The 144,179-nt window shown below is 35.8% G+C and overlaps 1 pseudogene; it reads right to left on the bottom strand.

Moving 5' to 3' along the window:
• Positions 1–65,207: 65,207 nt before the first annotated feature.
• On the bottom strand, positions 65,208–66,436 carry LOC120086624 (putative long-chain-alcohol O-fatty-acyltransferase 5 pseudogene; annotated as a pseudogene).
• Between the last annotated feature and the right edge of the window lie 77,743 nt (positions 66,437–144,179).

The raw sequence follows: 144,179 nt of genomic DNA, 5'->3' as shown, positions 1-144,179 counted from the left end.
GTTTATTCATAAAGATGGTGTTGAAATTTGTATAGCTAAACTGGAAAATAACTTGTATGTGCTAAGACTATTAGCCTTAAGTTCCCTCCATAACACGGAGTTGTTTAAATCTACTGTAAATCAATCTAAACGTCAACGAATTTCTCTAAAAGCCCGAGGTGGCTATGAGTATTTTATCAGTTTTACTGATGATTACTCTAGGTATGGGTATGTTTATCTGATGCAATGGAAGTCTGAGTCATTTGAAAAGTTCAAGGCTGAAGTTGAAAATTCATTGGATAGACGGATTAAAACACTTCGATCAGATCGAGGTGGAGAGTTTTTGGATTCTAGGTTCCAGGACTATTTAATAGAACATGGAATCGTTTTCCAACTCTCAGCACTGAGTACACCTCAGCAGAATGGTGTAGCAGAGAGGAGAAATAGAACCTTGTTGGACATGGTTCGTTTGATGATGAGTTACGCTTTCTTACCGGATTCGTTTTGGGGTTTCGCAGTGGAGAATGCGATACATACTCAACTGCGTTCCTTCCAAGAGTGTTGGAAGAACACCTATGGAGTTGTGGAACCGACGTAAAGCTAGTTTATGTCACTTTCACATCTGGAGTTGCCTAGCACATGTACTTGGGGAAAATCCCAAGAAGTTGGAACCATGGACGAGGTTATGCCTCTTTGTAGGCTACCCCAAAGGTACACGAAGGGGTTATTTTTATAATCCGTCGAAAAATAGGGTGTTTGTTTCCACGAATGCTACTTTCCTAGAAGAGGATCATATAAGGGAGCATAGTCCATGTAGTAAAGTCGTGTTACGTGAGCTTTCCAATGAAACTACTGAAACTTCAGCAATAGTTGTTGAAAGGCCCGCTTCATTAGCAAGAGTTATTGAGATAGTTCATCTAGTAGGTCGGTTCCACCTCAAGAGTTGAGGGAACCTCAACATAGTGGGAGGATTGCGAACCTGCCCATCAAAATCGTATGGTTTTGACCAAAATGTTGATGAACCTTGTGTCTATAAGAAGATCATCAATGGTACAGTAGTTTTCTTAGTGTTGTATGTAGATGATATCCTACTTATTGGGAATGATGTAGGCCTACTGACTGCAGTTAAGAACTGGCTACCGACCCAATTCCAAATGAAAGATTTGGAAGAGACTCAGTTTGTTCTGGGTATATAGATCTTTCGAGATTGTAAGAACAAAGTGCTAGCACTGTCTCAGGCATCATACATTGACAAGATGTTGCTCAAGTACTCGATGCAGGACTCCAAAAGGGACCTACTACTGTTCAGGCATGGAGTCACTTTGTCTAAGGACATGTGTCCTAAGACGCCTCAAGAAATTGAAAAGATTAGACGGGTCCCATATGCATTTGCCGTTGGCAGTTTAATGTACGCGATGCTCTGTACTAGGCCAGACATTTGCTATGTTGTGGGAATAGTCAGTAGGTATCAGTCTAACCCAGGCCAGGGTCACTGGACTGCAGTGAAAAACATCCTCAAGTATCTTTGGAGACCGAGGGACCACATGGATTCTGACTTTTAAACTGATAGGGACTCTCACAAGTTCACTTCAGGGTCAGTTTTTACTTTTAACGGAGGAGTTGTAGTATGGCGAAGCACTAAGTAGGGGTGCATCACCGACTCCACTATGGAGGCGGAGTACGTAGCGGCTTGCAAAGCTACTAAGGAGGTCGTTTGGCTTAGGAAGCTCTTGATAGAACTGGAAGTTGTTCTAGATATGTTAGGCCCATCACCCTCTATTGTGACAATAGTGGTGCTGTGGCGAACTCCAAGGAGCCCAGGAGTCACAAGCGCAGCAAAGACATAGAATGGAAGTATTACATGATCCGCGAGATAGTGCATCGAGGGAATGTGATCGTCACAAAGATCGCTTCAGAGCATAACGTTGCTGATCTATTTACGAAGGCTCTCATGGCTATAGTGTTTGAAGGTCACCTTCAGAGCATGGGTCCATGGGAGCGCCCATGACGGGACTAGGGCAAGTGGGAGATTTTATTCTACTGAGCCTTGGTGCCCTAGTTTATTGTTTTGTACTAGTTTTATGTACACCCCACTTCGCTTTAGGACAAATGGGAGATTGTTGGGGATGATGCCCTAAAGTATTGTGTCCTGTAGTTTTTAAACAGTTTGTACAAACACTTGTGATGTATAATATGATATTTACTTCACTTGTTGACTTTGCTCATTGAATATTTTATTTGCTTTACCACAAACCAATAAACTAAAATCCATGGTTGCCTTTATGTAACTTAAGCATGTATGTGGTGACATACAAGTAGATAATGTCTTAACTGATAACCAAAATGGTCTGTAGTATATGGATATAGGAGGGAAACCTTATCTTGATAACACTACGGATGTGGCCCGCTTTGTGGAATAGTTACAAATGTTGTGACTTGTCATAGATGGTATGATCCTGATCATTCATGCAGGGAATATGCGAACGGTCCTATATAAAGAGTTTGTATAAGACCTGACCACGAAGTGTTAACGTCTCGTTATATAACACCGTTCATGACAGAGACTTCACTTCACTAGGATGACCATAGGTAACATGACTTCAATCCTGAGTAAGTTTGCAACTCTTACCATTGAGGGTTGTCTTTTGATTTGCATGGGTGAGAGTAGCCAGGCTGCCGACTCAAACCTACCACTTTGGGGATTTGTATGATCTGGGAGTTGGAAACTCAGTTACACAAGATGGAATTCACTCCTTCCCCGAAGCAGTGGTAAGTAGATAGATAGCTCCCTTAAAGGCTGATCCTAGGGCTTCAACGATGTGGTGCCACACACCTTCTCATAGCGCGAGAGGTGTTCACACATAGTAGGACTATGTTGTATTGTTCATTAGAGGGATCAATGGTACTTAAGGAGTAAGATGTAACTACAAGGGGAAAATGGTAAATTGGCCCAACAATATTTATGAGCATCTGTGAAGGGTTATCGTACTGATGATTGGTTATATCCGATGGACGTAGAAATATATCTATGGTAAGAAGAGTTCAACAGTCTTTAGTTGAATGCCTGACAGTTAATGGATGGTAGATCTCGTGGCTAAAGAGTTTGGTCAGCTATTCACGTACCATTGGAGCTTTGAGCCATAGGTTCATAAGGTCCCCTTGGTAGTTTAGATACAAGTTAAGAATCAGTTTTTAGGTCAGTGTTCAAAATGACAAGAAGAAGTTCTTTTATATATGATAAGAATTCGATTATATATGATATAATTGAACTTGTTAATTATATATGATATGATTGACTAAATGTATGAGATACATTAATTTGGAGAAAATTGGATATAAATATGATTTATATTAAGTAAAGGAGAAAACACTATGGTTGATATATGATATCAAACTATAGGTTATGAATATAATATGATTATATTTATTATTTTATTAATTGGACAGTTATGAGATAATTGCCCAACATTTTCTCCGTAATCATGTGTTGGTGGGAAGTTTAATTCAGTTTTTGTAACTAAAGAATAAAATGAAAATGGTTTTCATTTTGCAAGATATACGCATAATTGCTCACGGTGTGATTGGCATGTTGGGGTTGATGCCCTAAAGTCTCATGTCCTATAGTTTGTAAACTGTTTGTACGAATGCTTGTGCTGTATAATATATGATATTTACTTTACATATTGTTTTTTCTTAGTTGTATGTTTTATTTGCTTTACCAAAAACAAATAAACATAAAATTCCTGGTTATCTGTATGTAACTTAAGCATGTATGTGGTGACTTACAAGTGGATCATATCTTGAATGATAACCAAAATGGTCTATAGTATATGGATATAGGAAGGAAACCTTATCCTGGCAATGCCACGGATATGGCCCGCTTTGTGGAATGGTCACAAGTGTTGTGACTTGTCACAGATGGTCTAATCCTGATCATTCGTGTAGGGGACATGCGAGCGGGGGTGTCCTATACAAAGAGTTTGTGTAAGACCTAACCACGAAGTGTTGACGGCTCGTTATATAACATCGTTCATGATAGAGACTTCACTTCACTAGGATGACTATAAGTAACATGACCTCAATTCTGAGTGAGTTGGAAACTCTTGCCATTGAGAGCGGTCCTTTGATTTGTATGGGTGCAAGTGGCCAGGTCGCCGATTCAAACCTACCATTTTGGGGATTCGTCTGATTTTGGAGCTGGGAACTCAGCTGCATAAGATGTAATTTACTCTTTCCCCGAGGTAAGGGCAAGCAGATAGATAGCTCTCTTAAGGACTGATTCCAGGGCTTGAACGATGTGACGCCTGATGACATGCAGAAATGCATGTCATCTTAGGCCTTTTAATTAGAATTGTGAGGGCTGTTAAGCAGATTATGCGGCAATTATGTTAGGAATTCATGAGAAAATGAGTTTGCGTTGTTCAGCATTGAGAATCTCGGCTAACCCATTTTTATGCGTTATTATGCGCTCAATTTTCTATTTTTGCAGCTAACGTAGGAAGTGGATGCAAATGCAGGAGCCGGGCTATCGCATAGACGACCGCATGCCGAGAAACTCTCCATCGCAAAGGCGAACGCATACAATCAACGCATGGGTGTTGCGGTGACCAACCGCATGCGTTCATCGCATATGAGTTGCGATCGTCAAGCGATTACGGTCATCGTGTAGAAGTTGCGATAATCAAGCAAATGTGGTCATTTCAAGATTGCGGCTACACGATAATACGCATAATAGTGGGATGACCGCAAGGTTGGTAGAATGGACGCATCAACGCATATCTCAAAAAAATCAAAAGATGATGTTGACATTTCACCTACCACGCCATTAGCAGTAGAGATTCAGAAAAGGACTAACGCGACGCGAATGATAGAATCAGAGCAGTAAATTAATGCTAACGACAATCAAGCTCTATAAATAAAAGTCAATGAGCAAAAGTTAAAATCATCCAAGTTTTAGCCTTCGAACGGATCCTTGTGATCCATAAAAACACGTTAAATGAAAGCTTGAGATTTTTTCATCTTCTTCATCCATTCCGAGTGACGATCGGAGCCTTCGACCGGAGTTAGATCTCGAGGGAGTCAGCTCCACTGCCCTTCCATGGCACCATCGTAGCCTTGACACACATCTACTAGAAGCAAGACATTGCTTCCAACTGGTCATTCCATTTTCTCTTCTTTTCCTATATTGTATTGTATTACATTTTGGGATTAAGGAATTAATACATTATGTGTTCAATGCATTTCTATGTTTCCTTCGATTCCATCTCCATCTTCTTTACTTAGCATCCTTAACTTTCATTGCATCGCTTAGTGAGATTGCTTGAGTATTGCATACTTAGTCATGTGGATTAGAGATATGAAGTATGTAGCAAACCACCGGGAGATGTGCGTTGCGTGAGCGTGTGAGAAAACCTTGTTTGCTTAGTGTGAAGCTGTAGCAATGCTTGCCTGTAGGCAGACGCAACACTTGTCTATGAGTAAAGTAAGTAACAACTAACTGCTCGGAAGGGTAAGTGGTTGGTCGCATTAAGCAATGTAAGCTATTGTTCACTAGAGATAGGAAGAATCTTGCGTCAGCCAAGTAATGTGGTTACCTTGTCTTATGTATGCGTCCATCACACCTTTAGAGCTACTTGGGAGAGAGTCTAAAGAAAGAACCTAAGACTCGGGAGAGCTAGATTAGAATCGATGCTCAAGAGAGCTATATTAGCTTTGCATAAGCAAGAATGGAGACTTAGGAATAAGCTCCGTTTGCTATTACACAATATATGCATCCTACGTAGAGGACAATGGTTGCATACAGGAAGTAGGATATGGTGGCTGTCATCTCGACCCTTTTGCATACACATCGCATACGTCCTAGATTTAGGCTTTTAATGGGTATAGCATGATTGCATGGCTTGCATTGGCTGAGGTTGCCCTTGCGATCACTCTTAAGGGATGCAATGAAGACATCTCCACATTTTATCTATTTTCCATCCATTTACTATGCGTCAATAGTTGTCATGTCTCTACCTCTCATTCATATTCTCATTGTGTTGTTTGTTAGTTAGAAGCAGAAGTAGTGTTAGCATAAAACCCTTTCATCATTCTTTTATTCAACCGCCCATACACATTACCACATACGTCTAGCTGCAAGTCCTCGAGTTCGACATCGGATCACTCGAGAAACTTGCGTTCGTGTTATACTTGGCGTGAGCGCAAGAAAACTTGTGACAGGAACGCATGGTCATCGCATACATTCGTTAATGCATAGTTTATTCTAACGCATGACCACCGACGCATGGTAATCAATGCATACCTTAAGACATGCATTGCATAGTGCGTTCATCTAATTTTAGTCGTTAAGTAATTGATAACTAATTTTTCATCACCAAGTTTTTGGCGCCGTTGCCGGGGACTTGGTAGCTAATTATTTGTTGAGTTTTGTTTCTCTGTAGGCAACCTTTTTATCTTGGGAGTATTGTAGCTTGTACGACCAAGTTGCAACCAATATTGAAGTGTAGGTGATGCGCCGAAAGCCAGTATTGACCATAAGGTAGAAGGGCAATTAGTCGCATGAGCTGAAGGTAATTCTAAGCACATGGTGGCCAACATGCGGCCAACAATTGCTAGAAGTAGTTGAGAGCAATCTTCTGCATGGAAGATTCCTTACGGTGACAACACTCCAATTTTTCCAGGGACGTCTTCTATTCTATCTTTGTCTTGCTTTCATAGTTTAGTTTATTTTTATTGTTATTTTGGATATGTGATTGCTTCCTTGGTTGTGGTGCGTTTGCTCCTTGTAGGTGCGATAAAAAGTCTCCTCGGTGCGCAATACAATGAAATAATTCCTTTCATCCTTCAACGCATGGCTTCGATCGCATGGATTCCAACGCATGATCACATGCGTTATTCCACCTAAGGTTCTTTTCTTGTTATCCTTTATGCATTATCCTTTTGAAATTCTATTTTTTCGATTTCGTTCCTTTGCGAAGCATTTATGATGGTACGTATAATTCACCACATTCGCTAACTAAGCATGGTATGGCTCACCTTACTTTTAATAGCGTCTTCAAATTTTGAAAGTCGTAAGTTTTATTTTGTGCAAACCTTTGCTCAAACATTTATTACCGCATTCCTGTTGAGTTTGTTTTTAGCTTTGTAGTGAGAACGCTGCCAACCTCTAAGTTTGGGGGTGGTAGCAGACTTGAAGAATTGCGTTCATTACATTGCGATCATTCCTTCAAAAAAAAAAGAGAGAGAGAGAGAGAATTTTTTAGAATAACAACTCCACTGTCAACGCAATGGGGAAACCTATGTTGATAAGAGTTAAGTTGTGAAACGCACTTACCCGTAGTTGGTTGTTCGCATGATACACGTGGGGGCAAGCCAAAACGAAGGTAAGTCGTCAAGATCAATGCATAAGTGCAACTTCTCTGTCGGTGCAAGCCAAATCAAGCAAGACAAGAGTTGAGTTGAATATGGAACACTGAGGTGCAAGCCAAATCAAGCAAGACAAGTAATGTCGTCCCTATTTACTGCTGTTCATGCGAAGTCGTTCGTGGTAGACGAGCGGGGTGTTGTTGAACGATTGCCTGAAGTTCTAGCAAGAGCGCACGAAGTCCGTTCATGTGCGAGCGAGTTTTGTTCTGAAGAAAGTCGTCAACTGGTAAGTCCATGTTCTTTTGTTTATTTATCTGGAAGTATGCCAGTAATTTAGTTGTGTTAATGCATATATGTTTGTGTGAATGTATATGTGGAAATTCTGTCACAATGAATTGGAAAGATCTACTTTCGCTCAGAGGTACTCTTGTATAAGAGTTCCTTCACCATGAATGTCAAATCATCACATGGCTGTTAAAGCAAGCTAAGCTTTAGGTGGCTGCCAAAAGACCCTCTCAAAGCATGTTATTGAAGACATTGCATCATATGTCGGGAAGACCTTCCTTAATTATGTACAAACAAAATATGAGGCTGACTACAGCAGCCTAATCACGTTTGTTGAGCTCTTTCATCCAATTTTAAAAGTAAAGGGTATACTAATAATAATAAAAAAAAGTCATTTAAGATTGTGGGATTGGCTTTGTCTTTATACGAACACGAGGCTCAATTAAGTAGAACCTTGCTCGTTACCTGAACCCCTGAAAAGGGGCAATATCAAAGAGAAGACCTCTAGTGAGGCTTAAAACTCTTTTACCTCCGATTTCAATAGAGAGATACTCAATTCTTGGAATTTCCATATTCCTATGAGTGAAAGATAGCCTGTCTGGATTTCCAATGCCTCGGGAAACAGGTCGATCTCGATGACAACACCCTTTTCTTCTCTTTCTTGCCTTTTTTTAATACATGATGCTATCTTATGAAAAGTTTAATCTCACTAAAGGAAAGAGAATTTCTCGGACAATGAGATCTCTCACTTTCCCAGAAAAATCAGCTATCTGGTAAACAAAACGCCTTACCTTTTGTTCTTTGCTTTCTTCTTTTACGCAGATACCCCATAGGTGAAGAGTGAAGCAAATTTACCAAGTTAACAAGGGTGAAACTAGAATACTTTTATATTAGATATGAGAAACCTAATCCCATCCCTTTAGGTCCTATCGAACTAGTCACCACTTGCAGCCCCTGACAAAAACCTTTGCTTGAAATCTTCTATATATTTCTTTGACCTCCACGTTTTGAGTGCTTTTACCTTTTACTGGGTCATTAATGCATCAATGGAGTCAATTGTTTCTTCCATTTTCTTAGAAGTATGTTGGTCTTGATGTACATACAAAATACTTTAATTCTCACCTCCGTGTTGTTGGCTAGATGCCCTAAATCTCGTAGGGTCCTATAGTTTGTAATTGTATGGTACAAACATCTTATTTATTTAATAAAATATGTGATTTTCTTTTACCTTTAGTTGCATTAATCTACAAACCAATAAACTAACACCCAAGGTTATCTTGTAGCTTAAACATGTATGTAGAGACATACAAGTGGATCATGTTTAAGTGATAACCTAAATAATTTGTAGTAGATGGATAAGGCTAGATACCTTATCCTGGTGATACTATGAGTATGACCCATGATAGGTCTTGAATCTTACGTTGTTAATAAGCTCTAGACTTGGTTAGAAGAAAAGTTATACTACTGAACTACTCCTATCACTATAAAGACGTAGCAATAGTGGTAAGTATGGGGTCGAATGACGGAGAGGCACAGAGTTAATTCTCTCTTTAGTTAAATTTGAGTGTGGAAAAGTAGTAAAAACGGGGTTTTGGATTTTGACTAATTTGAAAACATGCACAAAATTGAAATACAAAAGATAAATATATACAGGGATCGATTCATCTAGTCCTTAAATCAAGATAAGCATTCAATGTAATTTCAATAATTTTTTCTCCCAATTTACTATGCGTTCGAATTATATGCATGCATAGCTACCGAATTGATACGATTAAACTAGCCTCTACAAAGGCCGACAACTAACTAAATTAAAATCAATCAAGCGTCCTAATTAATAATTAAGGTTGGAAAGACCATACTTAACTAATCTACATGCTCCTAAATTATTTTGGGTCCTCAATGACCATAAAGAACTAGAAACACATACATTAAAATTTAGGATTCAACTATGTCGATTAATCGCCAGGACAACCATATTTTAACCAAATTATTCCTTGAACCTAGCAATTATACATTCTAAGAATAGCCGTCAAATACCTCATTACTGTTTACACTTAAAACCTTAGTAAGACTAAGAGTCATTAGCATACACGATAATGCGTGAAAGTCAACATCAACAATAATCATGATTGGGAATTTAAACAGATTCAATGTAAACCTCGTAGTCCATTTTTCCTACATAAGTGAGTAATAGGCATGTTAAGTAAAGATTAAACATATGTTAAAGTAAAATTTTGAAAGGAAGTAAAGAAGGTAGGAAGATGGAGGAAGAAAATTCTAAGTGTTGGAAATACCTAGTCTTGGGTGAGTTTTAGATAGTTTAACAAGTGGAAAGTTGGATAAGTATGGAAGCCAAGAGTAGGCATGCGTTGGTATTGAGAAGTATAGACGCATGAGGTTGTGTGTGTATCAACGAAGGCTTGTAGAGGTTATGTGAGGCTAAGTGTTGAGTGTTGAAGCCAAGACAAACTAGGTGTTGAAGCTAAGGATGAATGCATGAGTAGAAAGATCTTGCATGATGAATTGACAAGGCTTGCAGAAGCCAAGGGGCTTGTGAGTTTAGTGAGCTTGCGGGCAAAGTAGACTAGGTGTTGCCGCAAGGCCAGTCGCTGAGCATAGCACATGCGCACAAGGGATACGCTGAGGCTTACGTGATCGTGCAGCAAGGAAGAGCCATTGCGTAACGAGTAAGGCCAAGGCGAGCAAGGAAGCGCTTGATTGCGTGTGAGCAAGGCACTAGGCATTGGGGCATTGTGCAAGGATGATTGCATAGGGCATGCGAGGCTACACGATAGTGCTAGACGATAAGCATAAGCACTAGACGATGAGCGAGAGTGAGAGCGAGAGCGCTAGATGATGAGTGAGAGCGAGAGCACTAGACGATGAGATATGCGATGGGCGCAAGGCTAGATGATTGAGGCTAGGCATAGATAATAGGCGCTAGACGATAGGCATTGAGTGCTAGATGATGGGGTATGCGATGTGCACAGGGCTAGACGATGAGCACAAGGTGTTGAGCGTTGAGATTAGGCATGCATGCTGATTAGTATGCGGTGATAAGCGCAAGGCACTAGACACTCAATGCACGTTACAGGTATGCAATGGAGCGAGTAAGGCCTAATGTTTGATGTTATGTTAAGACAGCTACAGCTATGCGTGGGCTAGGACATGCATTGGCTTAGTATGTGACCAAGGATGGCGCAATAGCCTCAAGGTGAGCTATGCGTTGACCAAGGATGGGCTATACATTGTGTGAAGGAGGCATATGACCATGTGGTTGCAAGCATTGGCTTGAGAGTTGATCATTGCATTGATGACCAAAAGGAAAGGACTAGCCTAGTGATTAGTCAGCTAAGGCAACTATCATGTGCAGGTTCATTATTATCCCTTTAAGGAGGAGGTGGCAGCTCAATGTTAAAGGATGATCATGCAGCTGCTAGTATAAAAGGGAAGCTTGACTTCAAAGAGAGAGTTTGAGCAATTCACTCGTGCAAATGGAGTGATTTCAAAACCATTCAAACCATGTGTGTGTCTAGTTGCTATGGTATGGTTTCCAAAAGGAAATTTTAAAGGAATCAAGCTGGAGAGTGAAGAATCTGGTTGAAGGTTGAGCTCTCTGATAAGCTTGGGCCAGTCTTAATAATTTGAAGATTTTAGCTAAACCACGAAAAGTTCTAAGTTGAAATTTTAAGGTAAGTTTGTAGACATTTTAGAGCAAGTTTGTAGAAGGCAATTTCTTGAGAAAAGGGCTGAAAAATTAGATATTAAATTTGTAATTTAAATATGGAATCTTGAACAAGCAGGCAGCTTCTTGGGTTAAACAAGCAAGTAACTTGAAGAGCCAAACAATGATGCTGAACACATGTGTGAGTGCTAAGTTGTGTGCAAAGGAATGTGTTAGCCTTGGCGCAAGGACGCACTGAGATGCATTGGACCATGCATCACATGCTAAGGCTATAAGTGCAAAAGAATGATGAGCGTGTTGGTCCGTGTGGTAGAGTGAATGTTGGACTGTGCAGGCCGACGCGCAAGGTGTTAGGTGTAAGGTTGGACTGGAGCATGTGGGCACGACTAAGTGAATGCATGGAGCATGCGTTGATGTGCCACAAGATGGGCACATAGGTAGTATGACGTAAAGGATTAGCCATGTGAAGGGTCATGCGATAGGCTGTAGGTGTGGGCTGGAAGCTTGAGCGCATAGAAGGCTTGAACGCCTAAGGCAAGGCATGGACGCAAGTAGTGGATGCATGGTGAAGAAGTTGTTGCGTAGTCGATTTAAGGCCTAAGAATTTAGATAAGTGTTGAACGCAGAGTGAGCTTAGCATTAAAAGGAAAGATTGCTCACTAAGACAAAGTAAGCTAGTTATGGAATAAGTCTCAAAAAGGGAGGGGGGGGGGGGGGGGGGGCAATGCTAATGAATAGAATGCATTGTGATGTCCACATGTTTGACATCAAAAGGAGAAGTGTATTAAGAGGATTTGCAAAGACAGTGAGTGACTTTAAATGCTTTAAGTAAATTGCTAATGCTTTATATTCGTTTTAGCAATACATGTTTACTGAAAGCTATTTATGACAACAATTCTCAAGTAGTTTCCAAAGTAACGCATCTCTCATTAATATTATGTTTATGCTATGCATATCAATGATCATGTGTATGCATTAGTATAGAATGCTTTAGGGCAACTAAGTCATAAAGAGATAAGTATGTGCCTTAGAACATACGAATAACACAGTACTGAGGGACTAAATGAGAAAGTACTGAAGGACCTAGTCTTAGATGTGCAAGTTCAATATGAATAGCTCAGTATTGAAGGACTAGATGAGAAGGTACTGAAGCCTAGTCTTGGATTTGAATAGCTCGATACTGAAGGACATAGAGAAGGTATCCGAGCAGCTCGATACTGAAGGACACAGAGAAGATATATGAGGGTAGTACCTAAGGTATGATGGTATTTAATTATAACCACATGCACTTAAGTAGAGTTGTTATTGGTAGTGTTGAGATTATTCCACACCAACTAAGGATTGTCGTTGAGGGATTGAGTACAGGGTTATCTCTCAACTAAGGATACAAGTTATGTTTTTAGGAAGTTGAACAAAATGGTTCCTTCTCAGTTAAGTAGTAATGCAGTTAAGTAAGGTAAAGAGTGAGCAAGAAGGCCACTCTAAGCTAAGGCATAGTTCAACAAAGCATAAATTGTGCTTTGTTATATTAATGATTACGTGAATAATGGTTGCCTAAGTTTATGTTTTCAGTAAAGCTTTCAGTTTTATTATCAGATTTATGTATGAGTTATGTTTTAAAAGTTAGTCACTCACTAGGCTCCTAGCTCATGTTTTCAAACGTTTTTCCCCCTCCAGGTAGTAGTCAGTTCCCAGAAGACATCTCTACTGCTGCTCTGTCACTCAAAGACTCAGTAGCTTGAAGGAAGCTTAATTGAGGACTTTGTATTTGTTAGTACACATGTGTCTGTCATATAGGGATTAGTGTTGTATGGTGGGCTCACTATGTTGTAATATACATAAGTTTATGTATGAACAATGCTTAAAACCTTGTAATGTAATGTGTTAAGTTTCGAGTAATCTGTTCAGTATGTGGATGAAATGTACGTACTCAGGAATCGAAACAAATTAAACAGGTTAGTTAGGCAGTAAGTGCCAGCAAAAGGGTTAGTAATTACTACAGTTGCATCTCTATCCAGGTTAAGAGGGTCATCTGGAGCAGGAAATTAAAGAGAAAAACAAAAGTCATGAAGCAATAAAGAAGGTAATTCAGAAACTCAAGTCACAAGGAACTTTGCGGTAATCAATTTCTGTTAACCAATCATTCACCAAAATTTAGGACTAATGCATTTAATACAGAAAAGTGAGGAAATTAAAGAGAGCACAGAAATTAACGCAAGTGAATTAACTAAAAGTAATTTCATAAAGCATTAAAAGCAAATTCAAGGAAGCAATAAATAACAAAAGTCATGAAGTAATAAAGAAGGTAATTCAAAAAGCATTTAAACATAGAATTGAGATATGGACCAGAAGACAATTTCCCATGATGAACACAATCCACACCTCCGTAGGCGATCAAGCTTGCCTGCACAATGTCGTCAAGGACATTGTTCACCTCCTTGCCTCATCCCGATGTGCGGAAAGAGATATAATCTAATGCCTTCGAGAGTCACACCAGGCATGGAGAATGCGTTGCACATTTCTCAAACCTTGCATTCTTCCGTAACAGTAGGTCTTGAAATTCTAGCGCTTAATCTGATTCTGATGTGCTCCTGTGCGAAAAATACACCTGATCTCAGGGTAACTTAGAATTTCTGGATCAATTCCAGTACTCATAAACCGGCAGCCTGCTCTTCACGATAAACAGACAGTACAAAGAGATCTGTCCTACACATACTACAAAAGTATTCAGCACTAACTGTTACCAATCCTCGGCAACGGCACCATAAACTTGACACATGGTTTTTGTATCTCTTACAGCATGTGGACAAATATGAATGTGAATGAATGCACAACAAGCTCATGTTGCCATAAACTTGATGACATGAAAATGGAGATGGAATGTGAATGCTGTGTTATCGCTTATGCAAACTACTTCTAAATATGCATTGTTAATGATATGCTTGTAGTCTGCGATAGAGTAATGCATGTCACAAGTTTTCTTGCGCTGAAACCAAGTATAATTCCAACGCAAGTTTCTCAGAATAATCCGAGGTCGAACACAGGGATTGTTTTCGTTAATGTGTTACTTTTGTGATACATGCGACCGATTTTTACAATTAATAAAGAATTGGTTTGTACATGAATTTAAATTGCGATGAAAATAAAATGCGTTGATAAAATAAAAGTGTGTTAAAAAGTAAATCCTAAACTATTATGATACAAGATACAAGATACATGATACATGATACATGATACTGAGGTCGAGACTGACTGTGAAGTTATACAAAGGATCATGGTATGCGATGGCAAGTCTTTATGGATGAATCAGAAATAGAAAGGATAAATAGTAAAAACATCGGAAGTTTGTTAATTGTGTTAAAGATGCAACTAGGGTTCCGTTTTTCCTTGGCGTACACCTCTCGGTGATCGGTTGCGTTCCCATATCTCTATGGTGAAACAGGGATGAACGTGATGAATGCAAGGTTGCTTCCATCTCTGGAAGTACTTCTCGCTTTAGTTAATGCATTCTTCCAACCCTCTCTCAATAAGCGGAATAACATCTTCACTTCTGCTCTCACAGGTGAAGATGCCATCGAGCATGCTTTAGCTAAATATAGGAGACGACGCCCGCGTTGCAACAATCGAAAAATCAAGCCACGAGCATCATATGAGCATTGGAACAGTGGCATTGGGCAAACTTCGTAGCATCGCAATGCTAGGGTAGTGTTGCAACAACTGGCCTACATATCAACATTCTGTCTTCAAGCGTTTGGCAAATGTTAGATTTAGGCTAACTAAAAGCGCTGCGACGGTCCTTTGATTTGAATGCGTGAAAGTGACCAGATGTGGACTCAACAAGCCTACCATTTTGCGGATTCGTCTGATTGAGGAGCTGGGAACACAGCTACACAAGAAGAAATTCACTCATTCCCCAAGGTAAGAGAAAATAGATAAATTGCTCCATTAAGGGTTGATTCCAAGCTTTAAAAATTTGGCGCCCCATGCTCTCCTAGCCTGAGAGAAGTCTAGTCATAGTTGGACTATGATTTATTGTTCACTAGACGGATAAGTGGTACTTAAGGAGTTAGTTGTAACTACAGGGGCAAAACGATAATTTTGGCCATGTTATACTTACGAGTAATTTGTGAAGGGTCATCGCACTGTTGATTGGTTATATCCAATGAACTACTCTTCTTAATGAGCTACAGGCTTATCAGACAATGATGAGAACTAAAGGTTAGGAACTGGAAGTACACATTACTACCATTGAGAAGAGAGGAATTTCCTCCAATAAGCCTAATGTTGCTTCCTCTTTAAAGAGTAAGAGTATTCCTGTTAAGAAAAGCAAAGGGAAAGAGATGAAGAAAACCATCGAGAGAAAAGGCAAGGCTAACACTGTAGAAAAAGGAAAGTGTTTCCACTGCAATGAGGAAGGGCACTGGAAGAGGAACTGGCTCAGTACCTTGTTGAGAAGAGAGCAGACAAAACAGGAAAACTAATTCCTAAAGATTGGTTGCTCAACATGACCAGTGGGAGATATTGTTGTTTGAAGATAATTTTATCTGCTTTTGTTATGTTGTAAAAGGAACAAATTTTTTATATTTTTGTTGTAAATGAAATGTTCATTTTCGAAAATTATGTTTGTTCTATTGCATAGCAACTTCTATTGAGAACCAACCTAGTTAAAACCCATTTACAAATATTCAGATATTTAAAACGGCTAGAAATCAATTAAGGCAAATGGTTATTTATCCTAAATTATAAGTTTAGAACACTTGAAAAGTTCAGATTGTACAAAACTTGTTAGGTAAAATAAAACCGAAATACTTCGATTAGATCAAAGTATAGAAAGTTTAAGATTTCTAGGTCTATTTGATAGAACATGAAATCTAATGAAAAACTTTCTAAATTGCCTTATTTGTTTTTGTCAACACTATTCCAAATATTGGAATATTGTACTAGATCACCTTGTATTATTTGTTTCGATTATAAGCTTGCATTAAATTAACACTGTAAACAAGAGTTGTTTAAACAAGTCGAATGCATCTTACTTAAAGAGTTGAGAGTACCTCGATGTAGTAGGAGTGTATGACTTCCTAGCCATTGTTGAGAAATAAGTGTTGTGAGAACAAAGATGCATTCCCCATATAGATTAATAAGAAGTCTACTGTACACTAACATGTTTACAACAATTCTCTTGGCTAAAGTATTTGAGAATCTTCTAGTAAGTCTGGGAATACCAGGTGAATAACCTTGGGCAAGTGGGAGAAAAACTGTGTATGGGATACCGAATGATAAACCATGAGTATGGGATGCCCTAGTTTAGTTCTCTATAAAACTCAGAAACTTAGTATTATATATTTAAATATATAAGTACCACTAGAGTTTTAGTCCAAGTGGGAGTTGTTGGGTTTTATGCCCTAAAACTCATGGTTTGTAAATAATAAAACTTATTTATGAAAATGCAATAAGTTGTTATTGAAAATATATTGTTTATTTTGTTTTAGAAATAAATCCAATAAACTAAAAAGATCCATAACTATTACATGAGTACTTGAACTTTATGTGGATACATAAAAGTGGATTAGGTTCGAGTAAATAGTCAAAATGATCTATAGTATATGAATGAGGTTGGGTGCCTTATTCTGGTAACACTATTGGATGCGACCCACTCTGTAGTTGTTACAAAGGAGTTGTAAAGTGCTACAAATGATTTGATTCTAATTCGTACATGTTAGGACATGAAGAGTGGGGGCGTCTTGTGCAATGGGTTTGTACAAGATCAGACCACGAAATCAGTCACTCTTACTTTATAACATTGTTTACTGTTTAAGACTGACCATTTCAAATTGATGACCTAGGTAACTTTACCTTAATCCTGAGCTAACTATGAACTCATGTTTATTCGGGATTATCCTTAGATTTGCATAGGTGAGGATTGGCTCAACAGCGCCGACTCAATAAACATCCATTTCAGGGGTAAGACCGAGTAGATAGCTGGGGACATATGGTGCAAGTTGGAATTCACTCCTAACCATATTTAGGGATAATAGAGAGGTTGTTCCCTTAAGTGCTGATTTCAAGTCTTGAAAAAGGGGCTCCACGCTTTCATTGGCCTGAGAGGGACTCAATTTGTTGATTGGATCATAAATGAATTGTTCATTGGAGGATTAGTGGAACTTAAGGAACAAGAGGTAATCTCGGGGGTAAAATAGATATTTGACCCAACCGTTATTACGAACAACCTTTTGAAGGATTAACTTACTAATCATGGTTATATCGAGTGGTCATAATATATCTACAGTGAGAAGAGTACAACTATGAGCTTTACTGGAGTGACCCATTAGTTAACAAATGGAGGTTAATTTGATGTAAGGAGTTTAGCCAATTAATCTCGGATCATTGGAGCCCATGATCTATTAGTCCACGAGATCCTCCTACTAGGTCATAAATGGATTAGCCTTAGAGTTGCATGATAAGTTGATTTGAAACGCTTAAATTAGAATTAAGGAAATTAGTAATTATATGAGATATAATTACACGTTTAATTTTAGAATTAAACGAAATTGAAGAATTGATTAATATTTAGTATGATTTAAATATTAAATTAATGAGTAGAAATTTATGGTAGTGGAATTGGTGATTAATTAATTTAATATTTAATATTAAATTAATTAGAATTAATTAAATTACTTAATTATTTTTTTTATTATTTTTATTAAAAAATAATTCTGAACTAATTTTTATAAAATTAATCAAATTTCAATTTTGAAAACAAAATTAATTTTGGAATTGATTTTGAAAATAAAATTTGAATTAAAAAGAAAATTGGAAAATTGAAAAATCCAGAAAGTCTGCTTATTCACAATCCACTTCATAATTCTCAACCAAATCCAAGCATGAGCTGCAATACATGCAAAATTCCTTCTTGCATGATGATCATGCAATATATACTGAAAGATTTATGTGGAAAATTTCATGCAAGAGTTGCATTTTGATTGAGAAAAAGCTGAAGAAATTCGGTTCTTCAAGACTGTGAAAAACTAGAAAGTTACTAATCATGGTTATATCGAGTGGACATAATATATCTAAGTGAGAGGAGTTCAACTATGGGCTTTAGTGGAGTGACCCATTAGTTAATGAATGAGGGTTAGATCGGTCTAATGAGTTTAGCCGATTAATCTCGGATCGTTGTAGCCCATGATCTGTAGGTCCATGAGGTCCCCCTACTAGCTTGGAAATGGATTAGCTCTAGAGTAGTATGATAAGTTAATTTGAAACATTCAAACGAGAATCAAACGAAATTGTAAAAAATATATTTAAATATAATTTAAATATATGAAGATGAATTTGTGTAAAAATTAATTTAATATTGGATATTAAATTAATTAGAATTATTTAAATTGTTTAAATAATTATTTATTAATTTTATTAGAAAATTAATTTATTAAATTAATTTGTAAAATTAATAAATTTTAATGTTAGAAATAAAATATGATTTTAAAATCAAAATAGATTTTCGAAATTGAAAAATTACACAAAATTGAAAATGGGCTTTTCATGTTCCTCTTCAACTAGCTTACAAGGAACCTACCACCTCTTGCTTTGGTTTACTCCAAAAATGAGCTGCATCCCATGCAATACATCTCTTTGCATTATACTCTGCAATATATTGAAGAGATTGGAGTGAAGAAAGGAATGAGGAACTAATTGAATTTTTGCTGAAAAATTAGAATGAAGAAGATGTTCTTCAATGGGTTGGTTCAGTGAGCTTTCTTCATATTCCCTTTGATTCGAATTTATTTTGAGTCCACAACTCAATCTAGAGCACCAAGAAGATAGTAGAGAAGATCTTGTGGTAGTCTCCACAAGGATTTGGAGGATTTAGCAGCTGGAAATGAAGATTTCAATGGTTCGGCCAAGGTATGTTCATGAAACCCATTAAACTCTGTTTTAGCATGTTTCTTTTATGCCAAAATTAATTAATTAGAATTCTTATGGATCATTTTCTCTTCCGCTATATGCTGGTGTCGATCCAACATTCCCATCAAGTAGCGAGTCCTCCCATCGAGTATTTAATAAAGAGTCTTGAAATTTTCCGTCGAGTAAGGACCTATCTCCATCGAGTTTTTCAAGCTTGGAACGAGTTGCTCGAAATGCTCAGCTTTAGACTTCTCTTTTAGTTACCTAAATAGATGGCTTAATCTCGACCCTTGATCTCCACTAGTGGGTGAGGTGGCTTAAGGAGAATTCATGTAAAGGGCTAGGACAGTAGTATAAAAAAGAAGATAACTTCAAGGGCTCATTTTGGACATTTTACTTGAGCAAACCAGGCGAACTTGGTACTATTGGAAAGCTCTTTGAGTCTAGTTTCCTAAATTTAGCTTTTGGAAGGGGGCTTCACCAGAAAGAAGGCCGAAGGGGGAAGAGGATTCAAAGGTCCATTTTCAGGTGTTTTCGGGCACTCGACGAAGAAGCCGGGATTTTAAGGTATTCTCATAGACACCATTTCAAGTAAATTTATAGAAGGAACCATGGCAAGAAAAGGTCTCTGGTTCAAATTATATATTTTGGGAATCTAACCCTAGAATCTTTACTCAAGCAGGGAGTTGCAGTTAGGGCTATTGGGAAAGATTCGAGGGCCCATGTTAACTACAAGGAGTTTCACGCTGTAACTTTGAGATAACATTCATAATGAAATTCCAAACATGTTTGGAGAAGGAACTTTCTTAAAATGGATTCTAATTTTCAAGTTATTTACGTAAGAAATTGAATTTGGAAAATATTGGATGATTGGGCAACCCCTTGCCAAGTATTGAGCTTAGTTAAAAGAGTAGTCTCAAAAGGGTGGCCAAGTAGCAAGTAAACTCTTATTCTTTTATGTGTAGGAGCTACATCCATTGGAGAGGCCTATGAAGCTTAAGAAGAACCAAGCCCGAGGATTTGTGAGTGACTAAATGTTTTCAAATATGTTCACAAAAGGGACATGTGTTTTAAATGAATTTCATGCTAACGTTCATGGGTTTTCCAAGCAACTAAAGTTAATACTTGTGTTTTAAATGAGTTTTGTTAATCCTAGCGTATGTTAAGAATGTATGAAAAGTAATGCAACTACATGTTGTTAATTGTGAAGCATGCATGTTGACTAATAATGATGCTCGAATCTTCCATGGATGTTATGTTTATAATATACTGGGTGCTGAAGGTATAGAAGGTATCCAAGGAAGTATCTAAGATGTTAACGATACTTAGTATTCTCTACGTGCACATAGGTAGTTCTTTATGAGAGGCTGAAGTATAGGTCTCCTGGCTATAGTCTTTATGAGGGGATCAAAGTATGGGTCTCACGGCCTTGAATGGACGTTGGGAGCTTGAGCCATGAATTCTTGTTCTCAACTAAGGTTTGGTAGCATGATTGATTATAACACTATGATTAATGTATGATATTGTGCAAGTTGCTTGAGGTTATTTTCCATCATGTTATTTATTTTACATTTAAGCATATGAAAGGTTTGAGAAGAAATGTATTTTTATGTGTCACTCACTAGCAACCAACTCGCAGTTTTTAAATGTTTTCCTTTTTCCAAGGTAGCAGGTCAGTTCCCTCACGGTTGAATCCACTGCAGCTTAACACCCAAAATTTGGTGATCTTAGGAAGAAACTTAGGTTAAACTTGTATTGATGTACACACATTTGGATAGGAGTCGGGGACTTGTGAAACTTAATTTTCTTTTGGGACACATGTTATTTTGGTCATCTTATTTCGTTGGACATATTTCTATTTTTGGAACTTGTGATTAACGCTTGCACTGTTTAATTTCATGGATGTGTTTGGTGTCAAGTCGTTGTATATTCAAGTTTAAGTAGGTTTACTTAAGTTAGGCAGTAAGTACTGGCACCTTAGGTTGGTAACTGTTGTCATCATATCCTCTTTCGGTTTGAGAGGATAAATCGAGAGGGGTGTGACACTCCCTACTAAATTGCATAGCTTTAGGAGAACCACCAGAGCTAACATTCTCAACACAAATTTCAGATGAACTAACTTCATGCAGTTTGGATAAAAATGCAATAGTTTCAGAAACAACTTTGTTAACAAAATCTTCTACAACATTCCTATCAGACGCAAGGAAACTTCCTTTTTCCAACTCAGAAGAAGCCAGGAACAACAATATTTCCTTTGATAATTGCACCAGAAATAGGTAAAGAAGGATCAACAATACCAGAAATAAATGCAAGGTTATCAACACACAAAGAGCTTCCTTTAGAAATCTTAACCTCCTTCGGAACAGTATCATATAGAATAATAGTATCTCCAGGGTTTATAGGTAACACAATAAACTCCTGCAAATGACTTGAAGAATCACTAGAGGAGGAATTATCTTTTCTCAAAGAATTTTGACTCTGAAACCAACAAGATTAGTCAAAGTGAGTGAAGAAATACCCACCTTTTCTTTTCTTTTCACTCCATCTAACCAACTCTCTTCGAAACATTTTTTCTTTATCGATGCTGGAGGAGCACCAAATTCTTCTTTGCAATGGAGAAACCACAAACATGGACTCCATATTTATTCGTTGTAAAAGGAGGAACATCCTTTGAACATGTAACTTTCACATTGGCCTTTTCTTTGTATCTTCACCATTTTGCTATTAGAAGTGTGTATTCCTTGTTTAGTATAACCATTTGAGGAGAAAGCATAGAAATTACAGAGTGAAAACTTCTTTGGAGAATTTGAGAAAGAGGAACCACCATGAGATCGAACGAGAACATGTTACACTCCAACTGAAAATGATTCAAATTCAAAAGTAAATTTGAAATTAAACGCCCATTAATCTTTCTCACACCTTCACCAGCTGTAATTAATATAATTTGATCACCAAATTATTGCTTGGGCTTCCAAGCAAAAAGGACCAAGTAAAATATCAAACCAGCTGAACCGAATGCTATCAAAACACATAGACCCAAGGCTACCCTCAGACCCAAGGCTACCCTCAGGATCTCAAAATGATCAGCATCTAACGCCTTGGTAAAAATATCTACTAATTGATTTTTAGTGTTGACATGCTCTAACATGATCTGCTTACTTTCCCCAAGGTCACAAATAACGTGGTATACGATGTTAATATGTTTAGTACGACTATATTGAACTGGAATTTTGGCTATTTGGTCGCACTTATGTTGTCATAGTAAAGAGTCATGACATCTTGTGGGACATTATACTCTAGTAATATTTCCTTCATTCAAATCAATTGAGTATAGCTACTACTGGTTGCAATGTATTCAACTTTAGCCGTCGACAGGGAAACACAATTTTGTTATTTAATGAACCAAGAAATCAAGTTGTTGCCTAAGTAGAAATAACCTCAAGAAGTACTCTTTCTATCCTATGAGTTGTCTGCCCAATCAACATCCCAGTAGCAAATGAATGAGCTACTTATGCCAAACGTATACAGTAAATCATATTCGCTTATGCTATTTATGTATTTGATTATCCTTGTTGCACTATGAAAATGACTGTTTTAAGAGTAAGATTGATATTTGGCACACACACATACCACAAAAGCAATATCTATCCTGCTGACTGTTAAATAGAGCAAGCTTTTGATGATGCTTCTGTATAGGCTTTCATTGACTTGACCTCCACTGAGTCTTTTGACATTTTCACATGAGTTGAAGCTGGAGTTCTTTTGACATTAGCACATTCCAAGCCGAACTTCTTCACTAAACTCTTAGCATATTTTCTTAGAGAGATAATGATTCCCCCATTCAGTTGCTTTTTTTGAAATCTCGGAAAATAGGACAATTCTCCTACCATGTTCATCTCGAATTCTTCCTGCATTTGTCTCACAAAGAGCTCAACCATCTCTTGTGACATCCCTTCAAAAACAATATCATCAACATAAATTTAAACAATCATAAAATTCTCATGAGATTTTTTCACAAATAGAGTTTTATCAACTCCTCCACGACTATACCTGTTGACAAGGAACTTAGTGGCCCTGTGTGCCTATTTGGGCCATAGAGAGCATTATTGAGTTTATATATATGGTCAGGATGTGTAGGATCTATAAATCCTTTGGGCTAAGCAACGTACACTTCCTTCTTTAGATATCCGTTCAGGAACACACTTTTTACAATCATTTAATAAAGTTTGAATTTCAAGAGGCAAGAAATACCAAGTAAGATTTTGATCTATTAATAGATTTGTAGACCCATGACTTGCAGTATGGTGAGTCTTTTCTGTATACACGTCATACTTAGAAATCTCGCATGAAGAGGTATCAGAAGAAATGTTACTAACAAGTGCCTTGACATTTTCCTCTGGGTCATTGCTTCTTCAGATTCAACATCAGACAAAATTAAAATATAACCTTTACTTTGTTTTTTCAGAAAGTTGGGACATTTAGCCTGAATGTGTCCATAACTGCCACACTCTCTATATTTGATATACTTTTCATTTTTGATGCATGAAAGTATCTGACTTATCAATTTCCTTGTTGCTAGTTTAAGGTATGAATTGTTTGGGGGGAGGCAAACCACTAACTTGTAGTTGTTATAAGTGGCAAACCTCTTACCGAACGTTTTAAACTATTTTGAAAGTAACGATATAGATTCAACAAGGGAATTATTTGACTCTCTATTAGTATCAATAAGGTCTTCTTTAATTAAGGATTGAAGAGCAATACCTGTATTCCTCTTCTCGATCTTTCGATCTAGGGACATGTCAAACGTACGCAAGGAGCCAAATAGTTCATCTACTCTCAACTTTGTTATGTCTTGAGCTTCCTCAATGGAAGTACCTTTCATATAAATATCTTAGGTAGTGACCTAAGCACCTTCCGAATGAGTTTTTCTTCAACAATTTTCCCCCAATAGTAAATGACTCATTTACAATATCTAACGGTAGAACATTGAACTTAGCAATGGATTCTTCATCATGCATTCTAAGGCTCTCAAACTTCAATGTCAACAACTGCAATCTTGATATATTGACTTTAGAAGTTCCTTCATGAGTAACTAATAAGATGTCCCATGCATCCTTAGTAGAGACACAAGTATTAATTATTCTGAATATGTTGTGGTCTATACCATTAAATATTGCGTTCAAGGCATGAAAATTTCCCAACGAAGCTTCATCTTCTTCAGCAGACCACTGGGAGTATGGCTTCAAGATTTCTTTTCCTTTGTTAGACTTGATGGTGGGATGAGACCACCCAGTTACAATAGCCTTCTAATCTCACTAGAAAAATATAAAGATAAAATCAATTTTTATCTTTAACTAAGCAAGATCCTAATCCTATTAGGGAAGCATGCAATATTTTCTAATATCATTAGAAAATTATAAAGATAATTTAAAATTTTAAACCATTTAAAACTAAACTAAAATTATCTTTATCTATGCATGCAATCTTACTTAATTATTCAATTAATTATCTAATATAACAATTATATTTTAATTAAAGAAGAATCTATACATGAATCTTTGCAACAATTTAAATATAACACTCATATTTAAAATTAAAAAGAATCTCTACATGCATAAAGTTAGGAATTATCCTAAAATTTAAACATAACATTTATATTTAAATAAAAAAGAATTCTACATGCATTTAATTAATAATTATCCTAACAATTTAAATATAACATTTACATTTAATAAAAGAGAATCTCTACAACATGCATCTCATTAGGAATTATCCTAATAATTTAAATATAACACTTATATTTAAAATAAAATGCATGATATGCTAGTCCTATGGTGGGATTTTAATCTAAATGACATACTTTATGCAACATTAAAGAAATTTAATTTAAATCATACATGTCATGCATAATTTAACTAAATTAAATAGCAAATTTGACCGGCTTTTGACATCCCTAGAGAATCAAGACAATATAAAATAAAATCTAAAAGAAAAAAAACTAGTTTTTAAAAACCCTTAAAGAAAGTAGAAAAAAAACTAGAATTTATCAGAGCGTCGAAGTGCTGTTAGGCGACGCTGCGACGCTAATCTTCTCTTTGTCTGCCTCCTACTCAAGTGCCACATCGCTGTTCTTCATCTTCGTCTCGGTCGTATTGGAGCGTCATGGCACTTGAGGACAGCATTCGATACTGTTCATAAAACAACAATGTTTCACTTCTGATTTTTAATTTTGCCTCTGTTTTTTTGGGTTCTTCTCACATCAACTCTTTTCTACGGATGACACCAATTTATAAACTCAATTTACAACACAAAAAACCCATAAATGCTGGTTTTTACATTGATCTCATTAATTAAATTGACACCAATTTATAGTCCAGCTTTTGAGTGTTCGATTTCTAAACAAGAAGGAAGTAGATTCCTAATAAAAAAGGATAAGAAAGATCCCTAAACTCCATTATATGAATAGAGCATAACATCACTGAAAAGGTAAGTTCATCTTCTCCCTTAAACTACGACCTTTGTGCTTAGTATCTAACATAAGTATTAGAGTGTATAGGTGCCACACATGTGTGTTATTTTTTATTGTTTTGTAGATAATCCTTTCCTCAAACAATTGATGACACATGAAATTATATAAAAAAAAAAAGAAAAAAAGAAGAAGAAGACCACGACGACTTTGGAGAGGTGGGAGAGTGTATTATATATTTAATTTATTTAATATTTTTAAATTATGAAATGATTCATCTCTTATTAACTTCTTGTCTTTCTAAAAAAAAAAAAAAAAAAAAAATGCTTCTTGCCTACCCAATTTCTAGTGTACTATAAGAATTTTGGGCTTTAATGTCAGTTGAAAAAAGTGAAATCGAATGTATAATGTCCGTTTAAAAAAAAAAGAGAGATCTTTAGTGTCAGTTTTAAACCGACATTGAAGATGTGCTACAATGTTAGTTTAAAACCGACATTAAAGGCCTTTCATTTTTTTGTACTTTATTAAAAATCCATTTCAAATTAAATGAAATCTTCTCTCTCCTTTCACTTCTATCTTACCAAACCCTCTCCTCTCTCCTTAGCTTGGCCGTGTACATCAGTTTCGTGGGTTGTCGTCATCGGTGTTGCTTGGATCTTCATCGTCATGGGCTTCTTCCAGTGGTGGGTCATCGTCGTGGGTGTTCTCTGGTTGTTTTTCAGTTGATTTTCATCGACACATAGGTGTTCTCGAGGTGTTCCCATGGGTTGTCATCACCGATGTTGCTTGGATCTCCGTCGTCGTGGGCTTCTTCTGGTGGTGGGTCATCGTCGTGGGTGTTCTCCGGTTGTTTTTCGATTGGTTTTCGTCGGCACATGGGTGTTTTCGGGGTGTTCTTTGCCGACGCGTGGGTTCTTCGTTGTTTTTCGCATGTTCTTTCGGGGTGTTCTTTGCCGACGCGTGGCCCTTAAGTGGCATTGTTCTCTGGTTGGTTTTACGGTGGTTGTTCGTCGTGGTTGTTCTTCCAGTGGGTCAGCTTGCAATTCGTCAGATCTTCCGTCTCAACTCTGTTCGGAAAGGTTCGATGCTCATTGGCGTTCCAATCTTCGAGCTCTGGTTCGGATGTCTTCAAGTTTGTGGGTTGTTTAAGTTGTTTACTTGGAAAGGTAAAATTTTATTTTCACATGAATTTTCAATTTAGTAATCTAAAGTTATTTCTTCATTTTTTTTTATTTTAATGATTAAGCTTATTGAAATTTTGAAATGTTAGAATTGAATTAGTTGAAGAATATATACTTGGTTGGTAATCTTGAAATTTGTTGATTATTGATTGGTGTGGTTCAAGTGTTATTTCATTAATTTTATTTTTGTTCCAATGATTAAGCTTCTTGAAATTTGTTAGTTGGAATGAAATTAGTTGAAAAATATGTACTTGGTTGATAGTCTTGCTTGGTGTGGTTCAAGTTATATATCAAAATCCTTTTCTTTCAATTATATATAAACTAATTTGGTCTTAATTGGATGATTAAGTTTGATTGGTGTGGTTCAAGTGTTATTTCATTAATTTTATGTTTTGTTCCAATGATTAAGCTTCTTGAAATTTGTTAATGTTTGAATGAAATTAGTTAAAAAAAACATGTACTTGGTTGATAGTCTTGCTTGGTGTGGTTCAAGTGTATATCAGAACCAATTTGTTAATGTTTTAGGTCTTATTGTTGATTATGGTTAAATTTACAAGCTTACGGTTACATAATTTTTCCTTGTTATTGTTTGTCTTTTTTGTAGATTAAGTTGCATATTTTACTCATGGATAAGTCATGGATGAAAATGAATAGAATGTCAGCTGAGTATGGTTTAGGGGTTGAGATGTTTATTAAAAATGGTCTACAACATTCAAATATATCGAATGTCATGAGTTGTCCATGTTTGAAGTGTGTGAATACAAACACACTTGTTATTGTTTGTCTTTTTTGTAGATTAAGTTGCATATTTTATAATTATGGATATTCACGGATGAAAATGAATAGAATGTCAGCTGAGTATGGTTTAGGGGTTAAGATGTTTATTAAAAATGGTCTACAACATTCAAATATACCGAATGTCATGAGTTGTCCATGTTTGAAGTGTGTGAATGCAAAGACTCTAAATGTGAACACAATAAGAGATCACTTTTTTTTTTTTTTAATTGTATAGATCAAAGTTATCAGACATGGATTTTTCACGGTGAATCATTACCGATTAAGAGAAACAATGAAAATGTGTCTACTAGTGAAAGAGACAAGTTGATGAGGATGATGTTGATGTTGATGACACAATTGGAATGTTTGAGGCTGCATACAACTATTTTAATGAAAAATCCAATAATTTTGAAGAATTATTAGATGATGCAAGAAACCATTGTACCCAAATTATAAAACTTTTTCCAAAATATCTACATTGGTAAAGTTATATAATTTGAAAGCTAAATTTGGATGGAGCGATAAGAGTTTCACTGAGTTGTTGGAATTAATTCATGACATATTACCTAGTCCTAATGAAATTCCAACTTCTACTTATGAAGCAAAAAAGATGTTGGGTACTCTTGGAATGAAGTACGAGAAGATTCATGCATGTAGCAAATGATTGTTGCTTGTTTAGAAAAGAACTCTCTAATGCAAATGTATGCCCCATTTGTGGTACGTCAAGATGGAAGCTTCATAAAAATTTAAAGGAAAGGGCTAAGAATATCCCAGCAAAAGTCATGTGGTATTTCTCCCCAATTCCAAGATTTGAAAGAATGTTTCAAGTAAAGAAACAACAAGTTTATTGATGTGGCATGCTAAAAAAAAAAGAAAAATAGATGGTTTATTAAAACATCCCAAAGATGCCCTATCGTGGAAAAAAAATAGACAATTTGTGGCCAGAGTTTGGGTCAGAACCTAGAAATCTTCGTCTTACTCTTTCGACAGATGGGGTAAATCCACATAGAGATCGTAGTAGTAGATATAGTTGTTGGCCAGTGATGTTAGTGACGTACCATCTACCTCCATGGTTGTGCATGAAGCGAAATTTTTTTTATGTTGACTGCACTAATATCTAGTTCCTAAATAACCGAGGAAATGATATAGATGTTTATCTAGCTCCGTTAGTAGATGATTGAAAAAACTTTGGAAAGATGGGGTAGAATGTTACGATGCATATGAAGAACAACAGTGTTCATGCTTAGAAGCTATTTTATTATGGACCATTAATGATTTTCTACGTATGGTAACTTGTGTGGTTGTATGGTTAAAGGATATCATGCATGTCCAATTTGTGGAGAGAATACTTCATCCACTTATTTACCAAAAGGGAAGAAGATGGCATATCTCGGGCATCGAAAGTTTCCACCCCGCCATCATCCATGTAGGAAATAAAAGAAAGCTTTTAATGGCGCAGAAGAATTAGAATTTGCTCCAGAACCACTTGAGTGGGGAAGAAATTCTTGCAGAAACAAGTAAGTATCAATATTCATTTGGTAAGAAAACTATCAAGAAAAAGAACAGTGGAGATAGCCCTTCAACTTATTGGAAGAAAAAATCTATTCTTTTTGAGTTAGAATACTAAAAGTATCTTGACGTACGACATTGTTTAGATGTGATGCACATCGAAAGGAATGTATATGCAAATCTTATTGGCACATTGCTTGATATTCCTAGTAAAACGAAGGATTGAATAAAAACTCGATTAGATTTGCTGGAACTGAACATTAGATCAGAGTTAGCCCCTCAAGTAGGAGAGAAAAAAGTCTTTTTACCTCCCGCATTTTAACATTAACACGAGCTGAGAAATTGAGCTTTTGTAAGATACTATCAAAAATTAAAGTACCTGAAGGCTATTCATCGAACATTCAAAGTTTAATGTCGCTCACAGATTTGAAACTTTACGGACTTAAGTCGCATGACCATCACGTTCTTATGCAACAATTATTACCTGGTAGCCATTCGTATATTTTACCGAAACATGTAAGACTTGCAATTATTCGCCTATGCTTCTTCTTTAATGCTATATGTTGTAAGGCGATCGATTCATCTCAGTTAAAGGGTATGCAAGAGGATATCGTTGTCACTCTATGAATTTTAGAGAAGTATTTTCCACCATCATTCTTCACAATAATGGTACACCTTGTAGTGCATCTCATAAGAGAAGTTGAGTTTGTGGACCTGTTTATTTGAGGTGGATGTATCCTTTTGAATGATACATGAAAGTGTTGAAAACTTATGTACGAAATAGAAATTGACCAGAAGGATGTGTTGGAGAAAATTATATTGTCGAAGAGACTATAGAGTTTTGTTCTGAATTTGTATCTGGTGTTAATTCTATTGAGCTAAACTTATCAACAAAGAAAGCGAACTCAAACATTGATAGAGCATTATCAGCTGCTTCTTCTTATTAGACCGAGTAAGGATGAGTTGGATCAAGCTCATCTTTATGTCATTCAAAATATAAATGATGTGCTTCCTTACGTCGAGTATGTAGATCTCCATCTTATTCTCGTTTTAGGTTACTTGATTATTCAATAATCTACTAACTTTGTCATTTATAATAGGCAACATATGGATATTTTGTCTAAGCTCAATTCTGGTAAAAATAAAAGTAAAAGTAAAAGTAAAGTGGTGGCTTCAAGAAGAGCATAATCGTACATTCAGTCGATGGTTGTCTACACGGGTAATCTTTAGAGGCCTACTATTTGATGTATAATTAAATGTTAACTACTAAACTATTATAAAATATATCGTAGGTTGCACTAGCTCTCGAAGTTCCTAAAAATTCCATATCGCCTTCTTTAAGATGGATAGCTAATGGACTTTGTTCAACTGTGGCAAAATATTCTGGTTATGTGGTCAATGGTTACTACTATCACACAAAGAATCGCAATGATATTAGGAGAGTTCAAAATAGTGGAGTTAGTATAACGACTACCACAATGCAAGTCTCTAGTGCTAAGGACAAAAGCCCCATCATGTCAGATATGACTTTTTATGGTGTAATACAAGAAATATGGGAGCTTGACTATCATGGATTATTATTTATTTTATTCAAATGTAATTGGGTTGAGAATAGAAATGGAGTCAAAACAGACGAGTTTGGGTTTACTATTGTGGATCTCAATCGTATTTGACATAAATCAGACCCATTTATTTTAGCCTCTCAAGTAAAACAAGTCTTCTGCGTAAAAGACCATGTAAATTCGGGTTGGTCAATTGTTTTAACATCTCCACAACGAATAATTGAAGATGATTTTTATGAAGATGAAATAGGAGATATGTTACAAGAGTGTGGTTATGGAGGTATGCAAAGAATGCCAAATGTTGATACATCTATTGAGATTGATGATACAACATCCACATACATTAGAAATGATTTTAAGGGTAGATGGGTTGATAAATAATGTATTAAACATGGTATGTCATTTACTATGGTTATATGTATTTAAATATTAAGATTATATGTTTTTTGTGTGAGTAATGTTGTTTTTTTTTTTCTTTTTTTTTTTTTTTTTGCAGATTGACATGAAAAATTCAGCAAGTAGCAGCGAGGATGATATAAATATAATCTCACAAAACAATAGCAGAATAAGTATTCCACGTGGCTCAACTACTATGTCTGAGTTGGCACAAATAAGAACATCTGGGTAACGATTGGCCATTGATTATAATGAACATGGACAACCGGTTAGATTTGGTGCAAAGAAGATGCAAAGTTATATAGACGTTTGTGTTCGACAACAAATATATATAACGTATAATTCTTGGAAAAATGTTCCAAACCATCTAAAAGATAAACTTTTTGATTGTGTAGCGGTATGTTTTCTACAACTTTAATTCATGTGCATAGTAGTTTATTAGTTTTTTGTTTACTACTTTTTTCATTGTGCAGATGTCGTTCGATGTGGACTCTAAGTCCAAATATGGTATACTCATGTCCACATCTAGGAAGTTTCAGACTTTCTAGACCACATTGACTAAAAAATTCATACTTCCATTTAAGGATGAACCTTCGGTCTTGCAATTTCCTCCCCAACAATATTCTCATATAACGATTGAGTGAAGAATGGGATATAAGTCATTCTAAATAAATGTCAATATTAACATTGTTTTGATAGATAACTTCAACTAGATTTGTTGTATAGGAAACCAGACATCTTCCCAAAGAAAGAAGGTCGAAATATGTATATAATCAACACATTTCTCGGAAAGGTTATGCGAATCTTGCTCAAGAATTAGTAAGTTTTTCGACTTAAATTAAATCTTTTATTCTAATATGTTTATGCTAATTAAATATGTTTGTTCATGTAGAACCTATCGAGTGATCCTTCTTATCGGGCGACTTTATGGAACGAAGCACGAAAAGGAAAAAAATAATGAATACTTTGATAAAGCCACTCGAGAATTGTGTGAAAATGTCTGAAACTTGTGATGATATAGATATTGTGCAAAATTTATAAAGGTGAAGATGTTTTGACCAAAGCATTGGTAAAGTGTCTGAAACTTGTGATGATATAGATATTATGTGAAAATTATAATATGTTTTACAGGATAAATTGGCCGAAGTCTATAAAGGTGAAGGTGTTTTGACCAAAGCATTGGGTACAGATGAACATTGGGGACGTAATAGAGGAATGGGTGATTTTTTTTCCCATTCCCAATATTTCAAATTAGTAAAACCAAAGTCTTCAATGAGCCAAGAAATTGAAGGAGGCTCTAATGAAAAAAAAATTCGACGTGGTAAAGTGTAAAGAGAAAAAACTCATAGCAGACAATCCAAATCATCTGTTGGAAATGTCACACTAAGTGAATCTGAAGAAGAAGATACTGAGAAGATGCCTAAAGAAGATTTGGAGATAATTTATTTGTTGTGACTTTTAAATTTTAATCATATTATGCTTAACCATGCATGATATTAGTTCTTTTAAATTTGTTAATGGGGCACCATGCCACTTGGCTATAGGAACTGTAGATAATAGTATTGTAATAGCCACAATATTTGATGATGATGTGTCATGCTTAACTATTAAAGTTCTGATTGACATTGTTATGGGAGAAGATTTGCCTATACCAATTCATGTGAAGGAAAAAATAGAGTCCTTAAATCAAGCCATGGGCAACTTTGTAACATAGCCTCGTGAACTTGTAGTTATGGTTGACGAGAAAAAAGTATGCCTCTTTTTCAGTATATGAGTTTAGTTATTTATTATTTTTTATACTTTGAATTTTTGTAACTTTGGTTATGGTAGGACCATTCAGCAATTAAGTGCTTCAGCCAGTCCTCCAAATATACTTACGCTAATGGTACCATCAAACTCTGGAATGGACATGTAATGCATAACATGAACGATGTAGACATGATCCGTATCAATTTGAACGAGCATATATTTGGAAGAGACAAATTTGTTTATTTAGGTTGCGATGATCTGATCTAATATTGCAATATGGTTGAAATAGGTTACATGTGTATTTTGACATACATTCTGTAAGTATTACTCCTCTAGATTCATTCATGTATATTTTGTTTCATGTTTAAATAATAAATTTTACTTTGTTTAGGCATCTCTGAGATTAATGTGATCGTGATATTACGAAAAAGTTTTTTTATAATTGATCAAGCAAGAATATCGCCACACGTGAAGTCTCAAAATATTCGATCTAGAAATTTAGCCAACCAACTAGAATTGGCTAATTTGGACCAATTATTCCTTATTCTATATAACATAGGGTAAGTAAATACAAGTTCTTTAGTTCTTTTTAATTTGCATTATACGTGTACTAATATTTCAAAATTGTTGCTTATTCTAGTTATCATTGGATATTGATTGTAATCAATCTACAAGAAAATTGTGTTTATGTTTTGGACTCTATTCAAAGTAAGGTTCAAGAAGATTTTCATGGACTTATAAATATGTAAGTGTAATTGAACTTTCTTAGCTCTTAATTGAAGTATTTATCTTTAACTAATGTTTTAAAACTATTTAGTGGATTGAAAACATGGAAAGCCAAGTACGATCTCCAACACTATCGGTCTTCTCCAAAATGGAAACCTGTAAAGGTAAATTTGCATTCTTTTTTTGAACAATTTATGTTCATTCGAACATACGAATAATTGTTTTCAACTTTTTTTATATGCAGTTCCCCCATCAATTAGATTATGTAGGATGGGGGTACTATGTACAAAAGTATATACACGAAATAGTGCATAATCCTACTACTCCCATTACTATCCTCGTACGTAAATTATTTATTTTTTATATACTAGTTTTAATTTAATAAATGGATGTAAACTTATGTTGAGTTTATCTTTTTTTTTCTCTTTGTAGTTCAATACAAAAAATGCACATACCCAAGGAGAGATTGACATAATTCGAACCCAATGGGCAAGTTTTGTTGGCCGATTTCTATAAGGATGTACTTTTTGTTTTTTGTCTCAATAGAATGTAAATGCTAGCTTAGAATGAATGCAAATTTATCTAACTATGATCTGTTTATAGGAAGATTTATGTATAATTTTTTTGTTTATGGGGTATTTGGTGTAAGTATTCATGGAAGAAATAATTGATATTTGTGAATGAGAGAGATGATTATTATAGAGGTAGTTGATAATTATAATTATTGTTCTATGAAAGTGTATTCTCAATATACAAATGTTGGTGATTAGTGTGTTTATTTCATATTTGATGAGTATATAAAATGGATTGGAAATATTAATTCTTGTTGTGGATAAATTATTATAGAAGTATGCTTCATTGCATGTAACTTTGTATTTAGTTTTGCGGTAGAGTGTATTGTTCTGTCTACTGTTATATTTCAGGTTTGAGTTCAGTAAATTCATAGGTGGAAGACAAATATTGATGGCTTGCCATGCAAAATTTTTTATAATTTTTAATAAACAACAATGACGGACATTTCCTAACCCAACACGAGACATATAATATCGTTATTAACTTTTTGACCGATATTAAAAATGGATTCGACAACGGAATTTAAAAAAACGGACAATAAATGAAAAAAATGGACATAGATTATGGGTTTCAATGTCGGTTTAAAGGGCTTAAATGGATTTCAGGTTTCAGTTGACAAATGACATTAAAGGGCTTTAATGTCGATTGCAACCGACATTAAAGGGCTTTAATGTCGGTTTAAAATCAACATTAAAACCCAAAATTCTTGTAGTGGCGGGTCATTATATTTTCCTCAAGAAATTTTGTATGGAGACCACTCTTTCATTCATAGGTAGCAGTATCAAAATTGGATACCTTTTTCCTTTCTTGCTTGACCAACTTTACTGGCTTCAAGTAAAACTAATTGACACTTTCTTTCACTAGCGACTTACCAAGTACAATGCACCTCCAATTTATAGCTATTGTACTTCTTGCTTACCATATTTAAATTGGCTCTCTGTCAAATCTAAATGTGAACAAGTACTTATTCAATTAAATATCAAAAAGAAAGAATAAAAAAAAGGAAAAACAAAGAAACAAAAAAGGAGGAAGAAGGAGAAGGAGAAGGAGAAGAAGGGGAGGAAAAAAGAAAGAAAGAAAAAAAGAGCAGAAGTGTTTTTGATACAACTATTTTGTGCCACCCATCCAAGTGGCTAATCACCGGTTGTCATGAAACAAACTTCTCTTTTTTAAAAATGATATATTTCTTTTAGAATATGTTTCTTTTATCTTTGTGATTGAAGGGGATACATGGAAGACGAGAGTATTACTCTTAAGTAAATATATTTAGTCTATGTTTGATACTATCTAGTTTTCGAAAATTAAGTTTATGAACCACTTATAAATTTTATTGTTTTGTTATTTATTCTTCAACTCATGTTTTCAAAAACCAAGTTAAGTTTTGAAAACTAAGTTGTAATATTCAATATTATTTTTATTTAAGAATTTGACTAGATATTGAAGTGTTGAGAAGCACATATATGAATATCAATATAGTAGCTTAGCTGAGAATAAGAGAGAAGAAATGATAACCAATTAGGGGTCCCTTGGTTTATGGTTTTAAGTATTAGATTGAATTGGGTTATTAGCCTTCAAGTATTAGATTTCATTGGTGTTTTTTTCTTACTCCATTTTATTTTTATTTAGATTATAAAATAATTTATTATGTGTAGGGGACTGATTTTTTGGTTACTATTTTACAAATAAACAGTGGGTATGTGATTTTTCAACATTTTCAAAACAGTTCCTCTCTTCAATTTTGTTCCTTTTGTTTTTTCTTTTTTGATGATCCTCCTTTATACCCCCAACTTAAAAACTGTGGAAAATATTCTCTAGTATAAGACGACAATATTTAGTAACTGGATCAGAATGGTTGAGTGCAATGATTGTTTTTGGAGAAGAGAAAAAGGGTTTGTTTGGAATGACTTAAATTCCTTAAAACAAAAATATACATACTTAGCAACCCTCTTTCGAAAATATTTTTATACACAAGTTTATTTAGTTTGTTATATATAAAAGTATTTTTATTAACGTCAAATTATTCTCACGGAATTTGTCGACGATCACCTGAGATGGTAGTTGGAGGTTAGTCGGTGGTGGTCACCGCAAATAGTGTCTGCCTGTTGGACGGTGGCATTCATCGGAGGTAGTGGCTAGAAGACGGCTAACGGCAATCGTTAGAGGTTGTAGTTGGAATTTTACAAATTAGGGAGAGATTAAATACTAAACATTAAAGATTCATTTTTTCTAAAACTTGGTTTCAAGTGTTCATTCTCAACTTATTTTATAAACTCATTTTATCAAATTTCATTTTGAATGGCTACTTAACACTTGATTTTTTTTTTCAAAATGATTCAATTTTCTAAATTAATCACTTAAAAATTTATTTCAAATACACCCAAAGATTGAAGGAAAATTGGAGAGTATTGTGAAAGGAAAGGAGAGAAATGACACATGAAAAAAGGGAAAAAATTTTCCAAGGAGATAAAATAAAATAAAATAAATTGTCACATCATTTAAAATTGGGCAATTCACCAATGCCACGTCATTTTTCGATAGGTGACTAACGATCAACTTTAACATCGAGGACTATTTAGAACTGTTTTTCAAACATCCACAACTAAAGTGTCTATTTTGAAACCATGGGACCAAAGAAATACTAAATTTAAAATTGAGGGATCAAAAGTGTATTTTGTTCAATTTTATATTATATTTTTAAGAAAAAGAATTTTATATTAGATAGACATCATGATAATCATGTTCAAAATTATAAATATATATACACACAAACTAAACCTAATTTTTAAAATATCTTGCATGTAATTTTTATTATAACTTTTATCATTAATAATAATCAATCTTTTTTTATATTTTAAGAATTATACCAACTTCTACCAATATATATATATATATATATATTATTAAAATTAAATTTTGAAAAGGAAAATCACGTAGAATGCAAATGTAAAGGATCTAGTATATATATATATATATATAAAGCTTATTGAGTGGGTCTTTATTTTTTAACAGAGAATTAGGTGCACTATTTGTATGGAGACCACTCTCTTTCATTTATTGGTTACCTTCTTCCTCTCCTTGCTTAACCAATTTCACTGGTTTCATTATTTTTTAACAGAAAAAAAATTAATTGACACTTTCTTTCACTAGTGAACTAGTGAACTTATTACGTTCGATACACGTTCTATGTTTGATTAATTTGTATCATATAGAGCTTCATACATTTTTAGTCCAAAAAAGTTTTTCAAGGATTTGTTGTGCTTTTTAATATATTATAGATTTATAGCTATACAATCTTTCTTGCATACCCAATTTCTATTGGCTCCCGGTCGGAAAGAAAAAAATAAAAAAAATAGGAAAGAAAAACAACATATTACAAGAAGGAAAAGAAAGAAAGAAAGGGTGAGTGTATTTTAGTACAACTACTTTTAAGTAAAAAAAAATATTTGGATGTATTTTGAAATTGTGTTGTCCGCCCTAGTGGTTAATCACAAGTTATCACAAAACAAACCATTTTTTTTAAAAAAGGATATTTTTTTCCTTTATGATTGAAGTGGATGAATGAAGATGGGTATCTAAGTATATTAATAATTTAAGCAAAGTTTTATAGCCATCTGGGTTTTTTTTTTTTTTTTTTAATTAAGTTGATAAACATTACTTTACTCATAAACTGTTTTGTTATTTATTTTTTTCACATGTTTTAAAAAGCAAGTCATGTTTTGAAAACTAAAAATAGATTTCAATTCTTTTTTTGTTTTAATTTTTAGAATTTGACCACATATTGACGTGTTAAGAAAGACATATACAAATATGAATATAGAATGCATATATGATAGGATATGATAGTACACCAATTTTTAAAAAAATTAAGATACGGAGTACATTGAGGATACATTTTTTTTAGAAGCATTGGTTGGGCCTGAACTGTGGGTCTTGCAAAATCGAAAAACAGAGAGCTCAACTGAGTGAGAGAATAATTGATTATCAATTTGGGATTTAGGGTTTCTGTTGTGTTTTTTTTAAAAAAAAAAATCTATCTTACTTATTTCTTTTAGCTTTTGTTTTGGAAGTAACAATACACAACTAAATTTAATTACCGCTTTGAAAAACAAAATAACTAAATGACTTTCGTTTTGTAAAGTAATTAAAGAGAAAAATTGGATATTTTTAAATAAAGTGAGGGACAAAATAACCATATTGGTTTAAACTAAATAAAAAAATTAGAATAAATATTAAAAACTTAAGGTAATTATTTTAAATGGTAAAATGTTAGGACATTGATTCTTGAAATCTCTACTCTCGTAACGTGTTGATACAATCTTTCGGAAAAGGAACTAAACGATATACAACTTCATTATTAGACGATAGGAATCAAACAAGATTAATTGGTCGCTTACAAATGATCACCCGATCGCTTACCAAACAATAAATGATCGTTTACAATCTATTACACGATCGCTCAGTATTACTAAACGATCGCTTACTAAATCCTCTGCGATCGTCCACAAACTCCTACACGATCGCTTAGTTATTACTATTACATGATCGCCTACAAGAACCTATACTATCGCCTACTTTTTACTATACGACCGTCTACCCAGTGCTACATGATCACTGAGCTTTACTACACGATCATCTAGTGGAAGTAGACGATGAGCGGTACACTGTGATGGCTTCTCCACGACAGCGTCTTCCGAACTCCCACTCTCGAGAGTTCTCCTTCCTCACTTCTGATATTCAAACTTCGCTATCTCTCATTCAGTTTCCTTCTCCTTTTAAACCTCCACTTCTCCCAACGGAATTGGAAGACATTCTTAACCAACTCAACCGCCTTTCCTCTATTCTTTCTTTCTTGATATTGCCACATAATCCCCATAATTGGGATCCTATCATTACCTCCGCCCTCCACTTTTACCTTTTCCTCAAGGTAAAGCTCTAGTCACCCACCCCCATTTCTTTAGCTGTGTCACGTGAAACACTGGGTTTACGGACATTGTTGTCTAAAGGATTAACTTGTAAGCTACTGATCTGACTTTGTCCACTACCTGATGTGCTCCATAATACTTGGGGTATATTTCACCTCCTACCTTTGCGGAACAGAAATTTGGCAATAGGGCCGCAACTTCAGCCATTCCCAATCATCAATATCATGTTGCTCCTTGTCAGCAAATATTTTCATTTTCTCTTGAGCCAGCCTCAAAGTCTCCTTCAGCTCGCACAATGCAGCATCTCTGTCTCGCATTTGTTGCTCAAAATCGCTTCGGTTGTACACTCCTTCCTATAGTAAATCGACATTGGAGTTTGTCGACCCTTCACAATCTAAAAAGGGGCCAAGCTAGTAGGGACTTGATGTGTAGTGTTCTTCCCATATTTCGCCCAATGTCACCAGTTCAACCATCCGTTCGGTAGCTCACCACAACAGCACCTCCAATTCATTTCCACGCTGCGAATCACGTCCTCTATCTGATCCTCCGACTGAGGTTGAGAAACTGAACTGTGGTGGAGTTTGGTGCCCGGCAATCGGAATAACTCTTGTCGAAAGTGATTCACAATCTCTTTGTCTTGGTCCGTGACAATGGACTTTGGCACCCTGTTCAGTTTAATCATTTCTCTACAAAATGTATCAACTTCCATAGCAACATTTAAAGGGTGCTTCAACAGTAAGAAATGAACATACTCCACCGATCGAAATGCTTCAACAGTCATTTCTTGCTTAGTAGTCAAGAATCTCCCACAGATCAATCCCTTTCTTGAAGATCGAAATCGAGCTAACATCCTTTTCTTCAAGTCTTTCCAATATTCGAACGGCTCTCTGTTTCTCTCTGAACGGTACCAGTCTAATGCGATGTCGTCAAAATTAACAACCGCCACCGTAATCTTCTCAGATTCAGTCAACTTGTGAGCTTGAAAATAACGGTCTGCTCTATCTAACCACGCGTCTGGATCGCTTTCGTCAAACACCGACATTTCGACTTTCTTGAATTCATTCCGGCCACACATCGCTTCTTCACCGACAGCTTTCACCGTACTATTTGCTTCGCACACATTATGGGTATGTGATCTTGCTACCTCTTCCGTCTCCTTTGTCTTTCCCTTGGCCATTCCTGTCATATAAGAAACGAACATTTCTTGATGTTTTCTTGCCTACAATTCTATTCTCTCAATGCTCTTCGCTATTGATGCCAACTTCTCCTCTATGGTTGATACCCTCTGTATTTCGACTCTCTATTCAAAGATTTCTTATTCCATTAACTCCAGTTTTTCTTGAAGATGTTTTTGAACCATACTTGCCCAGGTGATTGCTCTAATACAAATTTGTTAGGACACTGATTCTTGAAATCTTTACTCTCGTAATGTGTTGATACAATCTTTCAGAAAAGGAACTAAACGACGAACAACTTCTTTATTAGACAATAGGAAACAAACAAGATTAATCGGTCGCTTACAAATGATCACCTGATCGCTTATCAAGCACTAAACGATCATTTATAATCTATTATACGATCGCTTAGTATTACTAAATGATCGCTTACTAAATCCTCTATGATCGCCCACAAACTCCTACACGATCGCTTAGCTTTTACTATTACATGATCGCCTACCAGAACCTATAATATCACCTACCTTTTATTATATATCGTCTACCCAGTGCTATATGATCGCTGAGCTTTACTACACGATCGCCTAGTGGAAGTAGATGATGAGCGGCATACTGCGATAGTTTCTCCACGACAACGTCTTCCGAACTCCCTTTTTCGAGAGCTCTCCTTCCTCACTTCTGATATTCAGATTTCGCTATCTCTCATTCTATTTCCTTCTCCTTTTAAACCTCCATTTCTCCCAATGGAATTGGTAGACATTCTTAACCAACTCAACCACCTTTGCTCTATTTTTTCTTTCTTGATATTGACACATCATCCCCATAATTGGGATCCTATCATAAAATTGCTAGAAATATTTTTATATACAACAAAATGTCGTTGTCTATTAGTGATAGACAGTGATAGACATCTATGAGTGTCAGTGATAGATGTCTATCAATATCTATCACTCATAGACAACGATATTTTTCTATATTTATAGATAGATTGACTCATTTTTCTATAATTGAAAACGACCTTATAACTTATCCTAAGGTCTAGCTAACCAAATCATATTTAAAAATAAATTCTATGGCGTTTTCAATCTTTCTAGACTTAGTGAGAAATTTCAAGAATATGAAATATAAAATTAAAAGGTGTATAATAAAATCTACATACAAGCAAAAGAAAGACAAAAACCCATAAAATCCTCTCTTAAACCTGTTTCTATTCATGATTTTTGCCGTCATGGATTCTCTCAAATCTTTTTTTCCTTTCCTGTTTTTAAAATTTATGTTTATTTCTTCCTGATTTTTCTATTATGTGTTTTTACTTATTTTTATAAAAGATAAACACTTCACATTATGAATCACAATACTTCAAACTATGCATAAAATCGGTATCAAATATATAAAATCATCCACATACATAGACAATACGTGATTTGAGTATATAAATTTTGTTTTTGGATATACGTACATCTCCTTCCAGATACATATGTGGAGGGGACCATTATAAAAAATATCACATTTAATAACCTTTTATAGAGAGCCATTTGATAAAATAGCTATGAAAAGTGGAAGAAAAGCAGGAAATAAAAAATGACAAAAAAAGGCGAGTTCAAAATCATATGGAAAACGTGTTGGAAATTCTTTTTCCCTGTCGATCGACTTCGACTTTTTGCCCTCGTTCGAAATCCTATTCGACTTCGATTTCTCCTTGCGCAGATTCTCTCCTTGATCGAATTCGAGTTCTCCTCGCTCAAACTCTCCTTGATCGACTTCGATCGAGTTCTCCTCACTCTGATATCAATTTCTCCTCGCTTAAACGTCGAGTTCTTCTCGCTCATACCATCGAGTTCTTCTCGCTCCTCGATCGAGTTCTCCTCGCTTAGACTCTCCTCAATCGACATTGAGTTCTCCTCGCTCAGACTGTCATCGATCGACTTCCATCGAGTTCTCCTCGCTCAAACTCTCCTCGATCGACTTCCATTGACTTCTCCTTGCTCAAACTCTCCTTGATTGACTTCTCGACTTTTTGCACTCGACTTCAACTTCTCCTCACAGACTCTCTTCAACATCGAAATCTCCATCTTATTCGACTTCACCTCTCCAATTTCTCCTTCTTTGGAGCTCTCCAAACAAAAGAATGTGAGCTCTCATTTCTTATCAGCATTACCAAAGGTAAACTTCAATTACTTCTTCCTTTATGGGGGATTTTGTGTTCTTTCTTTTTCTTTTGAATGTTGTGAGATAACTCTTGAGGATTCTATATATGTGAGATAGCTCTTGAGGATTTCCTTCCATTAACACCTTTTTAAGTGAGAGTTTTGGTTTTCGTTTTGTTCTTGATCCTATATATGAATTTAACTCTTTCATGAACTGAACATTAAAATTAATGGTATGTTGGAATCTTGATTAATTTGTTGATTACGTATATTTGTGTTGATTTGAGCTTTATGTCACTTAAGACGATGTTAAGTCTGTTTGTAACTCAGATTTGTAAAAGCAAAATAAAGTCATTTCTTGCTTGTTAGTGACTTCCAAGACTTACTTATATGTTGTATTGTGTGGGTTTGATTAATATCATTTATGAATCTCATTATTTATAATTATGTTCATATACAGATTTTCTTTTTTGAATTTTCCCATCTCATATACTATTAGCACATTGTATTTTTTTTAGTGAAGGCGAAATGCTTTTGTAGTCTCGAGTTTAAAAAATATTCCACATTTGTAACTCTATCTTATGAACTTTGATTTAATTGTAATATCAGGATTTGTGTTCTCTCTTTTATATTCACTATTATTGGTGTATACAAAATCATACATTGATATAGATTTTATAAATTTATATAGATGAATGAAATGATGTCTTAATTAGAGGAAAAGAAAACCAACAATCTCAGCTCAACTACGTATTTTTGAACACTTGGTGAATTTTGAACACTTTGTATTTTGAGGGCTAACTTATGTTGTTGGTATGGTCACTAAATACATTATCTAGCTTGTATCATTTAAACACGATTTTATTCTAGAAAATTATCGAATATTTTATTTTGTAATGTTAATAGATTTTGAATGGAAGTTATTAGTATTTATTATGTTATGAAGTATATTATGTGCATATTTTAATTAAAATTGAGTACTTGAGCTAAAATTTATCAAAATCTAATTAATTAAAAAATTATTTTTTTAAAAAAAGTTACCTCTTCTATAGCCATGAGTTAAAGCTATAGAAAGATTTATATAGCAAAAATGAAATGCTATTAAAAGGTTATTATAATAATTATAATAATTGGAAAGGATTAAATAACATTACTATAGCATAAAATTACAGCTTTAAATCCTATATTATAGCATTGAAAAAAGGTTATTATATGTTAAAGATAGCACATTTATTTTAGCTATATGTACAAACATATTATAGCTTTAATAAAAAATGCTATCAAATGTTTTTATAGCATCGTATATAAGTTGTATCTACATACTTTATAACAGCATCCATTATAGCTTTAGAAAAAATGCTATAAAAAGTCCCAAACTTTTAATAACATGGGTTGTCAGGACTTTTAAAAAAGGCTATAAAAAATCTATTATAACCTTTTTCATTAGTTATCGTTTATGTTATTTCTTGTAGTGGACACAATGGAGTAATTTTTTAAAAAAAGAAAAATAAAACCTAGCAGCCCGTGAATTAGGACTAGATAGCTGAATTTCGCTCTTGAGATTTGACTAATTACAATTTATTTTTGTCATATAGTGGGGGTCACACAGTACATTGTTTGTCATATTGACCCCATTCACTCGGTTTTATCTCCTCCATGTTTTCCTTTGACACTCCCTAAGTTGAACGAATAAATGTGATTTCATGGCTAAATCTTCTAGTCGGTTGCACCTGAATATCAGGATTTTTTTTTTTTTGGTAACATCTAATTATCTCTTGTATTTTTTACGGTCCATTTGGATTGACTTAAAGAAAAAAAAGTATGGTTCAAAAAACTCATTTTTATTTAACCACTTTTATGAAAATTGATTAAAATACATTCGAAAGATTATTTTGAATATTTGTCATATACTCCAATTTCTTTTGAAATGACTTGTTTTACAAATTATACACTTGAAAATGTATTCCAAACACACTTTTAATTGAGTTGATTTTCACTTGCTTCTCAAATGAAAAAAAAAAAAGAAAATTATTATTTCATCCTCAAAGATTGTTTCAAACACATATTGTCTTCATTTCTCTTCCTAGTTGATGAATGGTGTTTTTTTAAAAAAAAATTTGACGTTTTCAGCTAAACTTGTGCAGTTTGAATATTGGTCTGAAGTAAGCAATAGTTGCAAGGTTCCACCGTACAAATACATTGTATACACAAATATTACACTTTGTTGTCATTATATACAACCATTAAGGTTATGAGTAAATTGAAGGGTTAGAATAGTGACATAGTGCCCTTACTCCAATTGTGACATTGTATTAGGAAATACGTTGTGTTGATGTTATATAGTATAAGGTTATGGGTTATGTTATATAATACATGACACGTGGGTGCAATCGTTCATGTGGGATTTGATCACTATAACTGACTCCATTTAGATCGTCACCATAGAACTCAATACCCCACTTGTTCGGCACTCTATTATTCTTCGATTTGACGTATGAATTTGAGAAGTTATAGAGATGGAATTTAACATGATAGATGAATTTGGCGTGGGATATGGATGGCATTCACAGAGATGCGCCCATGGGACGACGAAGGTGAATTAGGGAGGGCATTGCTAATCAATTGTGGTTGCTTGACGATTAAGGTTTCAAATTTGAAAGAAAAAGATTATTTTAAAAATGTTTTTGAAAATTTGAGAGTGATTTAGGGATTTTTTTGAACTTGGAAAGATAAATGTTCACATTGAAAAGAAGTCTCACACTTAGAAGAAGCCTACGTTTCATTGAGAGGGCTCATACTTCGAAGCTTCATTGAGAGAGAGTCTCACACTTAGGCGGTGTCTAAGTGATCATTTACTAAATTAAGCTATTTGTGTGTCACAGTAATCTGTTTATTTACAACAAAGCACAACATAGCACAACATTGTAATCGTTTGACTTTAAAGTAATGAAATTATCTTTTCTTTGCACACTGCCCCCCTGACATGAGTGTTATTATACCAAATTGGGTTGCCACCTTGTGTGTTCTACATTTTAGTATTTTTTATATGTACTTTTCTAGTTATTTTTGGAATAGTTGTAAGATTGTGTGTAACAAGTTACATTGTATGTCAAATAGCATCCTTCTTTCAATTGGTATGAGAACATACCATTATATTTTTATAAAGAGAATGAACGAAGACCACTTAAATAAAATCTGCCTTGTTTTCCCACCAATACATCAACTGGATGGATATATTTTTTTAAAAATAGATGCTACATCACCAATCTGTTAACTAATCAATAGAGGGATAACAATAAGGACTAGAATGAATACATTCTAAAAGTTTAGGAACTAGAACATACAATTTAAAAGTTTAGGAGCCAAAATAAAATAAAACTCAAAGTTCAAGGACCAAAATAGGATTTAAACCTAATTTAAATGATAGGCATAAAATTAAAAAATGAGAAGAATTTTGTATGTTAAAGTTTCGTCTATTTATTCAAAAAAATGAATTATAAAATTTATGTATTTATCTATACTTATATAAAATATTTACAAGATATATACTCAATCAATTTTATTAAAAAGAAGAAAATTGAGACGACGTTAGCAATTTATTTTGTTATTATTTTATTGGCACGTAAATTTTCTTTTGTTTGAATGATGGTCTTTTCCAGTTGACTTCGGGTTAGACTGTTTGGTTTTACTTTTGGAATGTTCAGACTGGTTACCTTTTTGATATTGATGTTAGTTACCTTGTCAGCTTCTTTTTTTAGAAGTTGTTATGAAAGGAAGTCTCGAAAATAGATGAAAGGTAGGTTTTTGTTCGACAAATTTCAAGTTAGTGTGTGTGGCTGTTGGGGAAAGAAGATGAAAGAAATGTCGCCGTTTTTTCGTAGACTGTGTGAGATTCTTGAGAAGAAGCATTAAGTTTAGGGGGAGCCTAACGTGTAAAATCAAACAAGATGAAAGCTTCTGACTCAAGGGGAGCCTAAGTTGTTGGAAGATCTTGAGATAAGTGATATCAAGTTTAGGGGAAGTCGAAAACTAAATACCTATCTAAGGTTTATTGTATTGCTTGATAGTAGTTCTATCAGATAAGTGAACTTTCTTGTAAACCTTTTGATTATTATTATCTTATTTTTAATTGGGCCCTGAGCCCTCTAGATGTAGGTAAAGTTATACCAAACTAGGTTAATATATTGTTACTTCCTTCTTTAACTATCTCTGTGTTGATCACATTGTTAGCATCATTGTGTTTGTCAACACTCCCTTTATTTTGATTGCGTGTACTAGGTTCTATCATTATAATTTTGTTGTTGTTTACAAATGGAACCAATCAGAGAAGGTGGATCCACTACCAAACCTCCAATGCTTGATAAGACTAATTACTCATACTAGAAAGTCAGAATGACTGTGTTTCTAAATCAATTGACAGTAAGACCTGGAAAAGCTGTTGTGAATGGATGGACTCATCCTAAATTCACTGATGAGGATGACAAAGTCTCTTACATATCAGAGAATGACTAAAAACAAGCAGAAGATGAGGCTTCCCTAGGAAACTCTCACGCACAAAATGCAATTTTCAATGGGGTTGATAAGAATATTTTTCTTCTTATAATACATGCGTTTTAGCCAAAGAAGATAGGAAAATTTTGGAAATTGCTCATGATGGTACATCCAAAGTAAAAATGCCTCGACTGCAAATTTTCACTTCAAAGTTTGAATCTTTAATAATGATGGAAGATGAAACAATAGTAGATTTCAATGTAGGTATTTTGGATATTGCTAATGAATCTTTTGCTCTTGGTGAAAAAATGTCAGAAGAAAAATTGGTTCAAAAGATTCTTCGCTCTCTACTAAAATGGTTCGACATAAAAATAACCGCCATTGAGGAAGCAAATGATATAGTGATAGCATCGAAAATGTGTTATTTTCCTCTTCTTAATTCTAGGTCATTATTATGTTTAATGTGATTATTACTAATTTTATAGGTATCGAGCATTTTGGAGGTGGAATCAATCATTGCGAGCTAATTCGAGATTAATTTGGAGCAATTAGAATCTAATTTGAGCAACTAGGGTTCAAAAGGATGTGAAATGATGAAAACGCCCCTGGATGGAGCATTGCGCAATGGTACAAGGCAGTAGCTTTGCATTCTCGCGAGGACGGAGTAGCGTTGCAACGCTCTGAATTGTGACGAAGGCCTCGTGCATGTTGTCTATTGTTGTAGGATTGTATCAATAGTAGCGGAAGCACAATGATCATCTAAGCACTCAAATTCACTAATTTTAGTAAAATATAAAGCATGCTTTTGTAAAAATAAGTGAGTTTCAAGACATACCTCTTGTAGAACTTCTTCAAAGCTCCTTCACCAGTTGCTATCTTCTCCAAATCTTATTGTAGACCACCTCAAGATCTTCCCCACTATTATCTTGGTGCTCTAAATTGAGTTGTGGGACTTATAACAAGTTTGAATCAAAGGTAGAAGGAGAAATGCTCACTGTAGAAAATCAGCTGAAGAACTATTTCTTCAAACCAACTTTTCTCTCAAAATCTCTATAGATTGCATGCCCGATATTCACTCCAATATCTTCATTATATTACAAATCAACATGAAAAGAGAAGAGTTGCATGAGTTGCAACTCATGCTTGGAGAAGACAAGGCAATGATAATGTCATTTGAGTGAGTTACTTGGTGATGGATAATGGAAAAATCTCTCTTTCCATTTTATGAGTTTTGTTTTGTTTTCATTTTCAATTTTTATCTCAAAAAAATTAAATTTTGATTTTATTAAATCTATTTTGATTTTAAAAATAAAAAATGAAAAATTTAATTAATTTCATAAATTAATTATTAAATAAAACTTAATTAATTTAGTATCAAATATTAAATTAATTTTAACACAAATCCATCTTTATATATTTAAATCATATTTAAATATATAAATTTTCCTATTCCGTTTAATTCTAAAATTAAACATATAATTACTAATTCCCTTAATTGTAATTTGAATGTTTCAAATTAACTTATCACGCTATTCTAGAGCCAGTCCATTACAAACCAGTGGGGGACCTTGTAGACCTATATATCATGGACTCCAACAATCCGAGATTAATTGGCTAAACTCACTAGATCAAATTAATCCTCATTCGTTAACTAATGGGTCACTCCACCAAAGCCCATAGTTGCACTCCCCTCACAGGTTGTTCGTAATAACGGCTGGGTTAAATATCTATTTTACCCCCAAGATTACGGCTTATTCCTCAAGTCCCTAAATGATAAAATCTGATAAAGGCCGATCTAGTGAACAACTGGTTTGTTATCTAATCACTAAACCAAACTCTCTCAGCCTAGTGAGAGGGTGGAGCCCCTCGTTCAAGACTTGGATTCAGTACTTGAGAGAATAACCTTTCTCCTATCCCTAAATCGGGTAGGCATGAACTCCGTTTTACACCCAATGTCCCCAGCTATCTATCTGGTCTTACCTCTGAAATGGGAGTCTTATTGAGCCAATGCTGTTGAGCCAACCCTCAATTATGCAAATCTAAAGGCAATCCCAAATAAACAGGAGTTCATAGTTAGCTCAGGATTAAGATCGAGTTACCTAGGTCATCAACGTGAAATAGTCAGTCTTAAACAGTAAATAGCATTAGAAAGTAAGAGTGACTTATTTCTTGGTCCTGATCTTATGCAAACTCATTGTATAGGATGCCCCCACTCCTCATGTCTTAACATGTACGAATTAGGATCACATCGTATGTAGCATTTTATAACTCTTTGTAACAACTACAGAGTAGGCCGCATCCAATGGTGTTACCAGAATAAGGAACCCAACCTCATTCATGTGCCATAGATCATTTTGACTATTTACTCGAACCTGATCCACTCTTATGTCTCCACATAAAGTTCAAGTACTCATATAATAGTCATGGGTCTTAGTTTATTAGATTTAGACTTTTATATAATTTATTAGATCAATAACAAGTATATTGATAATAGAAAATGTTTATTATTTTACAAACTGAAAGTTTTTTGGACATAAAACCCAATAGTTGCAAGGTTACACGCTGTGACACCTACTATATAATGTTTCTTCTTTGTTTTAGGGCAAAAAAATAATCAAAAATCAACCTCCAAATCGGCTCCAATGCCAATTTCTTCATTCTTTCCCCTCTCGACTTGTATTTTTCTCCCCATCTCAATAATTAATGAAGACACCATTGGGTTCTTCTCTTCTTCATCTCCATAGGATAATGTAATTGGAATAATGTAATTTTTTGGTGTTTTGTTTGAATGTAATTTCTATATTTTTGTTTATGGGTTTCAATCTGAAATTTTTTGTTTAAGAATTGCATAATTTCATATTTGATTGACAATCAATAATTTGTTGTGTAATTTGAATGCTTAGAGAGAGCTTATAATATATGACATATAATTATAGGTTAATCTCAAAGAAAGCAATAGGTTAGTTAGACCTGTAATTCATTGTACAAATGAATAGTATTGCTCCCATCAACCTAGAGAGAAATCACATTGAATGTTTGATTAGACGGTGGAAGTCAACCACTCATCCTAGCGTTATCCCTAGAACTTAATGTGATTTGTCAATTTGTATTGAGCGGATTCATTTTCTATGCATTTCGATTAATTAGATAATTAGGACTATTGATTGGGATTCTAATCAATTGGGCTAGGTATAGTCAAGAACCTAAAATTGCATTTAAATAACTCGATGAACAAGAATTGCATTGGTCCATTCCATTTCCCTAAGCTAGAATGTTGTAGTTAATTTCGTTTCTATCTTTTAGTTTCATTGCATTTTATTTCTTTTATGCATCCACACCAACCTCCCCCCTCCCTTTTTACCGCTTTAACTAAAAATGCACTTTAAGAAACTAATCTTTCGTACTTTCTTGAAGTTCGACCCCGAACTTGCTTCTTGTACTACCAGTTTGTATAAATAGTTTGTTCGGTGATTTATAAATATTATTAGAATGGTAATCTTTTGGGAGCAACACCAAAAAAATCTCTAGCATATAGCCACCATGAAAGTAGATGAACTGTTTAGGTCTCTGCAATCTTCTATGAATGAGGATCAAGTTCAAAACAAAGGGAAACACATTGAAAATAATCTTGCTGACACACTTTCTTTATTAACAAAATAATTTGGGAAAGTCTTAAAATGTCTGAACAAGCGTCCTGGACAATACAACCTCCCTATGTTAGAGAAAATGATGGTAGCATCAATCATAATATGCACAAGAATGCTAAACCTTTTGGTGGTAAAAGGGACAGTGAATGGGGGTTGAATAGTAATCAAAGTGGCAGGGATCGAAATTTCAAATGAAGAGATGTGAAGGTTTTTGTCACTTTTAAGTTGAATATCCAAACTATTTGATAAGATAGAATAAATGACACTCGACAACATTGTCAAGTGATGAATCATACTCAAGTAGTGAGTCAAAAGATGAGATCTGTGCCTTGATTGGTCGTGCAAATGTTGATAAATCTACGATAGTCAGTAGTGAAAAATTGGATGTGAATGAAACATGCTGAATTAAATCAGACTGTCCCACAATTCAAGAATCTAACCCTCGAAGAAGTTATGAAAGATGGGACAAAAATTTACTTGTATTGGAATAGAAAAAGATCGTATTCATAAGCTAATCGAAGATAATCATCAACTTTTGAGCACCTATCTGAATTAAAGAAGGAGCTAATATCATCTTACCAACATCTGGATTCAACTTCTAAGTCTTTCGTATGTTAAATTTTGGTACGGATGATCTAAACAAGGTTCTCACCTTAGGGAAGCAAGCTACTGATAGAAAGGGGGTTGGTTTTATTAGTTGTGGGAAGTTTGCTTGTAAAAAATCATCCTCTTTTAAAATCATTTTTTTTCTAGCTCAAAATTCTCACATGTCTGCACTGAAATCAAATGACACCAGACTCATGCCTTCCTCTGAAATTAGTAGGCCTAAGAAAAAATAGATGTGCCATTCCTATGGGAAGGCAAGTCACATTCGTCTATTTTATTTTCACCTTCTTGGCAAAAAGGAGTATAAAACATTAAGACATTCTCCTTCAAGATCAAGAATTATAAGTCACGAAAATAGAAGTCTTTTCAAGAAGACTTAAATAACATATCAAAGGAGATAAATCTCAAGAGAGTACGTCTTGCAATGTGGCCTTTACCTCTCTACACGCCTCAAACAAAGAAGATTGGTACTTCGATAGTGGGTGCTCTAGGCACATGACAAGTGAAAAATCCTTCTTATCTAACCTAAAGACATGTGGTTCTGGGAATGTAACTTTTGGTGATGAAGCTAAAGGAAATATATTAGGTAAAGGAGACTTGTTAAGATTTGGACTTCCTTTCCTTCATGATGTCATGTTGTTGAAGGTCTAACTGCTAATTTAATTAGTATCAACCAACTATGTGACCAAGAATATCAAGTGAGTTTTTTTAAAGATAAATGTTTAGTAAAAGATGATAAATACATGTTAGTTATGACGGGTTCTCGTTCAATAGATGATTGCTATCACTGGACTCTTGATGTCTCCATTGATGTTTGTCACTCTTCGAAATTGAGTGAGGCTAAAATATGGCACAAGCGGCTTGATCAAATAAGTCTGTGATCTCTAAGAAAATCCATCAGTGTAGAAGCCATTCTGGGGAAACCCTCCTTGCACCCAGAAGCTGATTCATTATGCGAAGAATGTCAAACTGCAAACAAGTTAAAGCCTCTCACAAGAAAGCAACGCAATGCAACACTAGAATAGTTCTGGAGTTACTACTTATGGACTTGATGGGTCCCATACAAGTTGAAAGTTTGGGGGGAAATCGTTATGTATTTGTCTATGTGGATGATTTTTCTTGTTACAAATGGGTGAGATTTATCAGAGAAAAATCCGACACCTTCAAGGTATTTAAGACATTGTGTCTTCAACTTCAATGCAAACAAGAGAAAAAAATCATTCTTATTAGAAGTGATCACAGGAAGGAATTTGAAAATTCCCAATTTGATGATTTTTGTGCTTCTGAAGGGATTCTACATGAATTCTCTGCTCCTATAACTCCTCAGAGAATAGAGTTGTTGAATGGAAAAACTGCACACTCCAAGAAATGGTCCATTGCTTCATGCTAAGAGGATGCCTCTACACTTTTGGGTCAAAGCTTTGAATACAGGCTGTCATATTCACAATCGAGTTTCACTTCATCCAGGTATCGTCAGCACGAAATATGAACTTTGAAAAGGAAGAAAACCCAAGTGAAGTCTTTCCATGTTTTTGGTAGTACATGTTTGTTGGGAATGGTGTCCTAAATCTCCTTGTAATCTCGTAGTTTGTAAACTTTGTATAAACACATTGTTGTTAATAAAATCAGTGTTATTTTATTAGCATAAACTCAATCCAATAAACTAAGATCCGAGGTTATTTCATGTAATTTAAACAAATATGTAGAGACATACAAGTGGATCTTGTTTAAATAATAACCTAAATGGTCTGTAGTAAATGGATAAGGCTGGGTACCTTATCTTGGTGACATTACGAAAACGACCCGCTTTGTACGTGTTACAAGTATTGTAAAATGCTATAAATGATCTGATCCTAATCATTCATGTGGAGACATGTAAGTGGAGGTATCCTATACAAATATTTTATATAAGACCGGACCATGAAATGATTAGTCTCTTTATATAATGCCGTTAATAATAGAGAATTACATTACACTAGGACGACCATAGATGACATGACCTGAATCCTGAGTGAGTTGTCAACTCCTACTCATCAAGGCGGTCCTTTGATTTGTATGTGTGAGAGTGGCCAAATTTCCAACTCAACAATCCTACCATTTTGAGGATTCGTCTGACTGGGGAGCTGGGAACTCAGCTACACAAGATGAAATTCACTTCTTCCCTAATACAAGGGCAAGTAGATAGATTGCTCCCTTAAAGGCTGATTCCGAGTCTTGAACATAGTGGCCACACTCTCTCTTTGCCCAAGAAGGACTTGGTCATAGTGAAACTATGACTTATTGTTCATTATAGGCATCAGTGGTACTTGAGGAGTTAGATGTAACTACAGGGGCAAAACGGTATTTTGGCCCAACTATACTTACGAGCCATTTGTGAAGGATCATCGCACTATTGATTGGTTATATCCAATGGACATAGAAATTTATCTGTAGTGCGAAGAGTACAACTGTCGGTTTTTAGTGGAGTGACCGGCAATTAACGGATGTTGGTTAATTTAATTAAAGAGTTTAATTAATTATCCGAGTATCGTTGGAGCTTCAACCTACAGGTCCATGAGGTTCCCACTGTAGCTCAACGAGGATTTAATCTTTGGATTAATTTGAAGTGTTCAAGTTAATTGAGGGAATTAATTATATATGATATAATTAATTATAATGTATTTGACACATTATATATGAGAGGAATTTGAATATGATTCAAATACCAATTATATGAATAAAATTCATGTAACTAAATATAAATATGATTTATATTGAGAGGAATAAAATATTTGGATATGATCCAAATATCATTTAATATGGATGAGATTCATATAAATGGATTTAATATAAATATGATTGATATTAAATATCATGTATAGTTGAGAGAGAATAAAATTTATAGTTTATATTGTATTTGATGCAATATAAAATGATAGGCTATATGTTATATTTGATGTAACATATAGTGTATATATATAATAAAGTAGTTATTATATATGTATATTTTATTTTATTAATTTATTTGAAATTAATAAAAAGGGAAGGAGTTATAACTCCCTTCCTACATTCTCTCAAGAAAAGTGATTAAAGAAGTTGAAATGATCATCTTCTTCCTCAAATTAACAAAGAGACAAAGTGTATTCTCTCTGAGAGAAAAGTTCTTTGTAGAAACATCATTCTCAACCTCTCCATCTCCTTCCCTCTTTCGAGGATTCAAACAAAGCCCACAACTCTTGCTTGAATCCTTTAATCCCAAAGAGAATATAGAGGATTCTCGGCTGATGGTGTTTGTGCGTGAAGAAGGAGATCCACGAGGAAGGAGTTCCATTCGTGGCTTGTACAAGAGATTCCCTGGAGAAAGAGTTCTTCAAAGGTAAGGGTTTCTGAAACCCTTTGTATTTTTTTTTAAGCATGCTGTAATTTTAAGTAAACACATATCTGCTTGTTGTTTTACTGTAAAAACTTATGTTCAATAAAAATTGAATTTGGAACGATCTTTTCTTCTACACAAATGATTTTTTCTGAAAATTTCCTTCAAGGTATATCCTAACTGATCATGAAAATAGAAGGAAATGGAACTCCAAATCAGATGGGGGGATTTTCCTTGGGTACTCATCAAGTAGCAGATCCTACAGGGTTTTTTAATAAACGAACACAAACTGTTGTAGTAAATGACTTAAGACCAACTTTAGAAAGTAATGATGATGATGAAGACTAGATATTTCCTAATAAAGAAAAATTAGTTAAAGGTGAAAACTCGGAATAATCTAGTCATGGTGACTCTACTGATGCTCTTGACATTGTTAGTGACATTCAGTCACCTGCAACTATAGAGAATGATGAGTTAGACAACAGTGATAAACCTGCTCCTTCTATTAGAATATGAAAGGCTCATCCTTTTAATAACATAATTGGGAACCTGAATTCAAGAATTATAACTTGAAAGAAGGATCGAGTTGACTACTTGAAAATGATTAGGAATGTGTAGTCTACATCACTAATGGAACCCAAGAATGTGATGAAGCCTTGAAAGATGAGTTCTAGATCAATGCCATGCAGGAAGAACTTGAATAGTTTGCTAGAAACCAGTTGGACTCTTGTTCCATGCCTAGAGAATGTAAATGTCATTGGCACTAAGTGGGTGTTCAAAATTAAATCTTATGAAAATGGAGTAGTGATTAGAAATAAAGCCAGGCTAGTTGCTGATAACTTGTAAAAATACAAGTTATTTATGCCACCTTATCTAGATATTGCGGCCAAAAGTTAGTAATCATGCGCCAATTGTTTGAAAATTAGCCTAGTATTGCAATAATTATAAATGTTTGCGATTACACCCACTAACATAAAAAAGATGCAAGACAAGCCGAACTTTACTCTGTTTTGCAGGAGACCAAGTCACCGTTTGCACTCAAGGCTCACGAGAGACTAATCAACGCATCTTTATCACATTTTGTCTGTCAATTAAAAATGAAGAAACAAATACCACAATGGTGGCACAATGCGAAGTTAATCCGAGAGCTGTGTTTCAACCGCATGCGGTAATAAAAACAAACACCGCATGCGAACCTATGATCAAAAGATGCAGCTGAGCAACGCAAGAGCGGAGGATTGAGACACGTGTACAACTAACGGTTGTGCAGAATTGACGGTCTGATTGCATAACACAAGGAATAATATCCCTCCATCTTCGGAATTACCATGACCATTCGTGGGGACCACAAAGCCGGAGTCAAAGATCTGCACCTATAAATACCCCATTGATTTCAGAGAAAAATATGCTACTTGATTCGAGGCTAAGTGTTGCTAGATTGTAGAGAAAGCTGAGCTGAGTATTTAAGAGACGAAATCCGAGAAGAAGATGAGATAAGGCCGAGAGGTGAATCTCAGATCCAACCTGCCAAACACCCTATCGGAAGCTCTGTGCAAAGATCCCTGCTACCGGTAGAGCAAACCTGAGAGAGAAGCTCTTCCTACCATCAAATCCATCCTATTTGGGAAGCAGATCTCCATCGAATCTATGACAAGACATTGGCACTATTTGTATCTGTTCTATCTCTCTTTCATTGTGTAATTCATGTTTTCTTTATCTTTTCATTCACATACAATGTATCAAACGCTTAGTAGAAATATTAAATGTTTCAATAAATTCCATTTACCATTTTTTGTCTATTTCCGTTCACCCACCAATCACTTTCTCCATGATATCTTCTTAATTCTCTGATGAGCAATATGAATCACTAAGAACTTAATATGTATTAAAGATATAAAATACGTTTAACTAAAGCATGCTAGGCGGCATCTTCACCTGTGAGAGTAGAAGTGAAGGTGTCATTCTGATTTATCGAGAGAAGATCAAGAGAATGCGTTAACTAAAGTGAGTAGTACTTCCAGACATGGAAGCAACCTTGCGTTCATTACGTTAGTCTCTGTTTCACCACAGACATGTGGGAGCGCGGCCGATAACTGAGAGGTGTACACCAAGAGAAGAGCGGAACAGTATTTGTACCTTCAATCGAATTAAGAACTTGCGTTGTTTATCTTATTTGTCTTTCTCTTTCTATTCTGTTCATAAGACTTAGTCGCTGCATCCCATGTCTTTGCATAACTTTCACAGCCAGCCTTAATCCCAACATCTTGTACATGTAGTCTGTATCTTGTATCATCTAGTTTAGGTTTACTGTCTTTTTATGTTTTTATCGCATCTTTACTACTTTCCTTTATTTTATTGCAATTTATATAATTGTACAAACACACTTTTAAAGATTGAAAACCTGGTTGTATGATCATGAACATACCACAATAACCTAAACCAGTCCCCGTGTTCGACCTCGGATCACACTGAGAAACTTGCGGTGGAATTACACTTGGTTCCATTGTAAGGAAACTTGTGACAACGCATGACATACTAAATGAACATCCATAATTAACACATAATTAGACGTAGTATCGCATCATTGTGAGCAATTTATATCATCCATCCAAACACGTTACAAGTTTACGGCGTCGTTGCTAGGGACTATGGTTAACAGTTTATTGTTTGATTGTGTTTTTGGTATTTTGCAAGACATATCTCATTGTACTGGCTGTTCAACGTGGAGAGCAGCCTGAAGGTTTATGAATCTTGGTACTGAACCAGAATTCGTAGCTGACCCTGAGATCGAGCGAACTTTCCACGCAAGGGTACGTCAGAATAGAATTCGGCAAAAGAAGGCAGCCAGCATGGCGGAAAATAACGATAACGCGGTGCCAGTGGTAAACCCAAGGTTTGTTCGACCGGCTCAGGATCCTGTCTTCCTAGCGGCCGATCGCAACATCCCAATGCATAATTATGCAGCACCCAACCTGTATGATTTTTTGCCTAGAATCTCGAGGACGAATGTGGAGGAGAATGCGCGCTTTGAGATCAAGCCGGTCATGTTGCAAATGATTCAAAACGCCAGACAATTTGAGGGTCTGCAAGGTGAAGACCCACATGCCCACCTGACCAGTTTTGTCGAAATGTATGGAACTTTCTCCCTACCTGGTGTCACCCCAGAAAATATAAGATTGTATATGTTCCCTTACACCTTGAGGGACGATGCTAAGAGGTGGGCTTATTCATTGGAGCCCAATGAGATCACTTCATGGGAGCAGTTGGTGGAGTGGTTCATGAAGAAGCTCTTCTCACCTGCCGTCAACGTAAGAAGACGATGTGTTGAACTTTGAACAGAAGAAAAAATAGACCCTGAGCACCGCCTGGGTGTGATTCAGAAGATTGGTGAAAAACTGTCCGCATATCGGGATTCCTGATTGCATCTTGATAGAAACATTCTATAATGGCCTGAACAGAGCAATGCAGGTTGTTGCTGACGCCTCTGCGGCAGGAGGTTTTATGGACAAGACATACATAGAGGCCAAAGTCATCCTCGACCGCATCCGTGGAATATGGATGACTGGATAGATGATGGATATAGAGGCTGAGGTGCCGATAGAAGAAAAACTGAAACAGCCATTGTCCTTGCAGAGACAATGACCACGTTGGCCGCCCAGATGGCCACGGTGACCTTGATCCTCCAATCAATGGCAATTAATCAAGGAACCATTGCTCCACAATCAGCGCAACCCGCTGCGCCGGCTCAAGTGGCCGCAATCAATTGCATCAACTGTGGAGGGGTTCACGGAGCTGATGGATGCTCATTGAATCTTCAGCAAGTGTGTGCTATCCAGAGCAACCCCTTCAGCAACACCTACAATCCGGGCTGGAGGAACCATCCTAACTTCGGTTGGGGTGGCAATCCCAACCTAGGGGGGCCAACGAACCATCAAGGGGGCAGTAGAGGAAATCCTTCGTTTCACCACAATCAGAGGTAATCAAGACTGCATAATCAGCAACCATCATCATCATCTAACACCTCGGGAGGCTCGCTAGAGATGCTGATGAAGAAATATATGGATAAGAATGATGCAGTAATGCAAGCACAAATGCCCTTTATAAGGAATCTGAAGATCCAAGTGGGCCTGTTGGCCTCTGAGCTAAGGAGTCAAACACCTGGAACACTGCCCAGTAATTCAGAAGCCCTAGGATCTATAAGGAAGGAGCAATGTCCTTAAAGACATTGAGCAGGCAAGCCTGACCACCTACGAAGATGTGGATTGCCACCCCAACCACATGTTATGACCATAATGTGTTCCAAGATGTTATGACCTTGTATTGCGACAACATGAGCGTCATAAACATTTCAAAGAATCCATTGCAACATTGTCAAACAAAGCACATCGAAATTAGACATCATTTTATCCACGAATTGGTTGGAAAAAAAATCATTTCTCTTAAACATACTAGAATAAATTAACAAATTGCAGACATGTTCACCAAATCCCTAGATGTCGTTACATTTGAATCCTTGAGGGTGGCTCTTAGATTTTGCAAGCTACCATTATAGTCATTAATGTCAGTTATGATGTATTGAGAGATGTGGGCAACTGTTGGATTCCATACCCTTTGATTGATGTCCCATTATTGTGGGTTTTAAAATGTCTGCTCGTCTCTATTTAAATCGTGTTGATTCTTCACAAAGATTCGACTTGTCTCTCTCGTCTATTGTCTTCGACATCTTGCTGTGTTAGGATCTCAATTTTCAATGGAACATTTTTATTTAGTGTATATGATTTAGTTACTTTCTTAACATCTACAAATGCATATGGAAATTGATTTGCTATATTTTGCAAATAAACTATCTTCTGAACTTTAGACAATAATGATGAATTTCATGTAATTTCTTTTTCCAACTTCATAACTCCTCCCCGTATTGTTGGAAAATTTGTTTCATTAAAATGACAATTTGCAAATCATGCAGTAAATAAACCACCCATCAACGGTTCAAGATATTTAATAATTGATAGGGAATCATATCCAACATATATTCCTATCCCCTTTGAGGATCCATCTTAGTATGTTGTGGTGAAGTAGTTGGAACATATACTACATATTAAAAAATTCTCAGATGGAAAATATTTGGCTTATAAACATAAGCTAATTGTAATAGCAAGTACTTATGGTAAGCTATTGGCCTAAAATTAGAAAATTGTCTAGCAATTAATTGCAAACATTTTATAAATGATTCTGCTAAACCATTTTATGTGTGAACATGAGCTACAAGATGTTCGACACTTATCCTAATTGATATACAATAATTATTAAAAGCTTGGGAAGTAATTCACTAGCATTATTATCAAGACGAATTATCTTACTTGTATAATTAGAAAATTGTGCTCCTAACTTAATTATTTGAGCAAGTAATCTTGCAAATACAAAGTTTCAACTTGATAATAAATACATATGTGACCATTTTCTAGATGCATCTATTAATACCATAAAATATCTAAATGATCCACTTGGTGGGTTAATAAGTCTACATATATCACCATGAATTCTTTCTAAAAATGCAGGTGATTCCATTCTCACTTTAGCTAGTGATGGTCTAAATATTAATTTGCCTTGAGAGCAAACATCACATGATAATTCATAGAATGGATGTTCATTTGAATTCTCAATAATTCTTCTCATCATTATAGACATTGGATGACCCATTCGATTATGCCTAATAGAAAATATGACTGGATTCATGAACTTCAGGTTCATTGTTGCATATGTTTCAATTACTCATATATGAGTATAATATAATCTAGAAGATTAGGCATGCAACTTTTTCAATATATATTTTTTACTTGAGATAGTAGATACGGTATAAAGATACTCTATCTTATTCTTCCTATCAACCTTAATATGATAATCAGTGCAACATATATCTTTAAAACTTAGTAGATTGATCTTTAATTGACTAGACAACAATGCATTGTCCATTTTAAATTTTATTTCTCTAGGTAAAATAATATTTACTTTTTCAAATCCTTCAATCAAGTTTGCAGAAACTGATATTGTAATATTTTTGCTTTCAACATTGTCAATTTGGAAAAGTATTTTCTTACACTTTCAGCATTGTCAATTTGGAAAAGTATTTTTTTACTTGTAAGTATTATTTGTGTAGTTGTAATGTCTGCAATACATAAATCTTCGTCTTTGCTCATTTTACATTAAATCTTCATCTTTGCTCATTTTCTAATCATGCAATATATGAAAATAATCCAGGTTTCTTTATAACCTACCTTCAGCGAGGGAAATGAAAGAAGCTCGTGCTGATAACTTATTGTAAAATTTAGGAGCACAACGATGCACAATGAGAAATGGATATGGAGAAAATATAATATAATAATATATAAAATAAATAAATAACAAAATATAACATAATAAAAGTAAAAGTATGAAAATTTCTTCAAATTCTCCACCTTCTCCAATCTTTTTGAATTGCTCACCAATATGTGTGTCTTTACAAAATCCACCAAATGCCATCATTCATAGCCAATATGGCAAATAGGAGGTGAATTACATCTCCACTAATATTTTGTAATTTTGAGACACATGGACAATACATGAGATAATGAAGAAGTGACACTTAGTCTTTGGACACTAAGAATCGGTATCTAAATTGCACCTCTTTTGTAATATTTATAATAATAACACACATATTGTATGTTCGTTTTTATTTTTAGGTGTTAGTAGCATTATTAAAAACAACAATCATTATTAATATACATACTATATGTATGTATGTTTTTTTTTTTTTTTTGTGTGTTTTAAGCATATTAATAACAACAATCATTATTATTACAACGGTCATTATTATTATTACAACAATCATTATTATAATAATAATACATAAAATAAAGTGGATGGAGTTATAGTAATAAATTTTATTTAGACATGTTGATATTTTCATAAGTTCGACATTGACATAAGAATCTAATCAATATTGCTATTATTTGATAAAAAAAAATTATGAATTATACAAACTAAGTAACAGAATATTACAATTGTGAATATAATATAAATAATAAATATTTTAACTTATTTAAATAAACCAGGATTTGAACATTTTTCAAAATTTTTATTTTTAAATTTTTTCTAGAAATAATAAATAAATAAAATAAAAAGATGAATTTGCTAACGGATAGTGGAATCGATTTCGGAAAACTAAAATCAGTTTTTAAAGCAATTTATAAAGTAACATTTAGGGTGCTGCACATCAATTTCATGGAAGAAAATATAAAATATATATATATTTTTTTTAAAAAAAAAAATTATCACGTGATAACTTGCAATTGGACATTTGAATAAACTATTATAATTCTAAAAACTAGTTTGATATTTTAATAGTTAAAAAACAAATTATTATCTATTATGTTTTTTTTATTTTTAAAAATTAAATCCATAAACACTACTTTTACCACTAAATTTTTTCATTTGTTATTTATTTTTTACCAATGGTTTAAAAACCAAACTAAATTTTGAAAATTAAAAAATGACTTTTAAAAATTTGATTATATTTTTAGAATTTGGTTAAGAATTTAATCATAGAACTTAAGAAATATGCCAATCATGATAAAAAAAATGAAAAGAAAACATATTTAATTTAAAAAATAAAAAACGAAAAACGAAATAATTATCCAACATAAATTTTCACCATATTTCCAAAGTTGGTCTCATTGAATTCTATGCTTAGCTAGTTTCTGTTCGCTTCATATCTTTTACAAAATAAAAGCTGCCCCGTTGGCCACCATAACATTTTTGGGGAATGAATATTTCTATCCCTTCATTTATTGTGTACCAAATACGATATCACTTGCAATTAAAAAAAAAAAAAAACGAAATTTTATAGCTATTTCATTTTATTTTTTTAAAATTAAGATTCATTGGTTAACTATTTCGTTTTTTTTTTTTAAATTAAGTCTATTTCCTTCCCTCTTCTTACTATGATTTGCATCTCTTAAATATAAATAGTTGAATTCTTAACTAAATTCCAAAAACAAAAATGAATTTTTAAAAGTTATTTTTACTAGCTTTCAAAATGTTGCTTGGTTGTTTAAACCATAGTAAATAAGTAGATAATAAATGAAGAAATTTGGAGGTGGTGCGTATTTTTCAAAAAATAAAAATAAAAAACCAAATGATTATCTAACGGGGCCTAAGGTTTTTGTTTCATATAATTTTGATCTTAAGTAAAAAAGATGAATCCTTAAGTAAAATTTAAAAATAAAAAATAAAAACTACTTTATTATTATTATTATTATTATTTCAAAACTTTACTTGGTTTGTTTTAAAAAAATGGTAGAAATTAAAGTAGATAACAAAACAAAGAAACTTAGAAGTGGAAGAGGTATTTATAAGTTTAATTTTAAAAGTTAAAAACCAAAAATAAAAAACCAATTAATTATTAGATGGGGTTTTAATAATTATATAAATTAAAATTGTGAATCAACAAAAACCGTTCATCAGCATTATGTTTTATACCCATTGATACATAATTTTCACACGCGTACAACTCTTTTAAATACGGAGATCAAATTAATATTAGAATAAATGTAAGAACAAAAAATGGACAGTATCGACTTTTTTATAATAGTAATAGTTACAAGTCTTCTGATCATCCTTTATTTTATAAATGATCTCATTGAGAGTCTAAATTCATTCCCTTATTAAAAGGTTAGCTAACCCTAGTCGTAGATAAAGTAAAATTTACTAATATTAATGTGGGTATGATAATATTTAAGAAAATAAGTTTAGTTCTATAAATTTTATGGTGAATTAAATTGATGTAATTATTCAATGGAGTTTTAAATGATACAAGTGCAAATATTCACAGATGTAATTAATATTTTCTTTCCTTTTTTTCACCTAATAATTGAATAAATACTCAGAATTAAAGACTACCAACAACCAACAACCAATGACACCTCCTTCCAAGACAGTATTAAAAATATCCATGTTGGGAAGTTAATTTTCCAACCAACCACTCCTGCATAGGAAGAAGTAATTGAGGCTAATGATGTAAAGATATTATGTTTTGAGTTACTAATATTTATGTGGGTTGATATGCCATATCACAATTTAATAAATTTATTTAGCGACTAAATTCGTAGTTTTACCAAATCTAAGTTCCCTAAAATAGGAGATACAATTGGATAAAGTAAAAAAAATTCTAGTACTTTGAGAGTATGAAATAAAAAAATATGATATTCGAGAAAACTACCAAAAAATCAATTTTAGCGATAATGAATTATCTTTTGAAGTTTTAAGAATAGTTGAAAATTATTGTTAAAAAACATGGTTGAAAAAAGCACCAACAAAATAATAATACCTTTTAAAAGATAATGATTAACTTTTGAATAAATTACCAGCTTAGTAATTAAACATTTAAGTTTATGTCTAAAATATATAGATTTTTTTACTTTTAAATTTTATGTAATAAGTATTTACACTTGACGATTTTTTGTCGAATTGAATTTATGACATATTTATGACTACACTGCCAGTTTTTAAATTGATTTTTTATCTAAGGTTGTTTTTAAATATAAAAAAATAATCAAAATATCTAAAAAAATATAGTAAAATTTTAGAATAATCAATAATAGACGCTACTATAAGTGTCTATAAGTGATATTGTTAGACACGGATAGAAGTCTATCTATGTCTATCAACGTCTATCATTCATAGTTTCAAAATTTTGTTATATTTTGTAAATATTTTCAGCAGTTTTACCATTTGATATAATTTTCCTTTTATCTAATGGTATTTTGACATATTTAAAAAATTCAAAAGTTCACTGGCTTGTGAGACATTAAAATTGAATTTATATGGATAGTAAAAGCCTTGAATTTCATATACGTGTTTAGTAGGTTTGTAAATTTTAAGTTTAATATGTCAATGACCTTTTATACACAAAATTGAAGATTTACAAATCTAAACTCATATCAAAGATAACTTAATTGACATTTTCTTAAGTTGAGAACTAAATAAACACAAATTAATTTGAAAGTTTAATGCTCTGTTTAGTAACTATTCTGTTTTTTATTTTTAGTTTTTAAAAATTAAGCCTATTTTCTTCCCATTTCTTACGAGGATTTGCATTTTTCTTAAGTAAAATGGTTGAATTCTTAGTTAAATTCTAAAAATAGAAACAAATTTTTAAAAGCTACTTTTTTTAGTTTCAAAATTTGGTTTGGTTTTTTAAACCATTGGTAAAAAGTAGATGACAAAGAATAAAATTTGGTGGTTAAAGTAGTGTCTATAGGCTTAATTTTAAAAAACAAAAACAAAAACAAAATAATTACCAAACAGGATTTTAGTAATTTAACGCTATAACTTTTTGTAATATGATACTTATTTTAAAATTACTATTAAGAAAATGTTTCACGTAAAACTATTTTCTCATAGAACCAAAAATGTAATTTTCCAAACACACATATATAATACGTCCTAAAAAATATTCTTTATTATAAGTTATAAAAAAAAAAAAAAAAAAAAAAAAAAAAAAAAAAAAAAAACTAAAAACGAAATTGTATTATTCCATCACATATTCTTACCCAAATGTTCGAAAGATTCTGATCAATCCAACTTTCTTTTTCCTAAAGCTTGCAATTAATAAGTCGATGAATGGTTGAAAGGGTGAAACTCGTGATTCGTTGAAGTTGCAAAACAAGAAGAGAGAACAATATTTCACCCAAATTTTCATTCAAACTCTACATTCAACTACAAGAACGGAGAACATAAGCTGCCTTTATTTATGAGCCACGTCGGCATCATTAATGATGTGAGATTTAATGCATACTACCAGAATACTAGAAATTTTTCTATCACACTTACCATAATGGAGAGTATTTCATCCTCAATAGTTGTGGAAAGAACAACCAATGAGCGGTGACCCCCATAAACGCCATCGTGAGCGGTCCAGTCACTGCTCCATGGAAATGCCATTTTTTTCCCAATGCACTCTTCAATTCAATCTCCGCAGCCACACACACTCCATGAACAATAAAGAACCATGTGACTTCCCACGTTGGGACAACTCTGATGACGTAGTAGAACAAAAGCTCATGCATCAACCCCGACACTACAAACACGACAAACACTGCCATCCATCGTGGGCTCCCGACGTCATAACGAACTGGTTTATAGATCGTGTTGTGTAAAGTTTCTGATACCAATCGATTCCACCTTCGGCCCCAAAAATTTTGCAATGACGTTGCGAGATACGGCTCATCGAATGATCGTCTGACTTCAACACCGAAGCTCGATCGAACAAAAATATTGGACAAACTCATAACCATGTCTAAGTAGAAATACAATATTCCACAATTGAAGCATAACTTGACAATGGGAGAGACAAGATCAACATAACTCTTGCCGAAGACCAATAATGCAAATAACCCCACTTTAGCTGGCAAGTTTAGAGGCAACTTGGGTGGTGGTTCTTGGTCAAGTTCTTGAGGTGTATTTGAATCTTTTCTATGATTTTGAACAGATGGGGTTGTTTTGATATCCTTGATTCTAGTTGGTAAAAAGCAATGGAGGCAAAAAGAGGGAATGACAATGGTGGGTCGGAAGCTAGCGGACCCAAATCGAAGGAGAACTGAAGGAGCTTAAAGGTCGTAAGCCAAGTGACGAATATGGTGATGCCGCTCGTGAGGACGACGTAGGAGAGGTCGAGAGGGAGGACGACAAAGAGAGGGAAGATTGGGAGGAGGGAGAGGAGCCTGAGTTTGCCTTTGGGAAGTTTTGAAGCTATGGAATAGCAATACAATAGAGATGCCATGCATATGAGCAACACCTTGATAAATCTAATGATTTCGCCATCCATATTGGAGGGTTTGGTTTAGCTTCCTTTGAAACAAATTTTGGTATTTCTTTTTTGCTTTCCAAAAGTTTTTCTCACTTTTATTTATACTTACACTTAAAAGTGACTTTGTATGGTGTATATTTCTACCGAATTTTCTATATTTCTATTATTTTGTTATTGATGTAAGGAATAAATAGACATTTCTATTATTAGGTAAAAAAAAATCTACCAAATATCCAAAATAAGCAATAAAAAGCTATTAATATAAATATAATATAAAAAATAAAAATGTTAACTGTTTAAAAAACATAAACAATTATCTATATTTTCATTCAATCCAAACCTCAACATTTCTGTCAACTTGAGGACTGTTTCCATCTAAAAGTACTTTTTTACCAACAATTTAGTGAGAAAAAAACACATTTAAAAAATATTTTTTGATATTTGATAGCCAATGACAAAAAAGAAAATAAAAAGCTACTTTTTAAGTATTTTCTTTCCTAGTTTCAAATATTATATTTGATGATCTAAATAACCAAATACTTTAGAAGATTATGAGATGTGCTTTTATTTTTATAATACGAAGGATTGAAACCATAGGCTTCTTAACCATTAAGACATAATTTATAAAATTGACTTATATTCATTTTGGTATAATAAATTATCAATTACATAACATTAGTGCTAATTAAAAATTCATTTCAAGTATACCTTTGGAGTATCAGTAGTGTATCAACACTCATTTCAAGTCTAATATTGGTGTATCAATATGAGATCAATTACATTCATTTTAAATTAAATTTCAAGTATAACATTAGTGTATTAGTAGTATATCAATAAATTCAGAATACATTTCTATTCTAGTATATCAATAATAGACAATAACTCATTGTATGGCTAATGATGTTGACTAGAAAATTAATACTCTAAAACAAATTAATAAAGATTCAAATTAAGTGTATGAATTATAACAAGCACGAACATTTGACGATAAATTTGGTATAATGAATTAGATTTGATATAATCAATTGAATAACTATCCAATTCTTTTAAATATAAACTATATTGGTTAACTAATATACCGAATATAAATTATATCAGTTAAACTTATACACCAAATATAATATATATCATATATATACTATCCGATAGACCAGAAAGGGTAAAAGTAGAACCATAAAAAAATGGAAACAAATCTAACTAATTTTTGCTATATTCGTAAACTTCAGAAAACTATTGCTAGATTTATAATTTTTTGGAATGTATTTTACTATTCTTGCAACTACCCATTTATAATATTTTTCAAAGTAGAGTTAAAAGCATTTATTTCAGTACCTCCAAAACTATTCTGAAATTCATTTCTGTTTTTATTTGCCTTCTTTCTTACTCAAGCAGTGTTGGCTTCATTATTTATTTATTTATTTTTAGCAGAAATGGGGTCCATTAGGAACAAGAAAATTTATGGAGCATGAACCTTTACCATCTTCCTTTCATTTACATTTTATTTTTTCCTCTTTTTATTTATTTTTTTTTCTTTAAGAATCAATTTCTAGTTATGTTCCATAAAATATATTATTTTTTCTTAAACTTCTTGAGGATCAATCAAAATAGGCGGCCTTTAAACTGCTATAATGTTATTCTTTATTGTTGCATGTGACTTGTTAGTTTAGTTGTAGTTTGTGACATAAATCTATAGATATAAGTTTCATTTTTAGTATGCAATAAATTATTAACTTTAAAGGAAAATCAATACACATTCACAATAATAAATTGACAATGAATGTTTTCTAGATCATTTTTTATACAATTCATATGATAAGTTAATGTCTTCACTTATTTGTAAACTATAATAAAATGAGTCAAATAAATATGGTTACTTGAAGATAAAGTCATCAAACCTTATTCATATACAATAAACTCTTTATATTATTAATTATTTCAACCATACATTGTTCAAAATTATACTAATGACCTTAAAAAGTAGGGAAATTGTTTTAAATGATAAATTGCTGAAAATATTTTTAACTATAACAAAATATCACTGTCTTTGATAGCGAAGACCGCGATATACATTTGTCACTAGACTATAGACCGCGACCAGACATCTATCAGACATTGATAGATTTTTATTGTGATTTATCTTTGATATATAGTGATATTTTGCTATATTTATAAATAGTTTACTCAATTTTTTAAATTTGAAAACCTCTAAAAAGTATTATAAATAATTATTAAATAATAACACATTAATTAGGAGACTTTACAGAAAAATGGTCCCCTCTAGATTTCTTTTGGATTTCGATTTCTAATAAGATACACTAGCTTGACATAATCACTCAGTTGTATAATTTTACCCGTTTACATTACCATTTGGTTTTTAATGATTTTAAAGGTCATTGTATAGCTAAATTATTGACAATATATAGACTAGCATAGTAGGTTGAACTCAATAATAAAAAGGCTGGGTAATATATTGATATCCATATAAAAAAAAAAAAAAAAAAGGAAAAGAAAGAAAGAAAAGAAAAATCAATGTAGGAAGACAATCCTAGACATGAGACTTTGTTGCTTGACCCTAGACATAGAGCGATACTTATAACCCAAGAAGATTGTATGCATATTTATCTAAGGCAACATTTATGGAGGACATATCACAATAATAAATGAAAGGTAATCAAAAAGTGAGACCCATTTTTTTAGGTTTGTTAGTGTTTATCGGCGTTTCTCATTTTTACTGATAAGTGGGCTGCCCCAGTTGAAAATTCATAATCAAGTAATGTAATTTGAATGATCAGTGTGAGGTTATCAATTGAATAGCGTCCGAAAAATGCATCGTATCATTACTATTATAGTTATTGTTATGATTATGGTTACCATTATTGTACTGTTTCAGAGAAAAACAATGAATTTTGACATATTTACTGTTACCATTACTATTATGGTTTGACTCTCAAAGGTAAAGGCAACCATAACGGTAACAATAAATTTGACAAAATTCTTAACTTCGTAAATGCGGCCAAAATCGAAGTAATTAGATTTGCAATTGAGGTCCATTAAGATTGATCTATCAATGGAATTCGATTACGTTTACACCAGTTTTCACTACAAATTGATAAATGTTGCCTAAATTTAAATTGACCATGGAAAATATAAATTCAATTACTTATACTTTTGACTAAGAGTGTTTTTGGAATATATTTTCAAGTATTTAATTTAAAAAATAAATCATTTTGAAAAAAGAAATTAGAGTGTTCGACAACCACTCAAAATAGTTTTTAAAGGATATTTTAAACTTTTTTTTTTTTAATTAAAAGTGTTGAAACAAAAAATAATTTTTTTGAATTTTTTTTTTCTCAAACAAACAATAAGCGTAGTTTAAAACGATGGTTTAATAGGAGACAAATATGATATATTGATCAATCAAATGTCATTTGGTTCTTCCGAAACTACCTCCATTTTAGTTTTCTAATTTCCACTTCTTCAATGTCACAACAAACACCAAAGACACAATAGACAAAGGAAAAAAAAAAAAAAAAAACAGTTCATCTCACCCAATAAATAAATAAATAAATAAAGGTATTTTAAAAAATTTAAAAAAATAAGGAAAAATATTTGCACAAAATAGTAAAATGAACTTTAAATTGGTCAAGGTACTAATACGATTTTCATTTTTAATCACCTGTCGGCTAACTGTTAATTAAAAAAAAAAACAATGGGGGATTTTTTTTAAAAAAAAATCATGAATGAAACATAACATTATGTTAAAACTAAGATAATTTTGCGATGGGAGAGATATCCTTTAAGGTGAAATTTTATTTTTTTTCAAAAAAAAAGAACCAGCCTTTGGTTGGAGAATCCCACATTGGAAAATTTTGAAAAAGGAAATATCTTTTTTTTGTACTCCAACTTTAGGCTATGGGTTTGGACCTCAAATGGTATCATGTTTTGGAGGAAGTGAGGAGATATACCAATGTGGGTTTCGTGAACGTCCCACACGCACGTCGCCACCATCTGTTTTTTTCTCGCAGCAGTTCAGCTCTGAGCATTTAGTCAAAAGGGTGGGTGTTCTGGTCTGTAACAGTGCATTTCTGATCAGGTTTTCTTTTTTTTTTTTTTTTGGTTGTTTTATCCTGGGGATGACGTGACAGTATTCCTAACTTGCATGCACACTTGAGTAGAGCCGCGAAACGTCTTAAAGAGAGCGAGCTTTGCAACTCGGCCTATAACAAGCTTTTGTTTTGTAGGTTCCGTTCTTTGCCTAACCGCCGTTTCTTGACCATTTGTGGCTGTCCTGTTCGTCGTCTGGAGGTCTTCATGTTTACAATAATTTTAAGATGTTTCTCTATCATATCACTAATGGCATTCACTAACAACAACGACATTATGACATCCGACCTTAATTGTTCATTCTGGTTCGAAGGAGCGAACTTCAAATGGTAGAAGCAAAAGATGTTGTTCTTTCTTACTGTAAAAAAAGTTACCGACACATGTACCAAAGATAAGTCGATCGTCCTATTAGAAGAACCAACTGAAGAACAGATAAAAAGGTTGCTAACTAGGAGGAGAAAGATTTTCTATGTAAGAACTTTATATTAAGTGGTTTGACTGATGATCTAATTGACTACTACAACACAATGAAGATAACGAAGGAGGTCTGGGACGCCCTGCAAAAGAAGTACGACACTGAAGAGGTTTGGTTGAAGAAATATACTGTCAGCCGTTATCTCAAGTTCCAGATGACGAATGAAAAATCTGTGGAGATCCAGCCCCACGAACTGCAGAAGATAGCTCATGAGATAATTACTGAAGGTATGCCTCTAAACGAATAATTCCAAGTTGTTGTTATTATTGATAAACTGCCCCCCTTATGGAAGGATTTTAATAATACTTTGAGGCATAAGACCAAAGAGTTTTCCTTGGAGAGTCTTATCACTCGGCTAAGGATTGAGGAGGAAGCTCGAAAGCAGGACCAGAGGGAGGAGGTGAACGCCGTATCTGGGAGACCCGCCTTTGATGCGGTAAAACCTTACCAAAAATCAAAGGGGACAAAGAAGAAAGGTCAGAACCGTGGCTTCAGCAACCAGAACCAATAATAATAATAAAAAAAAAAACAGAAAACCCCCTTAAGGAGAAATGGTATAGTTCCTTTGCTTTAGTTGTAATCAACCTGGACACAAGGCTAGGAACTGTAGGAATAGGCGTCGTTCTATTGGATAGGCGAATCTGACAGAAGAACCATTAGTTTCCAACATCATAGAAGTAAATGTGATCGGTGTTGTGAAGAGTGGTAGATAGACACTGGCTCTACGTGCCATGTCTATCACACTTTAGTCTCTTTAAAACTTATACTGAAACTAAGGATAAGAATATTCTGTTGGGGGATGCCACTCCACGAAAGTTGTTGGAATCGACGAGGTGGAACTGAAGTTTACCTTCGGGAAGACCCTTATGTTGAAAGACGTCTTGCACACTTCAGAGATACAAAAGAACTTATATACCCTCAACAAAGCCGAGTTTACTCAAACCATAGGGTCAAACTTATATACCCTTACCAAAAATAATATATTCGTAGGGAAAGGGTATACAATTGAAAGAATGTTCAAATTAAATTTAGACCTAATGAAATCTTTTGTGTATATGATGTGTTCTTTGAATCTTTGGCATGCTAGACTCTGTCATATGAATAAAAATCTAATTAGTAACATGATTAGGCTGGAAGATACCTAAGTTATTCATAAATGAATTTGATAAGTGCGAATATTGTAGTCAGGCTAAAATTACTAAAACTTTGCATAAATCTGTACTTAGGATTTATGAGCCTCAAGATTTAATTCACTCTAGTTTATGTGAATTTGATGTCATCTTGACTAGGAATAGTAAAAGATATTTTGTTACTTTTATTGATGACTGCTCTGATTTTACTTTTATATATTTACTGAAAAAACAAAAGTGATGCTTTTGATGCCTTTAAATTATTTGTTTCTAAAGTAGAGAAACAATTTAATAGAAAAATTAAAAGACTTCATAGTGATAGGGGAATTAGTACAACTCAGATAACTTTAATGAGTACTTTAACTCATATGGAATAATACACAAAAAGGTCGCACCTTACTCTCCTGAAATGAATGGAAAAGTCGGAAAAAATAGAACTTTAGCTCAGCTAGTAGTTGCTATTTTACTTAGTTTAGGAGCCGCGTCTTATTGGTGGGGTGAAATCATCCTTACCATGTGTTATTTCTTAAATAGAAAAGTCTAAAAACACAACTTCACCTTACGAAATTCTCAAGAATAAGAAGCCAAACTTGTCTTATTTTAGAATATAGGGTTGTCTAGCCTTTGTAAGGATTCCAGACCCAAAAGGAGAAAGCTAGCTAGTAGAGCCTATCAGTGCGTCTTTATAGGTTATGTCTTAAATAGTAAAGCCTATAGGTTCTATGATCTAGTAAACCAAGTGATCATTGAGTCAAATGATGCTGACTTCTTTGAGGATAAATTTCCTTTTAAATCAAGGAATAGTGGGTGCTCAGGATCCAATGGTCTAACCCAGTTAGAAATCCTATGTCTATAGAGGAAACCAACCTAGAACCTAGAAGAAGCAAAAGAACTAGAACCGCTAAGGATTTCAGGGATGACTTCCAGATCTATAATCTAGAAGAAGATCCTAAAGATCTAAAAGCTGCATTGTCCTCAATAGATGCCAACCTATGGCAAGAAGCCATAAATGATGAGATGGACTCACTTAAGTCAAATAGGACTTGACACTTAGTAGATCTACCCCCAGGTTGCAAGGCAATAGGGTGAAAATGGATCGTTAAGGAAGAAACTTAGACCTGATGGAATTGTTGGCAACTTTAAAGCTAAGCTAGTGGAAAAAGGCTTTAGACAAAGAGAAAACATATACTTCTTTGACACTTTCTCCCTTGTCACTAGAATTACCTCAATTTGTGTCCTATTTTCTCTCGCTGCCCTTTATAACCTCGTAGTACATCTGATGGATGTAAAGACCGCCTTCCTAAACGGTAAAATTGAAGAAGAGATTTACATGGAACAATCTGAGGGTTTTATAGTCCATGGTCAAGAAAATAAGGTGTGTAAATTAGGTAAATCTCCCTATGAACAGAAACAAGATCCTAAGCAATGACATGAAAAATTTGATGATCTAATCCTATCTAAAGGTTTCAAGGTTAATGAAAGTAACAAATGCATCTACTATAAGTTTGAAAATAATCTTTGCACTATCTTGTGTCTATATGTAGATGATTTTTTTGATCTTTGTGTCGAACTTGCACGTCATAAATGATGTGAAATCAATATTGAGTGCAAACTTCGATATGAAAGACTTAGGAGAATCTAGTGTAATCTTTGGCATAAAAGTGACAAGGCCTGAAAAAGAAATTTCTTTGGATCAATCTCACTATGTAGAAAAGATTCTAAAGAAATATAATTACTTTGAATGTAAACAAGCCTGTACTTCTTATGACCCTAGTGTTAAGTTGTTCAAGAACACTGGTGATAGTGTTAATGAATCTGAGTATGCGAGTATCGTAGGCAGTCTTATATACGTCGCTGACTGCATTAGGCCTGACATAGCTTATGCTGTAGGATTACTTTGTAGGTTTACAAGTAGATCTAGTAAAGAGCATTAGAATTCTATAGAAAAGGTTATGAGGTACTTAAAGAAAACCCAAAACCTAGGATACATTATCAGAAGTTTTCTGTTGTCCTGGAAGGGTTTAGTGATATTGATTGGAACTCTCTTTCAGATGATTCAAAGGCTACAAGTGGCTATATCTTTAATATAGTTGGCAGAGCTATCTCTTGAAAATCCAAGAAACAAACTATTTTAGTCCAATCTATGATGAAGTAAGAAATGATAGCACTAGCGATAGCTAGTGAAGAAGCAGACTGGCTTAGAAGTCTGCTATCAGAGATTCCCTTATGAGAAAAGTTGGTACCAACCATATTGATCCATTACAATAGTACTGCAACAATCGAAAAAGTTCAAAACCGTTACTACAATGGAAATAGACAACAAATACGTTCTAAGCATAGTACCATTAGAGAGTTTCTCACTACTAGTGCAATTAGAGTGGATCATATACGAATTGATGAAAATTTGGCAGATTCTTTGATGAAAGGACTGGCTAGAGAGAAGGTTTTCAGAACCTCCGAAAGGATGGGACTCATGCCTAAAGAAAGATGAATCGCTATGAGGAAAACCCAACCTATAGACTGGTGATCCCAAGAAACAAGTTCAACGGGTAATAACTGATCATAAGTGATATATAGTGAATCATGCTAAACCAAATACAGAGTTTCAATCCTATGACTTAGAGTTTGAGCTTGATATCCTTAAGCGTAAGAAAGGTTGAACTCAGTTCTTAATGAGATCTATACTATATGACAAGTGTGGTATCTAGCTAGAGAAGCACTCTTGATAGACTTACATATGTGAATGTGGAAGTGGGGGCCGCTTCCTATGGAATTTTTTAGGCAAACATTCTAAAGCGTTCACTAAACCGGGATACATGTGTTAGGCCTTAAAGCATGGACTTTCAAACTATACCTTAATAACACTCTGTGTGAGATGCGGTTAGAGATAGAGTTCAAAACCAATGGTTACTCTATATATTTTGAATCATCTACACTATGTAAAGATTCAAGTCGTAAGACACCTTTTCTTATGCACAGTGTTGTATAGATTGGAATTGCTCGATGATTTTTTTTTGTCTCTCTTATGTTTAATTTTTTAAGTAGAGGATTGGTGGGTGAAAATTTATAATTTTTTTTTTAAAAGGGAACCAATCTTTGGTTGGAGAATCCCACATTGGAAAATTTGAAAAAGAAGTCTCCTTTTTGTACTCAAACCTTGGGCTATAAGTTAGGCCCCAAAGGGTACCCATGTTTTGGAGGGAGTGAGAAGATAGACCAATATGGGTTCAGTGGATGTACCACACGTGCGCCGTCGTCGTCTATCCGGTCGAGTGAGGCGAGCGTGATTATTTTTCTTTAATAAAAATAATATTATTTTTGTTATTTATTTCATTATTTTTTATTTTCTTTTTAAAATAAAAAAATATCAGTTGGCCGCGTCTTCCCGGTCTTCCCCACGCGTGTCTTCCATCTGTTTGCATCTTTCGACTTGCCTTCCACGCGCACGTTCAGAGGTTAACCGTGCTTCTCTCTCTCGACAGTTTAGCTCTGAAGGCTTATAAAAGACGCATCCTTCAGTAGTTCAAAATACAACAATTTTTTTTTTTACACTTCCTTCCATTCCCATCGCTCTCCTCTTCTTATTTTCTTTCCCCGCTTCCATTTGTCGAGCATTCAGTCAGAAGGGTGTGTGTTCCGGTAGGTAACGGTACATTTCTAATCGGTTTTTCTTTTTGGGCTGTTTTATTCTGGGGACAACGTGTCAGTATTCCTAGCCTGCTTGCACACTTGGGTAGAGCCGGAAATATCTTAAAGAGAGTGAGTTCTGCAACTCTAGCCTATAATGAGCTTTTCATTTACAGGTTCCGTTCTTTTCTCGATCGCCATTTCCTGACCGTTTGCGGCTGTCCTCTTCGTCGTTTGAGGGTCTTCCCGTTTACAATATATCCCTAATATGATAGTGCTTTGTGACATAAGTTAAAGGTTAGTTTTCATTTGTTTTCTTAAGATTGGGTCATTCTACATTAATACTTATGAGATTAGGTCATTCGTAAAAAAATATTGAATGGCCTCAAATTAGAAACTTTAAAAAATGGAGTAGTTTTGTTGTGTTGTCTCTTCATTAGAATTGTTAGGTGGAAGTGGAACAATAGGCTGATCGGTCATTTGAATTATTATATATTTATTTCTTTTAAATCTTAAAGTTATTAAAGGCCAAAAGGTTTGGAAAAACTTTAAATGCCCAACGGTGGACTAACAATCCATTATGGCTGAATTATAGGAAATACTTATAAATTTATTGTTTTCAAAAATATTTTGAACTTTTAAATTTTGTATCAATTTATATCTATATCTATACTATACTAAAATGGGACGAAGTAGAATAGTTTTACATTCTCTTTCTACCATTACATATTTTTAGTAAATGACTATATTTCTCTTCCATCTTTAAAGCATAACTTTTCATTGCGGGTCTATTGAGCAATGTTAGGACAATAGAGATGCATCTTTGATGGAACACGAGATATACGCAGCAGAATAAGGATCTAATTACACTATAATTGCTTCTAATTAAAAGGAAAATAGCATGCAAATATAGGAAAAAAACAGTAAATTAAAAGGGATATAATACAACCTTTGTAGCTCCCGAAACGCTTCTATCTCCGCCTGAACACGAATCAGACAACCACTAGAGCTGACTTACTATCCTCTGGACTCAGAATCGAGTTATGGGACCCGATAGATGAAGAAACCGAGGGAGAGAGAAAGAGATGGCATTAGGAGATGGATTGGTTTTGGGTTGAGTTTTTTTTTTTAGCCCAATTTAGAAAATAATTTTGGCAAAATTGGCAAAATTTTTCTATCCAATTTGAAAGCCCAAATTTATAGAAAAAAGTCATGCAAAAATTGCATGAAACAAATTCATAAAAACCCAACACCTCAAAATCCACTATCTAAGTGGGCTTGATGTCTCCACTATAAGCCAACCTAGCCCGCTATCTTGTTAGTGGAATTATCCAACAAAAGTTTTGATTTTCCCACTAATTAGTCAAAGGGCAAACTGATCATTTTATCAAAGTCAAATTTTGATCAAAAAGTCAACATTTTGACTTTTTATAATTTTTTCTGTGTTGACTAATCTTGACCTCTCGAGCATGAATCCGTATTCATTTTCTCGAAATTCAACTCACAATTGAATATAAGCCGGTCAAAGTTTGACTTTTCAAAGTCAAAAATCAATTCTTTGACTTTTTACATCTTTGACCATTTCCATTATTTTCGAGCTTTCGAATATGAATGTCTTCATATTCTTGATATTTAAATCACATTTAATCATTAAAGTTGTATCTCTAAACTGAAAACCAATCACTATATCACATATACTTGTCGATTTCTCTCTCTTCACCTAATTCGAACAATTCGAATAATTTTATCATACTGTTCTAAGTTTATTCCATATGATCTAGTAGGGGAACCTAATGGACCTATAGATCATTGGCTCCAACGATCGAAGATTAGCTTGCTAAACTCTTTTAGACGGAGCTAATCAACATTCGTTAACTAACGGGTCATTCCACTATAGTCCCGTAATTGCACTCCCCTCACTATAGATATGTTTGTGTCCATATGATATAACCATGATTAGTAAGCTAATCCTTCAAGTTTGTTTGTAATCTTGGCTGGGTCATAAAAACTGTTTTACCCCCAAGACTACATCTTATTCCTTAAGTTCCACTGATTCTCTAATGAACAATTAGTTTAAGATCCAACCTTTAAACCAAACCCCTCTCAGGCCAAGGAGAGGGAGGGCCTTGTTCAAGACCTAGATTCAGTACTAAAGGGAACAACCTATTTACTATACCCATAACAGGTAGGAATGAATTCCGTCTTACACCCTATGTTCCCAACTATCCACCTGGATCTTACCCCTGAAATGGGAGGCTTATTGGGCCAACAATAATGAGCTGCCCTCACTTATGCAAATCTAAGGATAATTTCGAATGAATAAGAGTTCATAGTTAGCTCAGGATTAAGATTAAGTTACCTAGGTCATCAATTAACGAAATAGTCAATTTTATACATAAAACGGCTTTTAGAATGTAAAAAATGACTATTTCATGGTTCAATCTTATGTAAACTCTTTACATAGGATGCCCCTACTTTCATGTCTCCACGTGAACGGTTTAGGATCACATCGTTTGTACTAACTACAAAGTGGGACGCATCCATAGTGTCTCTAGAATAAGGCGCCCAACCTTATTCATATACTATAGATCATTTTGGCTATATGTTTGAACTTGATCCACATTTATATCACTACATAAAGTTCAAACTTGATCTTAATACCCTCGGATCCTTAGTTTATTGGATTCATGAATATAGAATTTAATTTTACTACAGATTTTCAATCACAATTTTATTGAACAAGAATATGATATTACAAACTACGAGTTTTAGGACATAAAATCCAAAAAACTCCCACTTGGACTAAAACTCCTAGTAGGATCAAACGATGCTGGATTTAACTGTGAGAAACTAATATTACATATGAGTACAATAAACATATGAATACAATAAACTAGGGATTCACGCCCAACATAATCTCCCACTTGTCCTAGTTTAGAAATACCGTAGTCCTAAACTCTGTAGGTGACCCTAAAAAACTTTAGCCATAAGGGTTTTTGTAAAAGGATCAACAATTTTTTGCTCAGAAAATATCTGGGTCACTACAATATCACCACGGTGTATGATTTCCCAGATAAGCTGGTACTTGCATTCGATGTGCTTTCCCCTTTTATGGCTTCAAGGTTCTTTTGAATTTGCAACTGCACTGCTATTGTCACAATACAAAGTGATGGGTAGATGCATATTTGGAACAACTTCCAAATCTGTCAAGAATTTCCTCAACCATACTGCTTCCTTTGCTGCTTCACATGCAACTATGTATTCAGCTTCCATTGTGGAGTTTGCAATACAATTTTGCTTCACACTTCTCCACACTACTGCTTCTCCATTCAGAATGAACACTGATCCCGATGTAGATTTTCTTGCATCTTTATCGGTTTGAAATCAGAGTCAGTGTATCCAGTAAGGATCAAATCTTTAGTACCATACACGAGCATGTAGTTCCTTGTTCTCCTAAGATACTTGAGGATATTCTTAGGCAGTCCAATGATCATATCCAGGATCGGACTAATACTTACTGACTATCCCTACTACGTAGCATATGTCAGGTCTAGTACATAACATTGCATACATCAGACATCATACTGCGGAAGCATAGGAATTCGTCTCATATCCTCAACCTCTTGAGGTGTCTTAGGACATTGATCCTTTGACAAATGAATTCCATATCTGTCAGGTAACAAACCTCTTTTGGAATTCTGCATCTTATACCTAGACAACATTTTGTTTATATAAGTTGCTTGAGACATGGCTAGTGTTCTATTCTTGCAGTTCTGAATAATCTGAATCCCGAGAACATACTGCGCATTTCCTAAATCTTTCATTTGGAACTGTGTTGCTAGCAATTTTTTGATGTTAGTAAGGTAACCTACTTTATTCCCAATGAGTAGAATATCGTCAACATATAAAACTAAGAACGCTATAGTAGAATTGACGATCTTCTTGCAAACACAAGGCTCGTCAACATTCTGTTCAAAGCCATCAGATTTGATCGCAGTATCAAATCTTATATTCCAAGATCTAGAAGCTTGTTTCAACCCATAAATGGATTTTTGAAGTTTACAAACCTTTTGTTCTTGACCCTGTACAATAAACCCCTTTGGTTGAGCCATATAGATACTCTCTTCAAGATCGCCGTTTAGAAATGTTGTCTTGAAATCCATCTGCCAAATTTCATAGTCATAAAAGGTGGCAATGGATAAGAGCATTTTAATCGACTTAAGCATGGCAATGGGAGAGAAAGTTTCTTCATATTCCACTCCCTCTCTCTGGGTGTAACCCTTTGTCATAAGTCGAGCTTTAAAAGTATGTACTTTACCGGTTTGGTCTCGTTTTCTCTTGTAGATCCACTTACAACCAATTGGTTTTACATTATTTGGTTAATCTACAAGTTTTTAGACAGAATTGAAGTACATAGTCTCTATTTCGAGATCCATGGCTTTGACCCACTGATCACGGTCCACATCTTTTATTGCCTATTTATAGGTCAATGGATCCTCTGTGCCGTCATCAGGTATGACGACTTGTGTTTTTGTTAAACCTAAATAACGGTCAGGCTGATAAACAACCCTCTCACTACGTCGAGGCATTCTCAACTCTTGATAAGGATGTGACCGACCAAATGTACTACTTTTATCTACTACTTTAGTAGATAAACTAGTTCTATCTGTAGCGTCTATGGAAATTTCATTCAATACTAGTCTATTGCGAGGTTGATGACTTCTTATGTGGTCTTCCTCTAAGAATGTGGCATTTGTTGATACAAATATCTTATTCTCTTGAGGATCGTAAAATAGACCACTTTTTGTTTTTTTTTGATAACCTACAAATAGGCATAGTTTTGAATGATGTTCCAATTTTTTAGGATTTTGCACCAACCCGTGTGTCGGGCATCTCCAAATCCTAAAGTGACAGAAACTGCCTTTACGCCCTTTCCATAGCTCATATGGTGTTTCTGAAACACTTTTAAAGGGAATGTTATTCAAAATATAGACACCAGTTTCTAATGCATGTTCCTAAAAGGAATCAGGTAACTTAGCAAAGTTCATCATTGAGCAAACTATGTTCAACAAGGTTTTGTTTCTTCTTTCAGATACACCGTTTTGCTGAGGCATATTAGGTGCAAAGAGTTGTGATTTGATTCCATGTTCTATCATATAGTTCTAGAATCTTAAGTCCATGTACTCCTCACCTCGATCTGATCGTAGTGTCTTAATTGTTTTACCTAACTGGTTCTCAACCTCAGCTTTATATTCTTTGAACTTTTCAAAAGAATCAGACTTGTGATGCATTAGGTAAATATGACCATACCTTGAATAATCATCAATAAAACTGATGAAATATTCATACCCACCTCGAGCTTTGACATTCATCGATCCACAGAGGTCTGAATGTATGAGCTCTAAGGGTATTGTGGCTCTGAGCCTTTCCAGTAGAAGATCTCTGAGTCATTTTTCCCTCAAGACAAGATTCACATGGAGGTAAAGAATTGTCTTCTAACTAATTTAGGAGTCCATTCTTAACCAATCTCTCAATCCTTTTGAGATTTATGTGATCAAGTCTTAATTTTCATAGATAGGCTTAGAAGAAACTTTTTGTCTTTTATTCTGAGTTTCAGCTGTGCTAAACATCTCAGTATTTAAGAAAATTTTTGCTTTAGTTGGTCTTAACTTATATAAGTTGTTTTCAAGTATAGCAAAACAAATTTGAATACCTTTTCTGAAAATGAATGCTTCATTAACTTCAAAAGATATTTATACATTTGTTCTAATATACATGTGATAGATATTAATTTTGCTTTAGTTGGTCTTAACTTATATAAGTTGTTTTCAAGTATAGCAAAACAAATTTAAATACCTTTTCTGAAAATGAATGCTTCATTAACTTCAAAAGATATTTATACATTTGTTCTAATATACATGTGATAGATATTAAATTCTTTCTCATTTTAGGAGCATACAAATCATTTTTAAGTATGATATATCTATCGTTGAAAACCAACTTCAAGTCTGCCACTACTTTGGCCGAGACAACCTCTCCTGTTCCAACTTTGAGGGAGATCTCGCCTTTTTCAAGCTTTTTCCAAGAACTAGTTTTCTGAAAAGAGAAGCAAATATGATTAGTGGCTCCTGAATCCAATATCCAGGTTGAGGTATCATACTCCATTAAACATGTTTTAGTAACTAGTAAATCATATTTACCTTGTGCTTCTTTCGAGGCAGGGGCCTGAGGACATTCCTCAGTTAAGATAAATCTCAGGTCATCTATTACTAGTGTTGAATTAAGATTTGTTTTCCATGTTGAGTAATTGTCACCATTAAGTTTTTCAGAAGCTAATAGCTGAACTAAAGACTAATCATGCTGAAAAGAAAAACACATCTTTTTCAGTAAAAAAACATTAATTTTTTAAATCCAATCAAGTTTAGCAAAAAAATTATGTACCTATCATTATTTATATTTTCAATGATATTTCAACGATTTAGAATAACCTTCACCGAGGGGTGATTGACTATTCCTCCATTGAACCAAGACTATCTTGACTAGATACTATCACCAGAATAACTCTTATCCTATAGTAACTTAGTGACCCTCCATTTTCAGACCTCAAAGATCGGAATCATTATGCTCCCGAAGTTGAAAAGACAATAATGAAAATGGACCTGAGAGATCCTATCAATTTCTAGAGCTCGCAATTTCAAATCCTTTAATACAACCCTCCGATTGGTATGGTCGTTCCAGGGCAGACATGCAGGCGCATTATAGGAATCTCACGGTGTGACCTAATGGAAGAGATCGTAGGATGTGTTGACACACTTCCTTCTCCCACTTACTATGAACAACTTCCCCTATTCACCTTGGTATTGACTCATGCAAACACTCTTCGAATGGAGTCTGCTCCCAGGGTGGCTCAAAACCAAGCATGAATCTCACTGTGTGAACTCTTAGGGATGCTAGAGCTAAAAGTACATTACTTCTCTTCAGCTGAAATGTTCTAGACGGTTAAGGTATAAAATACTTAGCGATACATTTCAGCTAATTAAACATATCCTAAGTCTAGGTGATTCATCCAAGTATAACTTTTATATTGGATTTTTAACCTACGATGTCTAAGTGATAAATAAACTTTATTACCTCACACCACTCACGCATGCTCATAAAACCAGTTTAACATAACTCAGACGCCGGCTCGATCTCCAGGTAGTAGGTGTTCTGTGAATCGTCAACTTAAAAACCTTCAACCTTAGTCATCTTATTTGACTTTTTGCCAAGATCTTGCCAGGTGAGTTTTTTTGTAACTTCGGTTTTACAAGATATCTACCTATTTTCTATGAAAATTGGGATTGCTCGATTGTGGTTAACCCTAAGTGAGCATGCATCTTATCTGTATTTTAGATTTTAGAAGTCTATGTTATTTTTATAACAGTTATAAAATAAATTATAACAATTATAACCCAAGAGAATTCATCTATAACATGTTTCCTCCTAACAAACATGCTTTAATATAACACTTATATTAAAACTAAGTATGCATGGTATATATTTTATAACACCTATAACACATAACAAATGCATGTCAAATGCTTTTCCTATGGTGGGGTTTTAAAACTATATGGCATACTATATGCACACATAATCAAACAACATTATACATCACATGCATAATAGGTAAATAACACTAAAGTGGACCGATTTTGGCATTAAAAACAAATAAATAACTAATTTATTACAGAAATCAGCAACCAACTTCCTGGAACCGGCTTCAAACACTTTGAACCATCTGGAACCGCTCAGAAACCACTCGAACCGGCCGAAAAACACCAAAAACCAAGTTGAACCGGTCAAACCGACTCAACAGGTCAAACAGACTAGTCCAGACCGTCTGGACCGGCTGGTCAATGCGTGCCGACACGGTCAACGGAAGCGCGAGCATGTCTGATCGAACGAAAAGCGCACGGGCGTGCGGGTCACGGAGTGAAGGGGGCGGGCGCGCTGCTTCGAACTGGGTCACGAAGGTGGGGCGAGGGTTGACAGATGGCACGAGCAAGGCTAGTCCAAACCAGGTCGGACCTCAGGCTGGCGGGCGGATTGTCGGGTCTGGTGGCCAAAATGGGTCTGGAAGCAAGTTTCTTCAATTTTTGAAGCTATCCTCTCTCCCGGAATCGAGTAATTACAACCTAATTTCAACTCTAATGACTCAAACAAATTTACAAACCCTTTTCCACACATTAATGCTCATAAACATGTGAGCAGTTACAAATTTCCATAAGAAATTTAAAGAAAAACAATGCCAAAATCAAAATAAATCCACTTTAGTGCACATTTCATTCAACATTTTGAATAGAAAAGAAAAAACTATCCACCAAAAGCAATTGAGCATAATAAAAACATGCTCTGATACCACACGATGGAATATGAAACATACGCAGCAGAATAAAGATCTAATTACACTCTAATTGCTTCTAATTAAAAGAAAAATAGCATGCAAATATAGAAAAAAATAGTGAATTAAAAGGGATATAATACAACCTTTGTAGCTCCCGAAACTATTCTATTTTCGCCCGAACACGATCTGGACAACCATTAGAGCTGACTTACTATCCTCTGGACTCAGAACTGGGTTGTGGGACCCGATGGATGAAGAAACCAAGAGAGAGAGAAAGAGATGGAAATAGGAGATGGATTGGTTTTGGGTTGGGTTTTTTTTTTCCAGCCCAATTTAGAAAACAATTTTGGCAAAATTATCAAAAGTTTTTCTATCCAATTTGAAAGCCCAAATTTATAGAAAAAAGCCATGCAAAAATTGCATGAAACAAATTCATAAAAACCCAACACCTCAAAATCCACTATCTAAGTGGGCTTGATGTCTCCACTATAAGCCAACATCTAACCTACTATCTTGTTAGTGGAATTATCCAACAAAAGTTTTGATTTTCCCACTAACTTTAGTCAAAGGGCAAAATGGTCATATTGTCAAAGTCAAATTTTGACCGAAAATTCAACATTTTGAATTTTTATGATTTTTTTCGTGTTGACTAATTTTGACCTCCCGAGCATGAATCCGTATTCATTTTCTTGAAATTCAAATCACATTTGAATATAAGGTCGATCAATGTTTGACTTTTTAAAGTCAAAAGTCAATTCTTTGACTTTTTACATCTTTAACAATTTCCATTATTTCCAAGCTTCCGAATATGAACGTATTCATATTCTTGATATTTAAATCACATTTTCATTAAAGCTGTATCTCTAAACTGAAAACCGACCACTATATCACATATACTTGTCGGTTTCTCTCTCTTCACTTAATTCGAACAATTCGAATTATTCTATCATACTATTCTAAGTTTATTCCATATGAGCTAGTGGGGGAACGTAATGGACCTATAGATCATGAGCTCCAACGATCCAACATTAGCTGGCGAAACTCTTTTAGATGGAGCTAATCAACATTCGTTAACTAACGAGTCATTCCACTATAGTCTCGTAGTTGCATTCCCCTCACTATAGATATATTTGTGTCCATATGATATAACCATGATTAGTAAGCTAATCCTTCATAGGTTGTTCGTAATCTCAACTGGGTCATAAAAATCGTTTTACCCCCAAGACTACATCTTATTCCTTAAGTTCCACCGATTCTCTAATGAATAATTGATTTAAGATCCAACCTTTAAACCGAACCCCTCTCGGGCCAAGGAGAGAGTGGGACCCCTTGTTCAAGACCTGGATTCAGTAATAAAGGGAACAACCTATCTACTATCCCTATAACTGGTAGGAGTGAATTTCGTCTTGCACCCTATGTTCCCAGCTATCTACCTAATCTTATCCCTGATATGGGAGGCTTATTGGGCCAGCGATAATGAGCTACCCTCACCTATGTAGATCTAAGGATAATTCTGAGTGAACAGGAGTTTATAGTTACCTTAGGATTAAGATTAAGTTACCAAGGTTATCAATTAACGAAATAGTCAGTTTTATACATAAACGGCGTTTAGAACGTAAAAAAGTGACTATTTCATGGTTCAATCTTATGTAAACTCTTTACATAGGATGCCTCCACTTTCATGTCTCCATATGAACAGTTTAGGATCACATCGTTTGTACTAACTACAAAATGAGCCGCATCTATAGTGTCCCCAGAATAAGGCGCCCAACCTTATTCATCTACTATAGACCATTTTGGCTATATATTTGAACTTGATTATGTCACTACATAAAGTTCAAACTTAATTTTAATAGCCTCAGATCCTTAGTTTATTGGATTCATGAATATAGAATTTAATTTTACTAAAGATTTTCAATAACAGCTTTATTGAACAAGAATATCATATTACAAACTACGAGTTTTAGGACATAAAATCCAATAATCTTTATGTCAACGGGACACAACTCATTGGATACAAGTGGTTACATATATTGAATCAATGTATCCATTCCTATAAGAATATGATCCATGTATAAAAATATAATTACTCGAGTTTAGATTTTCATTGATACCTTCAATTTTTGGGACACAGTTCGTCGAGTTTAGGCGTCTATCTAATGTTTTTATGTAGATGGCTACACATCAAATGAATGTATGGATGTGATCCATATAAAAGGTCACTTATAAAATTTAAAAGTTTGCTGAGAAAGCATACTAATCATTTGTTTATATGTTGATGATTTAGTATTTATTAGAAACAATCCTAGCATGTTTGATGAGTTCAAAAGAGAGATGAAAAAGGAGTTTGAAATGACGAACATTGGTCTCATGAGTTACTATCTTGGGATCGAGGTCAAACAAGGTGAAGATGACATTTTTATATCCCAAGAGGGCTATGCTAAAAAAGTGCTCAAGAAGTTCAATATGAATGACGCTAATCCAGTTGGAACACCGATGGAATGTGGAGTCAAAATCAACAAGCAAGATGGAGGCGAGAAGTTAAATTCTACATATTTCAAAAGTTTGGTTGCAAGTTTGAGATACTTGACATGTACAAGACCGGATATTCTTTATTCGGTTGGAACTCTTAATCGATTTATGGAGGAACCGACAGTAACACATTGCAAAATGGCAAAAAGGATACTTCGCTACATCAAAGGGATGATTGGGTATGGTCTTTCCTATGTCTCTTCTAGCAATTTTGATATTGTTGGTTATTGTGATAGTGATTGGAGTAGTGATTTGGATAATCTAAAGAGCACTACGGGGTTTGTGTTTTTTATTGGTGAAACGACGTTCACATGGATGTCAAAAATGCAACCCATAGTCACATTATCAACATGCGAGGTAGAGTGCATCGCAGCAACTTCATGTGTATGTCATGCAATTTGGCTAAGAAACTTAGTGAAGGAGTTGAAGTTTCAAATGGAAGATCCAATGGAGATTTTTGTTGACAACAAATCGGCCATTGCTTTAGCCAAAAATCCGGTATTTCATGGGAGGAGCAAGCACATTGATAATTGATTTCACTACATTCGGGATTGCATTACGAAGAAAGAAGTGGAACTCAAATATATCAAGTCACAAGACCAAGCGACAGACATTTTCACAAAGCCCCTAAAGTTGGAGACTTTTATCAAAATGAGGAGTTTACTTAGTGTAACAAATCAAGTTTAAGGGGGGGTGTTGAAAAGCTTGTTATTATTAAACTTTATTTGTGGCATTTAGTGTGACTTTTGGGTTTTGTAACTTTTAGTTTTTTATAACCAATAGTGATTTTTGAGTTATAGGAATTATGTGAGTTATGAGCATTTGATGACATTTATAACTTTAAACCATTGGCATTCCTATGGTTATGTTTGTAAGCCTATATAAAGGCATGCTTAGGTGAATGGAAAATAGATATCTCATTTTTCATATTTGTCCTCCACGTTTTTTTTTCTAAAAAAGATGATGTAAGAAAATTCATACCATGCTCCTAATTATTGTGCTCCTACGAGTTATTATATCGCGTATGAATTTCATAGTATAATACCTACAATCCCTACTATCCAATTGTTGAGCATACTATGTATATATATATTTCAACCAATGTTATAAGAAAAAAAATATATTAATCAAACATATAATATCATTAATCGAAGTTGGAATGCTTACCTAAATAGGGACACAAGTAACAGGTCGAGCCCACATAGTTGTTAAAAAATAAAACATTTTTATGGCCCTAAAAGAACCACACACACAAGATATCATATTGTTTACATAATATTAAACACCTATTAAATACTTATGTATTGACCATATTTTTCACATCTTCACGGTCACCATGTCCCATATAGTCAATTGAGTATATCATATTAGATTGTAAAGAAATAAAAAAAAAATACAATCAAATGATATCAACATTAGAGACATAACTCAATAAAGTAACATAAAATTGTTTATAATTTAAGATCTATTAAAATACTCCTTTCCTGAACTTACTCGAAATTATACGAACATATCAATAACTTATTTTTCAGCGATATCAACCTGTTGCATGATGACGGGCAGAAATGCACGTCATCTTAAGTCTTTTATTTAGAATTATGAGGGCTATTAAGTAGAATATGCGACAATTATGTTAGGAATTCATGAGAAAATGAGTTTGCGTCGTTCAACATTAAGAATTTTGGCTAACCCACTATTATGCGTTCAATTGTTTATTTTTATAGCTAATGCAGAAAGCGGACGTATATATGGAAGCCGGGCTATCGCATAAGACGACTGATGACATGCAGAGATGCATGCCATCTTAGTCCTTTTACTTAGAATTATAAAGGTTGTTAGGCAGAAATTGCGTCGATCATGATAGGAATTCATGAGAAAAGAAGTTTGCGTCGATCAACATGGCGAATCTTAGCTAACCCATTACTTTGCGTTAACTGTGCGTTCAATGTTCTATTTTTGTAGCCAATGCAGGAAATGAACGCAAACGCAGAAACCGAACCATCGGATAGACGATCGCATGCGGAGAAACACTCCATCACAAGGCAAAAGCATCGATCAATGCATGGATGTTGCGGTAATCACCCGTATGAGTCCATCGCATGGGAGTTGCGCTTGTCAAGCGATTGCGGTCATCATGTAGAGTTGCGGTATTAAGTGAATGCGACCATTGAATGATTGCGGCTACAAAACAACGAAAACTAATGGGATCAACGCAAGGTAGGTGGAATAACGCATCAACGCATCTACCTAGAAAGGTGGTTTACTATTGTATGAGTGTTGCAAGATCGCATGAGTTTGCGTTGACTAGGGTTGCCCTTGTGGTCACTCTTAAGGGTTTCAATAAAAACATCTCCGCATTTTATCTATTTTCTCATACATTTATTTCATGTCAAGGTTTGTCGCATCTCTACCTTTCATGCATACTCCCATTGCGTTGTTTGATAGATAGGAGTAGAAGTAGGAGTAGGATTAATTTAGCAACATTTCCTTTATTCTTTTATTTATATCGCCGCATGCACATCACCACAAACATATAGTTACAAGTCCCTATGTTTGACCTCAGATTACCCGAGAAACTTGTGTTCATGTTATACTTGGTGTGAACGCAAGAAAACTTGTGACAGGATGCATGGTCATCGCATACATTCGTTAACGCAATTTTCATTCCAACGTATGACCATCGACGCATGACTATCAACGCATATCTTAGGAACATGCATCGCATAACGTCCACGAGATTTTGGTTGTCGAGTAAAATTGACTTTCAATTTCCACGCACCAAGTTTTTTGACTGCATGCGGAGAAATTCTCCATCGCAAAGGCGAATGCATACGTTCAACGCATGAGTGTTGCGGTAATCAACCACATGCGTCCATTACATAGGAGTTGCGATCGTCAAGCGATTGTGGTCATCGCATAGAAGTTGCGGTAATCAAGCGAATGAGGTCATTGCAAGATTGCGGCTTCATGATGATAACCATAATAGTGGGATGAATGCAAGGTTGGTGGAATGGAAGCAACAATGCATATCTCGGGAAAATCAAAAGATGATGTTGACATTTCACCTACCATGTCGTTAGCAGCAGAGATTCAGAAAAGGACCAACGCACCACGAATGTCAGAATTAGAGTAGTTCCATTAATGTTGGCGATCAAGCTCTATAAATAGAAGCTCCTGAGCAGAATTTCATTTTATCCAAGTTTCGACCTTCGGGCGGATCCTTATGATCCAGACTAACGTGTGAGAAGAAAACTTGAGAGTTCTTCATCTCCTTCATCCATTCTGAGTGATGACCGGAGCCTTCAATGGAGTTAGATCTCGAGAGAGTCAGCTCTACTGCCCTTCCATGGCACCACCGACAGCCTTGACACATCTGCTAGAAGCAAGACATTGCTGCCAGCTGATCCTCTCATTTTCTCTTCTTTCCTTATATTGTATTGTATTACATTTTGGTTAAGGAATTAATACATTTTTTTTTATCAATGCATTTCTGTATTTTCCTTTGACTCCATCTCCATCTTCATTTACTTAGCATCTTTAACTTTCATTGCATCACTTAGTGAGACTATTAGAGTATCGCATATTTAATCATGCGGCATAGGAATATGAAGCATGTAGCAAAACACCGGAGGTGTGCGTTGTGTGAATGTTGTGATAAAACCTTATTTGCTTAGTGTGAAGCTGTAGCAACGCCTGTTTATAGGCAGACACAAAGCTTGTCTATGAGTAAAATCAGCAACAACTAACTACCCAGGAGGGTAAGTGGTTGGTCGCATTAAGCAATGTAAGCTAGTGTTCATTAGAGATAGGAATAATCTTACGTCGGCCAAGTTTATGCGGTTACCTTGTCTTATGAGCGCATCATTCATCATTTAGGCATAATTGAGAGAGCAGTCTAAAAACCAAATCTAAGTCTCGGGAGAGCGGATTGGTTCGCATAAGCAAGAGTAGGGAACTTAGAGATAAGCTCCATTTGCTATTACACAGCGTATGCACCCTACGGAGAAGATATTGCACGCGTCCAATAAGTAGGATACGGTGGTATGCAGTCATCTTGTTTATGTGTGGGAGCACATAAGCAGGAATAGAGACTTAGGAATAAGGCCTCTCGACACTTTGCATATACATCGCATGCGTCCTAGAATTAGGCACAAGTGTGTGTAGCATGATCGCATAGCTTGCGTTGGCTGGGGTTGCCCTTATGGTCAATCTTAAGGGTTTCGATGAAGACATCCTCACATTTTATCTATTTCTCCATGCATTTACTACGCGTCAACAGTTGCCACGTCTCTTCCTTATTCATATTCTCATCGCTTAATCTGTTAGTTAGGAGTAGGAGTAGTTTATAGCTTACAACCCTCCATAATTCTTTTATTCATCCGCTGCATACACATTACCGCATAGAATTTAGCTACAAGTCCCTGAGTTCGACCTCGGATCACTTGAGTAACTTGCGTTCGTGTTATACTTGGCATGAGCGCAAGAAAACTTGTGACAGGAACACATGGTCATCGCATAGAAGAGTAACACATACTTTCATTCCAACGCATGACCACCGATGCATGAGAATTAACGCATAGCCTAAGACATGCATCGCATGTTGCGTCCCACTAATTTTAGTCATCATTGCACAAGAATCGAGATCATTGTTCCTCAGTGCCTCATTTGTATAAGGTGAATAAATGCATATTCCTCTATAATATTCGGGTCACATTGAGATAAAAATCTAAGTGCAAAACAAAAACCTTTTAAGACTATAAATGTTCAAATAAATTACTATTATAAATCACTTTAGTTAATTATATGTACACAATATAACCCATTATAACTAAAAGTGCTAATTCCTCCATCTTACGAAACTATTTAATGTTGTCCTTCATAAACTAGAAATTAAAGTGATACCCAAAAATTTGATCAAGAATTGGAATACTCAAGCATTCATCTTCCATCTCCTTCTCCAAACGATTTAACACAAATCTTATTGCTATCATAAATTTTAACACATTATTCCTCGGTTTCTTTTCTTTCAAAGTAGATAACTCACGAGAATTTTTCTTTTAGAAAACATCAAACATTAATATGAAAACATGCAAATGCAATAACTCATGTTTTTAAATAAAAATTTTCCTTTTCTTCTTTTTCTACAACTAATATATGCTTTGGCCATGGAACATGTGATCTAAATGCATCAAATACATTACGAACACTTCTCACAATAAGTATGGGAAATGGAGAATGGGTATCATTTACAAGTTCAATAAGAACCTACATGTTATTGATAACGGGCAGAAATACACGTTATCATAGTGCTAAGTTCTTAAACAATATTGGATTGCATTGATGAAATATGTTAAATTGCGTCCATTAAGCATAAATCCTATAATATTGCGGTCGCATGCGTTCAGCGCATTAGAACTATTAATTTTTGTATTTTTGTGCAAAATATCCATTAACACAATGCAAAGATTGCGATCATAGGAATTCATTGGTCGAGTGCAACTTCACCGCAAGGCTTTGCGTTGATCGTGTTCGCAAACATTCGCTCGAGAAGGATCACTGCAACTTGGTCAGCGCAACATGGTGGGCGCATCGGGGTGAAAGGCCAATTAAGAGCGATGGGACAGAAAGCTGATGATAGTGGAATCCAAATTAAGTTGACAGCTGATAACGGTCATAAAGTACATTCAGCTTTATCGGTGATAATTATTCGACATTCAGCTTTATCGGTGATAATTATTTGATGCATCAATTAGGAATTAAAGTTGTCCTATCTGTACAACCGAGAGAGAGAAGCCACCTTTCACCATTGATGCTCTATAAATACCAAGTACATTCTTCAGAAAAGAAGTTCACCATTTTTACACCCAGTTGATCAGTCCGCATGTCTTTGTTTTTAGTTTTCTTTCATTTTAAGGCAGATACGAGGGAGAAAGTTGTGCCGGTAGATCGTTTCGGTAAGCTTGAGAGAGCGTCGGAAGCTCCAAAGATAAAGAGAGGGCCGAAGAATGTGGAAGCGGGAATATCTTTAGATCATAATAGAGATTTCAGTGTAAAAAACCTCAGTCAGCAAGGAATTATTACCAGGCTCTCTACCTTTAACTTTCATTGGCATTTTGTACTCAACTCATTTATAAGAATGGAATTTCTTTCTCTATATCTGTTCACTCTCTGTGATTCACACATGAGTAGCTAAATCAATTGAATGGGTTGAGAAGCATTTAGCTAGCACAACTAGGCAATCTTCATTCTATGCGATTATCTTGTTTATGTATGCTTCATTCGTCCATTAGAGATACTCGGGAGGGTAGTCTAAGGACAAGATCTCAAGTTGGGAAGGTCAGGTTAGAATCTAGGCTCGAGAGAGTCAGATTAGAACGCATAATACAAGAGATAGGCGCTTAGGAATGAGCACTATTTGTTATCAACGCATTGCATGCACCCTAGAGATAGGATATGATTGTATGCGGTCACCTTACTTTCATGCATTTTGCATCATCGCATATGACAAGAGTAGAGACTTAGGAATAAGCTCTATAGACACTTTGCATTCAACACATGCGTCCTAGATTTAGGAGCATCGCATTTACATTGGAAAATGACTTGCTGTGCATGGTAGTATCATGATCGCATAGTTTGACGCATTCTTGAGTAATGTTAGCTAAAGATCTTCTCAACCCGTTCATCGCATACTCATTACATCTATCAACGCAACTGTCGTTTCTCAAATCCGCCACATTTATTTATTTCTTTTTCATTAACATAAACAACAAACCAAACACTTTATTTATTTACCCGGTTACCGCAAAGTTTTCATCAAAGTTACCGACGCAATCTATTTTCACAAGTCCCTGTATTCAACCCTGGACTTACCAGGAAACTCAAAGGAATTTACACTTGAATTCCGCTAGGGAAACTTGAGTGCACAACGCAATTCCATCAATGCATATCATCTATATTTCCACTTCATAAATACGAGCATCAAGTTTTTGGCGCCATTGTCGGGGACTTGGCAATTAAATGTTTGTTAAGTCTTGTGTCTTTACGAGCAAACTTTTTATCTTGGGTGTATTCCAGCTTGTGCGACCAGGTTGCAAACAATATTGAAGTGTAGGCGATGTGCTGAAAGCCAATGTTGACCCCAAGGTAGAAGGGCAATCAGTCGCAAAAGAGCTGAAGGCAGTTCTAAGCTCATGGTGGCCAACATGCGCCCAACAATTTTCGGAAGTTCCAATGGTTAGGGCAACTTGACCCAAGCAGCTGAGAGCCATCTCTTGGATTGAAGACTCCTTGCGATGACAACACTCTTACTTTTCCAGGGACGTCTTCCACTCTATCATTACATTGCTTTCTTAGTATAGGCTATTTTTATTTTATTTTCATTGTTATTTTGGATATATGGCTGCTTTCTTGAGTATAATGCATGCTTGAGGACAAGCATGATTTTAAGTTTGGGGGTGTGATGACATGCAAAAATGCATGCCATCCTGTCCTTTAACTTAGAATTATGAAGGTTGTTAAATAGAAGTTGATGAGAAAAATTCCAAATCATCCGGGGATGATCCTTGAATCCAGGGATGATCCTTGTGAACCGGGGATTTTCCCCGCGATCCAGACAAACTGCGTGAGAAGATGGCTGAGAGTTCTTTACCTCCTTCATCCATTCTGAGTGACAATCGGAGCCTTCGATCGGAGCTAGATCTCGAGAGAGTCAGCTCCTCCACCCATCCATGGCACCACCGGCAGCCTTGATGCACATCCACTGGGAGCAAATCTTTGCTTCCAGTCGGTAATTTTTTTCCCTTTCTTTTCCTATATTGTATTGTATGACATTTTGTGATTAAGGAATTAATACAACTTGTTTTCAATGCACTTCTCTATTTCCTTCAACTCCATCTCCATCTTCTTTTCTTAGCATCTTTACTTTCATTGCAGCACTTAGTGAGATTGCTTGGGTATTGCATACTTAGTCATGTGGATTAGGAATATGAAGCATGTAGCAAACCACCGAGAGGTGTGCGTTGCACGAGTGTGTGAGTAACCTTATTTGCTTAGTGTGAAGCTGCGGCAACGTCTGTCTATAGGCTAACGCAATGCTTGTCTATGAGTAAAGTCAGCAACAACCAACTGCCGGAAGGGTAAGTGGTTGGTCGCATTAAGCAAGGTATGCGTTGTTCACTAAGGATAGTAATAACCTTGCGTCAACCAAGTTCATGCGTTAGTCTTGTTTTATGTTGTGCCCAACACCCCTTTAGAGCTACTCGAGAGAGAGTCTAAAGAAAGAACCTAATGACTCGAGAGAGCTAGGTTATAATCTAGACTTGAAAGAGCAAGATTAGATCGGCATAAGCAAGAGATAGGGACTTAGAGATAAGCTCTATTTGTCAATATTGCATCGCATGCACCCTAGGAATAGGAATGATATTATGTGGTCGCATATTTGTGTGGATGTCATTTTTTCATCACATAAATAGGAATAGAGGCTTATATGTAGGCTCTATAGACTTCGTACATATATCGCATGTGTTCTAGCATTAGAAGCCGTAGCATTCGCACCGAGAGGTGGTTTACTATTGTATGTGGGTTGCATGATCGCATGGCTTGCGTTGACTAAGGTTGCCCTTGCGATCACTCTTAAGTTTTGCAATGAAAACACCTCCGCATTTTTTCTATTTTCCCATTCATTTATTTCATGTCAAGGTTTGTTGCATCTCTACCTTTCATGTATATTCTCATTGCGTTGTCTGTTAGATAGAAGTAGGAGTAGGATTAACTTAGCAATATCACCTCCATTCTTTTATTTAAACTGTCGCATGCACATCATCGCAAACATATAGTTACAAGTCCCTGTGTTCGACCTCGATTTACCCGAGAAACTTGCGTTCGTGTTATACTTGGTGTGAATGCAAGAAAACTTGTAGAAGGACGCATGGTCATCGCATACATTCATTAACGCATTTTTCATTCCAACGCATGACCATTGACGCGTGACTATCAAAACATATCTTAGGAACATTCATCACATACCGCATCCACTGGATTTTGGTTGTCGAGTAAAATTGACTTCTAATCTACCGCGCACCAGTTATTCATGAAGGGAATCAAATTCCTACATAAGTATGAGGTTCACTTGCATTTAGTTTTTCCATTAAATAAAAACAAAACAACAACAGTCCACACAATAATAATGGAGGATAAACATCATATTCAACATGCTATAGAAGATGAAGAAAGGGGAAAACGGAGCGCACCTTTGTTGAATCTCGAACTTCTCGTGAATCTCTCTTACTTATCTCATGAACACCTCCTCAACAATCTAAGACACCACCATGAGAATAACCCTATTATTCTCTAGGATTCTGAGGTGTTAGAAGTGTGGTCTCTAACACTTGGAAGAGGAAGAGGTAGATAGAATTTGTTGAGAAAGTAGAGAGGAACTTTGAGTGGAGGCTAGGGTTTTACTTTTGCATAATGAAAATCATTGCCAAAATGGGCTACAAAGATATATTTATATGGAGAAGGGTTAAATTCTTCTCCAAATATTTCCTTTTCCATACTAATACTAATTAATTAATAACCTTTATTTAATTAATTGACATACTAATTAAATAACCATATATTAAACATTATTTAATATATAGTTAATTCATATATAAACATCACATATTTATACGTATCCACCTCTCTAACATTATAATTAATTAATTCTTCATGAACCTAATTCACATGAATTTTTTATTTGAATCTCATCCAAATATTTCACTCTTATATAATTTAGATTATAGATCACATCTATAATTAACTATATATTAATCTAATAATATAAAATTCCAAATTCAAATAAATTCACATTACTATCCTTTAGTAGAGATGTCCATTTAACTGCAGAGCCGGGGCCCAGTGGGGGGGGGGGGGGGGGTGGGGTGGGGGTTGGGGGTGTGGGGTGTGGGGGTGGGGGGGGGTGGGGTGGGGGGGGGAAAAAAAACCGCCCCGAATGGGCGGGAATTCTCCAAATACACAGGAATGGTAGAGAGAGTGGGGAATTTTTTTTCCCCAAATTCCCATTTTATGCCGGACGGGGAATATATTCCTCGGCCCCGGCCTCGACCCCAGCCCTGCCCCACCCCGAGTATATATATATATATATATATATACACACGATGGAACACGAGACATACGTAGCGGAATAAGGATCTAATTACATTCTAATTGCTTCTAATTAAAAGGAAAATAATGTGTAAATATAGGAAAAACAGTACATTAAAAGGGATATAATACAACCTTTGTAACTCTCGAAAAACGCTTTTTCTCGTTGAATATCGACCTGAACTCTTCCGAACCACCACTAGAGTTTACCCACTATTCTCTTGACTCAGAACCGGGTTGTGGGACTCGATGAATGAAGGAATGAAAATGGGAAGAAGTGGTGATTCAAAGTTAATGTGAGAAAAAGGGAATTTTTGGTGAGAATTTTGGAAACCAAAATTATAAAAATTCAGCTTGCTTAAAGGAGAAAAAAGAAGATTTTTTTTTTTATAAAACTTCCTATTTATAAAACAATTACATGCATCTAATGCATGTAAAAACTCACCAAAATTCGACACCTCACAAAGAACTAAACCAAAGTTGGCTATGTGTCATTCTATAATGTTTACACATAGTCCACTTAAGTTAGTGAGATTATCCAACAAAAATGTTGGATAATTCCACTAATTCTAAGTCAAGGGCAAAATGGTCTTTTTCTATTTGGTCAAAGTGAAACTTTAACTTGTAGCGAAAAAGTCAACCCTTCGACATTTTACAGTTTTGACCCTCTTGACTAATTTTGACCTCCCGAACATGAATCTGCATTCATATTTTTGAAATTCAAATCACATTTGAATATAGAGCGCCATAAAAAAATACCGATAACGATATCGCATATACTTTTCGGTTTTAATCCCTTTTCCTAATTCGAACAAGTCGAATTAATCTAACATACTGTTCTAAGTTTAATCCATATGAGCTAGCAGGGGGACCTAATGGACCTACAGATCATAGGCTCCAACAATCTAAGATTAACCGGTAAAACTCTTTAACCTAATTAATCAACATTTGTTATCTAAGGGTCATTCCACTAAAGTCTCGTAGTTACACTCCCCTCACTGTAGATATGTTTCTATCCATCCGATATAACCATAACCAGTAAGTCAATCTTTCACAGGTTGTTCGTGGTCTTGGCTGGGTCAAAATATTGTTTTACCCCCGAGAACACTTCTTGTTCCTTCAGTCCTACTGAACCTCTAAAGAACAATTGATTTGTGGTCCAACCAACAAATTCAGTTCCTCTTAGCCTAGTGAGAGGGTGGGGCCCCTTGTTCTTATTTTAAAGTCAGTACTTAATGGAATAACATATCTACTACCACTAGAGACGGGTAGGAGTGAAGTCCATCATGCACCCTATGTCCCCAACTATTTACCTGGTCTTACCCCTGAAATGGGAGGCTTATTGAGCCAGTGCTGTTGAGCTGCTCTCAACCATGTAGATCTAAGGATAATCCCGAATAAACAGGAGTTCATAGTTAGCTCAAGATTGAGATCGAGTTACCTAGGTCATCAAATTTTAATTAGTCAGTTTTATATAGTAAACGGTGTTATAAAGCAAAAGTGACTAAGTCGTGGTTCAGTCTTATAAAAACTCATTGCATAGGATGCCCCCACTCACATATCTCTATATGAACAATTCGGGATCACATCGTTTGTACTAACTATAAAATGGGTCACATCCATAGTGTCCCCAGACCAAGGCGCCCAACCTTATCCCTATACTATAGACCATTTTAGGCTATATACTCGAACTTGATCCATGTTTTATGTCATCACATAAAGTTCAAGTCTACATTAAATAGCCTCAGGACCTTAGTTTATTGGGTTCAAGATTACAATTTCAATAACAATTTTATCGAAAAACAAAACAGAATATGTTTATCAATTTACAAACTACAAGTTTTAGGACATAAAATCCAATAAACTCCCACTTGGACTAAAACTCCTAGTGGATTATCACAATGTTGAATTTAAGTGAGAAACATATGAGTACAATAAACATGTGATGAACGGGTTGAGAAGATCTTTAGCTAGCATTACTCGGGAATGCGTCAAACTATGTGATCATGTTACAACCATGCACAACAAGTCATTTTCCAATGTAAATGCGATGCTCCTAAGTCTAGGACGCATGTGTTGAATGCAAAATGTCTATAGAGCTTATCCCTAAGTTTCTACTCTTGTTCTATGCGTTGATGCAAAATGCATGAAAGCAAGGTGACCGCATACAATCATATCTTATCGCTAAGATTCATGCGATGCGTTAATAACAAATAATGCTCATTCCTATGCACCTATCTCTCATTTATGCAGTCTAATCTGGTTCTTCCAAACCTAGATTTTGACTTGACCTTCCCAAGTCTCTATCCTATCCTTAGACTACCCTTCCGAGTATCTCTAATAGACGAATGAAGTATTCATAAACAAGACAATCGCAAGAATGAAGATTCCCTCGTTATGCTAGCTAATTGCTTTTCAACCCATCAACTAATTTTGCTACTCATGCATGAACTACAGAGAGTGAACAGATATAGAGAAAGAAATTCCATTCTTATAAATAAGTTGAATACAACATGACAGTGGAAAGTAAAGGTAGAGAGCCTAGTAGCAATTCTTTGCTAACCGAGGCTTTTTACACTGAATCTCTATTATGATCTAAAGATGTTCCCGCTTCCGTAGGCGTTGGCCCTCTCTCTGTCTTGGAGCTTTCGGTGCTTTCCCAAGCTTACCAGAATGATCTACCGGCACACTTCTTTCCTCGTGTCCGCCTTAAAATGAAAGAAACTATAGACAGAGGCGTGAACTTGTAAAGTGGTGAATTAATCGACTGTTTTTCCCCTTCTTTGAAGAATGCACATGGTATTTATAGAGCTTCCATGGTGAAAGGCGGCTTCTCTCTCCTGGTTGTACAGATGGGGCAACTTTAATTCCTGACTGATGCGCCGGATAATTGTCATTGATAAAGCTGAATGTACTTCGTGACCGTTATCGGCTGTCAACTTAATTTGGATCCGACTGTCATCAGCCTTCTGTCCCATCGCTCTTAATTATCCTTTCACGCAGATGCGCCCACCTTGTTGCACTAACCAAGTTGTGGCAATACTTCTCGGGCAAATGTGTGCGAACACGATCAATGCAAAGCCTTGCGGTGAAGTTGCACTCGACTAATGAATTCCTATGATCGCAATCTTTGCTTTGCGTTAACGCATATTCTGCACAAAAATATAAAGATCAACTGTTCTAATGTGTTGGACGCATGCAACCACAATATTATAGAATTTATGCTTAATGGACGTAATTTATCATATTTCATCAACGCAATCCAACATTGTTTAAGAACTTAGCACTATGATAACGTGCATTTGTGTCCATTATCAGCTCTCCCTTACATTCACTGGCACCGCCTCACGTCACTTTCCCTCTCGCAAGTTCCTCTCTGTCACGACACCAACTCAAGTTCGAGTCTTATCCTCACAGCCTCATCGTCATCCAGTCACCGACTCGTCGTCCCCTATACCACCCACCAAACTCTGGTCCGATCTGCTGTCTGAAGCATCGCATACGTCTTTTCATTCCAAGGTTGTCCGAAATCTGAATATCCACTTTCTAGTTTCTGATATGATTTGTGATTTAGAAGATAAAATGAGTCATAGTTATTTGTTTGATTTTTGGTATTTCTGAATGGTTAGAAATCTAAAAGTATGTACGATTTTTGGTATGTTTGATCTCTGATCTGATCTGTTAGAAATTCAAATTTTATTTTTTTGTATGTCTGAAATTGACTAGTTGTTCAATTTTGTGATTGTTTTGTTACTATTTGACTATTTGTAGGTGAAATTTAAAAATGACTCTATCAAATAATAATGAGTTATAACAAGGTGGTTCAACTCCAACATCTATGAACATGAGCGAATCCACCCTAATAAACAGTGTTTCTAGTGCTAATGGTCAATTTGCGCCTATTTTATTAGATACCGAAGATAATGAGGATGTATTAAAAAGTAATAGGTTGACGTCAGTAGTATGGAATCATTATAAAAGACAAAAAATAAATGACACCATGAAAGCAATATGTAATTATTGTGGAAAAAAGTTAGGAGGAAAATCTAAAAATGGGACAAAGCATTTACATGACCATTTCAAAATGTGTCCCTTACGGAGATAGAGACATTAGAAAATCATGTTTGACACTCACTAAAGCCAATGAAGAAAAAGTAGTCCTAAATTCGACCATCTTTGATTATGAAGCTTCTAGAAGAGATCTTGCTTGTGCTATAATTTTACATCAATATCCAATAAACATGGTTGAATGCAAAGGATTTAGAAAGGTTTTGAGTGGTGTTCAACTGTTGTTTAAGATGATTTCAAGAACCACGATGAGGAGTGATATAATAAAAATTTATGAAGAAGAGAGAATTAAAACAATAAAGTTTTTGGAAAACAATAGAAGTAAGGTTGCTCTTGCTATGGACATGTAGACTGCGTCTAGCCAGAAGAAGGGATACATGGCAATCACTGCACATTTTTTTGATGATTCTTGAGTCCTACAAAGAAGACTTTTAAGGTAATTTAAATCTTTTACGTTTTATGTATTTTTTTTTTCATTTGGTAGTTTTCATTTTAACATATTATTACATAATACTATTATACTAGGTTTGTACACGTGCCAAATCCACATACTTGACAGTTACTTTTTGGCATTAATGGAGTGTATTTTTTATTAGAATATAGATCATAAATTATCCACTTTAACAGTAGATAATTGTTCAAAAAATGATGCAATGGTTGATATTTTATTAGGGAAGTTAGATTTAAGAACACTGTGGTTGCATGGAAGTTTGTTCCACATTCATTGTTGTGCACATATTTTGAATTTGATAGTGAAAGATGGTTTGGCTGTAATTTCGGCTGGTATAGAGAAGATTAGAGGTACTGTTCATTTCTAGACTCTTTCTGCAAAAAGGAAGGAAAATTTTGAAGAAGGAGTTCGTCAATTACAAATTCCATGCACTAAAAAACTAAGTCTTGATTGTGTTACAAGATGGAATTCAACCTTTATGATGCTCAAAACTACTTTGGAATACAAGGATGTTTTTCCTCATCTAAAACAACATGAACCACTATACACTTGTCTTCCTTCAGATTCTGATTGGAATTCTGCAAAAGAAATGTGTTAGATTAGAACCATTTTACTTGATGACTGAGTTGTTTTCTAGGTCAAGTTATCCAATCTCTAATGTCTTTTTTTGAAGACGTTTGTGAAATTAGGTTGAAACTTTCTAAGTAGCTTAACTCTGATGTTGAGGAGATACAAGTAATGGCATCAAGAATGATTTCTAAGTTTGAAAAATATTGGAGTGTGATTCATGGTCTATTAGCAATAGCTACAGTATTAGATCCTAGGTTTAAAATGAGATTGATCTAGTTTTATTTTCCTCAAATCTATGGATCTCGTTATACTGTAGAAATTAAACGTGTTAGAGAATTGTGTTGTGATTTGATGAAGTTTTATAGTTCAAATTCAAGAACAATAGAAGAACCTCAATGTGCCACATCTACAATTAGTACTTCTTCGACTTCAAGGCGAGATGGAAGTAGTAGTTCAACTGCTCTTGTTAATAGGAAAGATCGATATCTTAAGTTTGAAGAGTTTGTTAATAATGTTGAAAATGATGTTGATAATGTCACATCAGATTTGGATCATTATTTGGATGAGTCTCTTCTACCAGTCGGATGACTTTGACAATTTGCAACGGTGGAAGTTGAATAGAGTGAAGTGTCCTATTTTGTATCAAATTACAAAAGATATTCTAGTCGTTCCCGTCACTATTATTGCTTCTCAATTTGCATTTAGTATCGGTGGTAGACTTGTAGGTCCACATCGTTCTCAAATTCATGAAAATTTATTGGAAGCATTGATGTGTACTCAAGATTGGTTATAGGTGGAAGGTATGAATTAGTATTATTCTGTAATTTATTTAATAAACTTTTATCATTTACAATTTGAGATCCAATTTTCCTTTTACATATCTTAAATAGATAAGCATACTCCTATAGATGCTAAAGTTTTGGAAAATATTCTTGAGGATCGAGATCCAGATGATGTAAGTTATAAGTTTGTGTATTATTTTTATATTAATATGTATAATATTTGTGTTTTTTTTTTCAGAAAACATCCCTTAAAAGTTGGATGAAATTCATTTATGGCGGCTTGGTTTAGCTATATTATTGTCATTTTGTTGTCGTGTTGTGTCTTAAACAAATATGTTGTTGTTGTCATGTTGTAACTTTTCTTAAAATAATTATGGATGGATGTTTTTATTATTTAAGTTTAAGGTGAATTTTAATGAGAATAATTGATGGATTATGAATGGATGTTTTTATTATTTAAGTTTCAGTTGAATTTTAATGATAATTATTGATGGATTATGAATGGATGTTTTTATTATTTAAGTTTCAGTTGAATTTTAATGATAATTATTGATGGATTATGAATGGATGTTTTTATTATTTAAGTTTATGTTGAATTTTAATGATAATTATTGATGGATTATGAATGGATGTTTTTAATAGAAAAATTGATAATATTCTATTGAAATTTGCACTAAGAAATGTTTTGTTTCAATTAAAATTGCATTGGAAAAGTCCATATTTGACTAAAAAAATAATAAAAAAACAAAGCTAGGGAATTTTTCCTGGGAATTCACGGGGGTGGGGAATGGTATAAGGGGGCGAGGACAAGGACGATGGTGGCTTCCCCATCCCCATCCTGCCATGTGGACATGTCTATCATGTAGCATGCTAACAAGGGAACTTTATAGATTTACAGATTAGAAGCTTCGATGAATGAGATTAATTAATTAAACTCTTTAATTAAATTGATCAATATTCATTTACTACTGGCCACTCCATTAAAGACTGATAGTTGCACTCTTCGCACTGTAGCTATATTTTTGTGTCCATAGATGTTACCAATCAACAGCGAGTCGACCCTTCACAAATTGTTCATAACTACAACTGGGTCTAATTACCATTTTACCCTTGTAATTACATCTGACTCCTTAAGTACCAATTATTCCTCTAATGAATAAACAAATTATAATCCAACTATAAATTGACACCTCTCGGGCTAGTGAGAGATTGAGGCCTCATTGTTCAAGACCTGAAAGTAGTTATTAAGGAAGCAATTTATCTACTTTCTCTAAGGTTGAGAAGAAGTGAATTCCATCATGCGTAGTTGTGTTCTCAACTCCTTACTCTAACAAATCTCCAAAATAATAGACTTGTTAAGTCATACAGATCAAAGGATTGCCATCACAAATAGGAGTTCACAACTCACTCAGGATTAAAGTCAAGTTACCTATGATCATCCTAGTGAAATGTTAGTCTCTTCTAGTAATGATGTTGTATAGAGAGACTATTCAATTCATGGTCTGGTCTTATACACACTCTTTATATAGAATATCACCACTCACATATTCTCCACAAACAATTAGGATCAGATCATTTGTAGTACTTTACAACAATTGTAAGAACTACAAAGTGAGTAGTATTGTAGTGTCACCAGGATAGGTTTGTAAGAACCCAATTTTTTTTTGGTATTTAAACTTAATTACCTTAAATTATTTGGGTGTTATTTTGAGTAATGAGGCAAAAATTGAATTCTGGGTTAAGATAATTGAATTTAAAATTGTATGGATGTTATTTTGTTAATTAAAATTTGAAACTGAATTTGAGAACGTTGAAATTTATTTGAGGGAAGTTTGACAAATGGAAGCAAAGTTTGAGATTTAATTAATTTGCTACATTAATTCCAATTTAATTATTTTAGAATTAATTGGAGTTATATGAATTTAATTTGGAGTTATTGTCAAAATTAAATTCAATTTGGAGGGGAAGTAGTTAATTTTGAATTAGAATTAAGAGATGGATGGTTATAGGTGAATTTAGAGTTATTGTCAAAATTAAATTCAAAATTATGCAAGCTAATTGTCGGATCGCTAAGATGGGAAGAATGTAATACCTCGTGTATTCGTAATTTTGAATTAAATCCTCATGAATTTATGTCATGTTGTTTTAAAATTGGAGTATTAAATTCACTTGAATTTAATTCATATGAATTTATCTCTTCCCTCTCTCTCTCCCCCCCACGCCCGGTGTCACAGTCATACTTCTCCAACCGTGCGACACCATGATTCACCCGTGATCATGGTAAGCCTTAAAGGATACTCAAGTCCCAATTCACTTTTCTGCTTGACTCTTTGAAGCTTCATCGAACCTTAGGCGAGGTTATTCCATCCTCAATCGAACTAAACTCATGCGGAATTGAACTTCATTCGACCATATACGTCACCGGTATGTGTATTTTCTCTCATGTGCGACTCTAACCAACTTGCCTCTACTCTAGGCGAAGTCCTCAAGCTCGACCTTGCCCATATACGAGGTTAAGGTCATCACAATGCAACGTTGCATCTCTCTTCATCATCTTGGTTCCGAACAACACGTCTCCCACATCTCTACATCGCTTTGGAACTTCACCAGGATGAGTTCTGACCCTTCGTTGGGCCAAAACGGGCTTAATAACCCTTTATAGGGGCTTACCGGCTGATTTAAACACATATCGGGGCTTTCAAGGACATAACGATGCTTATCGGACTCTACCGGCCTACTTCAGCACCTACCGAGCTTCTATCAATCTAATGGTCACCTATCGTGCTCTACCAGGCCATTACATTGCTTACCGGAACAACGTACAAGCGGTGTTGTCCTATACAAAGAGTTTGTATGAGACGTGGACCACGAGATGACTAGACTCTGTATATAACGTCATTAATACTAGAGATTTACATCTCACCTAAACGACCATAGGTGACACGACCTCAATCCTAAGTGTTTTGGGAACTCCTGCCTTTGAGGGCGGTCCTTTGATTAGTATAGGTGAGAGTGGCCAGATTGCCAACTCAATCTGCCTACCTTTTTGGGGACTTGTCTGGTCTGGGAGCTAGGAACTCAATCCACAAGATGGAATTCACTTCTTTCCCAAAGTAGGGATAAGTAGAGAGATTGCTCCCTTAAGGGCTGATTTCGGGGCTTGAACATAGTGGCCACAACTTCTCTTTGGAAGAGAAGACTCAGTCAAAGTAGGACTATGACTTATGTTCATTAGAGGGATCAGTGGTACTTAAGGAGTTAGATGTAACTATAGGGGAATAACGATTATTGGCCCAGCTATACTTACGAGTGATCTGTGAAGGGTTGTTGCACTACAGATTGGTTAAGATGGACACATAATACATCTGTGGTAAGGAGAGTTCAGCTGTCAGTCTTTAGTGGAGTGTCTGACAGTTAACGGATGGTGGATCCCGTGACTAAAGAGTTTAGTCAGTTATTCACGTACCGTTGGAGCTTTGAGCTACAAGTCCATGAGGTCCCCTTGGTAGCTCAATGGATTCAGTTGAGGAACAGTTTTTGGTATTGGTTGGAAATGTTCAAATTGACAAGAGGTATTTTGATTATATATGATATAATCAGTATGATGTAAGTTACATTTAGTGGAGGATTGATGTAAATGAGATTTACATTAAGTACCATGGAATAGAAAAGGAACTATGGTTTGTATGTTGTATGAGATGAAATATTAAAACTATAGGTTATAAATATAGTATGATAAGTTGGTTATCATTTATATTTATAATAATATTAATTATTGGATAATTAATTCTTTTTCTTTAATAACCAACTGAGTGGGTGGTTATTGGATTCATGGTAACCGTGAGATAAAAGAAAAATGGTTTTCCTAATTTTAGTAAGATTTACAAACTGTTGAAAAGTTTTCATAAAAGTTTTTTGAGATTACTCTCTCACGCAAAGGATCTCATGGTAGTCGTCAAGTAAATATAGATTTATTAAACGGTAGCTTGGGCAAGCTAATCGATCGTGTAGTGGTGAGCTAAACGATCGTACAGTATTTACTAAACGATCGCATAGCATTTGCTAGATGATCGCTTGCCCAAAGTAAACCATCGTATAGTGTCTGTAGGCGACAGACCGAGCTAAGCGATGAGCTAAATGATCGCATAGCTTTTGCTAGATGATCGCTTAGCTTTAGCAAAACAATTGAGCATCGACCTATGCGATAGGTCTCCGCCATCTCCCACTTGCCCAGTCGTGTACACGATCGGTGTTTCCTCCTTCGTCTGCTTCATACCAAGTCCGAAGAGAGCCCACCCTCTAGATTCTCACACAGAAATACCAAGGTAGCCTTGTTGGTGGTGTCATACTCAACTCGACACTGTCAAATTGCTATAGAGGTCGTTCGTGCTGTTGCTGAGGAGTTTGTGACTGAGGCAATCATTGAGGACGAGCGCAAAGTGTTCATGTTGTGTTGCGGTCGTGTAGATTAAGCGTTCATGCTATGCAATCATGCAACATGCATACAATAGTAAGCCACCTCTCGGTGCGAATGCCACAACATCTAAGGTTAGAACGCATGCAATATATGCGATAAGTCTATAGGACCTACACATAAGCTTCTATTCTATTTATGCGATGACAAAATGACACACACACAAATACGACCACATAATATCATTCTCATCTCTAGGATGCATGCGATGCAGATTGACAAACAGAGCTTATCTCTAAGTCCCTATCTTTTGTTTATGCATTTCTAATCTTGCTCTCTCGAGTCTAGATTCTAACCTAGCTCTCTTGAGTCTTATGTTCTTTCTTCAGACTCTCTCTCAAGTAGCTCTAAAGGGGTATTTGGCATAGCATAACACAAGATAGTTGCAAGCAATGAACTTCCTAGGTCATGTTAGCGTATTTCTTCTCAACCCATTTGACTAGTTTAGCTACTCATGCGTGCAAAGAGAGTGAACAGATGTAGAATAAGAACTTCCATTATATAGATATGAAGATGTAATACAAAATAACAATGCAAGAATAGAATAAAGATCCTGGTAGCAATCTCTTATTGCCCAGGTTTTTACATTGTTTTTCTACTCGTGTTCAAAAGATAATCTCGCTCTCGCAAGAGTTGGCTCGCTCTCTGCTTCTATGCCTCAAGGTTCTCTCTCGAGTTGCCCTGAGCGATTTTCGGTGTCTTTACTCTTATCTTGCTCCACCTTAAAATAAAAAGGAAAGACTATGGACAAAGGCGTGCTAAGTTAACTGATGAATTTTCTAACTGGTGAACCCCTTTTCTGAAGGTGCCTTTATTATTTATTGAGCTTCAGGGTGAAGGCAGCTTCACTCTTATGATATCTCAGATGGGATGGCTTTAATTCTCTGACTGATGCGCTGAATATTTGTCAACGAAAAGCTAAATGTACTTGTTATCATTAGCAGATGTCAATTTAATTCGGATTCGACCGTCATCAGTTTTTTGTCCCATCGCGATTAATTATGCCTTTCACCCAGATGTGCCCACTAAGTTGCACTGACCAAGTTGTAGCAATCCTTCTTGAGAAAATGTTTGCGAATACAATCACCACAAAGCCTTGCGGTAATGCTGCGCTCGACCAATGATTTCTTATGATCGCAATTTCCGCTTTGCGTCAACGCATATTCTGCATAAAAACACAAAAATCGGCTGTTTCTATGCGATGAACGCATATGACCACAATATTATGAAATTGATGTTTTTTGGACGCAATCTTACATCTTTTATCAATGCAAGCTAGCATTGTTTAAGAACTTAGCACTATGATAACATGCATTTCTGTCCGTTATCACATACCGGGTGCTACATTGAACCTCCGACCTATGGGAAGGGGCGCAATGTCGGCACACCTGTGTCATCCAACACTGTCCATGAGATCTCATTCTCGGGGGAAGATGCCTAAGACACTTCTCTTGTAATGCTCGCCCACACCATGATACACACATGTGCCATAGGGTAGCTCACTTAGGCCAAGGGGCCAAGGGGTGGTGGAGAATTTACACCATATCTCCCCCTATAGTGCATTATAAACACTTTTCTCTTTGCCACCCATGCATATCAAATGCGGCAAACTGTCACTCACAAACGTAGAGCGCTTGTCTGAACTTTGATTGACATGAAATTCGACGTACTTGCATATCTTATCAATAACTATAGAGTCGCTCGTCTAAACTCGTAACGGAACCCCACCTTCCAAGGTCATGACCCGAGGCCCCATCTGGCCCCCACGGAGCTTGTCACTGACACCACCAATGACATAGTTGCTTGTCCTTCTGCTTAATGTTCAACATGGCATGCTTGCCCACCTATGTTGGTGTGTTGGATGATGCACCATCCTCCTCGGTCGCATCACGACACTTCTTTTAGCCTCTGTCTTTGCCAGATGTGTCGCCACTGCACTGTCTACACGAGTGGGGTCACAATCTACTATCTCAAAGTGAGATTGTGACACCAAGCACACCCCCTCCCTTAAATTTTTTCTCTCTCTCTCTCTCTCTTTTCTTCACGAAGCACCCCCATCATTGATAACGGGTAGAAATGCACGTTATCATATTGCTAAGTTCTTAAACAATACTGGCTTGCATTGATAAAACATGTTAAATTGCATCCAAAAAGCATTAAGTTTATTATATTGCGGCTGCATGAGTTCATCGCATAGGAACAATTGATAATTTTGTTTTTATGCCGAATATGTGTTGATGCAAGGTGGAAATTGTGATAATAGGAAATCATTGGTCGAGCGCAGTATTACCACAAGGCTTTGCGGTGATCGTGTTCACAAATATTTGCTCGAGAAGGATTGCCGCAACTTGGTCAGCGCAACATGGTGGACGCATATGGGTGAAAGGCTAATTAATCGCGATGGGACAGAAAGTTGAAGAAAGTCGAATCCGAATTACATTGACAGCTGATAACAATCACAAGTACATTCAGCTTTTCGGTGACAAATATTCGGCGCAGCAGTAAAAAATTAAAGCAGTCCCATCTGTACAATCATGAGTGAGAAGCCGACTTTCACCATAGATGTTTTATAAATACCAAGAGCATCCTCAAGAAAAAGGGTTAACGAGTTCACGAGTTCACCATCTTACGAGTTTAGCATGGTTCTTAGATTTTCTTTTACTTCAAGGTGGACGCGAGAGAAGAAGGTTATGCCGACAGATCGTTTTGGTAAGCTTAGGAGAGCGTTGGAAGCTTCAAGGATAGAGAGAGGTCCGATACCTACAGAAGTAGGAACATCTTTGGGACCGAATAGAGATTTACAGTGTAAAAGCCTCGATCAGCAAGGAATTGCTACCAGGCTCTCTACCTTTAACTTCCATTGTTATTTTGTACTCCACTCATTTATCGAAATGGAATCTACTTCTCTATATCTGTTCACTCTATTATTTATGCATGAGTAACTAAATCAGTTGAATGGGTTGAAAAGCATTTAGCTAGCACAACTAGGGAATCTTCATTCTATGTGATTATCTTGTATTATGTATGCTTCATTCGTCCATTAGAGATACTCGGGAGGGTAGTCTAAGGACAAGATCTAGGCTTAGGAAGGTCAGGTTAGAATCTAGGCTCAGGAGAGTCAGATTAGAACGCATAATCAAGAGATAGGAGCTTAGGAATAAAAACTATTTATTATCAACGCATCGCATCCATCCTAGAGATAGGATATGATTGTATGCGGTCACCTTGCCTTTATGCATTTTGCATCATCGCATAGGAAAAGAGTAGAGACTTAGGGTTAAGCTCTATGGACACTTTTGCATGAAACACATGTGTCCTAGACTTAGAAGCATCGCATTTGCACTGGAAAATGACTTGCTGTACATGGTTGTAGCATGATCACATAGTTTGACGCATTCCCAAGTAACGCTAGCTAAAGATCTTCTCAACCCGTTCATTCGCATACTCAGTACATCTATCACACAACTGACTTTTCTCAAATCTGTCGCATTTTTTATTTTTCATTAACGCAATCAACAACAAACGCACAATTAATTGAGTTACCGGTTACCGCAAAGTTTTCATAAAAATTACCAACGCAACCTGTTTTCACATGTCCCTGAGTTTTACCCTAGACTTACCAAGAAACTCAGTGGAATTTAAACTTGGATTCCGCTGAGGAAACTTGAGTGCTCAACGTAATTTTACCATCGCATATCATCCATAATTCACTTCATAAAATCAAGCATCAAGTTTTTGACATCGTTGCCGGGGACTTCGGCAAAATAGTGTGCTAACGGTAAGTTTTCTGATTTCTTTGCAGACTCTCAATCTCTGGCGAATTATGACCCAGAGATTGAGAGGACATTCAGACGTAGACTAAGAGACAACCGCCAACAACAAGAGAGAACACCAAGAATGGCAGAGCAACCGGAAGCAAAGGCCACTAACACGAATAATCTAATGGCCAACCCCATCCTTCTGGCGAATGATCGCAATAGACCCATCTGGGACTACGTGTCACCTAACCTCTATGATTTCCCTCCAGGAATCATGAGGCCAGCATTAGATGGATTGAGGTTTGAAATGAAGCAGGTAATTGCAGATGATCGAGGCTGCTGGGTGATGCGTTATTTTATTAAATGGAAATATGGATGATATACATTGATGGATTGCGTTGTGCATTCAAGTTTCCCCAGCGGAATTCAAGTGTAAATTCCTTTGAGTTTCCTGGTAAGTTCAGGGTCAAACATAGGGACTTGTGAAAATAGATTGCGTTGATAATTTTTTTATGAAAACTTTGTGGTAACCAGGAAAATGAATAAAGTGTTTAGTTGTTGATTGCGTTGATTAAAAAAAAAATAACAAATGCGGCAGAGTTTGACAAGAGTTGGTAAACGGGAAATGCGATGAATATGCGGTGAACGGATTGAGAAAAATTCGGCTAACACTCTCGAGAATGTGTTCATGCTTTGCGTTCATGCAACATGCATACAACAGTAAACTACCTCTCGGTACAAATACCACGGCTTCTAAGGCTAGAACGCATGCGATAATTATGCGATAAGTCTACAAGGTTCACACATAAACCTCTATCTCTATTTATGCGATGACAATATGACATTCACACAAATATGCGACCACATAATATCATTCCCATTCCTGGGATGCATGCGATGCAAGTTGACAAACAGAGCATATCTCTAAGTCCCTATCTCTTGTTTATGCAAGCCTAATCTTGGTTTTTCGAGTCCAGATTCTAACCTAGCTCTCTCGAGACCTGTTCTCTCTTTAGACTCTCTCTCTCGAGTAACTCTAAAGGGTAATTTGCAAAACATAAAACAAGACAATCGCAAGCAATGAACTTCCTAGGTCATGTTAGCTTAGTTCTTCTTAACCCATTCAACTAGTTTAGTTACTCATGCATATTAAGAGAGTGAGCAGATGTAGAAATAGGACTTCCATTGAATAGATACGAAGATGAAATACAAATAACAATGCAAGTATAATAAAGAGCCTGGCAGCAATTTCTTACTGCTAGGCATTTACACTATTTCTACTCGTGCTCTAAAGATATTCTCGCTCTCTACCCTGCCCTTACGCCCTAAGGTTCTCTCTCGAGTTGCCCTGGGCGATCTTCAGTGCCTTCACTCTTCTCGTGCTCCGCCTTAATAATGAAAGAAAAACTATGAACAGAAGACGGTGAGCTGGTTATATCGTGAACTTGTCAACCGATCAACCTCTTTTCTAAAGAATGCACTTGGTATTTATAGGGCATCAATGGTGAAAGGTAGCTTCTCTCTCCTAGTTGTATAGATGGGAAAACTTTAATTCCTGATTGACGCACCGAATGATTGTTGCCAATAAAGCTGAATGTACTTTGTGATCGTTATCGGCTGTCAACTTAATTTGGATTCGATTGTCATCAGCTTTTTGTCCCATCACTCTTAATTGGCCTTTCACCCAGATTCACCCACCATGTTTCGCTGACCAAGTTGTGGCGATCCTTCTCGGGCAAATGTTTGCGAGCACGATCAACACAAAGTCTTGCGGTGAAGTTGCTCGACCGATAATTTCCTATGATCGTAATCTTGCATTGCGTTAACGCATATTCTGCACAAAAAATACAAAAATCAATAGTTCTAATTCGTTGAACGCATGCGACAACAATATTATAGAATTTATGCCTAATGGACGCAATTTAACATATTTCATCAATGCAATCCAATATTGTTTAAGAACTTAGCACTATGATAACGTGCATTTCTGCCCATTATCACTGGGCAGTTTGGAGGAAGGCGTGGTGAAGACCCGCACGCCCACCTTCATAGCTTCATAGAAATCTGTAACACTTTTGTGTTCCCGAATATCTCAACTGAGGAAGTTCGACTCACTCTGTTCCCATTTTCCTTATGTGATCGAGCAAGAAAATGGGCATATTCTCTCGAACTGGAGGAGATAACTTCGTGGGAACAGGTGGTGAAAAAGTTATGAAGAAGTATTTCCCACCAATCGAGAATGCTAAGAGAAGGAAATTAATAACAAATTTTGAATAGGAAGATGACGAATCACTCAACGATGCCTGGGCGAGGTTCACATAATGGCTTACCAGACTGCCTGCAGATGGAGATTTTCTACCAAGGATTGAATCCTTCTTCGCAGATCGCTACCAATGTGGCAGCCGCTGGTGATCTGCTCAACAAAACATATGAGGAGGCAAAGAGTATACTTGATCGCATTTCCAAAAATCACGAGGATTAGGGAAAGCGATCAAAGATTAAGAATTAAAGATAATGATGCAAACAATAAGGCCATTGCATCCCTGCAAAATCAAATGACTGTGATGATGAGTTTGATACAAGGCATCACAATTAATAATACGGGAGCAAAGGAAGGGCGGGTCAGTGCAATTACTCAAACGACCGCAATTTGTGTCATTTACGGAGATGCTCACCCGATGGAAGAATTCCCAACAAACATGTAGTTGGTATGCTTCATGAGAAATAATCCCTATTCCGATACATATAACCCTGGGAGGCGAAACCACCCAAATTTTGCATTGTAAAATCAACAAGAAAGCTTTCAACCTGTGGCACAAAAAGGAGGGCCACTCGGATTTTTCCTGCAAAACAACGGTCCAGCGCATAGCCAAGCTAGCAACTCACAACCATCGCAATCTTCATCCTTAGAGAGATTGTTGAAGCAATACATTGAGAAAAACAAATCAGTGCTTCAGAATAAAGCTACATCCATTAGAAATCTCGAAATCCAAACAGGACAAATTGCGGGCGAGCTGAAAAATAGACCACAAGGAGCGTTGCCAAGATCAACTGAGCTCCCTCGTAATGCTGCGGGTAATGGGAAGGAACAATACTTAGCAGTCTCCTTACTAAGCTACAACATGACTGCGAAAATAGGGGAGAAGCCCATTGTGACCAACTTGAATGCAGTGACAACCGAAGACCCGTTGATCTATAGTTTGGAGAAGCCCGAGAAAATAGACCCTGAACTTGTGTCCACCCTTAAGCCTCTAAATCTTGAGACAGAAGAAGTTCAACCATCAGCAACTCCGCAAAGATTGGAAGAGGAACAAAATGAAGAAGAAAAGATCGTGATAGTGGCTACAGCGCAAAATGCTATGATCCCACCTAAAATGGACAACCCAGGAATCTTCACGATACCATGCTCTATCGGAGGGACCTACAGTGGCCAAGCACTATACGATCTTGGGGCAAGTATAAACATAATGCCGCTATCAATCTTCAAACAATTGAATACCGGCACACTTATGCCCACAAAGGAAACTCTCCTACTCGCGAACAGATCTCGAATACACCTTGAAGGAGAGTCAAAAAATGCCGCAATCTCAATCGATAAATTCATCCTGCTGGTAGACTTACTCATTTTGGATTATAAAGCGGACGAAGATGCACCCATCATATTGGGACGACCATTCCTTTCGACCGGTCGCGCTCAAATTGATGTGCGCAAGGGGGAAATTATGATGAACATTCATGGGGAAAAGCTTCGGATTAAGGCAGTCAAGATCCCAGAAAACAAAGAAAAGAGAGAAAAGCCACCATGGACGTGAACAACCCAGTCTGGAATAAGCGGTCCCCAAGTTATTATATAATTCAACCTCATCAGGGACGCAATCCTTTTGAATATCCTTTTCCTGCATCAAATACTTCATGAACTTTTATCATCTCGTTGTTTATTATCGCAAGTACCCCCAAACTTAGATGTTGGTAGCGTTCTCATTGCAAAGCTAAAAGAAAAATTACAGGAATGCGGTAATAAACGTTTGAGCGAAAGTTTGCACAAAATAAAACTTAAGACTTTCAAAATTTGAAGAAGCTATTAAAAGTAAGAAGTGCCTTGAGGTGCTTAGTTAGAAGATGTGGTGAATTATACGTACCATCATAGAAACACGACAAAGAAATGCAATCGGGAAAGAAAGAATTTCCAAAGGATAATGCATAAAGGATAACAAGAAAAGAACCTTAGGCGAAATAACGCATGTGATCATGCGTTGGAATTCACGCAATCGAAGCCATGCGTTGAGGGATGAAGGGAATTCTTCCATTGTACTGCGCACTGAGGAGACTTATTGCTGCACCTACAAAGAACAAACGCACCACAACCAAGGAAGCAACCGCATATCCAAAATAACAATAAAAATAAACTAAACTATGAAAGCAAGGTGAAGATAGAGTAGAAGACATCCCTAGAAAAATTGGAGTGTTGTCACCGCAGGGAGTCTTCCATGCAGGAGATTTCTCTCAACTGCTTAGGTCAAGATGCCTTGACCATTGGAACTTCCGGAAATTGTTGGGCCATCATGTGCTTAGAATTACCTTCATCTCATGCGACTGATTTCCTTTCTACCTTGGGGTAAATATTGGCTTTCGGCGCATCACCTACACTTCAATATTGTTTGCAACTTGGTCACACGATCTACAATACTCCCAAGATAAAAAGGTTGCCTGTAGAGACACAAAACTTAACAAACAATTAGCTGCCAAATCCCCGACAACGACGCCAAAAACTTGATGACAAAAAATTAGTTATCAATTACTTGATGACTAAAATTACATGAACGCAATATGCAATGCATGTTCTTAAAGTATGCGTTGATTATCATGTGTTGGAATGACTATGCGTTAATAAATGAATGCGATGACCATGCGTTCCTGTCACAAGTTTTCTTGTGCTCATACCAAGTATAACGCAAACGCAAGTTTCTCGGGTGATCCGAGGTCGAACTCACGACTTGTAGCTAGATGTATGCGGCAGTTGAATAAAAGAATGATGTAGGGGTCTCTATGCTAACACTGCTCCTACTCCTAACTAACAGACAATGCAATGAGAATATAAATGAGAGGGAAAGACACGACAACTATTGACCGCAAGGGCGTAAGTCTAAGACGCATGTGATATATATGCGATATTATCGAGAAGCCTATGCCTGCCTAAACCTCCATAACCCGCTCATGTGCACTCGCCTCATGAGCGAGATAGCCGTATACCACCATATCCTACTTCTGGATGCATGCAATATCATATCCATAGGGTGCATACGCTTTGTAATAGCAATCAGAGCTTATCTCTAAGTTCCCCATTCTTGCTTATGCGTTCCAATCCGCTCTCTCGAGTTTTAGATTTGGGTTTTAGACTACTCTTTCAAGTATGCTTAAATGATGAATGACGCGCTCATAAGACAAGGTAACCGCATGAACTTGGCCGACGCAAGATTATTCCTATCTCTAGTGAACAATAGCTTACATTGCTTAATGCGACCAACCACTTACCCTCTCGGGCAGTTATTGTTGCTGACTTTACTCATAGACAAGCATTGCTACAGCTTCACAATAAGTAAATAAGGTTTTCTCACACATTCACGCAATGCACACCTCTCGATGGTTTGCTTCTAGTAGATGTGTGTCAAGGCTGCCGGTGGTGCCATGGAAGGGCGGTGAAGCTGACTCTCTCGAGATCTAGCTCTAGCAAAGGCTCCGGTCATCACTCAAAATGGAGGAAGAAGATGAAGAACTCTTAAGATTTTTTGTCACGCATTTGTTTGGATCACTAAGATCCGCCCTAAGGAGAACCTCAAGCGAAAACCTTGGATGATTTGAACTTTTGCTCATCGGCTTCTATATATAGAGCTTGGATCGCCGATAGCATTAATGGACTGCTCTGATTCTAACATTCGCGGTGCGTTAGTCCTTTTTTTAATCTCTGCTGCTAACGGTGTGGTAGGTGAAATTTCAACATCATCTTTTGATTTTCCCGAGATATGCGTTGATGCGTTCATTCCACCAACCTTGCATTGATCCCTTTATTATGCATTATTGTGTAGCCGCAATCGTGCAGTGACCGCATTCGCTTAATACCGCAACTTCTACACGATGACCGCAATCGCTTGACGATTGCAACTCCTATGCGATGGACGCATGCAGCTGATTGCCACAACACCCATGCATTGATCGAATGCATTCGCCTTTGCGAAGGAGAGTTTCTCCGCATGCGGTCGTCTATGCAGTAGTCCGGCTTCCGCGTTTGCGTCCACTTCCTATGTTAGCTACAAAAATAGACATTTAAACGCATAATAACGCATAATAATGGGTTAGCCGAGATTCTCAATGCTGAACACCGCAAGCTCCTTTTCTCATGTATTCCTAACATAATTGCTGCATATTCTGCTTAACAGCCTTCATAATTCTAAATAAAAGCCTAAGATGATATGCATTTTTGCATGTCATCATCAGGCGATAAGATTAAGGATAATTTTATTTGTTATGAGATTGAATGAACTGTTTATAAAGAATATATGAGCATGTGATAATATGTTTAAAGCATGTTATATGTGTGAGCATGATTTAGAATTTTTACGAGGTATATTAGTAGAAAGATTGAGCTTGGGCTTAAATTATGAGACAAGTGACACTACCACTGAAATTTCATAGCGCTAGACGGTAATTAGATATATGTTGACGTACATGTTTTCATGAGATTTGTTTTTGGATCTATGAATGTATGCCATGTGATTTACTATGAAATTATCAATGATCCATTATGTGAATGTTTTAAGAAGTCTAGTGCATGAAAGAGATGTACTAAGGTTGGTTTATTTTTACGAGATTACACATGCTTGTCTAGACTTATCCGCATGATATTATTATATCACCGAGTCTAGTGACGGAAGGGGACTGCGGTGTAGAAAAGCAGCACGGATAGACTTGTATTGTGGACAAAGTCCCATAAGAACTTCAGTAAGACGGAGATGATCGACACTGATTTTAGCTTGATTCAATTGTGTCCAAATTAGCTGTAGTGTGGCCAAATAGTCATTAATGGATCGACAAGTCCCCTGAATAAGACTAATAAGAGTGTTGTGCAGTTGATAATAATGAGTTAAACCAACAAACTAAAAACATGTAAATAGGAAATTCCATAAATTCTTAGTATGATCAAATGCATCAAATTGAACATGGATGGCAGGTATAGAAGTGTTCTTGAGCCAAGTGTTGATATGATGATTTTTATGTTGGGAATGGCCTAAACTCGCAGTTCATAAATATTGTTAACATATTCTATTTATCAATAAAAATGTTGTTGAGTTTTTTATTCAATAAATTACTATTGATATTGCATCCTTCTATGAAAATCCAATAAATGAATCCATGGTTATAATATGAATACTTTAACTTTATGTGGTGATATAAAAATGGATCAAGTTTTAGTGTGTAGCCAAAATGGTCTATAAGTATACGGATGAGATTGGGTACCTCATCCTGGTGACACTATTGATACAAATGATGATATTCAAAAATCATTCATGTAGAGACATGTGAGTGAGGACATTATGTACAATGAGTTTGCATAAGACCGGACCTCGAAATAGTCACTTTTCTTTATAACAACCGTTTCCTGCTAAAACTGACTATCTCAAACTCAATGATCTAGGGTAACTCGATCTTAATCATGACTAATTATGAACTTCTATTTATTCGAGATTATTCTTTGATCTGCATAGATGAGAGTAGTCTAACAACATTGTTCAATAAGCCAATCATTTTACGAATAAGACCGGATAGATAGCTTAAGATAATAGTGGGAGCTTAAGGAGCAAGATGTATTTACAGTGGTGAAACGGTAATCTTTGACCCAGCTATAAATACGAACGACCTATGAAGGATTGACTTACCGATTATGGTTAAAATGGCCTAAGATATATCTATAGTGGGGAGAGTATAACTATTGAGCTATAGTGGAATGTCTTGGTAGATAACGAATAGTGATTAATTCGGTTTAAGGAGTTTAACCAATTAATTACAAGTCATTGGAGCTCATGATCTGCAGGTCCATAAGGTCTCTTTACTAGCTCGTAATTTGGATTAGTAAATTGAGTAATCTTGATAAGATTTGAAATTAGGGTTTAGAATTTGAAATGTTCAAGTTCAATTAGGGTTTCTATTTATCGTATTTGATACCATTAAAATATTTAATTTTATGAAAATTAAACAAAATTGGAGAAACGATTAATGTTTAAAATATGATTTAAATATTAATTGTCTAATATCAATTTCATTGTGATGGAATTGATTTTTTATTAATTTAATATTAGATATTAAATGAACAAAATTAATTAAAAGATTTTATTAATTAGTTTTATTTAAAGTTTAATTAATTGAATTAATTTTTATAAAACTAATAAATCAAATTAAATAAGTTTAATTTAAAAAATTATTTTTTGGAAAATCATTTTTGAAAATTCATTTTGAAAATCAAAATCAAAGTGGAGGTTTCCAAAAGTTTGAAATCTCCACTATGATTTAAACCACCTTATTCACTCAACTCCATTTTCTCTATGAAATAGAAGCTCGCCTTCATGCCAGCCATGAATTTGCATGGTGAAAGCTCTTTAAATTGGAGTGTTGAGCTGAATAATGAATTCATGCTCACAAGAACTTCTTGAAGAACTCTGTAGAAACCTCCAATCCCTCTTTGTATCTTATATACATCCAGCTCAATTTAGTGCTTCCACAAGACAATCCTTATAAGAGAATAGTAGAGAAGATCTTCTGGTGTTCTACTTGAAGATTGAAGCTCTTTCACGTGGAACTCAGTTGGACTTGAAGAGGATTCTTCAAAGGTATTGTGTTCAGCAAACCCTTTTATGTAAAAGTTTCTTTGAAGCATGTTTTAAACTCAAATTAAGTATGATTAGAGTGCTTATTGATTCTGATTTTTCCTTCGCTGCACGTTAATATACTCTAACGATTGGTATTAGAGCATAGTTTAAGCACTCAATTGTTGTTAATTTGAGTTTGATGGGTGTTCTTCATGAACTGTATGAAAATGGTGAACTAATATGGTTTTTTTCAGTGTTTTGGCATTTGAATCTTTTCAACTATGTTGTAACTCTTGTATTTGGCTCTTGATTGATGGGCCTTAATATGTGTTTAAGAGTCTATAATTCATTTAGAGTCATTAGAGTTTCAATTAGGATGTAATTGAAGAAAGAAGTAAAGAAGGTCAAAGCAGCAGAAACTGGAAATTCGAATTTCTACCAGATACTCAATGCTCGATGGGATACTCGATGGCATTCTTGATGATATTTCATGAAATACTCGATGCACAATGCCATACTCGATGGTACTCAATGCATTTACTCAATGATATTTCATGAAATACTTGATGCTCGATGCCATATTCAATGGTAATTGTTGCATTTACTCTATGATATTTCATAAAATACTCGATACTCGATGCATGATGCCCTACTCAATGGTTGATGGCATCTACTTGATGGTATTTTTGTGGAATATTTGATGTTTGATGATGCTCGATGTCATACTCGATGCACACTAGCATACTCAATGTGTTATTGCTTGTTGATACTCGATGAGTTTTGCTCGATTCAAGGTGGTTTGAGCGGTAAGAAGTCTTTTGAAGCTAGTTTTGCTGATTTATGTAATAGGTAGGCTTTTATTTGCTTGAAAATGTCAAAACCAAAACCATATCAATTTTTGTGTTTAATTATTTATACATTTGATGTATGTTATAATTAACTAATATTCGTATATGCATAAAGTATGTCATGTAGAATTAAGAATCCCACCATAGGAAGCATGTTACATGCACTAAAGTATGTTATAAAATTGTTTTGATGTATATTATGCATGTATAGGGTTTCAATAGTTTTGATATAAAGGTTATGTAAAAGTTGAATGCCTTTAATGTATGTTATGGATGTTTAGCATGTCTATCTTTGTAAGTTGTTATAAAATTGAATTTGACCTTAAAATCCATAACAAAGATAAAAAGCATGCTCACTTAGGTTAACAACTTATTTTAATAGTTACAATAGGTCGTTATCCTATAAAATTTGGTTACAAACTCAATCAGTTCACAATCCTGTCTAAGCCTGGGGGTACTCCAAATGGCAATTTATGTAAGACCTCCTACCTAGGGATTATGACTAAAATAACGAGCATTGATAACTAGTTTTATGAGCATGCATGAATGTGTGAGGTTTAAAAATTAGTTTTAACCTAGACATCGTAGGTTAAATCAAAATATAAATGTTATACTTGGATAATAAACACATAAACTTTTAGAACACTTAGTGGGAGATTAAAATTAGTTGTAACAAACCTAAGTTAAAGAATACCCAAAACATTTAGAACACTTAGTGGGAGATTAACAATATATATGATATATCATTTTTAACTCTCACGTCCTTAAGAGTTCACACTGTGAGATCCATGCTCGGCTTCGTGTCGATTTTACCTCGACTGCTACATTCGAAAAGTGTTTGCTTGGGTCAATAACAAGATGAATGAGGGAAGTAGTTCATAGTAAGTGGGTGAAGGAAATGTGTCAACATATCCTACGGCCTCCTCCATTAGTTTGAACTGTGGGATTCTTATGTTGCGTCTGCTATTATTTTTAGGCGACATTAGCTAGTCGTTAATAGCGGCAATCCCTTCGAAGGGTTGTAACATAGGATTCAAATCAACCCAAGCTTCAGAAATGAAAAGTTTTTATATTGTTCCATCTTGCACATTGTCTTCCAATTTGAGGGCATGTTCATACCATTCTATAAGATCTGAAAATGATGGGTCACACTTACAGAATTGCTAAGTGTTAGTAAGTTTTTGACCGAAAAATGGTAACTAAATGACTATCAGAATATGAGTTATTCTTGATACAATGTTTAGTCAAGATTGTCTTGCTTTAGTGAAAGGATATTTGACTGCCTCAGGTAGCACTTATTCTAAATCACTATAGTATCGTTGCAAATAAATAAAGATCTATGGGTACTTTATTAGTTTTTGCTAAAAAAAATTGGATTTTGATGCACTTTAATAATAAAATTTGTTTATTTTTCAGCATGTCAAACTCAATCATACAACTTCTAGCTTCTGACAAGTTTAACGATGAGGATTATTCCAACTGGATGTAAAATTTAAACACGATATTAGTAGTTGATGATCTGAGGTTTTTTTTAATGGAGAAATGTCCTCCTATTCCCAGTTCGACGATAAACTGAAGCTTCGGGATGCATATGATAGATGGCTGAAGGCAAATGAAAAGGCTAGGGCCTATATCTTAGCGAGCATATCTGATGTGCTCAACAAGAAACATGAACCCATGAAATTATGGCATCATTACAGGATATGTTCGGGCAACCGTCATCTTCTATTCAATACGAGGCTATAAAATATGTTTATAACTCGAGAATGCAAGATGGAACCAAAGTTCGAGAACATGTCCTAGACATGATGGTTCATTTTAATGTCGCTGAAGCTTACTGAGCTACCATAAACAAAACTAGTCAAGTTAGTATGATATTAGAGTCTCTTCTGAAGAACTACCTAACTTTTCATACTAATGTCGTAATGAATAAGATAAGTTACAATTTGACTACTTTATTGAATGAAGTACAGACTTATCAGCCAATGATGAAATTGAAAAAGAGTGAAGCAAATGTTGTTTTATGACAAAAGAAATTTCTAAAGGATTTTTTTGTCAGGAACGAACCCGATGATAAAAATAAGTCTATCCCTTCTTCATCTAAAGATGAAAATTTACAGATGAATAAAAAGGGGAAAACGGAATAAATAACCTACTGCAAAGAAAAACAAGGCTCCCAAAGGAAAATGTTTCTATTATGGAGAAGATGGGCACTAGTAATGAAACTGCCCGAAGTACTTGGTTGAGAAGAAAGAAGAAAAGGCAAACCATGGTAAATCAGATTTACCTGTATTTGAAAAATGTTTAATGAAAAATTCTCACTCAACCTGGATATTAGATTCAGGAGTCGCTAACTATGTTTGCACTTTTCTACAGGAAACTAGTTCTTGTAAACCACTCTCAAAATATATAATGACTTTCATTGTAGGAACGGGGGAAGTCATTTCAGCGGAAGCAATAGGAGATGTCAAGTTGTTTTTTTGGAGATTCTTTTGTCTTATTAAGAAATGTGTATTATGTACCAAAGATGAAAAGAAACTTAATCTCCATTTCAAGTCTACTTGAACATATGTATAAAGTATATTTTGAAGTTAATGAAGTGTTCGATTTTTCAAGAGGTGTTCATATTTGTCTGCTAGAACTAAAAATAACTTGTATGTATTAAAACCAACCAAAGAAAACGACGTTTTAAATATAGAGATGTTTAAAACGATTGAAACTCAAAATAAAAAATGGAAAATTTCTCCTAATGTCTAACTTTGGCATCTCAGACTTGGTCACATAAATCTCAACAGGATTGAGAGATTAGTTAAAAACGGTCCTCTAAATCAGTTAAGAAACAGTTCTTTACCTCCTTGTGAATCATGTCTTAAGGAAAAAATGACTAAAAGATCTTTTACTGGAAAAAGGTCTTCGTGCCAAAGAACCCCTCGAACTTATACATTCAAACCTTTGTTGTCTAATGAATGTAAGAGCTTGAGGGGTACATGAATATTTTGTCAGTTTTATTAATGACTATTCTAGATATGGCTATACTTACTTAATAAGTCAATAGTCTAAAACTCTTGAAAAGTTTAGAGAATTCAAGACCGAAACAAAAAACTTATTAGGTAAAAGAATTAAAACACTTCGATCAGATCGAGGTGGTGAGTATATGAATTTATAATTCCATAACTATTTGGTAGATCATGGAATTCAGTCCCAAATCAAAGCACCTAGAACACCATAACAGAACGGTGTTGCAGAAAGGAGAAACTGAACCTTGTTAGACATGGTTCGATCCATGATCGATTTTGCTCAGTTACCTCAATCCTTTTGGGGGTACATAGTACAGACTACAATATATATTTTGAACATGGTTCCCCCAAAAAGTGTTTCGGAAACACCTTATGAGTTATGGAAATGACGTAAAGGTAGTTTACGTTACTTTTGGGTCTGGGGATGTCTGGCACAAGTGTTGGTACAAAACCCTAAGAAATTAGAACGATGTTCAAAGTATGCCTCTTTGTTGGATACCCAAAAGAAATAAAAGGAGGATTGTTCTATGATCCCTAAGAAAATAAAGTATTTGTTTCGAAAATTGCTACATTCTTGGAAGAAGATCAAATTAGAAGTTATCAACCTCGCAGTAAACTAATATTGAAAGAAATGACTAAAGATACTAAAGATAAATCAATAAAAGTTGTTAATGAAGCTGGTCCATCAACAACGGTTGTTGGTCCATCACATTCTTCTCAAGAGTTGAGAATGCCTCGACGTAGTGGGAGGATTGTTCATCAACTCGAATGCTACATGGATTTAACAGAAACCCAAGACATCATACTTGATGATGGTCTAGAGGATCCATTAACCTTTAAACAAGCAATGGAAGATGTTGATAGAGAACAATGGATAAAGGCCATGGACGTAGAAATCGAGTCTATGTACTTCAATTCTATCTAGGATCTTGTAGATCAACCATGTGAGGTTAAACCTATAGGTTGTAAATGGATCTACAAGAGGAAAAGAGATCAAAATTGCAAAGTGCAAACCTATAACCCAAACTCATGGCAAAAGGTTTTACCCAAAGGGAGAGGATTGACTATAAAGAAACCTTCTCTCCTGTTTCCATGATAAAATCATTAAGAATAATCTTATCCATTGCCACATATTATGACTATAAGATATGGAAAATGGATGTCAAGACAGCTTTTTTGAATGGCCATCATGATAAAAGTATTTTTATGTCTCAACCAGAAGAGTTCATTAAACAGAGTTAAGAACAAAAGGTTTGTAAGCTTAAGAGATCCATTTATGGGTTGAAACAAGCTTCTAGATCCTGGAATATAAGATTTGACGGTGCAATCAAATCTTATGGCTTTGAAAAGAATGTTGACGAACCTTGTGTATACAAGAAGATAGTCAACAAAACTGTAGGATTCTTGGTCCTTTATGTTGACGATATCTTGCTCATGTGGAATGAAACAAGTTACCTTGATGACGTAAAGAGATGGTTAGCATCAAAATTTCAAATGAAAGATTTAGGAGATGCTCAATATGTTCTTGGGTTTCAAATTTTTCAAAATCAAAAGAACAGAACCTTAACACTATCTCAGGCATCTTATATTGACAAAATGTTGTCAAGATATAACATGCAAAATTCCAGAAAGGGTATGTTACCTTTTAGATGTGGAATTCATCAATCAAAGGAACGGTTTCTTAAGACACCTCATTAAGTAGAGGGAATGAAAAGAATTCCATATGCATCGATAGTTGGGAGTCTGATGTACGCTATGTTGTGTACACGTCCTGACATATGCTTTGTAGTTAGAATTGTCAACAGGTTCAAATCTAACCCAGGCCATAGTTATTAGACGGCTGTCAAAAACATCCTCAAGTGTCTCAGGAGAATGAGAAACTATACACTTGTGTATGAACCTAAGGATTTGATCCTTACAGGATATACTGATTCTGATTTTCAGACTGACGTAGATTCTAGGAAATCTACCTCAGGATCAGTTTTCACTCTTAACGGAGGAGCTATAGTGTTGAGAAGCATTAAACAAAGTTGTATAGCTGACTTTACTATGGAAGCTGATAACTGGCAGAAATGCCAGTTATTATCAGCCTTTTATTTAGAATTATGAGGGCTAACAAGTAGAAAATACGGTGATAATACTTAGAATTTGTGAAAATTTGAGTTTTGCATCGATCAGCACCTAAATCCTCACTAACCCCAATATTATGCGTTATTTCGTGCCAAAGTGTCTATTTTTGTAGCTGCCATAGTAATCAAATGCATGCACTGAAAGCCGAGCTATCACATAGACAAATGCATGCGGTGATCGTATGCATCCATCGCATGGAAGTTTCGGTGATCGAATGCGTCCATCGCATGGAAGTTGCGGTGATCGAATGCGTCCATCGCATGGAAGTTGTGGTCGTCAAGAGAATATGGTAATCAGTTGGAGATTGCGGCAATGGAGTGATAACCTTAAATAAAAGGGTGATCACAATATGGGTAGAATATGTTGATACTTCAGTTGAATCAAGGTCGGACGCATACTTTGGGAGTATCAACAAGATAAGATGATGTGACACTGCCCATACCGCGACAAAGGCAGCAGTGAAACATAATGCGATCATGATTGCTGTCGCCATTTAAACTCTATAAATAGCCCTTTGGACCTTGCCTCAAGGTAGAGGTTTGTGATCATAGATGAGAGCATGAACAAGATTTTTTGTGAGGATTCTTCACCTCCACAACCCATTCCGAGTGACGACCAGAGCTTTCGCTGGAGATAGAACTCGAGAGAGACATCTCCACTATTCATCCATGGCACCATTAGCAGCCTTGATGCAAAGTCTTTCATTTCTCCTATAATCTCTATATTGTATTACATTTTAGCTTAAGATATTAAGACATTTGTAATCAATGCATATCTTGATTCCTTCAATACCATCTTCTTCATCGTCTTTATCTTTATCATCGTTTATTTATCAAAGGCGATCGCATACTCAATCGTGTAGCCTAGAGATAGGACGCATGTAGCAACCCACCGAGAGGTGTGCGTTGTGCGAGTATAGTGAGTTAATCCTCTTTGCTTGGTGAAAGGCTGTAGCAATGCCTGTCGATGGGTTGTTTCAATGCTTGTCTATAAGTTAACTAGCTGCATCTAACTGCGTGAGAAGGTAAGAGATGAAACGCACTAAAGCAAAGTATGCATTGTTCCTAGATATAGGCACGGACTTATATTCGACACACCCATGCACTGTAGAGATATAGTCATGTGACTGACCATCGAGAGGTGTGCGATGCGTTAGTGTGACGTGTTGGGATTGATTTAAGATAATAAACAATACTATGCATTAACAGTAGTTGTGTATATACCAATTCTCATCGCAAGTCTTCCATTGCTCAATCTGTTTAGTTAGGAGTAGGAGTAGTGTGTAATCCATTGAATTCTTTGTTTTACTTTTATTCATCGCCTCAAATGCATTGCTTCACAAGCATTATTGAGTGACAAGTCCCTATGTTCGACCTCGGATTACCCAAGAAACTTGCATTTTCGTTATAATTGGCGAAAAGGTAAGAAAACATGTGATAGGAACTCATGCTCATTGTATACTAAATGAACGCATACTTTTCATTCCAACGCATGACCTCCGATGCATGGGTAGAAATGCATAGCTTGACATACAGCACAAATAATATTGCGTTCTCCCCAATTTTTCCTCAAACAAGTTTTTGGCGTCGTTTCCAGGTACTTGGCAGCTAATGCTTTGTTAAGTTTTTTTGTTTTCGCAGGAACCCTTTTAGTCTTGGGCATATTGTAGCTTGTGCGACCAAGCTGCAAACATTATTTGAAGTATAGGCGATGCATCGAAAGTCAATGTTGACTCTGAGATAGAAAAGCTATCTATCGCATGAGCTGGAAGCAATCTTAGGCACATGTCAACCATCATGCGTCCAACAATTGCTGGAAGATCCAATGGTTAGGACAACGAGTCTCGACCTAAGCAATTGAGATCAATCTTCTGCATGGAAGACTTCTTGTGGTGGCTTCACTTCAATTTCTCCAGGGACGTATTCTACTCTATCTTTACATGCTTTCCTAGTTGACTTTATTTATTTGATTATTGTTATTTTGGATATGCGGCTGCTTCCTTGGTTGTGGTGCATTTGCTCCTTGTAGGTGCGATAATAACTCTCCTTGGTGCGCAGTTACAACGGAAGAATCCTCCCCATCCTTCAACGCATGGCTTCGATTGCATGAACTTCAATGCATTATCGCATGCGTTATTCTACTTAAGGTTCTTTTCTTGTTATCTTTTATGCATTATCCTTTTGAAATTCTCCTTGTCTGATTATGGTCCTTTGTGATGCATCTATGATGGTACAAATAATTCACCGCATCCGCTCACTAAGCATCGCAAAGCTCTCCTTACTTTTAATAGCTTCTTCAAATTTTGAAAGTCTAAGTTTTATTGTGTGCAAACCCTTGTTCAAACACTTGTTACCACATTCCTGTTGAGTTTGTTTTTAGCTTACAGTGAGAATGCTGCCAACCTCTAAGTTTGGGGGTGGCAGTGGTTTCGAAGAATTGCGTTCATTACATTGCGGTCATTCCTATCAAAAAAAAAAATTCAAAATAATGACTCCACTGTCAACGCAAAGGGGAAACCCATGTTGATAAGAGTTAAGTTTTGAAAGGCACTTACCCGTAGTTGGATGTCCGCATGACACCCGTGGGGGCAAGCCAAAATGAAGTTAAGTCGCCAGGATCAACGCATAAGCACAACTCCTCTGTTGAGCGCGAGCCAAATCAAATGAGACAAGAGTTGAGTTGAATATGGAACGCAACCGAAGTTGGACGCCCGCATGACACACGTGGGAGTAAGCCAAAATGAAGAGCGTAACCAAGTTCAACACCGCATTCGAATAAGTAAACGCATAATCTTGAATTGTTTTGAACGAATGCATTCTCAAGAGCTGAACGCAAAGTTTCGGAGAATGAGTAAAAAGTTGTTGAGCAAAGGCTTGCCAAATTTAACTTAGAAGAGATCTCTTTGAAGAAGTAGCTAAAGGGGAGAAGAGCTTTGCAACCATTGTTAGAGGTACGAGTAAAATTTATTCTGGGAGGCTAGTCATCGCAAAGGAACGCTAGAAGGTGAGTTAAGAATTTTTTGAGTATAATGCATGCTTGAGGACAAGCATGATTCTAAGTTTGGGGGTGTGATAACTAGCAGAAATGCTAGTTATTATAAGACTTTTATTTAGAATCATGAGGGCTAACAAATAGAAATGCGGTGATAATACTTAGAATTTGTGAAAAATTGAGTTTTGCATTGATCAGCACCTAAATCCTCACTAACCCCAATATTATGCGTTATTCCGTGCCAAAGTGTCTATTTTTGTAGTTATCACAGGAATCAAACGCATGCGCTGAAAATCAAGCTATCGCATAGGTAAACACATGCGGATGCATCCATCACATGGAAGTTGCGGTGATCGAATGCATCCATCGCATGGAAGATGTGGTCGTCAAGCGAATGTGGTAATCAGATGGAGATTGCAGCCATGGAGTGATAACCTTAAATAAAAGGGTGATCGCAAGATGGGTAGAATACGTTGATACTTCAGTTGAATCAAGCTCTGACGCATACTTTAGGAGTATCAACAAGATAAGATGATGTGACACTGCCCATACCGCGATAAAGGCAGTAGTGAAACATAATGCAATCACGATTGCTGTCAGCGTTTAAACTCTATAAATAGCCCTTTGGACCTTCATTTCAAGACATTCGAACTTTTGCCTCATAGTAGAGGTTTGTGATCACAGATGAGAGTATGAACGAGATTTTTTGTGAGGATTTTTCACCTCCATAACCCATTCCGAGTGACGACCGGAGCTTTCGTCGGAGATAGAGCTCGAGAGAGACATCTCCACCATTCATCCATGGCACCACCAGCAGCCTTGATGCAGAGTCTTTCATTTCTCCTCTAATCTCTATTTTGTATTACATTTTAGCTTTAGATATTAAGACATTTTGTAATCAATGCATATCTTGATTCCTTCAATACCATCTTCTTCATCATCTTTATCTTTATCATCATTTACCTTCATTGTTTATTTATCAAAGGCGATCGTATACTCAATCGTGTAGCCTAGAGATAGGACGCATGTAACAACCCACCGAGAGGTGTGCGTTGTACGAGTATAGTGAGTTAATCCTCTTTGCTTGGTGAAAGGCTATGGCAATGCTTGTCTATAAGTTAATTAGCCGCATCTAACTGCCTGAAAAGGTAAGAGATGAAACGCACTAAAGCAAAGTATGCATTGTTCCTAGAGATAGGCACGGTCTTATGTTCGATGCACCCATGCACTGTAGAGATATAGTCATGTAGCTGGCCACCGAGAGGTGTGTGATGCGTTAGTGTGACGAACTGAGATTACTCGAGCGATTTAAGATAATAAACAATACTATGCGTTAACAGTTGTTGTGTATCTACCAATTCTCATCGCAAGTCTTCCATTGCTCAATCTGTTTAGTTAGGAGTAGGAGTAGTGTGTAATCCATTGAACTTCTTCTTTTCACTTTTATTCATTGCCTCAAATGCATTGCTTCACAAGCATTATTGAGTGACAAGTCCCTATGTTCAACCTCGAATTACTCGAGATACTTGTGTTCTCATTATACTTGGCGAGAAGGCAAGAAAACTTGTGATAGGAATGCATGGTCATTGCATACTAGATTAACGCATACTTTTCATTCCAACGCATGACCTCCGACGCATGGGAAGAAACGCATAGCTTGATATACAGCACAAAAAATATTGCGTTCACCCCAATTTTTTCTCAAACAGAAGCGGAATATGTAGCTGCATGTGAAGCAACTAAAGAAGTAGTGTGGCTACGCAAGTTCCTGTCAGATTTGGATGTCGTTCCAAATTTGCACCTACCCATGACTCTGTATTGTGACAATAGTGGTGTAGTTGCTAATTCCAAGGAACCTAGAAGTCATAAATATGGAAAACATATCGAAAGAAAGTATCATCTCATTAGAGAGATTGTACACCGAGGAGACGTGCTAGTCACCCAGACAACCTCAGAAGACAACCTTGCTGATCCGTTTACGAAGGCCCTCTTGGCTAAAGTGTTCGAGGGTCACCTGGCTGGACTAGGACTACAAGCAACATAATCTAAGGCAAGTGGGAGAATGTCAAAGGGTATTTTGTATGCCCTAGTTTATTGTAATTTTCTCTCTGTATTTCTCAACATTGTAAACATTATATATTTATATGTTTATCTCACTGGAGTGTTAGTCCAAGTGGAAGATTGTTGAGAATGGCCTAAACTCATAGTTCGTAAATGTTGTTAACATATTCTATTTATCAATAAAAACTTTGTTGAGTTTTTTTATTCAATAAATTACTATTGATATTGCATCCTTCTATGAAAATCCAATAAACGAATCCATGGCTATAACATGAATACTTTAACTTTATATAGTAACATAAAATTGGATCAAGTTTTAGTGTGTAGCCCAAATGGTCTATAAGTATATGAATGAGATTGAGTATCTCATCCTGGTGACACTATTGGATGCATCCCATTTTATATACTGATACAAATGTATGATCCAAAAATCATTTATGTAAAGACATGTGAGTGTGGCATTCTATTCAATGAGTTTGCATAAGACCAGATCTCGAAATAGTCACTTTTCTTTATAACAATCATTTACTATGAAACTGACTATCTCAAACTCAATGACCTAGGTTAACTCGATCTTAATCCTGAGCTAACTATTAACTCCTGTTTATTCGGGATTATTCTTTAATCTGCATAGGTGAGAGTAGTCCAACAATACTACTCAATAAGCCTCCCATTTTAGGGATAAGACCGGATAGATAGATGGGGACATAGCTTTGTAATATAGAATTCACTTCTACCCGATTTAAGGTTAGTAAATGGATTGTTCTCTTAAGCGCTGATGTCTTGTCTTGAACTACAAGGCTCTGCCCTCTCATGGAAGAGAGGGTTATGATTTATAAGTTGACTATAAATGAATTGTTCAATGGAGGATCGGTGGGAGCTTAAAAAGAAAGATGTATTTATAGGGGTAAAACGGTAATCTTTAACCCAACTGTAAATACGAACAATCTTTGAAAGATTGACTTACCAATTATGGTTAAAATGGACATAAATATATTTACAGTGAGGAGAATGCAACTATTGAGCTATAGTGGAATGTCTTGGTAGTTAACGAATAGTGATTAATTCGGTTTAAAAAGTTCAACTAATTAATTACAAGTCATTGGAGCTCATGATCTGTAGGTCCATAAGATCCCTCTACTAGCTCGTAATTTGGATTAGTAAATTGAGTAATCTTGATAATATTTGAATTAGGGTTTAGAATTTGAAATGTTCAAATTCAATCATGGTTTCTATTTTTTGTATTCGATACAATTAAAATGTTTAATTTTATCAAAATTAAATTAAATTGGATAAATGATTAATGTTTAAAATACGATTTAAATATTAATTGTATAATAGTAATTTCATTATGATGGAATTGGTTTTTTATTAATTTAATATTAGACATTAAATTAACAAAATTAATTAAAATGTTTAATTAATTAATTTTATTTAAAAATTAATTAATTGAATTATTTTTATAAAACTAATAAATCAAATTAAATAAGTTCAATTTAGAAAATGATTTTTTGGAAAATATTTTTTGAAAATTCATTTTGAAAATCAAAATCAAAATGGAGATTTCCAAAAGTTGAAAATCTTCACTATGAATTAAACCATCTTATTCACTCAACTCCATTTTCTCCATGAAGTAAGAGCTTTCCTTCATGCAAACTATGAATTTTCATGGTGAAAGCTCTTTAAATTGATGTGCTGAGCTGAATAATAAATTCGTGCTCACAAGATCTTTTTGAAGAACTCTACATAAACCTCCAAACCGTCTTCATATCTTATATATATCCAGCTCAATTTAGATTTTCCACCACACAATCCTTATAAGAGAATAGTAGAAAAGATCTTCGTGGTGGTCTACTTGAAGATTGAGGCTCTTTCACGTGGAACTCGGCTGGACTTGAAGAGGATTTTTCAAAGGTATTGTGTTCAGCAAACCCTCTTTTGTAAAAATTACATTGAAGTATGTTTTAAACTCATATTAAGTATGATTAGAGTGCTTGTTGATTCTATTTTTTCCTCCGTTGCACGTTAATATACTATAACATTTTACTGTCTCAATCCTCTAGTCGTTCTACAAATTTATTATCGTTCTCGATGGATAACCTGACCGATTGAGGACTATCACCGATGACAATATGCCATAGCTTATGCCCAATTAGATAATTCTTCATTTGATTAGCCCAAGTAAGATAATTGGTCCCATCATGAATAGTACTAATAGGGCGAAATACATGATCTTTCTCCATGAGGCTCAACGACAGAGGGAGCTTGACTCAACTAGGAAGGGAGAGAAAAAAATATGCTAAGCTCAACTCAATGGGATCGACTTGACTCGACTAGGCTCAGTGGGGAGAAAAGGTCGATCGACGGCTCGACTCAGCTTGGAGACGACTTGACTTGGTAGCTCCACTCTACTTGGCTTGGCAACTCTTTTCAACAGTTCGACTCGACTCGACGTAGTTTGCTCGGCAGCTCAACGTTGATTCCTGTGATTGATCCAATCATATACGATTTGATAGGAGTTTTTCAACGGTCTCAAAGGCGTTGATCTGGGCAAAGGTTGAAACAGACCAATCCGTTTGATGATTTGAGTGTATGGTTCACTGACAAGCTTCACAGAATCAAGCAACGTACAGAGATGACGATCTAAGGCGATGGACAAAGGTGGGCTTCACAGAGGCGACGATATGAGTTGGCGAAGGTGCTTCATAGAGGCAAGTGATATATGGATCCAGACGCCTGGTTAAAATAGAGTAGGTCAGCTGGTCGTCGATGGCGACAAAGAGGCAAACTGGTGGCAAATGGTGGTGGGCAATAGGAGGCAGTGGCAAGGTTAGGTTAAAGCTCTAGTACCATGTTAAGTTTGTATTTCCACAAGTGGTACTTTATAGAAAAGTATGAAGTATAAATACATTATCAAGGGACTAAAAATAGACCCTAGAAAAACTCAACCAACCTAAAAATTCTCCTACTACATAGACTAAGTATGTATACATTAACAATTATGAATATAATTTATACTTTAAATAGATGAAAGAGGTTTAATGAAAAATTAGTGGGAGTTTTCTTTATGCAAAATTAATACTTAGGTAAGCGTAGTTGAATGATTAAAAAGATAGTATTATTTCTTTTTTAAGACATAAGATTTAAGTATTAATTATAATTTTTTGAAAAATTTTCACAAATAGAAAAAATGTCAAACTATCTACAGGAGTAGCAAAAAAAAATACTGATAGACACTAATAGACTTCTATCAACCTCTATTAATGATAAACATTGATAGACTTCTATCAAAGTCTATCTATGATAGACATAAATAACAATGTCTATCGCAACTATCTAAAAGAAACAAAATTTTCAATTACAATGTCTAGTATATGTATCATAAACTATCTAAAAGCAAAAAAACTACCAACATCTAGCAATAACAAAATGATTATCTATTGATAGGCAATTGATAGTAGTCTATCACTATCTAACACTGATAGACAGTGATAGACAACTATCAGTGTCTACCTATGATAGATAATGATAGTATTCTATCACTCGGACTATCACTTGGTCTTCTATTATCTATGATTATCATTTTAATTACCATTTTGAAACTAGCAACAAAACTACCAGAAACTACTATCACTTGGTCTATAATTTGACCTTCCATTGTGTCATTATCTATCAGTGATAGACAATAATAAACTACTATTTATTGTCTATTTGTGTAAATTTTGCTATTTATGTAAATATTGTTCTTCATTTTTCAATTTTTGAAAATTCCTTTAATTCTATTCTAAATAAAGTATTAATTGTAACTAGAGTTAGTAATTATATAAGTTAAAAGAACATTTCATATACTAGCCGTTATTTTTGTGTAGCCTAAACGTGAGTTAAATATTAGTAATTATATATAATTCATATTTATTAGTGACATGTTTTGTAAATTTATCTTTTTCTTTAGAGGGGTAATATCTTTTGAAGCCCATTGCACATGAATAATTTTTAATTCTAAAATAATTAACTTGAGTTGGAGTGCATGTGAATTACTATGGAGTAAGTTTCACCTCAGCGATTTTCATACATTATTACTAAGTATTGTTATTTAAAATTTATTAAAAATTAATTTTAATATGTTCTCACATCTCCTAGTTTATTTTTTGAACTACTGTTAAAATTCTTCCCTACAATATTACAGTTTTTTGTAATATGAAAAAATATAGTTTTCATGATTAAAATGGATGTCAAAATTTTGATCACTTTATTTATATGTTTTACATCAAAACAACGAGGAAATCATTTATTGCAAAAGAAATCATAATTTTAGATGAGAATTGATGGTTTAGAAAATTGATGAGTGTGAGGCTCGATGGATATCAAAAACTTTCTTCCAATCTTGAAACTGGAAGTTGGAGAAGCAATATACTAAAAGGGAATAGATCAAATTTGCCATAAAATGAATAATATTGCTATAATTGTTAACTATTTGGTTGTTAATAAATAAAAATTTAGAGGTAGATTTGTTTATTACCAACCTAATATAACTTGAAAATTATAAAAAAGATATAAAGATCTTTGTTGTTTGCCTCTTGTAAAAAGTTAAATATTGAATAATATTCACCTTTTCACTAATAGCTTGGAAATTGGAGAAGCAATATAAAGAGTATAGGATGGATTTGCCATCAAATGAATAACATTGTCACAATTAATAGCTTTCTAAATGAAGATAAATAATTAGCTTCATTTTTCATTCTTCTTAATTAAACCTTTATTCTATTTTCAATTCCGTTATAACTTAAATGAATTTATAGCAATTAAACTTAATAACAATGAATTATTATTTAATTATTAATTAAATAATTTTTAAACTCTTTAATGACATGGTTTTTTGGCTTTTCAAAAATGAAAATTACAAAGTCGTCGCTTCGTCTAGGGTTTGTGAGGGGTCGCCGCCGCCGCTTCATCTAGGGTTCGCCTAGGCTTTGTTTGGTCATCGCCGATCGTTTTGCTGCTGGTGTTCGATAGGGTTCATTCGATACGTACGCTGGTGTTCGTTGCTTCATTCGTTCACCGTTTTATGGTCATCGGCGTTTCGAGATTGACAGAAGCTGGGTGTCATTTTGCATTCGCCGGTCATCGGGGTTCCTGGTGTTCGATGGCCACTGTCGACTAACTGGTAAACGAGACTATTTGACTGGTAGGTTCAAAGCTATACGGTTCTTTGTGCGCGATTGGTAGAGGTGTTCGTGGTCGACTGGTGTGGCTGGGTTCTGTTGGTTGGCAGATGGTGAAGTTTAACACGTTGAGAGTTGTTGATGATGGTGCATAAGCGGTCGCCTCTAAGACTGAAAGAGAAAAATGGAGGGCGAGTTGCTCGTCAACCTTTTCGTCTGCTTAAACTGGAGATCGATGTGGGAATGGGTGCTCGTTCTTCGGAGGTTAAGGATTTTGGGTTGTCTGGTCGCTCTAAGGAAGGTGAAGGGTCTGGTATGGAGAATGTTGGGCTGAAGAAGGAAATTCGGGTTGTGAGGGTTGAACCGGGTGGGCTGGGTATTGGGTTAGTTGATGGGTAGGAAGTGAAGGGGGTGTCTGGGAGCCTTGAGGATGTTGGGGGCCCGGATGAAGACCGGGTTGTAAGAGGTGTTGAAGTGGTCCTTGAGGGAGCGGGTTTGAGCGTGCCTGATGGGAGTGGGTCAAGGCTCAGTGAAGGGAGTGGTATGGTGCAGGGGGAGCTAGGAAAGGGTTGATAGGCATGGGGCTTTGATGGGTGGGTCGCGTGGTGTTGGGACGGAGTTAGGAGGCTCGGGGGGGGGGGGGGGGTGGGGGGGGGCAGAAGTCAGACAGAGAGGAGGTTTCGCGGGCTAGGCTTGGTGAAAGTGAGGTGCGATTGGTGGACACTCAGGGTCTTTGTGAGCAGGAGGAACCGATTCTTAAAACCGGTTTAGCTAGGGGGTTCGGTCCAAAGGTGGTTCGATTGGAGGAGGGGTGTGGTTCTGGGGGTTCTGGATCTGGTGTGAAAGGGAGAAATTCGTGGACAGACCCTTTTGGGTCTAAGTTGAGGGGTAATTTGGAGTTCTTTCCTCCATTGGTTGAAAATGATAAAGTTATTGTTGAACCTTGTGAGGAGATTATTGATGAGGGTGTCTATATGTGGGAGAAATCTCTGGTTGGTCAGTTTGTGGATGCCAAACTCCTGTATTCTGTTATTTGTCATCTTATTCAGAGAATTTGAGGACGTGTAGAGATGCCAACTATTACCTTGTTGGATAACGATTTGATTATCTTTAAATTTCGGAAGGTAGAGTCATGGGTTTGGGTGCTAGAGAATGGTCTGTGGCACTTGGGTGGAAAGCTTATCTTTTTACGACAGTGGTCTCCAGGTATTGTTCCTGAAACCTTTGTTTTTTATTTTGTTCCTATCTAGATTAAACTGGAGCGTGTTCCCCTAGAGTTGTGGATGGATAGGGGTTTAGCAGTGTTAGCTAGTGTCGTGGGTAAACCTATCTCTTTTGATGTTGCAACAAGAGAGCGGCGACGGTTATCGTATGCGAGGGTTTGTGTTCAGGTGGATGGTGATTCGTTAATGCCTCCTTCAATCACTGTTAGAATACGGGGTCAGGAGTTTATTATTCCAGTTGTGTATGAGTGGAAACCTCGTAGGTGTTCTTGTTGTGGTTCTTTTGGGCATTTTGGGGCTGTGTGAGCAACAGGGTGTGGAGAAGGGTCAAGAATTGTGTATTGTGGCAGTCAATGAGGGGTGTTTCGAGAAGAATGGGGGAATTGAGAGTGTGAGGAAAGGGCAGGACTTGGGTATGGGTGCGAAAGGAGATGGCCCAGTGGATGAGTTTAAGGGCGCGAGGAGGGTTGAAGAGTTTACTATGGTTAGTCGGCGTAGGCGAGATAGAGAAGGTGTAGGGCATAAGGGTGGTAGTGGGTCACCGGGTACGACACCCTTAAAGAGTAGAGTAGTTTATGGGTCCCCTAGAATAACGGGGTTTGTAAAGCATGTTCATGATCGTAATCAGTTTGATGTTTTGTGTGATAAGAGGGGAGACTCGTTGGCATTGGCACTAGTGCAGACAGATCCTGATCCGTTGTTTGTCATAGATGAGATGTGCGGGAGTTTGGGTAAAGGCCTAGTGGGATGTGGTAGGTGTGATCTCTTGCAAGATTCATGATTTTGTGTTCCTGGAATGTTAGGGGGTTGAATGACCCTGTCAAGTGTAGGATGGTGGCAGACTTTCTAGTTCCTCATCTGTTACTTTCTGTTGTTTGCTTGAGACGAGGGTTCGTCGTGAGAATTTTGGTATGGTGATGCGTAGGTTTGGTGATGCTTGGAGTTATGTGTAGCTATAGTGTGCAGGGAGTTAGGAGGATCTGGGTGATGTGGCGGAAGAGTATCTATGATTTTTCCATTGATGTAGTGGGGATCAATTCATTTTTGGAACCTTAGTGGATATTGTATCTAGTGCTAAGGTACATATTGGTGTTGTTTATGCCTGTAATCACGTGAGTGAGAGGAGGAACTTGTGGTCTCAACTGATTGATGTGTGTGCATATTGGCAGCTTCCTGGAGTTGTTTTGGGGGATTTTAATGCTATTCGTAATAGCTTGGAGGATTTTGGTGGTTGCCCTAGCTTGAAGGAGATGGAAGAGTTTGATGGGGTATTATTGGAGGCGAATCTAATTGAGTTGGGTGTGATAGGTAACTGGTTTACCTGGACTAGTAAACTTCAGGGGAATGGTATTTTGCGCCGTTTGGATCGATGCTTGTCCAATGAGGCGTGGAAGGTAGCTTTTCCGTATTCAGAGGTTAGAGTTGGTCAGTGGGGGATTTCTGACCACAGCCTTCTTCTGGTTTCTACAGGGGAGACGAGGAGTAGGCCGCTGTTGAACCGCTAGGATTGATGCTAAAAAGATATGCTATGCTATGCTCGAAATGATGCGATACTACTGCTAGATATGCGTTAATTATGAATGTTCTTGTAGTATGTCATGCGTTGTCACAAGTTTCCTTACATTGGAACCAAGTGTAATTCCACCGCAAGTTTCTCGGTGTGATCCGAGGTCGAACACAGGGACTGTTTGAGGTTATTGTGGTATGTTTGTGATATATGCGACCAAGTTTTTCAATCTTTAAAGTGTGTTTTGTACAAGTATATAAAAGTTGCAATAAAGTAAAAGAAAGCAGTAAAAAATGCGATAATAAAATAAGTACAGTAAACCAAAGCTAGATGATATAAGATACAAGCTTCATGATACAAGATGCTGGGGTCCAGGCTGGCTGTGAAGGTTATGCAAAGAACATAGAATGCGACGACAAGTCTTATGTACAACACAGAAAGAGAAAGATAACTAATATAAACAGCGTAAGTTTCTTAATTGCATTGAAGCCATAAGTACGATTCCGTTTTTCTCTTGGCATACATCTTTCAGTGATCGATCACGCTCCCACATGTCTGTGGTGAAATAGAGACGAACGTAATGAACGCAAGGTTGCTTCCATGCCTGGAATATCACTCGTGTTAGTTAACGCATTCTTCTAACCTTCTCTCGATAGATTAGAATGTCATCTTTCACTTCTGCTCTCACAAGTGAAGATGCCACCTAGCATGCCTTAGCTAAACTCATTTACCTCTTTAACATAAGTTAAGTACTTGTTTAACTCATATTAACTACCAGGGGACTAGGAAGACATCATGGAGAAAGTGATTAACGGAGGAACGGAAGTAGACAAAATGGGATATGAAAGCAATCAAAACATTTAATATATTTATTAAGCGTTTCATACATGGTGTGAATAAAGAGATAAAGGAGGGGAAATACAATGATGAAAAGAGATAGAACAGATACAAACAAGAGCCAACGTCTTGGCACCGATTCAGGTGGAGATCTGCTTGCCGGATTGGATGGATCAGATGGATGGATCAGCTTACCTCTCAGGCTTGCTCAACCGGTAGCAGGGTTCTCAACACAGAGCTTCTCGGCGAGTATTTGGCAGAATAGAACTGAGACTTACCTCTCGGCCTTGTCTCGTCTTCTTCCCGGATTTCTTCAGTTAAGCACTCAACTCAGCCTTTCCTCTCAACACTTTAGCAGCAATTAGCCCCGTATCCAGTAGCATATTTTTTCCTGAAATCTATGGGGTATTTATAGGTGAAGATCTTTGACTCCGACCTTGTGGTCCCCACTTATTGTTATGGAAATTCCAAAGATAGAGGGATATTATTCCTTCTATTATGCAATTAGACCGTCAATTCTGCACAATTGTTAATTGTACACGTGTCTCAATCCTCCGCTTTTGCGTTGCTCAGCTGCATCTTTCGATCGTGAGTTCGCATGCGGTGTTTTTTTTATTACCGCATGGGGTTGAAAGTCAACTCGGGATCGACTGTCGCATTGCGCCGTCATTGCGTTAATCGTCTCTTCATTGTTGATTGATGGGCGCATTATGACAGAGATGTGTTGATCAGTTCTTCTTGAGCCTTGAGCACAAGCGGTGACTCGGTTTCCTGCAAAACAGAGTAAAATCTCCTTTTCTTCCATCTTAAAAATGTTAGTGGATGTAATTGCGATAATTTATAATTAGTAATTCCGAGCTAATTTTCATACAATTCGTTATTTTTCTTATTGGGCGGAGGCAGAGGGTTTTCTTGATACTATCAGGTCCGTGTGGAGAAGGTCTAAGGATGTGTCTTCTATGGTTAGTTTTGTGCGAAATTTAAAGGTAGTGAAGCGGGTTTTTCGTGCTTCGTTTGGTAGGCGTATCTCTGTGTTAGCTGATGAGGTGCGGGTGCCTAGGTAGGTTATAGAGGCTGCTCAGGCTGCGGTAGAAAGGAATCCGGATTCAGAGTTGGTGTGTGCGTAGGCGGCTCGGGCGACTGAGGTGTTTTGGTCAGTGGCGAGATTGAAGGAGGTGTCACTCCGGTAGAAGGCTAGAGTCAGGTCGCTGAAGTTAGGTGATATGAACACAGCTTTTTTCCATCGCTGTATCCGTTCTCGTCGCAGCTGCAGTGGCTTGTTTACGTTCGTGGATGCTGAGGGGACTCGCCAGACGGTGCATGACAGGGTGGCAGGGGTGGCGGTAGAATTCTTTCGGGGTTGCTTAGGGGCTCAGTGTGTAGGGTATAGGGATCTTACTGCTCGTATTGGGGATATTGTGCAGTTTAGCTGGCCTGAGGAGGGGGTGGAGGCACTTGGTCGGCCAGTGAGTCGGGAAGAGATTCAGAAGGCTTTATTCTCGATGAAGTCAGGGAAGGCTCTTGAGCCTAATGGGTTTTCGGTGGATTTTTATAAAGTTGCTTAGAGTATGGTTAGAGATGATTTCTGTGACGTTGTGCTGAATTTTTTTTAGACTTGTTACCTGCCTGGTGGAGTTAATTCTACTGCTATTTCTCTCATCCCTAAGAGTCGGGGAGATAAACGTATGGAGGAGTTTCGTCCTATTTCATGTTGCAATGTTATGTATAAGTGTATCTCAAGGATCTTAGCTAAGAAATTGCGGTTTTGGTTGCCTAATTTCATCAGTGGTAATCAGTCTGCATTTGTTCCGAGTAGGTCGATTTTTTATAACATTTTATTGTGTCAGGAGCTCGTGGGGAACTACAAGGAGGGTAGAGGGAAGCCGTGTTGTGTGCTAGAGGTAGACCTTTAGAAGGCTTACGATTCGGTGAATTGGGATTTTCTATTTAGTGTGTTGTTAGCTATAGGTATGCCCCTTTAGTTTGTTAGTTGGGTGAGGGCTTGTGTTATTTCACCTAAGTTCTCTGTGATGATTAATGGTTCCCTTGAAGGGTTTTTTTCTTGGTAGGAAGGGATTGAGGCAGGGGGATCCACTGTCTTCTTTTTTGTTTGTGATGGTGATGGAGGTCTTGTCTAGTTGTTGAATAAACCTCCTATGTGGTTTAGGTTCCATGACTGGTGTGAGCGTTTGGGCCTAACTCATTTGGTTTTTACAGACGATTTGATGATTTTCTATGTAGCTGAGAGAGATTCACTAGAGTTTGTGAGGCAGGTATTGATAGAGTTTGCAGAGTTGTCTGGGTTAATTGCAAATGTTGGGAAAAGTTCCATGTTTGTTGCGGGTGTGGAGTCGGGGGAGGCGGAGGAACTAGCAGCATATATGGGTGTCTCTCTTGGTTCTTTTCCTGTTAGATATCTGAGTTTACCTTTATTGGCGGGTCGGTTGAGGGCTGTGAATTGTGCGCCTTTGATACAGAGGATTACAGCTTGTATTAGAAGTTGGGCAGCGAGGTCCCTCTCCTTTGCTAGGAGGTTGCAGCTTGTTAGGTCTGTTTTACAGTCCTTTAAGGTTTTTTAGTGTAGCATCTTCGTGTTGCATACGTGTGTTACTCATAAGGTTGATCGTCTGTTACGTAGTTATTTATGGAAGGGAAGTTTGGTGAGTCGGGGTAGTACACAGGTGGCGTAGGACAAGGTGTTCTTGTCGTTGGGAGAGGGGGGGTTGGGTATGAAGCATGTGGCCTCTTAGAACCAGGCTGCTATTACGAAGCTGCTCTGGCTTATCTTAATTAAGTCGGGGTCACTTTGGAGGGCTTAGGTGGAGGCGTATGTTTTGCGTGGGCGGTCGTTATAAGCTGTTCGGAGTGAGGTTGGGAGGTCTTGGTGCTTGAGGGCCACCTTGCGAAGTAGAGATAGATTCAAACATCTGGTTTGTTTGATGATTGGCGATGGATGGTCTTGTTTTGTTTGGTGGGTTCTTTGGCTGCCGGGGGGTGCGATTTTGGACTCAAACGGGTCTATAGTGGTTCGTGATGCAAAGAGTAGTTTGGAAGCGCGGTTGTCGGAGTTCATGGATGATGAGGGAGGTTGGAGGTGGCCTGTAGTGTCTTGGGAGCTACTTGAGATCTGAGGTTTTATCCAGGCAGTGGGGCCTAGAGTGAGGGGAGAGAATTATTGGGTTTGGGTGTCGGATGCTAGTGGTCGGTTTTCTATCGCTAGTGCTTGGGAGAGTATACGTCCTCATCGTCCTAGGGTGTCCTGGGCTGGTATTTTATGGGCGGGGAGTGGTATTCCACGTCATTCCTTATGTGCGTGTTTAGCAGTGAGGGACAGGTTGGGTACACGGGATTGGTTGAGGAGTTGGGGTGTGTTGTTTGAGAGGGGTTCTTTTGTGTGGGGGAGGTATGGAGTCGCGGGATCATTTATTTTTTTAGTGTGGATTTGGGAGAGAGGTGTGGTCTAGTGTGTTACGTCAATTGGGTTCGACGCATCGGGTGGTTGGTTGGGATGTAGAGTTGAGTTGGTTGTGCCGAGTAGGGTCGAGTAAGGGGGTGCGTAGTAAGTTGTTTCGTGTTTTCTAGTGTGCTTCCATATACTACATCTGGCAGGAGCGTAATCGATGGCTGTATGGAGGTCAACGTAGGTCGATGTCTGCTCTGATTCACCTTATGGTCTCTACAGTTCGTGCTCGTGTTACTTCCTGGCGGGTTGACCTTCTTAGTCTTATCTAGTGTGTGTACGGATTTTTTTTCTTTTCGATCTTCACGTTGTTCTCTGGTTTGTTGTATCCCCTAGTTTGGGGGGTTTGGGTTCTTTTCTCTGTCTTTCACCTTGGTGGTTTGCGAGTTTGCGTTTATGTGTTGGTTCTATTCTGGTCTTATCCTGTTGGTTTTGTTTTGGTTTTGTTGCCCTGTCTTTGCTTGTGCTTTGTTGCTTTAATGCCTTGATCCCGGACTGTGGGATCCCCTTCACATTTTACCCAATCTTCGCTTTCTAGCCCGAAGCCAATAACCGTTGTTGTATAATAATATCACCTATTCTAAAAAAATGAAAATGAAAATTAATTATTATTAATTATTAAGAATTTTAAAAGACCGTTAAGTAGATGATTTATTGGTTTTTTTTAAACAAAATGCGTGTGTATTTTAAGAACATTTTTAGCTTCTTTTAAGTTATTAATATTTAATTAAATAAATAAAAGTATAATGATCAAATATTTTCATGAAAAAATTTGTCCAATTTTTCTTTTTCTAGATGGCGGCCTACATATGTATGTGTATATATGTATATATATGTATATTTATGCATATGTATATGTGTGTGTATATATGTGTCCATATATGTGTGTATATATGCGTGTATATATATATATATGTGTGTGTGTGTGTGTGTGTATGCATGTATATATATATGTGTATATATGCATATGTATATATATGTCTATACATATTGTGTGCGTTTATATATGTCTATTGTTTGGACTTGGGAATCGATGTTGTAACTCAACCCGAAATTTGAACAAAAGTTTGATTTTATTTCACCGATCTAAGAATTATACCTCAAAAGTAGCAAAGTGGTAAGATCGGGGTCGAATCCAAAGGGAGACTGTTGAATCAATCTAAGGCAATTTATGAATTCTAAAAGAAAGATTTTGATTATTTTGGGTCTAACAAGCGAAACTGAACAAATGAAACAAGATTAAGT

The sequence above is a fragment of the Benincasa hispida genome, chromosome 9 (assembly GCF_027475165.1).
Source record: "Benincasa hispida cultivar pf3 chromosome 9, pf3_genome.v1.1, whole genome shotgun sequence".
In the NCBI taxonomy this organism is placed as follows: domain Eukaryota; kingdom Viridiplantae; phylum Streptophyta; class Magnoliopsida; order Cucurbitales; family Cucurbitaceae; genus Benincasa; species Benincasa hispida.
This window is presented reverse-complemented; position numbering and strand designations above follow the sequence as displayed.